Source organism: Peromyscus leucopus, chromosome 7, assembly GCF_004664715.2.
Source record: "Peromyscus leucopus breed LL Stock chromosome 7, UCI_PerLeu_2.1, whole genome shotgun sequence".
NCBI lineage: Eukaryota > Metazoa > Chordata > Mammalia > Rodentia > Cricetidae > Peromyscus > Peromyscus leucopus.
This window is the reverse complement of record NC_051069.1, coordinates 1,981,821-2,125,999: the sequence shown is the minus strand read 5'-3', so window position 1 is coordinate 2,125,999 and position 144,179 is coordinate 1,981,821. Positions and strand designations below refer to the sequence as shown.

Sequence of the window (144,179 nt, the reverse complement as noted above, 5' to 3'; positions counted from 1 at the left end):
GCAGTGCACTGTGGGCATGGATGAATGATGCCAGCAAGCAAGCACCATCTTTCTCCTACACCATCTTCATGTCACCCTCAGTCTTGAAAGATCACAAGTACCCTTCCAATTCTGTATGTATGCTCTGGTAATACAAGCGCAGAATGATGACATTCAAGTCTTCCCTTTGCCAGATGCCTTCTTTATTTATTTATTTATTTATTTATTTATTTATTTATTTATTTATTTATTATTTATGCTGAGTATTGAGCTGAGGCCATTTACATGCTGGGCAAGCACTCTACCACTGAGCCACATTCCCAGCCTTGTCAGGTACTCTTAATGGGAAAAGAAAACTTCTCAAGTTTCTGTCTACATATAGTTCATGGTCCTAAACTGTGGCACATTGGCTCTTCCCTAACGTCAGAGAAAAGAATTGGGTGTTTGATCTTCCCATAGAGAAGAAAACTAGAGAAAGAGGGATTAAATAGGCGTGTATTGACTTGGCCTCTAGTACCTCCTCCAGTATAATAACCCTGAGTACTAGAATGTTTGAATGAAGGTCATAGGAAGGTGGCAGCTTAGAAGAGAGTCTACAGATGAAGCAGGATGTTACAGTGCTGAGGAGAAAACTGGAGGATGGCAATATTGCTGAATTTGAGGGGAAGGAGTTTTAAACAGGAATTATCATCAGAAACTGAGTGGGTGGTTGGCACTTTAAATACTTAAAAGCTTATGTTATATTTTAGTGCTCAGCAGGTGACAGGAGAATTTAGAAAGAGCAAACGCAATGCAGCAGTAGGGACAGAAGCCATGTCAAAAGGAGTTCAGCGGAAATGGAAACGTGAGGAAGAAACAGCGAATGTAGACAGCTCTTTTGGAATGCTCACTGTAAAAGGAAAGACAGGAACAAAGAATCTGATTTAAAAACATAACTATGGCCGGGCGGTGGTGGCACACGCCTTTAATCCCAGCACTTGGGAGGCAGAGCCAGGCGGATCTCTGTGAGTTCGAGGCCAGCCTGGTCTACAAAGCAAGTTCCAGGAAAGGCGCAAAGCTACACAGAGAAACCCTGTCTCAAAAAAACAAAACAAACAAACAAACAAAAAACCAAAAATCACTATGCAGACAAGGATGACCTTTAATCCTAAGTGCTGGGATTACAGGCATGCCCCTCCATGCCCAGTTTTACAAAGAACTTGAGATGCAACCCGGCCTTCATTCATGTTAGACAGCATTCTCCCAACGGAGCTACATCCTCAGCCAAAAATAAACTAAAATCTGAATTTCCCTCCTTCTCACCTCTTTCCTCTTCCTCCTCCTTTTTCTTCCCCTGCTCTTTCTCCTCTTTCTTCTAGTACTGGGGGTAGAATCCAGCTGTACCAGCCGGGCAATGGTAGTACACGCCTTTGATCCCAGCACTGGGGAGGCAGAGGCAGGTGGATCTCTGTGAGTTCGAGGCCAGCCTGGTCTACAGGGTGAGTTCCAGGACAGCCAGAGTTATACAGAGAAACCCTGTCTCAAAAAACAAAAGAAAACTAAACAACAACAACAAAAGAATCTCTGTCCTCCTACTCTGTGCTGTTTCTTCTGTTCCTCCTTCCTCCCCTCTTTCTCCTCCGTCAGCCTGCGGGTGGAATCCAGGCCTCTTTCATACCAAGCAAGGCCTCTGTTCTTACCATATTCAGGATCCTTGTGGCTCCTAACTTTAAACTCAACTCTGATAGCATTTTTTAAAAAACGAATTTCCTTTACCTGACTTTAGCATCTCAGTTAATGGGATGATCCCCCATCAACCTAATGACTAAGGCCTGTGGACTGTCCGTCTGTCCATTCCTTTGTACTCCACCTCACTCTTTACACACTAAGAGCTCCCTAACTGGTCTTGCTGCCTCCTTTCTCAACACAGCATGCATGAGAATCCCCTTGCTGCCTCTCCAGACATATCTCATCGTCTCTTCCTTGCAACACCCATGCAGTCTCCTGACTGCGATACTCTTTCAAGTCTCCCGTTTCCCTACACGCTGATTCTGCAGCTTCACCTCATCACCACGTCTTTTTAAAACTCAGCTTTAGAGGTGCAGCATGCTCCTGAGACTGTTAAAAAAACATGTCTGAAACTGTTTGATGTCCTGAAGCTTCTGCTTTTTGATGGGTAGTTATGAGAAACTGTTTCATGTCCAGAAGCTCCTGCTTTTGATGGGTAGTTATGAGAAACCTCCTGTTAAGGCCACATCAAACTCAGAGTTACAGATGTTAGCAAATTGGAATTGGCTGGGTGAATATGGTAGCCCTGGCTGACCTGGACCTCAATATATAGAGCATGAAGGCCTAGAACTCACAGAAATCAGCCTGCTTCAGCCTCCCCAGTACAGGGATTAAAGGCCTACTCCTCCACACCTTACCTTGGTTTTGTTGTTGTTTGTACAGGGTTTCTCTGTGTAGCCCTGGCTGTCCTGGAACTCACTCCTTAGACCAAACTGACTTCGAACTCAGAGATCTGCCTGCTGGGATTAAAGGGATACACCACCATGCCTGGCTTATTTGTTATTTTTAAACAGAATTAGTTGCTTAAAAAAATCACCAATATGATATTCTTTCAGCCTTCTGAGTAGGAAGCCATAGATCCTCTATGATTGGGATGATCCAAGCGTTATGTGTGTTTGCATTACATTATTTTATCAAGTAAGTATCAGTCAAAAGAAACAGCTTAGTCTTCCTACCGAGCTCTCAAAACTGTTACTGTGTTGCTACTGTTTGTTACAAAGACACTTTGCCTGTATTAAAAGGGATAACAGTAAGTGCTTTTTGTTGTTGATATCAAATGTTTACAAAGTTGGCAGTCAATAGCAACATTTGTCAAAGACTCTTTCTAAAATTATGCTTGTGATTTTTTTTTAATCTAAAAGGGGGGTTTGGGGGGTTATACAGACATCTCAGCAGTTAAGAGCACTTGCTGCTTCAGGAGGATTGGGGCTTAATTCCCAGCATTCACGCTCGGGGTGGCTCACAACTGTTTGTAACCCCAGTTCCAGGAGATTTAACACTTTCTTCTGGCCCCTGTACACACCAAACACGCACATAGTACACAGACATGCATGCAGGCAAAACATCCATTTACATAAAATAAAAATATAAAAAATGAAACCTCACCCTAGATTATACCTATCATTAGGAATGTTATTTTAGAACTCTTCATTCCCACCCACCCACCCGCTCTTTCTCTCTCTGGCTCATGTAACCCAGACTAACCTCAAACATGCTATGTAGCTGAGGATGAACTTGAATTTCTGATCCTCCACTCAACCAAATGAATGTCTCCAGCTCCCCACAGCTCTATCTACCTCTGTCACAATTCAGTATTTATATTTTGTCAAGTTACTTTACTTTTTCTTTTTATTTCTGGGTGTGAGTCCAAAGATTTCCATACCTTAGGCACGTGCTCTACCAGTGAACTATACCCTTCATGTGGCAATCATATTTCTGCTATCCTTTATAAACTTATCTCTGAATGTTATCTCAAAAATAGACTTTAGTTTGTCTTTTTTTCAACCATATAAGTGAAATGTCATAATCTATGATCTTTTCTATTTGTTTTTTTAATTAAAAAAAACATTCATTTACCATTTATTTGCACATGTATGTGTCTATGTGGTGTGTGTCTATGCACATTCACCTGTGTGTGGGCACACGAGGAAACAACAGGTTAAAGTTAGGTATCTTTTTATATTCCAAGCCATCTCCCCAGTCCCTGTACTTGGTTTCTTCCAACATCATTTTGGTTAGATGTAACCATATTGCTGTAGGAAACTATAATTGCTTCATACTGAGTACTACTAGAGAATATTATTGCATGACTGTACCACAATCTGTTTATTCACTTTCCTGTTAATTGACATTTGGGTGGCTTCTGAGGTGTGGCTTGCACATACTGCTGCTATGTGCACAGTCATGTGTTGCTTAACAACAGAGATATCATCTGAGAACATGCGTGATTTTGACATTATGTGACCATCAAAGAGAGTACTCATACAAACCAGATGGCTATGGTGTCACTGGGTAATACAACCCCCCCCCTTTTTTTTAAACAGCTTAAAAAAAGATTTTATTTTTTAAATCATGTGCATGCTTGTGTGTCTGTATGTGTGCAAACAAGCGTAGGTGCTCATGGGGGTCAAAAGAGGGTGTCAGATCCTTGGGAACGAGAGTTACAAACAGTTGTGGGCAGCCTAAGGTAAGTGCAGGAAACTGAACCGGGTCCTCTGGCAGCGTGTTAATATTCTTCCCCCCTCGGCCACCTCTCCAGCCCTGGTCAGTACAATCTTATAGACCACCAAAGACTAAAATAGTATGTGACACATGACTGTACTTGTTTTTCAATAGAGCGTGTATTTAGAAGTAAATCTCTGGGTCAAAGAAACAAGTAGTTCTATCATTTTCTTCAATAATCCCAGGTGCTTGCTAGGATTCACCTAGATTTTCTCTCAGCACTAATGAGTTCCATCCATACCATTATTTATCCTCTCTGATGTAGATATTACACTGGGACCTAAAGGCAATGCATCAGTTTGAATATGCTAACTATGATTTTCATGTACATTTAAATTATATTTAAATATATTGTTATATTATACTTATGTCAATATGAACTTTGAATTTTCATTTTGATAAAGCGCTTTTTTAAGTCTTGACCATTTTTTACTGAAATTTAAAAGAAATTATCATTATTAACTATTATCATTATTGAGACCAGTGTCTCATCATGTTAGCCCAGGCTGGCCTCAAAAGAATATGTAGTTTCAAATGATCTTGAATTTTTGATCCTTTTTGTTTGTTTGTTTGTTTGGGGTTTTTTTGGTTTTTTCGAGACAGGGTTTCTCTGTGTAGCTTTGTGCCTTTCCTGAAACTCACTTGGTAGTCCAGGCTGGCCTCAAACTCACAGAGATCCGCCTGGCTCTGCCTCCTGAGTGCTGAGATTAAAGGCGTGCACCTCCACCTCCCGGCGAATTTTTGATCCTTTTCCCTCTGCTGAGCCTTCTGTCTCTGCTTTCTGGGTGCTGGGGCTACTGGTGTGCAACACCACACCCAGTTTTATGCAGTCCTGCGGATGGAACTCAGGCTTAAAGCACATTAGACAAGCCCCCTGCCAACGGAGTTGCCTCCCCTAAGGGCAGACATTGTTTTTTGTTTTGTTTTGTTTTCAAGACAGGGTTTCTCTGTGTAACAGTCCTGGCTGTCCTGGAACTCACAGAGATCTGCCTGCCTCTGCCTCCCAAGTGCTGGGATCAAAGGCATGTGCCACCATCGCCCCACATGGGTAGACATTCTTAATCACACTGCAGTCATCTCTGTAAGTCCTTCCCTTTGTTGTTGGTGCTTTGGTGGGTATTTATAAGTCTTTTCCTAACACAAAATCCTGACCACACACTTCCAAAATGGCTTTGAGGAGAAACATCTGTGAACGAGTAATGTACTCCTCCCTCAGCAACTCAGTTCAATGGAAAAGGATCCTTTGAAAAAAATTTCCTGGGTCAGACACCCAACCTGGATCAGGCTACAGAAAAGCCTGATCATTATCCCTATTTGTCCTAGAATAATATATAGAACATAATAATGTTCCATTGTTGTGGAATATTTGTTTAACTATGCAAAGATATATTGCCACCACTGCCCAGCTAAGCCTCCATGTCCTTATTTGGACATGAGCTGGTTGGTGGCTCAAAGAAATTCCCACCACATCCCATCTCCAGGTTACCTGTCATAGATGACTACACACACTCTGATGACACTTCGCGTGTCTTTTCACTCACATTTCTCTAGTATATCTGCACACTGAAACTGGTAGTATGTGTGTCCCTATATTCTTTGCATGGTAATCTTTATTTTTTATTATTATTATAATTATTGAAACAGGGTCTCACTATGTAGCCCTGGCTAGCCTAGAACTCTTTATGGTGACCAGGCTGGCCTTTAGTATGTGCCACCACACACACCTTGCTTAAAAAAAATCATTATTTTGAGCCGAGTGTTGGAGGTACAGGCCTTTAATCCCAGCACTCAGGAGGCAGAGCCAGGAGGATCTCTATGAGTTTGAAGCCAGCCTGGTTTACAGAGTGAGATCCAGGACAGGCACCAAAACTACACAGAGAAACCCTGTTTCGAAAAAAAAAAAATCATTATTTTGATTCATATTTAGATCTATGATCTACATGAAATTGAGTTGTGTTTTGTGTAAGGTAGCAATCACAATGGAATTTTGTTTTGTGTTTTGAGACATGATGTCACACTGAGGCCACCCTGGCTTGGAATTCATTATGTGGCCCAGATGAGCCTTGATTCATGATAACTATTTTGTCTCCATGTAATTCATTAATAAGAAAAAATATCTATCTTTCTACCAATGCTTTATGGCATCAATTTGGTAAAAGAAAAAAAAAATAAGTTCATGGCACTGGAGAGATGGCTCAGGGGTTGAGAGCTCTGGTTGTTCTTGCAGAGGACCTGGGTTTGGTCCCCAGCATCCACAATGGGGCTCACAACCTTCTGTAACTCCAGTTACAGGTGGATCGGCCATACCTTTTTTGGCCTCTAAGAAAAGTGCTTGCATGTGCTTACATACAAATAAGCCAAACACTCATATGTATAAAATAAAAATAAGTCTTTAAAAAACATCAAGTTCATGGACCTGTTTTGGTTTTCTCTATTTTGTCCCATTGGTCCATTTTCAGTATCTGTTAATACCACACTCTACAATAATACTGATATACCAATATTTATATGTATAATTCAGCTATTATTTGGCTTAAACGGGCTTATTGGGAAATGTTATCATTTTTCCTATTTTCCACAGAGAAAATATTTTCCAGTTTCAAATAACCCTGGATTTTTGAATTATAACCTGTTTTTATGTTAAAAAAAAAAAACAATAATACTGATACACATCGCTCAAGTGCTGATTGTCATTTTTTTTCTTTAAACAGTTTTGGTAGCATGAGTGAGGCCTGAATTTGATCAAGAGCAAGAGAGAGCAACAGCAAGAGTGAGAGACTGATTATTCTTAGACTTTGCGTCCCATATAAAATCCAAATGAATTCCTCTAATCATACTACAAATAAAGAGGTTAGTGTTTTGATTGTAATTATATTGAGTAAGTAAGTTTAGAGTGAACTGATACCTTTACAATATTGAATGTTTTACATCTATGAACTGGATGTCTCTCCCTTTATTTAGGTCTTTAATTCTCCTGATACTATTTCACAGTTTCCCATGTAGTGACTCCCACAGGTTAGTCTGTTTCAAGACACTCGGCATTCTTTATGATATTGTGAATGAATTTGTGTGTGTGTGTGTGTGTGTGTGTGTGTGTGTGTGTGTGTGTGTGTGTTTAGAGACCTGGAACCAGATTTTGTGACTGGATATTGGTAATTTTAAAGAGTAAGTTTGGGTTTCGTTTTGTCTTGCTATGTAGCCCAAGCTGGCCTGAAACTCCTTATCACTCCTGCTTGGCTTTCTGAGTTCTGGAGTGCAGGAATGCACTGCTACACCCAGTGTTACTGTTTTTGTTTCTCCCCAGATTTTATTTTGTTCAAAGATGGTGCAATGAAATGTAATTGGTTATTCTATACTGATACTGTGTCCAGAAACTTGACAAATCACCCCCAAATCCCAACAACCTTTACTGATAACATCTAGATAGAGGCTTGTGAATCTATTGTTATGGCCCCACCCTCGCCCCACCCTGCCCAGTGGCTGCTTTGCTATGAAGTCACCATGGTGGTATGTCTCACCTGGAGGCACAGGCCTATCAGCCCTCTCCGTATATCTCTCCTTCCGGTGTCTTTTGCTTTTTATAAGGCTTTATTTTTCTTTCTTTCTTTCTAAATAACTGGTTAACTAATTTTGGTTTTTCAAGACAGTGTTTCTGTACATACACTGGCTGTCCTAGAACTTGCTCTGTAGACCAGGCTGGCCTCGAACTCACAGTGATCCACCTGCCTCTTCTGGGATTAAAGGTGGGCACTACCGTGCCCAGCTTCCTTCCTGTATCTTTTTTTTTTTTTTTTTTTTTTGGTTTTTCGAGACAGGGTTTCTCTGCGTAGCTTTGCGCCTTTCCTGGAGCTCACTTGGTAGCCCAGGCTAGCCTCGAACTCACAGAAATCCGCCTGGCTCTGCCTCCCGAGTGCTGGGATTAAAGGCGTGCGCCACCACCGCCCGGCTTCTTCCTGTATCTTAAGCTCATTCCTTCTCTGCCTGTCAGGCAAGATTTTAACTCAGATGAACTACATATGTAATTTCATATATCCCACGCTAGTTGCAAAGAATTCCTTTATTAAGCCTTTCTTAAGTTATTCGAGTTTGCAATCCCTGTCCTGCCATCCAGAATACTGATTGATGATATTCCTCCATCCTTTCCCCCCTTTCCTCCACATAGTCCCCACCAATGTGCTTTGCTGTTGGTTGATCTGTACACGGAGGATCAAACCATGGGCCTCTCATGTGCTAGGCAAACACTACCACTGAGCTACACCCCATCCCTCCTGTGGTCTGTTCTTCTTGCCACCCACCCAGGAATGGAGATTGAGCCTAGGGCCTCATGTATGATAAACAGTGCCTTACTACTGAGCCTTTTTCATTTTGAGAAGAGGTCTCACTGAGTTATCCAGCCTGGCCTTGAACTCTCAAGTTGGTAGGATTACAGGTCTGGTCCAGTTCACCATTCATTCATTCTTTTTCATTTATTCTTACTCACCATTCAGATCCCAGATAACCAGACCTCTTCATTTGTATTTTTCTACTGAAAAACATGCTCGCCAATTTCCTAGCTTTATTTATATCATTGTCTGGTTATAGAATTTCTTATTATGTAGATCAAGCTGTCCTTAAACTCACAGAGATCTGCTGGGGATGGATTAAAGGCATGGACCACCACATCCAGCCTTTCTGTGACTCCCCCCCCCCTTTTTTTTTTTTTTTTTTTTTTGGTTTTTCGAGACAGGTTTTCTCTGTGTAGTTTTGGTGCCTGTCCTGGATCTCACTCTGTAAACTAGGCTGGCCTCAAACTCACAGAGATCATCTACCTGGCTCTGGCTCTGGAGTGCTGGCTGTTGCCGCTGCCGCCGCCGCTGCCGCCGCCGCCGCCCAGCCTTTCTGTGGCTTTTGAAGTTTTGGTTACCTGCATCTTCACTATCTGGCCATTCTATGTGCAGAGCCAATGGTCTCTTCTGCTGTTGTCATTTAATCTACTTTCTAGTCATTGCCTCTTGCCTCCTGTGATCATGACTGGATGCTAGGCCTTACAGGTTTTAGTATTCATAGAAATATTTGTGAACAAAGGTAAAGTTTTATATCTAAATACAAAGATAATTTATATTTGCTCTACCCAAGTAGTGGTGGCACTAATACTACAAAGGACATGGGTACTGGGGGCACGGTGCTGTTTTCAACGTGGTATGATACATAGATGCAGTCTGTCACCACATGAAGAGTCCCCATGACCACGGCAACTCTTATAAAGGAAAGCGTTGAACTGGGGCTGGCTCACAGCTTCAGAGGTTCAGTCCATTATCATCACGGTGGGGAGCGTGGCAGACATGGTACTAGAGAGGAAGCTGAGTCCTACATCTTGCAGGCAACAGGAAGTTGACTGAGACACTGGGTGGTATCCTGAGCATAGGAAACCTCAAAGCCTGCTTGCACAGTGACACACTTCCTTCATCAAAGCCATACTCATTCCATCAAAGCCACACCTGCTAACAGTAACGTGAGATTATTGGGGCCAATTACATTCAAACTACCACACAGTCCTTGCAAGATTTCTTTGGTTCAGGTTCTTCTTTGGTTCCAGAATGCAACACATCACATCTCAAAACAAAACTTAGGGTGACCTCTTTCCCAGGACAGCCTTTACAGTCTTTCCCCTTCACTTTACATCCTTAAAAACCACTTCAGAATGATGTTCAGTATCTTAACAGCTTCTCAGCATTAACAAATACCTCTTTTTTTTTTTCCACCTCAAATGGTGGGTTCATCTCCTTAGATTTTAGTCTCAGTCTCTGTGTGTCCTCCCCACTTCTCTCTCTGGTGCAGGGAATCAAGTACTAGGCCACAGCTCATGCTAGGTAAGTCCACTACCTACCACTCAACCGCATCTTTGGGCCTCTAAATATAGCTGACTAAGCGTTTTGTGTATCATCTGCCTCCTTACCAGAAGTTCCACACTCTTCATTGGGACAACGATACAATAATGCATTTCCTGCCAACAGGAAATAGCCAGGACAAGTAAAGACATTTCAATACAAGGAAGACTTGCAAGCCTGTCTTTGGGTAGGTGTCAGGAGCAATGATGTACAGGAAGGTGAGAAGTCTCAGACGTGCACAGTATAAATTGGACCTTAGCATTTTTAAAAGGCAATGGATTTGGAATCACTCAGGATCTTCAATTTAGTCTATGTTCTTGAATTAGTTATTGATGTGCCTCTTTTCTGAGATGAGAGCTCCCTAATGTAGGCTGACCCTGAACTTTCAACCATCTACAGGTGTGCACTACTACGCCTGACTTACTGGCACACTTAACTTTTCTCCCCCATAAAATAATCATTCAACCCATTTCTAAGGGTTATTTTTTAAAAATATTATAGGCTTTCAGGGCACTATGTTCTACTTCATTTCATGGGCTACAGTCATAATTGTACGTGTCTTTTTCTGACCTATTGATGTTTTGGTTTGATATAAGAATGTAAGTTTCATGTGGGCAGACCAGTTGCTGTTTAAGTCTTCAGTATTCATGAGATCCCATGTTAAGAGCCCATTCCATATAAGCAAGGCAGATATGGTAACATTGTCTTCTTGGAGTCAGGTCTGCCATTAAGATACCAAATACTTCTGAACATAGATTTGTTGACTGATGAGCTTTTATGAAAATATAAGTGTTAAAAGCTTAATAAACAACAAGTGGCCTTATATAAAAATATATTGTCATATCATTTTCCTTTTATTATTATTATTATTATGATGATGATGATGATGATGCGTGTGTATGATGTGTGAATGTGGGCATTTTGTGCTATGGTACATGCCTAGTGGATAGCTGTGGAGTTGATTCTTTCCTGACAACTTGACATGGGTTCTGGGGATGGAGCTCATCAGAGTTCTGGGGATGGAGCTCATCAGAGTTCTGGGGATGGAGCTCATCAGAGTTCTGGGCATGGAGGCTTCAGAGTTCTGGGGATGGAGGCATCAGAGTTCTGGGCATGGAGGCTTCAGAGTTCTGGGGATGGAGGCTTCAGAGTTCTGGGGATGGAGGCATCAGAGTTCTGGGGATGGAGGCATCAGAGTTCTGGGGATGGAGACTTCAGAGTTCTGGGGATGGAGGCATCAGAGTTCTGGGGATGGAGACTTCAGAGTTCTGGGGATGGAGACTTCAGAGTTCTGGGGATGGAGGCATCAGAGTTCTGGGGATGGAGACTTCAGAGTTCTGGGGATGGAGACTTCAGAGTTCTGGGGATGGAGACTTCAGAGTTCTGGGGATGGAGACTTCAGAGTTGGTGGCTTAAGCACAGTTACTTGGCAAGACATTTTGCTGGTCCTTGATTGTCATTCCTTTTTTTTTTTTTTTAAGACAGGGTCTCACTGTATGGCCCTGACTCATCTGAAACTCTTTATGTAGACCAGGCTGGCTTGCACTCACAGAAATCCACCTGCATCTGCCTCCTGATTGCTGGGGTTAAAGATGTGTGCCATCATGCCTGGCTGATTCATTCCTTTTTGAATAGTATTCTTTCTTCCTCCCTCCCTCCCTCCCTCCCTCCCTCCCTCCCTCTCTCCCTTCCTCTCTCTCTTTTTGGGAGGGGGTTGTTTTGAGACAGGGTTTCTCTGTGTAGCCCTGGCTATCCTGGAACTTGCTCTGTAGACCAGGCTGGCCTCAAACTCAGAGATCTGCCTGCTTCTGCCTCCCAAATGCTGGGATAAAATGCATGTGCCACCAACGCTCAGCTTGAATAGTATTCTTAAAAAAAATTAGGGCCTGGCATGGTGGTATATACCTTTAACCCCAGCTCTCAGGAGGCAGAAGCAGGCATATTTCTATGAGTTCTAAGTCTACCTGGTCTACATAGAGTTCCAGGCCAGCTAGGGCTACATACATAGTGAGTTACTATGTAAACAAATTGTATTTATTATTATTATTATTGTGTGTGTGTGTCTTGAATGCATGGGGGTGCCCGAGCCATGGAGCACTTGTGAAGGTCAATTTTTTGGAGTCTCTTCTTTACCTCCACCTTTAGAAGAGTTTTCAGGCCGGGTGGTGATGGCGCACGCCTTTAATCCCAGCACTCGGGAGGCAGAGCCAGGCGGATCTCTGTGAGTTGGAGGCCAGCCTGGGCTACCAAGTGAGTTCCAGGAAAAGGCGCAAAGCTACACAGAGAAACCCTGTCTCGAGTTTTCAGGCCACTAGGTCACTTAGCAAATGCCATCTTGTTGGCCCTCAACTTACTATTTTTTATTTTTTTATTTTTTTTTGAGACAGGGTCTCTGTGTACTTTTGGAGCCTTTCCTGGAACTTGCACTGTAGAACAGGTTGGCCTCAAACTCAGAGATCCACCTGCCCCTGCCTCCTGAGTGCTGGGATTAAAGGCGTGTGCTACCATCACCTGGCCCTGAAACTTTTTTTTTTTTTTTAAAAAAAACTTGAACAGTATATAATGAATAACTTTACACGCTTGGCTTCACTGGGGATCAAGCCTGGGGCTTCGGGTATGTTTGGCAAGCACTCTACCACTGAGCATCATCTCCAGGCAGCACAGTCCTTTGCTTTTCATCTGACTAAATAACACTTTACCAAACTTGTTTCCCCTAACTGTTAACATCTTACCACATTTTTTTGATTGCCAGCATAATGTCATTTTTGTCTTTCTCCAATTATTTGCAAATACATTGCAGGCACGATAACATCATCTACTTCCACTAGGGGCTCTCCACAAAATCCTATTCTGTTCCACACGTTTAACATTTATGGGATGACAAAATCTAATCAGTTGGCTCCAACTGTCCCTTTACTATTGCCCCTTTCTTTGAGCCACGACTCAAATAATAAACATACAGTATGTTTGTCGTGTCTCTGGTCATTTTTATCTCATTGCTTTTATTTTCACCACAGTGTTCTTTCGAATAGGGAAGAGCAGGTAACTTCCTGAGAACTGAAGATAATCTGTTATTTACTCCTTACCAGATTCATGGTAAGCACTCTCTGTATTTTGGAAAGTGAAATCTTTCTCAAGGTAACAGATGAGAATACACAGATTTCCAAGATTACTCCATTATTAGAGGTCTTTTTTCCCCTTAGAAGGAAACAGCTGGATAAAAATTCATTCCCTTTGAATATATCATTAATGTGGAGTTAGTAATTAGATCCCTGGTTAAAAGTATCCACAGAAGATGATCCGGAAGAGGGAGAACAATGATAGAATAAAACCTAAGGTTTACTGCAAACATGGACAATAGGTGTTGGCCCTTAAGCAAAACTCAACATCTTAATTTACTGTGAAGGGATGGAGTGAGGTGCAATTGGTCTGGAAGATTAAGAACCTTTGAATTCTAAAATCCTGTGAGTGTGAAACCCATTTGTAGATTAAGACAGTTGAACCCAGGATCAGGAGGTTTGGATACTAGCACAGCTCTGCCACACACAAGCCACGGGAACTTTTGTAAGTCATTTCATCTCTTCAGGCATCTGGGAGATTTACCTCACAGAGTTGGGAGGGACTATGGGGGTTGTTATATCCGAGAGTTCCTTAAAAGCCATAAAGACAGAAGGGCAGCGGGAGTGCACGCTTATAATCCCAACACTCAGGAGGCAGGGGGATCTCTGTGAGTTCCAGGCCAACCAGGGCTTACACAGTGAGTTCCAGGACAACCGGGTCTACACAGAGAAACCCTGAATCCGGAATAAATAAATAAATAAATAAATAAATAAATAAATAGAAAAAGAAAGCCACAAAGAAATACCGAACTGTCAGGTATGCTTTTTATAACGTCCGGTTTTCCTCCATTTGAGCTAATTGCATCAGAAAAGGCAACCCAAAGTCAGTTACACCTCATCAATTTAAGTTTTAAAAGCAGGAAATTGGAGAAAGGGGTAAAAATAAGGACGCAAACAAACAAAACCCACCACCAGTAAGCGTTAGTCCAGTTCTTGTGTATCCTACTTAACTTTATCAAACTTTCAGTTTATTCCATAAATGCTTATGTTGTGATGATTCATAATCCTGACTAAAATTACGAAGAGACACTCACTAGTACAGGCTGGTTCTCCATAAAGAGGCCCCTGTCCTTGACATTCTAAATGCTGAGGGCGCAAGACAGCACACACGGCACAGGATCAGAGAAACAAGTACTTAAAAACTAATCTCTTTTTGTGAACAATTTCATTGAGCCGTCACGTCCACCAGGGTGGATGGGCAAACAGGCCAACACGGAGAGGACGTTTTTTTGGTGGTTTTCAGGGGCAGCCCTAGAACGAACTAAACTTCAGGATGTCGCAGCGTGACACTGTCTCCTGGGAGAGCCAGTGGGCAGTGTCCTACAGGTCCCCGGGGCTCGCAGCCTCAGGAGGTTTCTCTGGGCGTTCGGGGGCGGAACCCGGCGACCCAGGTTCCCTGGTGTACCCCGACCACCTTTCCGCGATGACTCCGTGCTTCTTCCGGGGAGGCTTGGCGTGCGTACACGCCCCCCTTCGCTACGGTGGAGATACGCGCCTACTCTCTGTACTCTGGGGTGCCTCTCACGTGGCGGTGGCTCCAGATGCGGGACGCGAAGAGAAGATGGTTAATGGAGAGGTGGGGACCGCCGGTGCAAAGGACAGCTGTGCGGTCGGACGCGCTGGAAGGTCCGGGGCCCACGCCAGGGGCAGCGCCGCTAGTCGTTCAGAGCTCCGCCCCCGCCATGCTTGCTCAGTGCGCACGCGCACCCGTCATCCGGGTGCCGCTGCTGCAGGTTGCGCTGGGGCTGCGGGCCGGGGGGCGTGGTCCCCGCGGGGGGGCGTGGTCAGCGGCTCATTGTGCGCAGCGTAGCGCGGCGCCGCTGGCCGCCCGGCCCCGGGTTGGAAGTTGGTGCTGCCGCGGCCACCGCCTCCACCGCCGCTGCCTCCTCCTCCGCCGCCGCCGCCCTGCAGCCCACTCGCTGCCTCGGCAGCGCGCTGCTTTCCCAAAATGGCTGCCGCTGCCGCTGCCGGGGCCGTGGCAGCCTCGGCCGCCTCAGGGCAGGCGGAAGGGAAGAAGATCACCGAGCTGCGGGTCATCGACCTCAGGTCGGAGCTGAAGCGCCGCAACTTGGACATCAACGGGGTCAAGACGGTGCTGGTCTCCCGGCTGAAGCAGGTGAGGCCCCGGCGCTGCGCGCAGGGCAGCGTAGGCCGCGCCGCTGGGTTGCTGCGCTTCCGCGGTCGCGGCGGACCGGGCGGCGCCTGTGCGTGCCGGGCGCGCGAGGCCGGAGCCTCCGCGACAAGCCTGGCCTTCCAGCGGCCTCGCGAGCCGCCGCTGGTCGCGCCCCCCGCGTCTCCCCCGGGACATCCTCTCGGTCGGCGCCGCGGCCTGCCGAGGGCGGTGCTGCAGACCCGGGGCGGCGCTGGGTACCCCGGCCTGCGGTCGGTGCGCAGCGCGTGCATCGCTCGGGCTCCGAGGCGATGGTTAGTTTGCTGACTTGGTCGAAGTTACCGTTTAATTGTGCCCAACCGTTTCTTCACCCCTGTTCGGAGAAATCGGTAGTGGGAGTTGATGGGTGGATGAGAAGGAAGGTTTGTCTTCTCCCCCTGGGCTTTTAGTTGATTTATTTTTTTAATTTTTAGTTTCTGATTGCATCAGCATAATCATCTTACGTTCTCAGCCCTGCTAAGCTTTCAGGTTTATTCACGTGAAGCCTTGGAATCGGAGAGGGGGAACAAGTGTACGCAATACACGTTAGGAAAACTCTTCGTTATTTAAGTGGCTATAAACTTTTCTGTAATAGAACATTAGATTCTTGTTCAGTATATATGTGACATATAACTATCGACTCGTTGAAATTTCAAGTTCCAAGACATTTTGATACTTAATGACCCCCCCACCCCCACCCCCGTGTAGCGTAATAACTCGTTTGTGAAGTCGGTTTGTAGAATAACTGGCAATTCTAATGTCTTGAGACTTGAGGTTTGCTAATATATTTTCATTAAATTTTTATAAAATAAGTTTAGATAGTTTGTGTAGCATATTAACTTCTCTTTCTAATGTAGGCTATTGAAGAGGAAGGAGGCGATCCAGATAATATTGAATTAACTGTTTCAACTGATACTCCAAACAAGAAACCAACCAAAGGCAAAGGTTGTTACGAGTTCTGAACATATTTTCAAATATACTTTCGGTTATATAACTTGGCTCTGCTCTTGTACCACTTGCCCTGTTTATACGGTGCTACTCTTTGCTGTCTCCCTCCGGCACTCTGCCTTCTTGGGTCAAGGAAGAAAAGTTGCTGTTACCAGGCTCCGAGTAACTTGTAGCCTTTTAGATTCGGCTGAAGTTGACTAGAAAGTGAGCAAGTTCTTTATTGATTCTGGAGAAAAGCACAAAGTTATGTTGCATACCGCTCCTTCATAGTAGGACGTGCTAAAGAATCAAATAACACTTTGATCTGTGTCTACCTTGCCCCACAATTGGCAGAGTTTTGATGAAATTCCTAACACACCTTCCCTTGGCTCTTTGCTGTTCTTTCTAGTGTATTAAAAGTTCTGTAACCTTTATGTTTAGTATTTTATTTGACAGACTGGTTATTTCGCATTTGTTCCATTATGCAGTCTAATAATTTTCAGTGAAATTCAAAAGACATCATCAGTCATACTAATAAAGGCAAAAAAAAAAAAAAAGCCACAAATAATTAGCTCTTTTTTTTTTTCCCCGAGACAGGGTTTCTCTGTGTAGTTTTGGTGCCTGTCCTGGATCTCGCTCTGTAGACCAGGCTGGCCTTGAACTCACAGGGATCCACCTGGCTCTGCCTCATGAGTGATGGGATTAAAGGCATGTGGCACCACCACCCGGTAATAATTAGCTCTTCAAGAAGTTTTAAGCTTCTTTTGTATGGGGATACTAAAGGTTTTTAATATCATAACTTTTAAATTCGATTTAGTTGTATTTCCAAGGAAAGAATGATTGCTGTGAATAGCTAAAAGTAATTTTCAAATGCACATTTTTATAATAAGTGGGAATTAGGTACTGTTGAAAACATCCAACTAGTGTAATCTTATTTTAATAATTGCAAATTCCCCCAACCCCTCCCTGCTTTTGAAGGACTATGGCAGAGGGTAGACAACTAGCTGTCTGATGACTGGTCTCTATAGTTTCTAGACAGAATAAGTCATGGACTTCTGGGCATTTTGTTATTGTAACATAACTTTGCTGCTGGACCCGGTCTATACAGGATTGTAATGGGAGTAAGATGATTGAATAGGCCAGGCAGTGGCAGTAGTGCACACCTTTAATCCCAGCACTGAGGAGGTACAGGCAGGTGGGTCTGGGTTTCGAGGCCAGCCTGGTCTACAGAGCGAGTTCCAGGACAGCCAAAGCTACACAGAGAAACCCTGTCTGGAAAAACCAACCAACCAACCCACCAAAGATGATTGACTAGATTAATCTAAATAGAAGGGAACCTTCAATTTTGACCTTAAGCACTGTGTCTTAGGACCTGGCCAGCTTACTATTTGAGATTTCTTGATTCAGGAGTTCCCTGGGTGTGCTGATAGAAATTAAAAAAGGAGAAGCATTTCCTGGGTCAGTAGTTATGGCAACATGGAGATAGAATTTAGAAGATTAGCAATATTATCTTGAAAATCTGTGGCTTTTAAACTTGAGCGATACATTGGTATCACCTTGGAAACTGCCAGTGAAGCAGTTGTTTCATAATGGGAAAGAAATATGGCAGGAATGAACATGTTTTGTATAGGTTACTGATTCACATCATTTATTTGGTGTATTGTGATAGCTTACAAGCCATGTATTAATCATAGTCTCAAGTTAACTTAATGATTTTAGCATTGATATGCCACCTAATTTATTCAGTTAACACATGCTTTTCTTGTTTGATTTTGACATATTTTTCTTTGTATTTGTAGTTCTGTGCATATACATACATACATACATGCATACATACATTCATCAATCTATCTTAAAAGGATGTATGTTCCGTCTGGAGGTAAAGCTCACTGGGTCAGCCCGTGGGTTCAATCTCTGTCACTCTCCTCTCCCCACCTAAAATATGTTAAATGATTATGCTCAGGGAAGAGGAAAAGGAGTCTATAATCTTATATATAGAATTTTTTAAAGGCATAGTTTCAAGGACAAAAGTCTGTGGTATTGATCATGTTGTAGTGGGTTCTGGTATTTGTAATAACATGTAGCTAATATCAAAACAGTTTGCATTCTGGATTAGTTCTCAGTTTCTTTACAGTCTCTTTCCTGGGAACTTTTTAATAAGTAACCTAGATGAAAGCTGCTCCCATTGAGAGTTACTATCGTATTACTTGGGTGTGTGTTAAGAAAGCTGTTAAACAGGTAGAGCCAATGCCTCCCTGCCTTGTTTCAGATACTGTATCTGATTTCTTCTAGATTTTCAACATTCAAAATCACCTCTAAACTTCAGCAAATTATGTGTTAGCAAATCAATGCAGCAGTCAGAATTAAGTATCATTAATTGGTGTTGAAACTAATTTTCAGTGCATATAGGCTAAAACAAAACAAAACAGATGTAGAATTTCCACCTATAGGAGTAAGTATAATTTGTAATTTTGGTTTGGTCAAGCATCTGATATCTAATATTTTTGTGAGAAAATAACATATATTATGTGTTTATTTTGTAAAACTTTAAAAAATTATTATAGCTGGGCGGTGGTGGCGCACACCTTTAATCCCAACACTTGGGAGGCAGAGGCAGGAAGATCTCTGTGAGTTTGAGGCCAGCCTGGTCTACAGAGTGAGATCTAGGACAGGCACCAAAACTACACAGGGAAACTGTCTCAAAAAATCAAATATGTGCCGGGCGTTGGTGGCGCACGCCTTTAATCCCAGCACTCGGGAGGCAGAGCCAGGCGGATCTCTGTGAGTTCGAGGCCAACCTGGGCTACCAAGTGAGCTCCAGGAAAGGCGCAAAGCTACACAGAGAAACCCTGTCTCGAAAAACCAAAAAAAAAAAAAAAAAAAATCAAATATGTATGTGTGTGTATACACAAACACACACACACACACACACACACACACACACACAATCAACTAAGATAATGTAATTAGTAGCCTTAGAGCACATTTTGAGTAGTTCAGTCCCAGTGAATGGTTGTTCTGCTCTTCTACCTGCTTTAAATTTTAGTATGTTGAATGTTAGTCACTAACAAAACTGTGGTGAAAGGTGGACTTTGAGCCCAGGATTGTCACAGGTGTTTCTTATGTGCCTGCTAGACTGAAAGATCCAGTGTAAGGATCAGTGAAGTCCCAGGATGTAGTCCTTACACCTCTAACAGCCTGGGGCAAGTATTTTGTGCTCAGATGTTGGTTGAATAAATTCTGAAGGCTGTTGGAGAAGTGTTATTTCCTAAAGTACTACTTGCTGCCTGTCTCGCTTGTACATTTGTAGGAAGCATTTACACCAGGCATTTTTCCTCTGGAGCACAGTGGTTTCTCCTGATACACTCACTATGTCAAGTGTACTTTGAGAATGCACAGCTCACTGCATTGTTCTTGTATTTGTTACCACGCTGTAGCTGCATTGGAAAGCCTCCCGACCCTTGCTGGAATAGCATCTAGTGTCAGGGATCGTATGTTGTTTTTATTTCAGAACGCTCATTTGTCTCAGCCGTTAAAACAGTGTTTGTCATTAAGGCACTCCTGCCCATTTTTCAGCTATGATATCAAGTATGGAATAAAGCTAGTCGATGCCTGTATAGTACTTGCCTGCCAGCTCAGTCATCTTAGGTGTTCAGAGGCCGAGGAACTCATGTAAACTAAACTGTTGATCGTGCATGAAGTGCAGAAAAAAAGTCATTATTAGTGTTGATGGCCTGAGATTTTAATGAAAAGATTGAATGGCGGCTTAGAGCGCATGTGGATTATTGATTTATTTAATCAGTCATTCTTCTGAAAGAATGAAAGGACCTCAGTGTTTTACAGCCTCTGGTCCTAAGCTGCATAACACGAGTGGCCTGTGTGGCAGCCCTTCTCCTCTGGAATAGTAGTTTAGTGTTTTCCTGGTCATAAAGGTGAAGTGTTTTCCTTTTTTAAATTAGATAATCCAGAATAATACAAAAAAAAACCAAAACCAAAACCAAAAATAGCTCTTAACCCTCCCACCTTGAATTTGTCATTGTGTTTAAGTATTTTTTTTTTTTGTACTTAAATTTTTTCTTTGGATTTTTAAAATTGTATTAATTTTATCAGCCAGGCGGTGGTGGCCACGCCTTTAATCCCAGCACCTGGAGGCAGAGGCCTGCGGATCTCTGAGTTCGAGGCCAGCCTGGTCTATATAGTGAATTCCAGGCAAGGGCTACAGAGGGAAACCCTGTCTCGAAAAACTATTTTATCTATAGGAGTTTTTGCTTGCATGTCTTTATGTACATCACATGCATACTTGAAGAAGTGAGAAGATGTTGGATCTCTTGGGGCTCAGAATCTGGAGTTATAGATGGCTGTGAACACTGTGTGGGTGCTGGGAACCCAGCCCAGGTCCTCTAGAAGAGCAACAAGTGCTCCCAGCAGCTGAGCCATCACTCCAGGCCCATTTCCCCCTTTTCAACACTTTCAATACGTCCACGTCATGTACTTGGTGCTTTGTTAAAGGTAGGTAGAAACCCACTTTGCTCAGTGTGGAGAATCTGAAAACAGTCCCTTTCCTCCCAGATTTTTCTCACTCTGGCCTCTTTAGTCACACCCATCATTTAAATGGTATTCTATACTCTGCATTAAAGTCACTCAAAATCAGATACCAGTTTCCCACTTCTTTGTGGCTCAGTTTCTGTGCTCTGTCAGGCCACCAGTCTTCTCTGGAAGCTTCCAGATGGTTCTCATGTGCAGCTGAGGCTACTCTGCCTTTTCTGGGTGACTCTGCTCATCAATTTTATAGTTCCAAAAGCCTTTTACACTGCTTTTGTTTGATTCTCCCAGATGTGTCGAGATGTAAGCAGGACTTAAAAATAAATAAATAAAAAAAATATATATGTATTAATAGTTTTAACATTTTTTAGATTTATTCATTTTATGTGTGTTTTGCCTCTATGTATGTCTGTGTACTACCTGTATGCCTGGTGCCCTTGGAGGCCAGAAGAGGCATCAGATCCCCTGGAACTGGAGTTATGGATAGGTGTGAGTCACTCCTGGGTCCTCTACAAAGGTAGCCAGTGCTCTTAATCACTGAGCCGTCTCTCCAGCCCTACAACTATATTTAGTTGATAGCTATTAACAGCCTGACAGTAACTCAAATAAGTTTTAATACTTTTCATTTTTACATACTTGTTTTATTATTATTTTCTCAGTGCTAGGGTGTCAGCCCAGATTTGGGGCCTCACACATGCTAGGCAGGTGCTCAGCTACTAAACTATATGTACCTGGGCCCTTTCACTATCTTTAAAAATCTCATGTTTATTCTAATTATCATTAGATGACATATTTAAGGGACTTTGAAGATATATACTTTGGGTATTGATTCATTATGATGAATATGAATCACCTTTTCTGCACCCCCCCCCCCCAACAGGGTTTCTCTGTGTAGCCTTGGCTGCCCTAGAACTCACTCTGTAGACCAGGCTGGCTTCGAACTTCTGCCTCTGCCTCTCAAGTGCTGGGATTAAAGACGTTCGCCACCACTGCCTGGCTGAATTGCCTTTACACACACACACACACACACACAATCACACAATCTGTATACATAAGTATATATGTGTATATATTTCTTTTTCCTTGGTTTCCCCTGAAGTAGATTAAAAAAAAAAAAAATCAAACTCATTTATTCGGTGACTGCTCTATTTAAGACAGGGTGCAAAGACTTTCAGAAATTTTGTTCTGTTAGTAAAATGTTAGTTAATAGAAGCTAAATACAGCTGGGTGTGATGGTATACACCTGTAATCCTAGCACTTGGGAGAGGGACAGGAGTTTTTATTTTGGGGCCAGCCTGAGCTATATAGAGAAACTTAATCTCAAGAATAAAGTAAAATAAAGCAACAGTAGCTAAAATAGATGCCAGCAATTACCACAGGAATGATTTTTGGTTAAAATATTCTAGGCCGGGGCTGGCAAGATGGCTTAGTGATAAAAGGTGCCTGCCACTGCACAGCTTGAGTTCGGTCCCTGAGGACCCCAATGGTGGAAGGAGAAAACTGACTCCTGCAGGCTGTCCTCCGAACATGCACCAGTGAGTGTGCCCGGACCAGACACAACAAGAGCAAATAATGAAGAGGAGGTTTTGGCTGGAAATGTCAGTGGTCAGTTGGAAATCATATCCCTTTCCAACAGACATTTTGTAACTAGGCCTCCTTCCCTCCCTGAGACTGAGGACCAACCTAGGACTCATGTCTGCTAGGCAGGAGCTCTGCCGCTGTGCTCTACAGCTTAGCTCTTCTTACCTGTATTTCAGAGTGATGTCTGTGTTCAAAGGTAAAGTTACTTGGAAAAATCACTTCAAAATCTACTTATTAAGTGGATTGCAAATTTTTTTTTTCTTTTTTTTTTTTGAGACAGGGTTTCTTTGTGTAGCTTTGGAGTCTGTCCTGGATCTCACTCTGTAGCTCAGGTTGATCTGGAACTCACAGAGATCCACCTGGCTCTACCTTCCCAGTGCCGGGATTAAAGGCGTCCACCACCACCACCACCACCACCACCACCACCACCACCACCACCACCACCGTCCGGTGAAGATTGCAAATCTTTAAAGGACCAATTTACCTTTGGAGAAGAAAAATCAATTTGTAACCTAAAACTTTTATATATATTTCTGAAATGTGTAAGTTCTGAAAGCTTTAAAAAAAAGTTTTGTGGTAAAAATGAGCTATTCTTGTTTGATGTAACCATTCATATATTTCAGCAAATATTTCCTTTTTTTTGTTTTTGTTTTTGTTTTTTGAGAAAGTTTCTTTGCTAGCCTTGAACTCAGGTGTCTGCCTGTCTCTGCCTCCTGAGTGCCACCATATCCCGTAGGTAAAAAATACTTCTAATGATTGTGAAGGAGTTTAACTTAGTAAGTGGAACATAGAGTGCCCATTCTTGCAAAGCCTGGAAGGTTGCAGTTCTTAGACATGACTGGCCTCAAGGTTTCATTAAGAATTTGTTGACCTACACACTGTCATTCACAAACATGTTTCTAACTTTGTCAACTTTGGTTTAAGTGATTTTTGCTTAAAAAGTGAATTTTATACATTTCAAAGTAGTTAACCTCTTCTACTGTAGCTTAAGATGTGATATGTTAATTTTGCTTTCATTTTCTATTCTTTTTTTCAGACAGTGTTTACTGGCCAACTTATTTTCTAGTTTTGTTTCACAAAGTATTAAGAATAATGTGCAAAGTTCATTACTTTGAGTTAGTCTTCCTCCTGGTCATGCTGCTCTCCTTTGGGCCAGTTTGCCTTTCTGTGGTACATGCCAGATTCCCTGAAGGACAAAGGAGGGGAAGTTGTCTGTAGGACTTTTGCCTAGCACAGGGTTAAGAGGAACAGACAGAAATGGCTACCAGCTGAATAAAGTGTGCTAAACATAAGTGTTATTGGAATGTGGTCCTTCTTGAAGACCTTGAACATCTGTGACTGCATGAAAAGCTAGAGACCTGCCGATACAACTTACAGCATCAGTTAAAGTTACTCCAGCCTTGTTGACAGGATGAGGTTGCATGTGACTCTTTGACTGACGTGTCACCTCTTACCTTTGTCCCAGTTGGGCTTAATAGAAGTCTAGACCTGGGCCTCCTAGTGTCTACTACTCTTCGTCTGTTAGGACCAGCCAGGAGGTTCCGGACAGTGAACACCTGCTGGCTCTAGTGCCGGACTGGCTTCTCTGCCGTATGGGCCCCATGGTGGCTCATGCAGGCTAGTTATATTTGTAGGGAGAGGTAATGATTGTTTTCACAGAGGAAGCATTTGCAATATAGTTTCAAATTCAGCATTAGTTAAATAAACCAGAGTTTCAGATCATCAAAATCTGATGACTAGATCAAAAGCAGCAAGTGTGAGTTTTCGGTTTTCTCAAATGCTGTGTACTGCAGTCTTATCTCTGTGTTGCCCAATCTTGTCCTTGTGGTTTTAAAGCTCATAAGGAGAGAGTCACTGTGTAGTGCTTTCATGTAACATGGCATCTGGCAACAGTGCAGAGCAACAGTAAGACTTTGCTGTGTGCCCTCTTCGGCCTCTTCTTGTCTGTCTGTCCTGGGGCAAGTTTCTTAACTGTTGTGAATTTCACAGTTTACAATTTGGGGGATGGGGGTGGTTTTGAGACAGGGTTTCTTCTCTGTGTAGCCCTGGCTGTTCTGGAACTCATTGTGTAGACCAGGCTGGTCTCTAACTCAGAGATCTGCCTGCCTCTGTCTCCCCAAGTGCAGAGATTAAAGGTGTGTGTCACCACAGTTGACATTTTAAAGATGGGGCCTTGGAGCCTTTATTTACAGCAGGAGAAATAGCAGCTGAGCATCTGCTCCATTTTCACTCCTCAGTGATCTCCTGCCTTCCAGGTGTGGGATTGGGCTTGATTGAAATATTGCTATCTTCGTGATCTTTTCAGCCTCGGTTTCTAGTTTGTGGAATGAGTGCTTCCGAGTAGCCGGAGGGTGAAATGCACAGGTCTGTGACTGTAGAAAGCATCCCTTGTGGACTCTGGACAGCAGGAAGAGTGAGCAGCAGCGGCGGTGGCTGCTGGTAGTTTGTGTTGAAGTGCAATTTGAGCTTCCTCTTAGTAAATTAAAGCAAGTGGGCTTCCCCTTGGAGTGTGCCTGGTGCGTGGCTTGTTCCCATGCTGTGAGTGTCTGTAAATTGTGTGCATTAACCACTTCCTAGAATGAGGCCTTGTTAGTCAGAAAAGTCTCCCCCTGGAATTCAGAGGTGAGCAAATGACTTTGCTGGTTTTTTGCTGGTTTGGGGCATGCTACTTGGCCTCTGAGCTCCTTACATCTTTGTAAAATTGTGGAAACCTGTCCTGTGTACCCAAGCATGCCTGTAAAATAAGTTGTATTTATAAAAAGTGCTTTGCAAATTGTAAGATAGATTTTAATTACAAAGACAAACTTAGCATTTTGAAGCAACTAAGGGAGTTCACCCTAAGCTTTGCCCTCTAGGCAACTTGGGTATGTATTTGTAGAGGGAAGGGCTTGAGGTTTTTAAAACCTTTTCCACCAAAATGTAGCATCCTTAAATTAAAAAAAAAAAAAAGTTTGTTATTTTATGTGTCTGAGTGTTTGCTTGTACATCTATAAGTGGACCAGTGTCTGTTACCCGTGCAGACCAGAAGAGGGCATCAGATCCCTTGGAATTGGAGTTACAGATGGTTGTGAGCTGCTACATGGGTGCTGAGAATAGAACCTGGGTCCTATGCAAAAGCTGTAAGTTCTAGTAACCCCTGAGCCATCTCCCTAGACCTTAAATATTTTTGTTATGAGATGTCCTTCTATAATGTAATAGACAAGTTAATGAGATCATGTGTGTTCAGTTTTCAGAAAAGCAACACCTTTGTTGTTATTTTTCTTCAACACACTTACAGGTTCTAATGAACAAGGGCTATGAAGTGGTCGCCCTTGAAGTCATTTCTATATTTAGATCTTAGGCTTCCCTTATTTTGATTGTTGTGTAAAATACTATTTATGATAAAAAGAATGATAGTAATTGTAAATTCTTAAGTACATTATACATTTATGTTTTCCTTAAACTTTCGGCACCGGTGGTCTAACTAGGAAGTTGAAGCCGGCAGCTGCAGTTGATGCATTGTAATCCAGCACTGGAAGGCTGCAGTGCAGGGCCAGCCTGAGCTACATAGTGAGTTCCGGGCTATCTGGGGCTAGGAAGTGAGACCTGTCTCATCTCCTTCCCCTTTGAAAGCAAGTTTTTAAAGACTCTGTATTCTCAAGGCATGCCCTGCTCCTTGAGTAAATGGGAAGCACAGTCTCCCAGGCTTGACTTCTTCCACTTGCCGGACGGACCAGTGTTTGGTTTCCTGTTACCCACTCACTCACTCACTCACTCACTCACTCACTCACTCACTCACAGAGGGGGTTTTGAATTGAGAACATGTGAAGATAGGGTGACTGGATAGTGATAGGAAAGAACTTACTTTTTAGCATTTCCCTTAGTAGCTAGACTCAGGAGTCACTAATCTTCAGCCTTGGCAGCAGAATGGTCAGTACCTGTTTCAGGCAAAAGGAAAAGGCAGGTTAGTTTGCTTCAGAAGGAAATAGTCGTTTACATTTCAAAAGAAATGAAAAAAAAGGTTAAAATATAAACACTAAAGTTTCAGTGGCTGTGATTTTCTAAAGACAACATTTACGGTGCATTACAGATTTTTAGGTAGGTTTTTTTTGGGGTGTGTGTGCTATATTGAAGACATAAGAAACTTGTAGCATTGGCTGTGTGGAATGTATTCCCTGCCTCCCAGAACTGTAGTAGCACTCTTTAAATTCCACCAAATAACATAGTTTTGAAAATGAGGGCTGAGCAGAGAACTCTTGTGGTCTGCCAGGAAGCTGGGGATGGTCTGCATCTGGAAGTCTGTTCTCCTGCCTTGCATCTGCTAGGTGTCATGTTGAGTGGGCAGCGCCTGGCCCTCATGCTAGCTAGAGTGGTCAGGACTGCTGTACTGAGGCTTTGGGGGAAAGAGAGCATCCAGCCAGTCACTGCACCAAAGGACTGTTTTCCCTTCGTGGGGAGGTGAGAGGTTCTGGAAACAGGACTAGACAGTTTGTATCAACTAGTATGCTGTGCAAGTGATGGGAGAGACTTGCCATGTAGCCTAGGTTAGCTGGAAGTAACGTGAGCTCTTGATCCTCCTGTGTCCACCTTCCAAATTGGTGGGATTACAGGTGTGGACTATCATGGCTGGCCAAGTGTGAGCGTTTTATTTCAGATAAAGCTGTTTAAGAGGAGGATTGAGGATTTTATGGATATCGAGTCTTGAACTTGGCTCTAGGTATCTGGTTACATATCTAGATTGTAAAACACTGTTGAAATGTGCTGCCACTGACAGGCTGAAGACAGAATGTGTGCGTGTGAAGGAAATGTCCCTTTGCATTAGGTGAGTTGAGGTGATGGGTCCTGACAGCACACATGTCAGGGAGATGGCATGGCTTTGGGAAAGCTTTTTTTGTTAGGGATAGCTATGACAAGGTGGTTTTTAAGTAGTTCCCATTAGCGTTGTAGATGGTCTCAGGAGTGGAGAGTAAGTGTAGAATGTTTTTTTTCTTCTTCAAGTAATAAACTACTGGTTGTTAGCCCATTTTCCTTCTTTCGCAGGTAAAAAACAAGAAGCAGATGAGTTGAGTGGAGATGCTTCTGTGGAAGATGATGCTTTTGTCAAGGTAAAGTGTTCATCTCTAGGTTAAGATGTATACTTTGTGTGATGGTAAATTCATGGATTTTGACTTGAACAATAGACACTGAAGAACATAGGTTAAAGAGACTTAAATATTGGCAGCCCCGTGAGCTCTCATAATTGAGGTATACAAGAAATAACTCTAGCTAACTGAGACATGAAGAAAATCTAAGCTGGGTATGGTGGCACATACCTTTAATTCTAGCAGAGGCAGGCAGATCTCTGAGGCCAGCCTAGGCTACACAGACCCTTGGCTTAAAAAACAAAACAAAACTAAAACTGATAAGTATGTTTGGGTATTCAAGTGGGAATCTGAGGCCTGAGGACCTGGAGAACACCCAGGATAATGAATGGTGTGTTAGGTGGACAGCATTGCACTTGTAAAGGATACTGGTATTTTTTTCAGTCTGCTTGTTGCATTAACTTTTATACACTATATGTAGGACTCGATCATGTATACTTTAAAACCAGAGAGGGAAAATTGCTGATGTGTTATTACCTAGTAAGGATCATATTAAGAAATTTGTTACACTGGTTAAAAGATAAATACACCACACCTTTTTGAACCAAAAAGGAATGTACCTCAAAAACAGAAAATTAAATAAGTAATTTTGATTGGGGCAGTGATAGTTCTGTGTATTACAAGTATAGAACAAGTTATTTTTAGTTGTAGTTGGTATTTTATTTCTTTGAATGAAAAGTAGTGTGCTCTTCATTGGGTCTTAAGCACTGTGGCATTTGCAGATATTAATGATCACAGTGCTTTTTAAATTACATGCATTTTTATTCCCATCTATTCTGTGTTCTTATGTTAGTTAGTTCACATTGTCAAAATTGTCTCTGGGTATTTGTGTGTTGACTATGAGGTCAGCTCTTGTCCATTTTCCCACCTGTAGCTCCTACAGCCTAGCTCTGTGCTCTCTCTGCTCCACACACACATCACACCGCACAGAGATAGAAGCATTTCATTGAGAACCTTGAAAGCAGATAGTTTTATTAACTATTTGCCTGGGGAGCCACTAAACTTAGTGACTGCATTCCTATAACCAGCTTTTGTTTGAGCCTTTAAGAACTCTTTAGTTTTGATATCTATTATTCTTGTGGTGTGTCTTTCACTGGGTCTATTTCTTTGTTATTAGTTTCTGTGCTTCTTTACTAGTGTGTGATTAAGCAAAAATTATAAACTAGAAAACATTGCAACTTGTAAAAAGAATGTTTAGTTTCCTACTGTTTTTAAATTGTATCAGTCATTTGGAATGTTAGAGGAGATACATGCTTTTTGAGTGGAGTAGTGAGATGGCCCATCTGCTGGGAGGATACTTTTGTGTCAGCCTTAAAATAATCTGGTGAGGTCTAGAATAGCAAAAGAGATTGTTAGAAAACTGTGTGAATATACCATTAGTTCTTAATATTTCTTCACATTAAAAGTGTATGTGATGTAGTTGATAAAATCAGTGGATTTCTTTTCTTGCTTCTAGAACTGTTCATTTCAGAAGTTTTAGAGTAGTGGTGGGTAAATGGCAGTCCAGTAGTTGTTTCTGTGGGTAAATGACGTCCAGGTTTGCTTCAGAATGGTGTAGTTAGTTCCTTCAGGGACTCCCTCCATCTTTGTGCCTCTGCCATCCTAAATGACCTACACTGTTAGCCCCTTCCTCCCACGCTCCCTAGTCAGGCTGGTGGTGGTGGTCACCGCAGAGCCCACTCTGTGGGCTCTGCACTGTGGAGCAGCCATGGCTTTGCTGCCCTCCTGCCTCACTAGACAGTTTCCCTTCTGAGTTCAGCTACAAATGGTGAGTAGACTGCCTTTTCCTTGTTAGCCCAGAAACAACTTCTTAAACCTTGATTTGCTGCAGAATAAATAAGGAAGGTGCATCTGCGACTGTCAGTCCTTACTCCTGGTACAGAGCTAACCCCAACCCATGTCCTCTTCCTATGTAAATGGACAGTGAGAGTTTTGAAGCAGTACTTTAAATGAACAATATGCATACTTTTCAAGAGTAGACTGATGCAGCAATGGGAGTTCTCTCTTATTAACTAGAAGTCAACTTCATGTTTAAATATGCATGTGATGTCCAGGGTCTCTGCTGTTAAATTAGACCGGCACATGGAGAGTGGAGAATCACTTCATTTCCTAGAAGCTATGCCTTCTGGACAGCTCTTAGACTGTGGCTTGGAAACTCTGAAATAATTGAACTTAGAGTATCTCTGTAGTGATTCAGCTTATATTTCAGTGTGGAATTTGAGATTTAGTTATGGCTCATTGGTTTGGTTATTGACTACATGCTTAAAAGGCAGTTTATGTGACAGGTACAAATGCTTGGCCTTGCACTCTGGAATATCATAAAATACAGTCAGATTTGTATTTGTATCTACAACACATGTAGAGTTGTAAATTTTCAAACGTGTTTGGTGGATAACCCACACCACTTGGCCTCTAGTTGTACCAAATTTTCTTACCATTAAAAGGACTGTGAATTGGAGAATCAAGAGACACATGAACAAGATGGAAATGACGAGCTAAAGGACTTGGAAGAATTTGGTGAAAGTGAAGAAGACATTGTGCATTCCCAGGAGTTGCTTTCTGCAGAAGAGAACAAGAAGACCGAAGAATTAATAGAGGCAGAAGCAATAGAAGAAGATAGAGAAAAAGAGGACATCGAGAGTCAGGTCTTCAGCCAGTTTTCTTAAAACATGACCCAGATAAATTAAGATTTACTAATAGAAAGTTTTTTGTTTTGTTTTGTTTTGTTTTTGTTTTTTTGGTTTGATTTGGAGGTCTCAGAACTTAAAAAGAAGTATATTTTGTAAAATTACCCAGAATCTTATCATCTAAGGCTTTTAAATTTTTTGCTTATTTTATATATATATTTACATAGTTATTGCCATGCCATAAATCGCTGTTGATTCTATATTTTATTTTTATATAACATACCATAATTACTTGGTAATTAGGCTACTTTTTGTGTGTCTGATAGCTGCTTTAAACCTTAAACATTTAAGGTTTGGGGGGTTTTCTATGCCAATAGGAATGAGTGTGCCTATTTCACTCAGACCTTGCCAGTATTACTTGGTGATAGGTCCTTCCACCCCCCATTTGCTTCAGTAGGATAAAAAGTTATGTTTCTTCATTTATTATCAAGGGTAAGAAAATTAAAGTTGAGTTGTAAAGTGATTTTCATATCTTTCCTTTAAAATAGACCATTGTCCTGCTTTGAAGTATGATAGATCTCAGGAAAACCATTGGATCATAGGCAATGAGGACTGTCAGTATTCATAAAGCACTTGCCTCTTGCCTAGGCTGGTAAATGAGGGGCTCAAGACTTTTCTAACTATGTAGTAGCACAACTGATAGTTTTCTGTTGTCATAAATAGTGTAGCCTGAATTCCTGGTTTGGTGCCCACAGTTATCAGAGCATGAGGCAGTGATACCCAGGTCTGAGCGTCAAAGCGTTCCTGTTGTACCTAGATGTTTTGTAAAGCAAAGCTGTTGTATACCTTTTACTTAGGACACTGAAGCTCAAGAAGGCGAAGATGACACTTTTCTAACAGCCCAAGTAAGTTTGCACTTAGTCCTGTGAGTATAACATTGTGGGGGAAGGGCTTGGAAAAGCAACCGTAGCTTTACTTTGTGACTCTTTACTTCATAAAACTGCTTTAAGTTTAACCGGGAGCTTTGAATGTAATGTGGACAAACTGTTGGCAGCTGAAGGTTCTGGTGCCGCAAAAGTGATTAGGAACAGAGGTTCCTGTTATTTTTAGAGTTAGAAAGTTCAACCTTTGTGTAAAATAGTAGAGACTTCTTACAAAACAGGCTTTTAGGAAGTCTAAATCTTGTTTGTTTGTTTTTTTCCATTTGGTGTAAAATAATTTAAAGTATGATATCCTTTTCAATGCTTTAATTTTTTATTAGTCTAACATTGCTAGGATGAACTTTGATAATAGTGGGAACTCTTGGTGTTGACGTTGTTGCGGAAGTGGCTGCATGTGAACGTGGTGAGACTTGCTTTGCTCCCTCTTATACACGGCGTACATTTGAAAGCACCCCAGTGCTGGAAACAACATTTATAGATGGTTTCATCTATTCACAAGGACCTGTTGTATAGTAATTCTTTAAGTGCCATGCTTTCAAATAGAGATACCTTACCACTCACCACTGGCTAGATTGCTAGATTTAGGAAAAATGGTGATGGAGTCTGTGACTCAGTAGTGTCCACTAGAAGAGCAGTTACAGGAGTACATCATGTTCAGACTGCAGAGCTGGGGTAGAGAGATGGCTCCCTGCTTAAGAGCATTTACTGTTTGCAGAGGAGCGAGGTTTCGATCCCAGTACCCACATGGTGGCTCACAGCCATCTGTCACTCCAGGCCTGGGGGATTTGATACCCTCCTCTAGCCTTTACTTGGCAACAGACGTGCACGTGGTACACAGACATACATGCAGGCAAAACCATTCACACTCATAAAATCAATCTTCAGGGGGAAAAAGAAAAGACTGTAGCCAGCTGTTCCCAGCTGTGTGCCTATTCTGTGGCTGTCTTGCCTTGCTGTGGTTGTCCTCACAGAGGAGTGAGGTGAGCTGTGGCTCCCTGTTTTACCTCGGTGGAAGAGAACTGACATTTCTGGGAGCAGTGTTTCTGGTCACTTGTAATACTCAGGAAGGGGCCCTTTGGACAGTGAGAGGCAGCAGGCCTGTCCCCCTTCTCTCTGTGTGCCCTCATTTCTGCATGATAGATGAGGGGGGAGGACTTTTCTAGATTACTAAATTTCAGAAAACTGGAATTGAGCTCTGTGTAGTTTTGGCAACTTTTTGAGTTCCACTGCTGGGATGCTTCGAGCTTATGCAGCTAGTGAGCTGCGTGGCAGTGTTGTGTCTAGGAACCTTGTTTACACCACAGGCTACTTTATTACAGCATGTTCAACAGGTGGAAGTAAAGTGTCTCATGGAACAGTTACCTTTTTAAAGTTTAAGCCATTTTTTTTTAATTGGTTTTTCGAGACAGGGTTTCTCTGTAGTTTTGGTGCCTCTACTGGATCTCGTGCTGTAGCCCAGGCTGGCCTCGAACTCACAGAGATCTGCCTGGCTCTGCCTCCCGAGTGCTGGGATTGAAGGCGTGCGTCACCACTGCATGGCTAAACCAATTTCTATGGGATAGAATAAGTGAAACCATTCCATCCTGATAGTGAAAGAAAAGTTATTTCAGAGACCAAGTTATGAAATTATATCAAAAAATACAGAGGCTACATCTTCAGAGAGATTTTAAATAAAATCTTATAGCTGAGAGTTATGGTGCAGCCTCTAACTTGGAACTTAGAAGGTAAAACAGGTGCATCACAGACAGCAGGATTGCAAGTTCGAGGCCAGGCTAAGCTACATGACTAGACCCTGTCTAAAAACCCATAAGAAGAAAATACAGCTGGGCAGTGGTGGGGCACACCTTTAGTTTCAGCACTCAGAAGGCAGAGGCAGGAGGATCTCTTGAGTTCTAGGCCAGCCTAGTCTACAGGATGAGTTCCAGAATAGCCAGGACTACACAGAGAAACCCTGTCTCGAGTGAACAAACAAACAAAAAGTAAGAAAGAAAATTATAATGTCCTTTATTTTTCTTTTTGTAAATAATGTATATGAAAAAAACCTGGAGATATACAAATTTATAGATTCCCCTGTGATTGGATGCTTCTAAACATGCTTTCTGAATATATGTATTGGGGGGACAACTGTTAGCCAACTTGAACTCTTTTCAGCTCCTCCAGGCCTACTTCCTCCACCATTTACATTGTACACGACGGCAGTGTTTTTTTTTTTTTTTTAAAGATTTTATTTATTTATTATGTATACAGAAGAGGGCACCAGATCTCATTACAGATGGTTGTGAGCCACCATGTGGGTGCTGGGAATTGAACTCAGGACCTCTGGAAGAGCAGTCGGTGCTCTTAACCTCTGAGCCATCTCTCCAGCCCACGACGGCAGTGTTTAAAACCAAATCCATTTCCATGACCAAGTTCAATATGTAGCTTTAAAAGAAATTCCTAATATAAAAATGATAATGTCATTAAGTAGTGAAGTTAATTTTCAATATTCATTCAGCTATGGATATTTTCTCCTTACAGGTTTGTTTGAATCCAGACCTATCCACTGTGATTGATTGACATGTCTGTTAAGGCCCCTTTAATCTGTAGGCTTGCTCTGTGACTTAGTTTCTCCTTGTTTTATTTGTTGGAAACTTAGTTGATTATTTCCTACCTGACCCTTGCTCTATGAGATAGATATTTTAGCTTTTGTGGGCCGGGTAGTCCGTGTTACAGCTGCTCAGCTATGCCTCAGTAGTATGGAAGCAGTTAGAGACAGTGTGAAAATGGATAAAAAAAGAACAGTTTCCCAAGCCCTGCACTAGAGCCTCTGAAGTCTAGATTGTTTTTCCTTTTTGAATAGACAGGCTTTCTTTGTGTAGCCCTGGCTGTCCTGGATCTTGCTCTGTAGACCAGGCTGGCCTCAAACTCACAGAGATCCACCTGCCTCTGCCTCCTGAGTGCTGGGATTAAAGGCCTGTGCCTCCACTGCCCAGCCAAAATGTAGATTTTGCTGGTTACATTCCATTGTGTCCCTGAACATATTCCTGCTTACTGTAGTTACTTGAAATTGGTAAATTGGTGGTAGACTGCTGGACTTCTGTCAGATTCAAGGAGAGCATGAGAGACCGAATGCTTCTAGGTGGGTTGCTACCCTTGTACTGCTGTGTCTTTTTGTATGGCACCTAAGTCATTGGTGATGTGTTTCAAAGTAGTCATACTGTTGACTGGAATATTTCTAGAAAAATTAACCCTTTATATACTATTTGGTTATCAAGTAGTATCATTTTTAAAAGAAAACAAGGATATGTATTTGATTTTTTTTCCCCGTTTATTCACCAATTTCCAGAATAATGAGCTAGTTTACCAGCACCTTCAATAAGTAGTACCAATGGGTTTTTGATTGTTCCTTTGCTTCCTGTCCTTTTATTTCAGGCTCATGTATTTAATGTATGTCAGTCTGTGGTTATCCTTGAAGTTGAGAGTGTTCTCACCTTCTGTTAGTGACAGTTTTAGCTCTCTTTATTGTTGGTGTATATAAAGATGTTCTAGTTTCTTTCTGCTAGACCTGCATGTAGCCATTGCTTCATGTTAGTGGTAAATGCTGTGTCAGGACAGCAGTCAGGGTGGTGCTGTTCACTGCTCCCGAGTCGTTCATTGATTCTGGGCCTTTTCTGGAAATAGTTCATAGGGAGAATTCAAAGGTACTCATTTCCTTTAGCTCACATTCGTAGGTACAGTAGCCTTAAAGGAACACCCCCCCCCCCCAGGCCATTCCTGAAAATGACTGAAGAATTCCCCAGTTATTTAAAGCATAGCCTCACTAAGGATAAACAAGTTACTGTATTGCAGATTTGTTCTATCCCCGGAATAGAGTACCAACTGATACATACTTCGATTGACTTGTTTCATCTATTTTTAATTATTGATTTAAAGAACTTAGTCTAACTTTTTGGGATTCTACAGTTATTTTTATCTAATTCTATACATATTTAAAATATATTCTTGATTTTACATCAAAGCTATAAAATGAGATATTCAAAAAAGTGTCTGTGTAGTTCCCTGCCATTCCCTTGTTAATAATTTTTTAAAAATCCTTGACATGGGCTGCAGAGATGTCTCAGCAGTTGTTACATAGCACTGGCTGTTCTTCATGAGGCCCTGAGTTCAAGTCCCAGCACTCACGTGGTACTCTCAGTCTTCTATAACTGCAGTCTAACTAGTTCATGGAATCTGATGCCCTCTTCTGGTGTGCAGACATACATGTAGATAAAACACCTGGATATATAAAATACATTACAAAATCCTTGACATAGTCTATTTCTTTATAAAATACAAATGAGAATGATGTTTGTGTGAGGACAATAACCCCAGTGTTAAGTGTGTAAACCCAGTTCTCAGCTTTTGACTTGAAGTTTAAATCTCTGCATGAACGTTGTTTCCTGTTCAGTTCTACTTAATTATAGTACTGGGACTTTGAGCAGATTCTCTTAGAGGCCAGTTTGAACATTAAAAATCATGGCTAGGGATGTAGCTCAGTTGGTAGTGCTTGTCTGCTATGTACAAAGGGTTGGATTTGACCCCAGCACCATACTTTAAAACAAACCCTTCCTTGCTGGAATGGAGAATTATTTTAGATCCTAGCATGAACATGTGCAATTAGTATTTCTTTGTAGTGTTGTTTGCCTAATTTGAATTTACTTGAGAATTTTCTGAACATTTTTTTTCTAGAATGTTCTTGTTAGGGTTTTAAATCTTAAGCATTTCCTCTGGTCTCAAGAAGCTCTTTAGTGACTGGATGTGATGGTACACAGCTTTAAATCCAGCACTTGGGCTGCAGACACAAGAGGATCTCGGTGAGTGTGAGACCAACTTGGTCTATATAGCAAGTGCCAGATCAGCCAGAGCTACATAGTGAGATCCTGTCTCAAAAACAAAAGAGGGACTAAAGAGATGGCCTAAGAGCACTGGTTGCTTTTTCAGAGGACCTGCATTTGGTTCCCAGCAACCACATGGCAGCTTACAACCATTTGCAACTCCAGTTCCAGGAGATCCAATGCCCTCCTTCTGACCTCTGCAGGCACCAGGCATACATGCAGTGCACTTACATACATGTAGGCAAAACAACCAAAAGAAAACAACAAAAAGAGCCGCTGTAGTGTCCTAAGATTATGCCATGTCTGTTCTTTTATTTGTTTACCTATGTGCACAACACTAATCTGAGGGACTTTTCCTTTTTGGGGAGTGTTGGGGGAGACATAGATCTGTATACTTCTCAAAGCATCTGTTCTCTTCATAAAGTTAATGTCTCTGCAATCTAGTGCTTGCTAGCTGTTCATAGGGTTCGTTTTATATCTACTTTTTTTTTTTTTTATGGTTTTTCGAGACAGGATTTTGGTGCCTTTCTTGGATCTCGCACTGTAGACCAGGCTGGCCTCAAACTCACAGAGATCCGCCTGCCTCTGCCTCCTGAGTGCTGGGATTAAAGGCATGCCCACCACCACCCAGCTTATATCTACTACTTTTATTTATCCTTGATATATTTTAAATCACATGTGAGTCTACAGAATAAAGTCTAGATGAAGTTTTAAAAATACATCATGTTAAAAATTAATTACATTTAGTGTGTGTGTATGTGTGTATGTGTGTATGTATGTAGATCATAGGACAACTTGTGAGAGTGATTTCTCTCCTACCATGTGAATCCTTGGGATCAAACTCAGGTCATTAGATTTGGCAGCAGATACCTTACCTATTAACTCATCTCAGTGGCTCATTTATTTATTTGTTTATATTACATCATACTCTTTTCAGTAAGTAACTCCACACTGGTAAGAGTTTTTGAAGTTCTGTTGAACTCAGAAGTCCTTTAGAAAGAGTAGTGTCTTACAGTATATTTATATTCAGTGACTTTATTTCAGCAGATACTTAGTGCTTATTATGGGCTTCAAATCTGTAACATATGCTAGCCCATTGCTGTTGTCCATGAAGCTCAGATTGTCCCCATTTCTAGCTGGGCCAATTTGTTTTTCCCATACCGTTTAGCGCATTGTCAACTAGATGTCAGGCAGTTACTGATGTGAGATCATTTTGAAGGCTCATTCAGTCAGGCTGAATATAGGTCCTCTCATTTAGCACAGAGACGCACGTATATCACAGACTAGGCTAAAGGATGGCAGTAGGATGTGGTTGACTGAAGAGTGTGTGTGAGGCTTGATCTGACTTTTGCTGTCCCTAGGGTCCGTGGAAAGAGAGGAGCTTTGTGTGTTAAGTCTTGCAGCGTTTGACTAGGGATTGTAGGCCCCACTACAGGATAACTACTTGACTACTTGCTTTCTAGAAAATGGGATTCATTTCCACGCATGAAATGCTCTTATTCAAGGTAGTTCCCAAAGTGGCTAATTTAAAGATTGTTTTCAGACATGTTGCATATTTGTACACAGCTATCCTGGGTATGGACATTTTCCTCTCGCTTTTGTGCTTCTCGACTTGCCTTTTGATTATAAGGAGTTTGGAGCGTATGTAGACCACGGTTAACCCTAATAGTGCTATTCGAATGAGTGTGCACTTACCCGTGTCGGCTCTACTCTCACCAGCACTGGTTCCTAAGAACCAGGTCACCCCTCTGTGCTGTGGGCAGTAACACATTAACCACTGTGTGGAGACACTGGGCTTATGAGATCCTTCAGCAGACATGTAGAATTAAGAAAATGTCTAGGGAGCTGGAGAGAAGGCCCAGTGGGAGTCTGGCTGTCCCGGAAGCCACCCTGTTGACCAGACAGGTCTCAAACCCAGAGATCAGTCTGCCTCTGCCTTGCCGCCACCACCTGGCCTAACTGGACATCTTTTCCTCCAGCCTGTCTGTCATGTTGCATCTTTAGTAGAATAGCTTGACAGCAGTGTGGTGTTGGTGCTGCAAGTCAATCATTCATTAAGATGGCTCGTTTTGTTTACCCTTTCGAGGTAAATGAGTAAACCATTCCTGAGTCTGAAAGGAAAAAATGTATCTAGAATTGAAGAATAGCTTAATGTTGTCTGTCCCCTTGCTGCTACCACCAGCCATTGCTCTTTGCAAGTGCTACTCATGAGCTGTGTAATTAAAAGCTCAGAGGTAGTGGTTTATTTAATTTTAAAGTGTGTGTGTGTGTGTGTGTGTGTCTGTGTCTGTCAGTGTCAGTGTCAGCACATCTGTGGAGGTCAGAAGACAACTTGTGTTGTTAGTTTTTTCCGTCCACATATGTGTCCTAGGTATTGAACTCAGATTGTCAGTCTTGGTAGTAAGTGCCTTTATTCACTGAACCATCTTGCTAACTCCATGTGGAAGTTTATTAAATTCTTGGGAACTAGCTGGGCGGTGGTGGCACACACCTTTAATCCCAGCACTCAGGAATGCAGAGCCAGGAGGATCTCTGTGAGTTCAAGGCCAGCCTGGTCTACAGAGTGAGATCCAGGAAAAGCACCAAAACTACACAGAGAAACCCTGTCTCGGAAAAAAAAAATTCTTGGGAACTAGATAGGTAGCTCAGTGGTTAAGAGTACACACTGTTCTTGCAAAGGACTAGAGTTTGGTTTCTAGCATCCATGCTGGGGAGCTCATAACTTCCTGGACTCCAGCTCTGAGGGATCTGATACCTTCTTCTGGACTTCAAGGATGACTGAAGTACACACACACACATACACAACACACATTCTCTCTCTCACTCAAAAAAATTTGAACTTTAAAATTGAAAAGAAATCATAGCATACAATATTGGTACACAGACCGATAAGGTTTATATTGCTGTTGATTTATATTACAAGTGTGAGGTCCTGAGTTCAGATCCCCAGCATCCATGTGAAAGCCTCTTGTGATGCATGCCTGTAACTCTGGAGTGGTGGGGTGGGGATGACAGGATGGGACAGGCAGATCCCCGGAGCTCTCTGGCCAGCCAGTCCAGCTAATTGGTGAGCTCCAGGTTCAGTGAGAGACCTTGTCTCACCAAAATAAAAAAATAAAGAAATAAAATAAGAAATAAAAGATTGGGGGGCTGTAGAGGAAAGACCCCTGTCATTGACCAGTCCTCTGTGTGCACGTTTACCAGGCACTCTTGTTCATACACATAGATATAATGTTATGGTTGTTATCCATGGTAAATTTTTAATTTTGACTTGAATTGAAAGTTTTGCTTGAAATCTTCTTTCAGTGCTAGGCAGGAGGAGTTGGTCAGGTCCTTCCTGGACCTGCAGCATCAAAATCACCTGGAAACATGTTAAGTGCTGCACATCCTTCAGCCCTGTTTCAGACCTGCCGAATCAGAAGCTGTGGGACTGGTGCCGGCAGCCTGTTTGAACAAGCGCTTCCAGGCTTCTGTTGTACATTGGTGTTTGAGAAGCAGTGCTTTAAGGCTTTCCATGGGAACTTGCCCAGCTTACCTAGAACCATCTGTATCTGCACAGCTTGTATTTTAAGAGTTGTGTGACCAAGATGTTCCTGGAAACTTCTTTTGAGACTGTTGCACTTACTTACTTTTCTGTGGCTTATCTTGGGAGAGTTTATCTTGGAGGAGCTACCTGAGTAATCTTTGCAATGTTTTCTTAATAAAGAGTTTTCTCCTGGCTGCAGGCAGTAATCTAGTTTCTGCCAAGCCCCTTGCCCTTAACTATGTTATTTTTCCTTAGAAAGACAAAGTTCCTACTCCAAGAAAAACATTGTCTTATTGAGATATTTCTGTTTTAAAGTTAGCATATAGTTAATTTTGGGAAATAGCAAATATTTTAAGCTAAAAATAACTTCTTTTAAATGACTGTGCTCTTTGCTTTGATTACTTGTAGCACAAATGCCATTTTTTAATTGGCCATTTGCTAATATATTTGTGACGGCTTTGAACTCATTTGACAGATATTTTTAAAAAGGGTAATTTGGAGCTGGCTCTTGATAATCATCCCCTTCCCATGTTGAAGTGTGTAGAAAGGGAAGCGGGGTTTTATTTCTTTATCATGCATTCAATCCATTGCAGATTATACTCTGACTCCTTTTAATAAGGATTTGTTCGAAGTATCTCTGATAGGCCAGTAAGATGGCTCAGATGGGTGAAGGTGCTTGCTGCCAAGCCTAACGGCCTGAGCTGGGTCCCCAGAACTCATGGTGGGAGAAGGAAAGTAAGATTGACTCTCATGTGGGTCCTCTCGTCACTCTCCCCACTAAATTAATAGAAAAAGTGTCAACTGAGTGACAGAAAACAGTCATGCCAGCCTCTATAGTGACAGCTCTGTGCTACAGTGAGGTTTGGATTAGATTAACTAGTTTGGGGTAATGAACTGATAATCTTAATGAGAGATTTGCCTCCTGTTTTGTAGAATCCTATATAGCAGAAGGGTGCTCCATAGTTCTAATGGGTCTGAGTTCTGATTGGAATATATTTGCGTGTGATGTATATCTCTAATTAATATTTTAAAATTACCCAGCAGTTTAATTTGACTGATTTTGTGATATTATTGAAATGTTGTTCTCTGTGAGTTTATTTTACATTTGATTATTCTTTGAATTTCAGGATGGTGAGGAAGAAGAAAATGAGAAAGGTATGTTTGATGCCAAGTAGAGTTTCCAATTTATGGACATTTAGAAAAGCAAAGTATATGAAAATAAACATTCCTTATTTGAAATCTTATTTTAAAATAGTTTCTTTTCAAATTATCAATTTAGTGAATTAAGTTAGCATCTTAATTTTTCAATTGGTTTTGATTTTGTTTTGAACACAAGATATGTTCTGACTTAATAGTACATATCAGTTACTGTAGTGAATGATACTATTTTTCACTGTAGATTTAGTTTTATTTTAAAAATAACTTTTAACATAAGGTAAGTAGATTCCGTCTTTAGGACTGACACTGCAGTAACTCATACGTGCTTATTCGAGTCTTAGTTTATGACTCAAAGAATCCTGCACCAATCCTAGGAATGGTGAATGACCAGGAAATTGGCTTTTGTTTGCTACTTTAGAGCAACTTTCGTATGATTTTCTGACATGTGTAGTGGCTTGGGAGAATTATCTTACCCAATACAATCACAGGGATAACCGTAGCAATACATGTGGTCACTATGAGGTTGAGTTCTTGGACAGAAGTCACATTATCCTACTTGGACTAGAAAGGACATGGAGCAGCCTCCTCAGCCAGGCAGAATAAAAAGCCCAGAAACTACGATGGAATAAAGCTACTGACTGAAACATCTCTCATACCTGAGGCCTTTCTCTCCGTGGGAATGCAAGATATCTTTGTAAACAGTCACTGCAGACCCCTGGACAGGATGCAGCCAGCAAGCAGCCGCTTTGCTAGACGTCAAGGAGGAGCGTCTTCACAGTCTTCTGTAGTGGTGTTGCTTTCGATTCTGGACTGCCCAGGCAGGGATGGAAGAGTGGAAAAGATGGGGCTTGGAACTACTCCGAAGACCAATGTCCTTAGACTGTGACCGTCCAGGAAGTCACCAAGGAGCTCCCAAGGTCATAAGGATTAAATCCCAAAATGAGCGGAACATTGAATAACAAACCTGCACATCTGCCACTCTACCACGGAGGAAAACAATTCAGATACCATTAACTTAAAAGCAGAAATGAAGAGACGCATCTTAAGGATGGATCCATTTTTCTCACTGTTGTTGTTTTGATGTTTGTATGTAGAGATCATTTTTTTCCCCTGAAGAATAAGTGATCTTAGGTAAAGGATTGTGTATGTTAGTTAATCCCTTGTGTTCCCCCTAACCCTCCATCAGTGCTAATGACTGGCTTTATATTTTCTAGGTCCTATTCTAGCTTATGAATGTGAAATTGTTTAAACTTCTTGTTTTGCCATATTTATTCCTGTTAAATCCTCTTAGATATAGCAGGTTCTGGTGATGGCACACAAGAAGTATCTAAACCTCTTCCTTCAGAAGGGAGCCTAGCTGAGGCTGATCACACAGCTCATGAAGAGATGATGGAAGCTAATGCGACTGGGAAAGAAGCTGAGGATGACAACATCTCGGTCACAATCCAGGCTGAAGATGCCATCACTCTGGATTTTGATGGTGATGACCTCCTAGAAACAGGTAAAAATGTGAAAATTACAGATTCTGAAGCAAGTAAGCCAAAAGATGGGCAGGACGCCATTGCACAGAGCCCGGAGAAGGAAAGCAAGGATTATGAGATGAATCCGAACCATAAAGATGGTAAGAAGGAAGACTCCGTGAAGGGTGATCCTGTCGAGAAGGAAGCCAGAGAAAGTTCTAAGAAAGCAGAATCTGGAGACAAAGAAAAGGATACTTTGAAGAAAGGGCCCTCGTCTACTGGGGCCTCTGGTCAAGCAAAGAGGTTTGTTTTTCTATGTCAGTTCTTTACGATACTGAAATTCCAGCATTCAATAAGATCACGCTACATTAAGGGGGTGGCTTCAAGACCATGTACAATAATTAGTGTCTTATGATCCTGCCTAGAATATTTTTGACCGTCATAAGTTATTTTAAAAAAATTCAAGATCTTCATGATATGCAGTGTGTCCTACTGAGTGCATTGTCGAATTGTCAGCATATATTTGTTCTTTTTATTTTTTTGGTTATTTTTGTTTTTTATTTTTGTTTTCTTTTTGTTTTTGTTTTTTTCAAATTGACAATTTTTGTGTTTTATTTTTTAAAACCCTTGTGATGGTGGTTAATGAGCAACTCTCAGTTCTAAGAACACAAAATGAAGTCAAGTCCCAGTCCTGAAATCTGGAGAAGATGGCCATATATCCACTGAATAGAATTGTCAGAAAACCTAGATCTTCAGGCATCTTGGGCAAAATCAGTGCAAGAATCCTAAGAGAGCCATTTGTTCAAGTAGCCTAATGTAGGCCTTTGGAGTTCTCCATGTGTATGAGTAGAACCCGGTTTTGCAATGCTGTCAATATCAAGCTGTTTGGTTTTTGTTTTGTTTTTTGTTTTCAATTTTCTTCTGGTGATTTGCCTCTTTAGCTCTTCAAAGGAATCTAAAGACAGCAAGACATCATCTAAAGATGACAAAGGTAATGGATTTTTTTTTCTACTTATTCCATGATAACATCACATACTTGCCACCAAAAGTGTTAGTTGTCTGTGTTCCCTGTGACATTTAGTCTTCAGAACTTTGTTGAGAAGATAGAAGTTTTGATAATCTTTAACTGGTGGCATTAAAGAATTACAGCAAACCCTGCCATTGAAACTTTATCCTTTAGTTACTTTGTAAACTCATATGAGCATGAGAGATTGGAGAATTAGTTTTAGTTGCAGTCAGTTTGAAACTTCACACCTGACCACATCCATTTCCCTATTCTGTCTAGGATGAAACTTGTATCATGAATATATTTGTGTATATTTGTGGAATCTACTATTTAGAAGAAAAGCAGTCTAACATATGGTAGTACTTCATTCTTTAAATTAGGATATACTTATGTTAACATAGCAAGTGTATAGTATTTAAATGTTTTAAAGTTCACTTCCTAATTTGACTTATTTGTGTTGATAGTTGTCTTATGTAGGGAAATAATTTTATGTTCAATTCCTGTAAGAGCCAAGGAACAATAAAAAAAATTTTCATTGTATATTTATCACATAGTTGTACATGGTTCTGTTACATAAGAATGCTCAAGTGTATGTTGTTCCTTGAGCATATCCCCCCCCATACTCCCCTAAGGAGCTTATTTTATTTTTTCTTGTTACTTGGGGCTAGCTGGTTGTCTTGTGCCCATGGGCAATCTGGCTTCATCCTGTGCCTCCGCTGTGATGGCTGAAGAGCCTTTGTTTCTGAGAGAGCGTCCTAAAGGAGCATGCACTGCACTCGGGTACTAACAAATCTCACAACTCTCCTGAGTGTCAAAGGATTTCGTGCATTGCTCTGGCTTTGGTTTGTTTTTGTGGTTTTTTTGAGACAGGGTTTCTCTGTGTAACAGCCCTGGCTATTCTAGAACTTGCTTTGTAGACCAGACTGGTCTCGAACTCACAGAGATCTACCTGCCTCTGCTTCCCAAGTGCTGGGATTAAAGGTGTGCACCACCACTGCCTGGCACATTGCTTTGGCTTGTGTTTCATTGGTATGTTTAATAGTTTGAAGTAATTATTGACTTGTTTCAGTAATTCTAATTGTAATACCCCTGTCCTTTACTGTTTGGGTTAATGGATAAGAAAAGGTTTATCCTTTAAATTGAGAAACTTAGTAATTTTGGTTAAGTGGTGCCTTCTGTCTTGTTATTCAAAACTTTTTCCTATAATTAGATAAGTACCTAGGCCCAACTATTGCTAGTTACATGTAGATACACAAATTTCTAAGTTGCATGTCATAAAGTTAAACATTTGATGACTGCCTCCAAACTAGAAAAAGCATTGACTGTTGGTATTACAGTTTGAGTCATTTGTATGGTTAAAAGCCTGAACTGAACAGTTTCCAGAGGTTGGCATTTATCTCATGTGACTTTAAAGCACTTCAGAAATGTTTACTGTTTCTGCTTCTTGTAGATGCGATAGCACGGCATTTTAGAAAGGGTTTTCTGCACCACAGCACTAAAGGAAGAAAGCATTGTGGACACTAACTAGCTTGTGTGCTTCCTATACTTACATGTGTGAAGTCATATCTGGGTGGAAGCAGTTCAGAAACAAGCTGTGAGCATTTCCCTAGTCTAAGTTATTTTAAGGTCCCTAATCTACCTCCAGCAATTGTTTTAGAAGGTTGTTTCTTATTTAGGTCTCTAGTTACCCAACTGCATGTAATTTCCATTTTCTCCTAATCTTTCTCTAGTAGAAAATGAAGGTGGCTGTGTGTGGTGGCATATGCTTTTAATTCCAGCACTTTTGTGGCAAAAGGCAGGCAGATCTCTGAGTTAGAGGCCATCCTGGTCTACATAGTGAATTCCAGGTCAGCCAGGGCTACCCAGAGAAACCCCTTGTCAAAAAAGAAAAAAAAAAAAAAAAGAAAGAAAATGAATTATTAGAATGTTTGTTCCTAGCCGGGCGGTGGTGGCGCACGCCTTTAATCCCAGCACTCGGGAGGCAGAGCCAGGTGGATCTCTGTGAGTTCGAGGCCAGCCTCGGCTACCAAGGGAGTTCCAGGAAAGGCACAAAGCTACACAGAGAAACCCTGTCTTGAAAAACAACAACAACAAAAAAGCATGTTTGTTCCCACCTCTGGATCTATCCTGTTTTCATTCCCTCTTCTGAGATCCTTCAGGGTCCGTGACAGATATCCAACACTGGAGTAGTCTGCTTGTTGCTACAGGACTGCTTCCAGGTACCCCAGTTCAGTGTAATGGTGTGAGGACAGCTTATTAGCATTTGCTAGAAAATGTCCAAGATGTAGTGGAATTTTCACCCACTTTGTTTTAAAACTCATGTACCAGGAAGTTTACGAACATTCAGATTTATTCTCTCACTGCTCTGATTGACTTTTCTGATGGTAAGTTTGTAAGATTTTAGATATTGTAATGTTAGGCTATCAACATTGAAATGAGAACGGATTTCAGAATGGACACCTATGAGCCTTGTAAGTCAGTGCAGGCACTTAAGCTTCTGGTGTTGGATCCATCCTCCTAGGGAGCACAGGCAGTGCTGGGGGCAGCAGTGGAAGCTCAACCAAGAATATCTGGGTCAGTGGACTGTCGTCTAATACCAAAGCTGCTGATTTAAAGAACCTCTTTGGCAAATACGGAAAGGTACATTCTTTTAATCTCTTAGTATTCAAATAATTACGTAAATATAGTCTGTATGTCATACTTTATGTTTCTAGATTTACTTATTTATATTTACTTTATTATTTACTTACAAATTTAGATTTATTTCATGTGTATGAGTGTTTTGCTTTCATGATGTGTGTGCACCAGGTGTGTGCTTGGTGCCTCTGGAGGTCAGAAGAGGTCCTTGAAAGTGGAGCTGCTGTGTGGATGCTGTGAATTGAACCTGGGTCCTCTGCAAGAACAGCCAGTGCTCCCAACAACTGAGCCATCTTTCTAGCCCTGTAGTCCATATCTTTGTATCTCTGAGCTTTGGGTTATAACGAGTTCCAAGTCTATATTCATTTGAGCCAAGTTTTATTCATGATACAAAGGATCTAGAAGATGCTGAGACTATTTGATCATCCTGAAAATATAAATAGCTGGAATTAGGTAGTAGAATATGTAAACTGCAGAGGAAACAGGTATCCTCTTGTAGAGGTTCTCATCCACTAATGAGAGAAATGTAAAAGTTGCTGGGTTTATTGCTGATCATGGGACCACCATTCTCAGTGTTTGCTGACACCTGCAAGAACCTACTTTGCTTAAACGACTTTCTATTTTAAGAAGTAAAAACTTCTAAAGTCATTAAAACAGGTTTTTGTAACATTAATGCTGCGTGTGCATGTGTTTGAAAGGATATTGCTTCACTAGGAAAAGTGTGTGCCGTTAGTAGGCTCCCTAACAGTAGAGAGCAGGTATAGTAGCTAGTGCTGTGCTGCTGTTGGTCTGCACCTAATGCAGTCACTTCTTTCTAGTTTAAAAGTGTCTACTTAAATTTTCATTCTCCAAATATACACCATGCTTTTTTAGCTTGCTCTGCTGTTATCCTACTTTGTGTGCACATGGTAGGTTTTAAATGCTTATTAAATTAATAACCAGTACTGGTTATCAGAATGATAGTCCCATAATCAACTCTAGCATATGTTGTGTTCTGTTTCAGTAATGTGCTTGTAGAGATGCAAAACAGTACTTTAATGTTGGCACTTGTCAGAATATAAACTGCATGAGAATAGTGTGTACATGATGACGAGATTGTGGGCTCCAGTTTCTGGATAGCAAAGCAGCCTTTCTTAAAGCTTACATGAAGCCTTACAGCTTCCAACAGCCGCCACAAAACACTGTCAAGTTCCCTTCCTGCCTCCTGCCATCATGGGTTTGTTCCCTTTCCAGCCCTGGATTAGCCATGCTTTTCTTCTCACTCTTCGTCATTCTTTAGAATTGAAGTGGTCAGTTAGATACTGATTACCTTACAGCTTTTGTGGCCTAGTCTCCTTTTTTCTTCTCTTTCTGTTTTTTGTTTTTCCAAGACCAGGTTTCTTTGTGTAGCCCCTAGCTGTCCTGGAACTCACTTTGTAGACCAGGCTGGCTTCAAATTTACAAAGATCCGCCTGCCTCTGTCTTCCAAATGCTGGGATTAAAGGCATCTCAATCCTGGCCTTTTCTTTTCTCTTTACTCATTTTTGAAATTTAAAGTGACTCAAAGGAAAGAGTTTAAGACTTTTGTAAACTGTTTACAGACATGTCCATAGTTTTCTCTAAGAGATTCAGGTGTGCCCACCATGAGAAAACTGGTCCAAATCCAATTTCTCTCTGTGTGTTAATTTTGTACTATTTATTTTATTCATGAAACTTGTTTGGGCTGTATATTTGGGTAGAGGATTAGATAAATAATTGAATGTTTTAAGTACATAAAAACATGAGAGGATGGGATTACACCCAGAATGCATCTCCACCCCCCTTTATCCTGAGTTTTCTCAGTGCTAGTCTGATCTATTTAGGAATGTGTACAGCTGTACAATTCTGAAGTGTTATCTAATTTTATAGGTTTTAAGTGCAAAGGTAGTTACAAATGCTCGAAGTCCTGGGGCAAAATGCTATGGCATTGTAACTATGTCTTCAAGCACAGAAGTGTCCCGATGTATTGCACATCTCCATCGCACAGAGCTGCATGGACAACTGATTTCCGTGGAGAAAGTAAGTGTGATTAACTGTTTATAAAGAGGGAGATTAACAAGAGGGCTGATCTGAAAATCCAAAATCTCAAACTTTTTGAGTGTCATTGGTGGTAAAAAATTTTGATTTCGGTGCATTTCAGAGTTTTTAGTTAAAATGCTCAGCAGGGAAAGTGGATGCAGATACCTAAAGCCTAAAATGTGAAACAGTCTCAGCCCAAATATCTCAGATAAGAATAGTCAACCTGTAGTCTCAGTCTAAAAATGTCTCTGTCATGAATGGTGGTGCATGGCTATAATCCCAGAACTTGGGAGGCAGAGGCGGAAAAATCAAGACCACTAAGGGCTACGTAGTAAGTTCCAAACCTGCCATGCCTTCCCCAAACTTAGTCATTCTGTATCTGCCTCACAAGTGCTAGGCTTACAGGCATGTGTGGCTGTGCCCAGCTCAACACCATTTAGATAATGCAACTTTAAAGCTTATGAATTTTAAAAACATCTATTTTTGCTTAAACTTTTCAGGTCAAAGGTGATCCTTCCAAGAAAGAAATGAAGAAAGAAAGTGATGAAAAGAGTAGTTCAAGAAGTGCTGGTGATAAAAAGAGCACAAGTGATCGGAGTGCCAAGTAAGGATTGAGTGACAGCTGCTAAGCTAAGACCGGTTTCTGATAAACAGACTGCTTGTTACATAGCAAAAGTAGTCATTCTATTTTCTTGTCTTGGATGATGTGGTCAGGACACAAGCATCTATCAAAAAAGAAGAGAAAAGGTCATCTGAGAAATCAGAAAAAAAAGACACCAAAGATACTAAGAAAATGGAGAAAGATGAGAAGAATGACAATGGTTCAAGTGGGCAGAGCTCAGAGTCGATGAAAAAGAGTGAAGAAAAGAAACGCATAAGTACGTCATGTGTGCTCTTGCTCCCTCAGCCGTGTCACTGCTTGTTTTGTGTTTCAGAAGGGACTGGTTTTCAGACGTTGTTAGAGCCAGGAGTAAAAAAGGGGCTTTTAGAAACCTCCTGTCTCCTTTTCTACTATAAGGTCACGTTCTTCTAAGCAAGCTCCCTGATTATCTCCTCAAATCCTAACTGACGTGGGTTTGGAATGTAGCAAAACAGAACAAAACAACAAAAATTTGAGCAGTGGCCACTGACTTCAGTATCTTATTGAATTAGGATCTCTTGGTATCATTGAAAGTATTTATTAACAGATTAAATAATTTTGATTTTTTTTTTGCATTTATGTAGAATAAGTATTTTTTTTATTTATATCAGGCAGAAGTTCAATTTTATTTATTCTCCTTTTCAATAATATTTTGTTTGTTTATCTAAAGTATTTCTTTTTTTAGGTTCAAAGAGTCCAGGACATATGGTGATACTAAACCAAACCAAGGGAGATCATTGTAGGCCATCAAGAAGGGGCAGATATGAGAAAGTAAGTCTGTTTCCAAAAGATAAGAAAGCTCTTATCTCCAAACCACTTAGAAAGACATAGCTCAAGAAGTTTTTAAAAGGAAATATTACTAGTTATTTGGACTTTAGAAAGTATTTTGTTGATTTTTTTTTTTTTAAATTTATGTGTATGTGTATGAACCCACGTGAGCTTATGTGTACCTCGCGCAATGCAGGACACCCCCCCCACCCCGCATACATACATAGAAGAAGGTGTGGGATCCCATGGAACTGGAGTCACAGGCAGTCGGGAGCTGCTTTGTGGTGCTGGGAACCAGACGGGTCCTATGAAAGCGCAGTAAGCGCTCGCTCTTAACCACTGAAACCTCTGAGCCACCTCTCGAGTCCCCTCATTTCAACTTTTTAAATGACCAGTGAAAGCCAGAAATACATGACCTCAGATTATTTTAACTTCTAGTCCTGTTATGGTTTTTCTTCTGTAGGTTCATGGAAGAAGCAAAGAAAAGGAGAGGGCTAGCCTAGATAAAAAAAGAGACAAAGACTACCGAAGGAAAGAGATCTTGCCTTTTGAAAAGATGAAGGAACAGAGACTGAGAGAACATTTAGTTCGTTTTGAAAGACTGAGACGAGCAGTGGAACTCAGAAGGTAGGAGGAGCTTTTTTGACACCTGCTGTAATGTGCGTCTTTAGCTGTAATCCAGCCTGCTAGAGATTGTATTCCCCAGAAGACTTGGTTGTCATTCTCAGGAAGTGAAGGTATGACCTAGTCATTTCTTAAGATTGCATAGCACGCCACAGTTTGCAAAATCCTTTTTCATCTCTTATCTCCAACTCAATTCTGTAAAGCTAATTAAGCCCGCTATTTAATACTAAAATATAAGAGGCCTGGAGAGGCTTAATGACTCTTCCAATGCCATGTGTCTAATGAGTGGCAGAGTCGGGACTCAGATCCAAGTCTGACTCCAAGTCCAGTGCTCTTTCCTCTATTCCAAAGATGCTGCCATAAAAATCATGTCTTAAAGGAGAAGATAATTCCAGATAGTATCAGAGTAAGCTACAGTGTTGAACTACTGTCATAGTGTGGGAAACCTGCAAGGTTCCCAAGTGAAGGCTGAGTTGCTCTCTGAGCTTTAATGCAGTCCCTACTCCTCATTAAAACGGACCATTTTTAGTGTCAATATAAACAAACCAGCATGGAATATTTCATATCTACATACCCGTTTTTGGGTGCCACATGAAATATTTCTTAGTGTGTTTTTAATCTGTTAGACCTGTCCAGCACAGAGGTCACTCATGGAATTTCATCTACTCAGTCTCAGGGTCTAGGAACTTCAAAAGCTGCAGCTTAGGAACACAACCATTGCCTCTGTGTGGCTAAAGGAGATGATTCTTGCAAAACTCACCCCCATAAACACTAGCTCCTAGCCTCTGCTCGTCAGTACAAGGTTTGGAAAGAATAAAAGTGGGGAGCTACTAGGGCAGACTCTCAGACCTGTCAAACCAATGCCTATTTGATTTTTAAAATCTCCCTATGGTGTTCAGGCTTGCCATTTACTCCTGAGCTCAAGGGATCCTTTTGCCTCCGTCTCCTGCTGAACTCTAACCACAGGCATGCATGCACTGCACCCAGCCCAGTGATCCTTTAAAATAAACTGGTGAGGTGTGCCTTCTTCACACTCGTGGAGAAAGAAAGGTCTATAGTCTATCTGCCTGTAATGTCCAGAAAAATCCAACGTGATGATTTAGCAGTAATATTCAAATGAAACAAAAGTGATTTGTAACAAATATATACATATATATATTCCAGATATAAATGTGTAGAAGAGACATTGAACTAGTCAGATGTTTGTATCCTATTAGACTCACTGAGAGTGTGAAAGCTTCAGACACAGACCGATTTTGTGTGTCACAGTGGTGAGTCATGTAACAGGAGAAGTGTGGGCATTTGGACGTGATTTCCGAAATGGTAATGACTCGGTTAAGCCCTCAACAAAAGTATACCCCCCCCAAAAAGGGAAAATTTTAAGTTGTGTCATTGAAGAATTCAATACATAAACCTGTGCTAAAACAAATAAACAAGCCTAGCCCTTCGTAAAAACAGTTAAATTCTAGGCTACCTTTTAAAGGTTTTTGTTGTTTCTCAAGGCATGGCTGTCTCTGGCATAGGAAGGGGTTCAACAGTATTAGATGTTCTTTGCTCTGTAAAACTTCTGACAGTTCATGCATCATCAAGTGTTGTAGAATTCTTGGTCTCTACCCACTGAATGGTAGTAACAGACTGCTGTGTTCATGTAAAATGCCACATCAGTTTTTATGGGAATAGTACTGACCCATTAAGAATATTGACTTGCTACAGGCAAATATGCAAGTGAGCAAAAAAATAAAGTGGATTACCTGAGTGTTAGGAAATGAAGAAGCACTATGCAAGGTCTAGCATATGTTTGTACTGAATTATCTCTGACTCAAAAGCATGTTACCTGGAACTATCTATTAGAAGCCAGTGTACAGCCATAGTGGCCCTTAAGGGCACCATTCTGTTATATAATATTTGCTATAATTGTGTTTGTGATGATAATTCCAAGCCATCAGAATGAAGTATATACATTATTTAAGGAGATAAGGACATATGGTAGATAATAGAAAATTTCTATCAAAAATAATTGATAGAAGTTGTAGTTTTGAGCTGGTTATGATGGCACACACCTATAATCTCAGTACTTGGAGGCAGAGGCAAGAGGTTTGCCACAAGTTTAAGGCTAACCTGGTCTACATCGTGAGTTTGAAGCCAGTCAGGGCTACATAATGAGACCCTATCACAAAAAGCCAAGAGAAAAATTGTAGTTTTATAAATTTATATACATTTTAAAATGTCAATTACTGGTTTTTTACTATGGTGGGATTTTCATTTAACCAAATCATCTAAAAGGCAAATAGTGTGTAAAATTTAGCTGCTTAGTTGACACTCATAAATAAGTGATAAGACTGGAATATGTTTAAAGTTTTATTTTGCGTTCTTTCCAATTACATTAAAATTACTAAGATTAATGTGGAATTTAAAATTGCCAATCACAAGGAAAAATTCAAATTCAAAGCTATTATTTTTCACACAGTACTAGCATAATTTAAGTATTTCTAAATACTGATTTTTGTTAGACGAAGAGAGATTGCAGAAAGAGAGCGTCGAGAGCGTGAACGCATTAGAATAATTCGTGAACGGGAAGAACGGGAACGCTTACAGAGAGAGAGAGAGCGCCTAGAAATTGAAAGGCAAAAACTAGAGAGAGAGAGAATGGAACGCGAACGCTTGGAAAGGGAACGCATTCGTATTGAACAGGTGCAGTCAGAAAATCTTTTCATCTTGAACAACTCACTTTGCAAACCCTGTGATTTTTGCCCTCCAGTTTGCTTTACTTACTGTAAAGCTCCTGTAGATGAGAATGAGCACTGAAGTGTCCCTGACAGATAATGAACTAGGCACCGGTTCAAAGTACATTGAATAGTGACTTCCTTATCAATTGCAAGTAACCTGTAGCTCTGCAGTATAATGGCAGCCTAATAGTATGAGCATAGGACTGAGTCCAGAGTAGTTGTGATCCAGGCTCTGTCACCACCCCAGACTTAGAAAATAACAAGGACTTCCTTACTTATCATGGGAGTCATTCCCAAGGCTGGAAGGAAGAATGCCTCTCTGTATAGTTGCCACCCAGGGCTTATGGCACTTAGTTCTCTCCAGACGAATATCAAGAACCCAGTTTTCTCATTCCTTTTAGGTGCTTCTGTTTAAGTCAATTTATTAAACTAAATCTGACCTTCCCCAAAATGTTCACCAGTTTGTACCACTCAACCCCTGCCTGTTATTTTAATGTCACCCATCGTAGCTGTAGTCTAGGTGATTGAAATCTAATGTATTTGTCCCAGTTGTGTGCTCTGCCTGGTGCTTCTCTAGGACGCTTTCTTAACCCAGAGGCGCTTACCTTCCGCCTGTCTTCACTGTGTATTTGCTTCATTCCTGTGTATCTGAAGGAGCGGCGTAAGGAAGCTGAGCGGATTGCTCGGGAGAGAGAGGAGCTCAGGAGGCAACAGCAGCAGCTGCGCTATGAACAAGAGAAGAGGAATTCTTTGAAACGCCCGCGTGATGTCGACCATAGGTAGGGCGTCCTTTCTTCCTCCGTGACTCGCGTGCTGTCTTGTTCTCAGTGAGCGAGGGTGAGAGAATTAGAACGCACATGCTCCTCCCGGCTTTGAAGAAAAGGTCGTGGCTAACGTGGAAGGGAAAGGACCCAGTGTGGTGCTCAGGTCTCCCCTCTGCTGTTTTTATGAGGGTCACAGTAGCTGAGGGTGTAACCCAGATGGAGTGCTGGCTTCCCTTGAATGAGCCAGGCCCTGGCTCATCCCCAGCACTTGAAGGGAAAAAGAAGGTAACTGGAAACGGCTGGTGAGAATCCATTATGACGTGCTGTCCGGTATTGACTTTTCCATTGGAAGATGTAAGGATGGGCAGTTTAGACTGGGGAGGACTAGCTGGGGGGGGGGAGGGGGGCGGGAACGGTCGCTGAGCAAGCATGATATCTGAGTTTATCTGCCGGGCACCCATGTAATCTTAGCACTGAACAGGCACAGATAGGCAGACCCCTGAGCTCTCTGGCCAACTAATTGAAAAGTTAGTTCAATCAATGAGCGTCAGGTTCAGTGAGAGATCCTGTCTCCAAAAATAAGTGGAGAGCGACAGAGGCAGTCACTCACATTGACCTCTTTCCTCCACACACAGGTGTGCACCCAGACAAACACTCCAACAGCCACACACAAAAGCAGGCAGCTGTTTTCAACTGGTTTTCTCTTCTCATGTTTATGACAACAGCATAGAACTGTTAATCCTGTCCTAGCTCCTCACTGTTCTATCTTGAGTTCAGTAGCCTTTTGTGTCCATAGTTCCATGTGTCTATGATTCCAAGTGAATGCTGTTTGATTATCATAAAATAATTTGTATAAATGAGCAAACGTTTCTCTTCAAGGCGAGATGATCCTTACTGGAGCGAGAACAAAAAGCTGTCCCTAGATACAGACGCACGATTTGGCCATGGATCTGACTATCGTCAACAGAGCCGGTTCCTGGACTTCAGTCACCGAGAGCGGAGCAGGTTTCCCGACACTGCCTCTGTGCAGTCCTCGTCCTTTGAAAGGTAAGTGGAGACACTGAGGTGCTGATGTCTGAGACAGGAGCCCTGCTGTTCGTAACTGCTTCTCTATAAGATGCTAAAGAAGTGCTGAGTCAAAATAGAATGTTTAGAACAAATTGTGTGTTTACTTTGGTTTTCACTGATGAGGTAGTGGTATTCTTATCTTCAATTGGATGGGGTCCTTGGGAGGTATGGGCTAAAGAGTTGAAACCAGCCAGGGCTACACAGCAGTTTGACATTCTGCCTCATAAAAACCAATTAAAAAGCTAATTAAAAACAAGGGTGGCCGGGCGGTGGTGGCACACGCCTTTAATCCCAGCACTCGGGAGGCAGAGCCAGGCGGATCTCTGTGAGTTCGAGGCCAGCCTGGGCTACCAAGTGAGCTCCAGGAAAGACGCAAAGCTATGTAGAGAAACCCTGTCTCGAAACTCCCCCCCCCCAAAAAAAAAAAAAACAGGGTGAGTGGGGAATGCTGATTTTGGATGTGCCGTGGCTGTCAGAACAGTGAAACATGCAGGCTGGTAGGAACTTGACTGGTATCATTTCTCTTGGAAAAGAAACCAACCTTTGTGCTAGACATAGCTCAGTTGAAAAGAACTTAACAGTTAGTAATGGAGCTTTTCTAATCGTCTGAAAGAAAGTTTCATGATTCTAGGTTATGCAAATGAGTTTTGCATGTAAACGCTTCTGAGGATCTGCATTTGTTCTTTCCTCAGTAGACGGGAGCGCTTTGTTGGTCAGAGTGAAGGAAAAAAACCAAGACCAGCAGCCCGAAGAGAAGAGCCAAGCTTTGAAAGGTACCCCAAAAACTTTAGTGATTCCAGAAGAAACGAGCCTCCACCACCAAGAAATGAACTTAGAGAAACAGACAGACGAGAGGTACGAGGGGAGAGAGACGAGAGAAGAACGGTAATCCTTCATGACAGACCTGAGGTCGCTCACCCTAGACACCCTCGAGAAGCCGGGCCCAATCCTTCTAGACCCGCCTCCTGGAAAAGCGAAGGGAGCTTGTCCACAGACAAGCGGGAGTCAAGGTAGTTACGCGCTCCTTCCTCACGGCATGCTGTGCATTGTTCTTAAGAGTTGTAAAGTGAGGTTTTGATCAGTCTTGTTTTGTGTTCACAGAGTTGAAAGGCCAGAGCGATCTGGGAGAGAAGTCTCAGGACACAGTGTGAGGGGTGCACCCCCTGGGAACCGCAGTACTGCCTCAGGCTATGGAAGCCGAGAGGGAGACAGAGGAGTCATCTCTGACAGAGGAAGCGGAGCTCAGGTAAAAGTTGCTGGGAGCTTTCTGTTGAGTCTTTAGAAGACTCTGAAGCACTGGAGATAGACTCTATTTTTATTTTAATTTAACGTTTATTATTTTTTATGTGTATGGGTGTTTTGTCTGCCTGTGTATACATCTGTGTACCACTTTTATGTCTGATGCCTGTGGAGTCTAGAAGAGGACTTCAGATCTCCTAGGACTATTAGCCTAGTTATTAGCCACCATGTGGGTTCTGGGAATTGAACTGGGTCCTTTAGAAGAGCAGCTGGTGCTCTTAACTGCTAAGCCATCTTGCCTGCCTATAGGAGATGCTCTTGACAGGTGTCCTTATGGAGAACCATTCTGTTGTGGCCAAGATTGGGTAATTAGAGTGACTGAGAGACCAGCTTCTTGCAACAGATCTTTCTTGAGTTTGTTCTTTATAGATGAATAACAGTTGTTCAAAGAAGTAGATACTAGCCTTAAAAACTTTTTTTTTTTCCTCTTCGAGACAGGGTTTCCTGACTTGTAGACTAGGCTGGCCTGGAACTCAGAGATCCAACTGCCTCTGTCTTCCCAGTGCTAGGATTAAAGGCATGTGCCACCATGCCCGATGAAATATTTTTTATGCATGTATATGGGAGAGAGGAATGTGGGAAGGGAAAGAGGGACCTTCTACATGCCATGGTATGTGTGGAAGTCAGAGAACTACATTTTGGGTATTAGTTCTCTCCTCCCACCTTGTTGAGAGGCAGAATCTGCTTCAAACTGACTGGTCTATAACCTTGCAGGCGATTCTCCTGTGTTGGCCTCCCATCCTAGGAGTGCTGGGATTACAGATGTGGACCATCACATCTGACTTTTTATGTGGGTTCCAGAGGTTCAGCTCAGGCCAGGCTTGTATGGCAAGTGCTTTTACCTACCGGGCCATCTTACTGGCCCTCAGACTTTGTTTTTATTGAAATTCTTATTCTGCTTGGGCAGTTGTTATAGTTATGAGTCTTCCTAATTGGGCTTTTTTAAAACACAGAATACATCATGACTCGATCTGCATCCTATAGCAGGGAACATGCTAATCTCTTGTTTCGATATTAATATGTGTATTGCTGAAGCTAGCACATTACGTATAGAACTGAAGTAAAAGTCACGTGCTTTCTCTGTTTTCCAAAAGTAGACAAGTAGAATCATTTTAATTGCTTTCTATTCTTTAATATTTTTCTTAGTTTTAAAAAGTTCTGTATTTTATGTGTGGTGGTGCACACCCTTAATCTCAACACTCCTGAAGCAGAGACAGGCGGATTTCTGAGTTTGAAGCCAGCTTACTATACAAAACAAGGTTCAGGACAGCCAGGACTACATAGAGAAACCCTGTCTGGGAAAAACAAAAAATAAATTAATTAAAAAAGTAAAATATATTGTATGAGAGTGTTTTGCCTGCATGTATTCTGTGCATGCAGTACCCACAGAGGCCAAAAGAGGGCATGAGATCCACTGGGACTGGAGTTAGAGGCAGCTGGGAGCCACCATGTGGGTGCTGGGAACTGATACTAGGTCCTCGGCAAGAGCAGCCAGTGCTCTTAACCACTGAACAATCTCTTGAGTCCTAACTTTTATTTTTTTTAGTAAATAGATATATATGTTTTTTCCAGACGGTTTCTCTGTGTTTTGGTGCCTGTTCTGGATCTCGCTCTGTAGACCACCTGGCTCTGCCTCCTGAATGCTGGGATTAAAGGCGTGTGTCACTGCTGCCCGGCTTCTTTTGATATTTTGTTGACTTGACTATTCTTTTAAGTTACTGAGCTATCTCTAAATGACACGAATATACAAAAGTTGCACTCAGCTTAAAAGCATTCTCTTAATTGACAAAATACTGACATGCCAGGTGATTGCGGCATGAATAGGAAGGATATGCTTTTTTTTTTTTTTCCTTCTAAAGGAAGGGTCTCACATATTCCAGGTTGGCCTTTTAATGTGCTGTATAGCTGAGGATTAAGACAAGGATGGCCTTAAACTTCTGATCCTCTTGCCTCCACCTTCGGAGTGCTGGGATTACAGGCACATACTGGTTTCTGTGGTATTGGGAATCCAACCTAACGTTTCATGCATGCTAGCCAGTGTACCAACTGAGTTACATCCCTAGTCTGAAGGAATACACTTTATAAGTCTTGCCAGATGGAATTTATTTGTGTTACACACTTGAATACACACCAGGTTTCATCATAGCATCTTTTGACGTATGTATTGGCATGGGTATGCAGGCATGTTTGGTGTCCTTGATTGCTTCCCACTTCATTTATTGAGTCAGGGTCTCTTGCTGAGCCTGAAGCTCACCATTTCTGGCCAGTCAAGGTGACTAGTCTTTTCCAGGACCTTCTGTTTCTACCTCTCCCTGTGGCAGCTGCCACTCTTACCATGTCTTTCTCTCTTTCCTTCCTTCCTTCCCTTTTTTTTTTTTTTTTTTTTTTTTTTTTTTTTTTGTGTGTGTGTGTGTGTGTGTGTGTGTGTGTGTGTGTGAGAGAGAGAGAGAGGGTTTCTCTGTAGCCCAAATTCAAGAGATCCACCTCTGACTCCCAAGTATGGTGATTAAAGGTGTGTGCCAACATACCCAGGTTTTATGTAGGTTCTGGGGATCTGAACTCCAGTCACACTTGGATAGAAAATACTTTATATACTAAATCTCTTCAGCCCTCAATGATAGCATTTTTTGTTTTAGCCAGAAAATGTTTTGCTGCCTTGGCATGTACACTATCACTGCATGTCATTTCACCCAGCACATTTATGCAGTAGCCTTGTGGCTCAGTAGTAATGAGGTATTAATGCATCTTAATAAAGAGAAGTGCTTGCGCCGGGCGTTGGTGGCGCACGCCTTTAATCCCAGCACTCGGGAGGCAGAGGCAGGCGGATCTCTATGAGTTCGAGGCCAGCCTGGGCTACCAAGTAAGCTCCAGGAAAGGCGCAAAGCTACACAGAGAAACCCTGTCTCGAAAAACCAAAAAACCAAAAAAAAAAAAAAAAAAAAAGAGAAGTGCTTGCTTGCACAAGTTCTTTAAGCTGTTCACCCTGAACCAACTTCAAACTGAGCATATGATGCAGATACTCTGTTTTAGTTAGGGCAGAATGTAAGAGGTTATTCTAGACCAGCACCCTACATTCAGAATCCCTTTAAAAAGGGTCTTCTGAGAAGATGAGCCTGGATTCCCTGTCTGGAGTTTACAATGTTAGTCTGTCAGCTGTCTGGCCAGTATTGTCTCTAAGACTGTGTGGATGCTGACAGCTTTGCCTAGCTAGGCAAGGTGTCGGCTAGCTTTGACTCCTCCTCTTGTCCTTAGTTCTCCAGATACTTCTGTTCCTATGGCCCCACTGCTTATAGCCACACTGGAGTGGTGGTGTGTCAAATCAGACAGCTTTCCCTGTACACTCTTCCAAGATATTCCGATGGGTTGACCATATAGCCAACCTTGACTGCCCTTTAACTTTTGACCTCTTGTGTACTAGAAAGAAAGCTCTTTAGATCTCTCCAGGCATTTGACATTCCTATGCCCAAATAGTGCTGGAGAAGTCATGGGTGTGGACATAGAAATGAAGGTATTGAGGTCTGTTACATTCTCAGACATGAGAGCCCAGCAGAGTGAGTCAGTGCATGGGACAGAGGGCCGGGACTCACTTTCTCCTATGCTGTCCCCAGCACTACCCTGAAGAACGACATGTAGTGGAACGTCATGGACGGGACACAAGTGGACCAAGGAAAGAGTGGCATGGCCCACCCTCTCAGGGGCCTGCCTACCATGACACAAGGCGACTAGCTGATGGCCGGTCAGGTGCAGGCCTGCTAACCCAGCATTCAAGGTGAGGAGCTCATCTGGTAAGACCTTTTCTGCGGTTCTGTAACCAGGTAGTCCTTTCCTTAAAGAGGGTTAGTTTCTGAGATTACATTGCAGTTAGTAAACTCCCTGTTGTGGCCTCAGTGGCGTCTTTTCAGCCTCACCAGCCTTCTGTCCTCTGCCTCATGGCCTTCCTTGTTTGGGAGGAGATGCTCGGCTCTGCTCGGCTCTGCTCGGCTCTGCTCGGCTCTGCTCGGCTCTGCTCGGCTCTGCTCGGCTCTGCTCGGCTCTGCTCGGCCGGTCGCTCCCGTGTCACCTGCCTAGCAGTGCCGTTTGCTTCTGTGGTGCTGAGGAGCGCCGGGGGTATCCCTGTAGGTCCTGTGGCTCTGGGCTCCCCACCGAGTGCTGTCTCTTCACCCTGTCGCTTTCCTCATTTTGTTTGAAGCAGTCTTTTGGATGCTTGGTTTGAGGTGGGTCTCAGACTGTGTACGCTGGGCTGCCTTCCAGGTGCGGGGACTGCGGGCATGCCCCACCATGCCAGCTCAGCCCTCTTTTGCTTTCTTTGTTTGTTTGCTTTTCAAGACAGGGTTTCTCTGTGTAGTCCCGGCTGTCCTGGAACTCCATTTGTAGACCAGGCTGGCCTCGAACTCACAGAGATCCACCTGCCTCTGCTCTCTGAGCACTGGGATTAAAGGCATGCGCCACGGCCACCCAGCTTTTGGCCCTTTAATTTCTTCTTCCCTTCTTGACCCTTTTTTTCGGCTCCTCCAAGCAGAGGATGAGCCTCAGATGTCACTCTTCACTGCCATCTCCATGTAATAATAATAAAAATAACTATTATTATTATTATTATTACTTTGCCTCAAGCTTCTGTTGTCTGTCAGTGCTGCCATCCTCAAAGCCCTGACTGGGGAAACATGGCCCAGTCTTGCTCTTTCTTTGTTCCTAGAATAAAATTAAAATGGCGTTTCCGATGCTGCCCTTTCCTGCATTCAGCCTGTGCCTGGTCAGAGAACTTCTCCCTGATAGTCACACTACCTCTGAATGACTGTGGGACCACACATTTTGTCTGTCATTTACTTCCTTCAAAACCACAGTGGCTTCTGTAGGTCACAAATTTAACCCAAAGTGCTTGGCCAGGTTTTGGTTTTTTTTTTTTTTGTGAGGGGTTGGTTCTTGAGACAGGGATTCTCTGTGTGGCTCTGGCTGTCCTAGAACTCACTGCCCGGCCTCAGCCAGTTTTATTGAAGCGTTTCACTGTCAACTTTTACTTCCCCATTATGATAGAGTGCTGGAGTGTCTTTTTTTGTCATTTACTGGCATCTATAATGCTGCTCTATACATACTGGAAATACTGTTGAGTGACGTCTTGGCGTCAGTTTTTGAACTCTAGTGTGTATCCCAATCTCCTTAAATGCTAATTAAAACAGCCTAGAGAGTCCCACCTGGGGCGATCTGAGTAGGGTTAGAGTGGTCTATGCCGCAGGACTAGCGTGGGGGCAGAAGCAGGATCTGGAGCTTCGCTTTCCTGATCTCCATAACTGCATCCTGTTTAAAAAGAGATGGTGAGGGGGTTGGAGAGATGGCTCAGAGGTTAAGAGCACTGACTGCTCTTCCAGAGGTCCTGAGTTCAATTCCCAGCACCCACATGGTGGCTCACAACCATCTGTAATGAGATCTGGCACCCTCTCCTGTCTACATAATAAATAAATAAATTTAAAAAAAAAAAAAAAAAACCAGCTGGTTGTTGGTGGCGCACGCCTTTAAAAAAAAAAAAAAAAAAAAAAGATGGTGAGGCGGCAGGCGTCCTGAAGAGGCTCCACCGCTACTGCTGCTGCTGCTGCTGCTGCTGCTGCTGCTGTCGCCGCCAGCCGCCAGCCGCTGCGGCTGAGATCCAGGATGGGTACGTGGAGAGGCCTGTAGTCCTGCCCTGGCACAGCATCCAGCTTCTGAAGAAGTGGACATCGAGATAAGAGTGCCAAGGTCACACGGTTGCTCCCCACCGTCTATGAGCTCTGTGCCTTGGACAGGGTAGCCTTTCAGGTCTCAGGCTCTTCCTCGGTAAAGAGGGGTTAGTAATGGTGTCCACCTTCCAGGATCAGAGTCTGGATGTAGGCAGGACGAGAGCAGCCTGAGTGGTCAGCGTGCAGGTGTCCTTACGATGGTTGTTCTGACTCTTTCTTTCCTCTTTCAACCTCTTTCAGCACTGCATCCCCAGTTAATAGGATTGTACAGTTGAGTAGCAACTCCATGGCGAGAGGAAGCAGCTCCGGGTTTAAGCCATTTAAGAGTGGACCTCCACGGCGCTTTTGAACACAAGCTTCCTGCCGTGGCTTCAAGATAATTTATTGAGATCTCCTGTAAACTTTACTTGACTACTTATGAGGAGGACCTCTGACTGCTTGAGAGCTCTATCTGACTGTTGTTTTCTTTTTTAAAAAATTTAACATGATTGCTTTTCTCAATTTTAGAGAAGATGTTTAAATAGTTCTGTTGAAACTTTTCATAGTTTTGTGTATCATTCAACTTTTTTCTTGCAGCACTGAGACCCATTGAAAGGCTTGGCCCTGAGGCCGTTTGGTTTGGCTCTGGGTGAACAGGAGGGACTTGCAGCCGAGTGGTAGTGGTTTCATTTGCGGCCTAGCTCTGGGGTGTCGCCAGTGTTTGCTGCCTCCATTTTGAAGGCTATTTGAGCTTCAGACGCCTGCTGTCTAATTTTTAGAGAATAAGATTGTTCCTTGCATTTCGGAGTATTATGTGACCTATTTTTGCAGAAGGTACTGTTACATTAAGTGCATCTGTGTATCCTGGTTAAAAAAAATGTAATCTTTTTTGAAATAAACCTTCATATTCTGTATAGTTGCTAAAGTGTTGAGGAGCTTTTTAACTGTAAACTAAAGGTAGATTTTTATATAGGGAGCTGTACACTTGTCCAGGTTTGCATGGTATACGGCTCCATAGATGAAGGGAACCATGTCCATGTGCCTTGTATCACAAGAGTGTGTCATACTCAGTTGAGCAGGTAAGTTACACTTGTTGGGGGTCTTATCCATCTCCCCAGAAAATGCTGAGAAGTGGAAGAACCCCAGATTCTAGATGGGTGAGTCAGTCAGGTTTGGTAATGTTAGTCTGTGGCAAGATTCTGTTTGTGAGAATAAAAACCCACCCTTGGAAGTGTGTCTGTTTGTGCAGCCTCAGGGGTTAGTCCTCCAGCCTTCCTGTGACTGTGTCCCAAGCAGCAGACTTGGTAAGAACTGAAATGGCAGCATTTGCTCTCCGTTCTAGGACATGTGGCAAGCTTTGCTCTGGTCAAGGGTTGATAGCACATTGTGGATGTATTAGAAATTCTCTAACCCTTTGTTAGAAACTAGCCACCATAACCCAGACCATCGAGGATCTTGGTCATGACAGTGGCCTGTTCGTACCTAGTGAAGGATGGAGGGAATGGTCCTCTTTAGAGGTGTGGCATCTTTAGAGAAGTCTTGATAGTGTCTGGGCCCGAATGTAGGGGCAGGAGATGTTTCAGGCTCCTGAGCGGCTGCAAGCAGCCAGAGGACTCTGGAGTCTGTTCCCTGGGGACCCCCCCCCCCTTTGGTTTTTGTTGTTTCTGAGACTGGGATTCTCTGTGTAGAGCTGGCTGTCCTGGAGCTTGCTCTGGGGATCACCTGCCTCTTCCTCCTGAGCGCTAAGATCAAAGGTGTGGGCCATCAAGCCAGGCTCAAGGGCAGCTCACTTTCAAATCCAGCGGATTCTCAGTCTGTCCTTCCTGCCCTACAGCTGTGAGTGTCCATGTCCAGCCCTACAGCGGTGTGTGTGGGTGTATGTGGTCCATGTTTCCTGCTTCCTGACACTCGGTGTTCACTGACTAGGGCTGTGGACTGGGTCCTGCTCCTGTTGGTGGCTAGGGTCAGTGTGACATTGCTATGTCTCACCTCTAAGCAGGGACCCAGCACATGGCTGGCTTTGGTGCTCATAAGCAACCAAGGGCACAGTCCGTGCCTTGCACAGACCTCACTTGGACATCTCAGAAGCACTTGGCTTGTTAATGTTGCCTTGATTAGTTTTTTGTTTGTTTTTAACTGTTCTCCTGCCTGTTAGGCATGGAGTTACATTCGCAGCGTACTGAACTGCTATTAAAAAGTTAGTTTTTGAAGAACTGGGGAAGATGGCTTCATGGGTAGGAGTGTTTGCTCTATAATCAGAAGGCCCTAAGTTCAAATCCCCAGCACCCACGTAGAAAGGTGGACCATGATTGTGTGTGCCTCTGACCCTAGCGTTCGCTGGTCCTTCAGTTTAAGGGAAAGCAGATTCGGTGAGAGCCCTGTCAGTCTCCAGCCAAAAAGGCAGACCAGTAGCTGACAGCTGAAGTCTTCTCTGGCCTCGGCATAGGCGTGCACTTACAGCATGTGCAGCTCCAGATGCGGTTGCTCAGACCGCTAATCCCAGCGCTCTGGAGGGCTGAGGCAGGAAAGCCTCATGACTTCAAAACCAGCCAAGGTTTCATGATGAAACCCTGTCTCAAAAAAACAGGTGGAGAGTGATTAAGGAAGATACTGGAATGTCAGTCTTGCATCTAGACACAGACACACACACATACCGGCATACACATCTACGCACACATGAACATGCAAATATATAATGTTAAAACGTATTTGGAGTGTGTGTGTGTGTGTGTGTGTGTGTGTGTGTGTGTGTGTGTGTGTGTGAGAGAGAGAGAGAGAGAGAGAGAGAGAGAGAGAGAGAGAGAGAGAGAGAGAGAGAGAGAGAGGAGAGAGAAGAGAGAGAGAGATGTATGTGGTCCCAGCCTGGGCTACATAGACCATTCCAAAAAAGGTTACAGGTCTTTGAAGGGCTGGGTATGTTTAGTGGTTAGTAGGTAAAAGTCTTTTCCAATGTGGAAAAGTCCCTATGTTCAGTCCACAGTACAAATAAATTAGCTTTGAGTGTTGCTAGTCTTGGCTTACACTGAGGGACCCAACCGTCTTTCAGACACTGTTTTCCTCGTGTTGCCATAGTTACAGCTCTTTCTAGTTCAGAAAACTTGAGAAACCCACCTGGGAGTATTTAGGGGTCGAGAGTATCTCTGAAGACTTAGGTCTAATTAGCAGAGGTGGACCTGGGTCAGCAGTGAAAACTGGATTTAGAGAGGGTTCTGTAAAGGAAGATGGGCTCTTCCAGACCCAGAGACGGGGAGCTTGTGCCCATCGTGGCGCTGTCCAAGTGCTGCACTGCAGTGGTCGAGTTGGCAGTGGTTTAGAAACAGAAGGCTTGTGGTGGTTCAAGAGATGCAGTGTGGGCAAGATGCTGAAGTCCCAAAGTTCACATGCCGAGGAGCGCAAGTGGAAGTGCAAAGCTTAAGCCGCACAGACAGCCCTGTCTCGAAAAAACAAAAGAAAAGAAAATGCAAAGCTTATGAATCGCATAGACACATGGCGCCTGCGTGTGTCACCCGCTAGGTTGTCACTTACCACGCTCCCCTGTTCTTAGTTTCCACAGCTAGCTTTTTTTTTTGAGTCCTTCCCGGGAAAAGGTTATTATCCTTTTTTGTGTCCTTCATGAAGTACGGAATTTTAAACTGTCCTCTTACCCGCAGGTGAATCTCTTCTGCGGTCACCTACAAATACCGAGGCTTCTCGGGCTCTTCAACTTTACATGTTCAAGCCAGGCATAGTGGTGTGCACCTATCATTTTAGCCACCAAGGAGCTAAGATAAGCTTTAAGGCCAGCCTTGAGTAAGTTAATAACCCTGCCACAAAATTTAAAAAAAAACCTGGGTGGGATGACATATGCCTATGGTGTCAGCACTCGGGAAGCAATGGCAGAAGGATGGGCAGTTCAAAGCCAGCCTGGAAAACGAAACTTGGTCTTCACCACAAATGAGCAGGGCTGGGAGTGGTGTTGGTGTTACACACCTTGACCCCGGCCCTTTGGAGGCCGACGCGTCCGCAGAACCGCTTCTGGAAGAGCCGGGCCTACACAGCAGACTTGCTCTCAGGCTGCAGATTTTTTTTTAAAGAACAGTGAGTGGTATTCCATAGCAGTGGCAGGTTTGCTTAGCATGTGTGAGACCCTGAATTCAGTACCAAAAGAAAAATTCATCACCCCACCAGTCTTTACAAATATCTGGGCTTTGTCCTCAAGGGAACTCCTTTCCAGGACAACTCAATAAATACTGCCTTTTTTTAAAAAAAAAAAAAAAAAAAAAAAGATTGATTTATTTATGTATACAGCATGTATGCCTGCAGGCCAGAAGAGGGCACCAGATCTCGTTATAGATGGTTGTGAGCCACCATGTTGTTCCTGGGAATTGAACTCAGGACCTCTGGAAGAGCAGTCAGTGCTCTTAACCTCTGAGCCATCTCTCCAGCACCCTGTTGCTGGAGGGCTTCTCTCCAGCTTCCACCAAGCCCCACAGTCCCACAATCCACTTATAAAATAATCACTCAGACGCTTATATCAATTATAAACTGTATGGCCATGGCAGGCTTCTTGCTAACTGTTCTTTTATCTTAAATTAACCCATTTTTATAAGTCTATACCTTGCCACGCGGCTGGTGGCTTACCAGAGTCTTTACATGCTGCTTGTCCTGGCAGTGGCTGCAGTGTCTCCCCCCTCAGCCTTCCGCTTCCCAGAATTCTCCTCTCTCCTTGTCCCACCTACTTCCTGCCTGGCAACCTACTTCCTGCCTGATCACTGGCCATCAGTGTTTTATTTATATAGAGCAATATCCACAGCAGCACCCCCCCCCTTTAAAGTATGAAATTGATTTCTAAAATTCTTTTTTTTTTGTTGTTGTTTTGTTTTGTTTGTTTTTTGAGACAGGGTTTTTCTGTGTGGCCTGGCTGTCCTGGATCTTGCTCTATAGACCAGGCTGACCTTGAACTCAAGAGATCCACCTACCTCTCCCGAGTGCTTGAATTAAATCACTATACCCTGGTGATTTATGAAAATCTTAAGTTCTTCCTATTATTGCTGACCTTAATATATTTTTAAATTTAATGTGTGTGGGGCAGGGCAGTTTGAAGGAGTTGATCTCTTTCCACTGCGTGAGTCCTAGGGACTGAACCATCAGGCTTGGTGGCCAGTGCCTGTACCCACTGAGCAAGACCTGATTGCCAGGGGCTCTGGTGAAGAGAGAACTGGCTCATGGGAACACCATGTGTGTTTTCTCCCTCAAAGCTTCCCCAAGAATTCACATTGGCAGCCAGAATTGGGAATCATAATAGATAAACATCTTAGAGTTGGTCAGACCAAAGAAATGCCTTTTGTTTTTTAGCTTAAAAAATGGTCATGTGTAGATGTCTATCTGCAGGTGGGTATGTACATATAAGTGGAGCTGTCCACAGAGGCCAGAGATGTAAAGACCCCTGGAACTGAAGTTGCAGGTGGGTTACAAGCTGCCTGAGGCTGCTGGGAATTGAATTTGGGGCCTTTGCAAGAGCAGAGCGTGCTTATTTTAACTGCTGGACCATTCTCCAGTCCCCTTTCTACTTTTTAAAAACGATTTTTAAATTTAATGTGCATGAGTACTTGCCTGTGTGGTAGTTTGAATGTGGTTGGCCCCATAAGCTCATAGGAAGTGGCATTAGGAGGTGTGGGGCTTTGTTGGAGTAGATATGGCCTTGTGGGGGTGGGCTTTGAGGTCTCCTTTGCCCAAGCTTCACTCACTGTGACACTGGGACCATTTTCTGTTGTTGCCTGCAAGATATAGGACTCTCAGCTACTTCTCCAGAACCATGTCTGCCTGCATGCCACCATGTACTCTGCCATGATGATAATGACTGAACTTCTGAAACTGTAGAGCAAGCCACCCAAATTTAAATGTTTTCCTTTATAAGAGTTGCTGTGGTCATGGTGTCTCTTCACAGCAGTAGAAACCCTAAGCCTGCATGACTGTGTATGTGCACCATGTACAATGCAGTGCCTGTGTATAAGATAACCAGGATTTTAGGCTGACTATGTGTCAGTCATGTATGATGATCATTCTTGATTGTCAATCTGAACCAGAATGTCCTGAGATTCTTACCTCTGGGGAGTGTATGAAGGCACTTCCAGAAAGAATTGACTGAGGAAGAAGATCCTCCTCACAGTGTGTGACACCTGACAGGTAGCCTGCTACTGATAAAGAGCATTCTGAGGACATGGCTGTGTTTCTTGCCTGCTTGCTTTGGTTTCTTTCTTTCTTTTCTTTTTTTTTTTTTTTTAAGATTTATTTATTATGTATACAGCATGTATGACCAGAAGAGGGCACCAGACCTTATTACAGATGGTTGTGGGCCACCATGTGGTTGCTGGGAATTGAACTCAGGACCTCTGGAAGAGCAGTCGGTGCTCTTAACCTCTAAGCCATTTCTCCAGCCCCTTGCTTTGGTTTCTTGCTGGTGCTCTGGCCATCCTTCCCTAACTCCAGACTCCAGCTTCTCCAGCCTTCCAATGTGGACTAAAGACCAGCAAAACTCAAGGAATCCTCCAGGGCTTGGAGACTGAAGGAGAGGTTCTCAGCTTCTCTAGTGCATACATGGCTATTGGTGGACGGCCCAGCCCATTGATGTAATCCAATCTATTAAATGTTCTCTCACACTGGGAGGATGGCACATGCCTTTAATCCTAGCACTCGGGAGGCAGAGGCAGGTGGATGTCTGTGAGTTCGAGGCCAGCCTGGTCTACAGAGCAAGTTCCAGGACAGCCAAGGCTGTTACACAGAGAAACCTTGTCTTGAAAGGCCAAAAATAAACAAAAGCTCTTTACACACACACACACACACACACACACACACACACACACACACACACACACACACTTTCTGTTCCCCTAGAAAACCCTGCCTAATGCAGCATGTTCAATATTTCCACATAGGATTAAATATTTACATAATGCCTGCCATGTACTAGGCTAGTTTTTCCGTTTTCATGTGTGTCTGTGTTGTGTGTATGCATATTCTATGTGTGTGCACATGTGGAGACCTGAGGTTGGTGCTGGGAATCATCCTTAGTTACTCTTCCATCTTATTCTCGGAGTGAGCCAAGGTCTGTCATTAATATGGCTAATCTTGCTTGACAGCCTGCTCTGAGGATACTGTGTCTCTGTGGTCCATGACTGAAATTACAGGTGGGCATCCATGCCCACTTGGCATTTCTGTGGGCTCTGGGCATCTGAACTCTGGTCCTTGCACTTGTATGGCAAGTGCTTTGACCACTGAGCAATCTCCCAGAGCATCTAGGCAGTTTGCATGCAGTACTTTAATTCCCACGAGACTTAGGTGTGGGTATCAGCAGGGAAGGAAACCGAGGAATCATCTCAAGATCACAGAGAGTGATAGAAGTAAGATTCACACCCAAACGAACATACATGTGCTCAGAAACTGGAGACCATGTCACCTCAAGAAGCAGAAATGGAGTGGTGGCTAGGCACTGTGCTCCATAGTGAAGTAGTCAGTCCCTTACACTCCTGTTTGACAGAATGTCTTCACAGTGTGTTTTCCTTTATCCATTACTTGCTTTTAAAATAAATAACTTAGAAGCTTCTGTTTTCAAGATTATTATTGAAATTCAGTAATTCTTTTTTTTAAAAAAAAACATTTACTAAAAAAATTTTTTTATTTATCCTTTATATGTACAAATAAATATTTTGTCTGAATATGTCTGTGTACCACATACAATGCCCTTAGAGGCCAGAAGAGGGCGTCAGGTCTGAGACTGGAGTTACAGACAGTTGTGGGCAACCGTGTGGGTGCTGGGAATTGAGCCCAGGTCCTTTGCAAGAGCAGCAAGTGCTCTTGACTGCTGAGCCCTCTCTCCAACCCAAGCCTTGTGGGGGTGGGGGTGGGGAGTAGGGGGGGAGACGACAGAGACAGAGGGAAAAGAAGAGGCAGAGAGGTGAGTGTGAGTGGAAAGGAACCACAGTGAGTGTGGCGATCAGAGGACGGTGTTCAATTCCTTGGAGTTAATTCGCTCCGCTCCATCCATCTTTACATGGAATCAGGATTAAATTCAGGACTTCAGGCTTCTATGGCAAGCACTTTATCCACTGAGCCACTTTGCTGGCCTAAATAATGCATTATTTTTAAAACACTTAAAAAATTTAAAGAGGGGGCTGGAGACAAGGCTCAGAGGTTAAGAGCACTGGCTGCTCTTGTACCCGTTTCTTGAAACCCCCAGAGACCACCAAGGAGCGGTTTCTGATGCAAGCACATAAGGGTTCTTTTATTCAGGTTCAATCTGGGCCACTACACGGCAGATGGAAGGAAATGTGGCTGTGGCCACGAGCCCAGGTATAGAGAGTTTTTATAAGGAAAACCACAAGCCGGGAATTACATGCCTGAGATTGGGTAGACGGATATGGGGCAAGGTGATTCTTTGAAACTACTGGTCTAGACTTTTGGCAGGAAACCACATTTGAAACCATTGGGTTAGACTTTTGGCAGGGAACCACAACTTGCTGAGCAGGATTATCTGGGCTGCTCAGCAGGATTATCTAGATATCTTCAGTGGCCGTAAACGGCAGACAGAATGTCTACTGGAGGATAATGCCCTGTATCTGTTGTCATGGCACATTTCTGAGGTCCTTCCTGGAACTGAGTACAGCAGGTAGTATAAGATGGTGGCCCTACCCTTAGATGGGGTCTGTATTGCCTTCACACTCCTTCAGAGGATGGGGTTCAATTCCCCCAACACCCACATGGCAGCTCACACAACTGTTCAGTTTCTAGAGATCTGATGCCCTCTTCTGGCTTAGGTGGGCACAGACATACATTCATTCAAAATACTCATACCCATAAAATAGTGCAAACATTTAAAAAATATTAAAGATATGGATCTCTCTCTCTCTCTCTCTCTCTCTCTCTCTCTCTCTCTCTCTCTCTCTCTCTCTCTCTCTCTCTCTCTCTCTCTCTCTCTCTGTGTGTGTGTGTGTGTGTGTGTAGGTACATGAGGCCAGAGGGCATCAGATCCACAAGAACTGCAGTTGTAAGTAGCTGTAAACTGCCTGCTGTGGGTGGGTACTGACACCACATTCAGACCCTCTTGTCAGGGCACGTACACATGTTCATGCCCTCATTGCTAAGCTATCTCCAGCGCCACACCCTCCCCATAACTGAAAGTTTCACTCACAGGCAAAAACCTACGATTTCTTGATTCTATGGTAAGCCTTTCTCAAATGTAAATCTAGGGGTGCCTGAATTTTTAAAACCAGTGCTTCCTTCTCTCCGACCTGCTGTTTCCATTGGGTCAAAATATGAATGAGATGTAAGCACACACAAATCCAGTGGTCATGGAATGACAAAGGAAAAGTAACTCAAGTTCAGGGGCTTGCACTAAAATGTCTCAGTTTCCTGATCTTGTGTCAGCTGCAATTGTGTGCGTATGCACAGAGGCCAGAAGTCAGCCTCGGGCGTCCTTCCTCAGGAGCAGTGCACCTTGTTTTCCTAGATGGAGTCTCGTTGTCGTTGGCTTGCAGCTCACTAATTAGACTAGGCTGGCTGGCCAGTGAGCCCCAGGGATTTGAGTGTGCTCTCTCCAGCATTGGTGTTACACGCACACCTCCATGCCCTGTGTCTTAGTGACTTCTCTCTTTCTGTGATAAAACACCATGACCAAGGCAACCTATAAAAGAAGTGTGTAATTGGACTATGGTTCCACAGGGTTTGTCTATAATGGTGAAGTAAAGGCATGGAGGGAGAGAGCTCACAATTTGCAAGGAGGGGGCAGAGAGACACACTGGGAATGGTACAAGTCTCTTGAAGCCTGCCCCTAGTGACAGCTTCTCCTAAAAGGACACCTCCATGTCCTTCCCTTCCACCAACTAGGACCAAGTGTTGAAACACGTGTGACTTTGGGGGTCATTCTCATTCAAACCATCACACGCCACTTTTTAAAAACATGCATTCCAGAGAGGGAGCTCAGGTCCTAATGCTGTCTTCCCAACTCTCAACTAGAATTTTTTAAATCGCAGTTTTCCTTGTTTGTGGCTAGTGTATGAAAGCATTTGAAATTATTTTAAAGTGGAATTTACAGGTGGCCAGACACAACTACCAACAAATTTAAGTGGCTATTTTATCACTGAAAAACATTTCCTTTTTTTAAAGATTTATTGTATTTTAGTTACGTGCATTCATGTGTGTCTGTGTGTGGTTATGTGTATGTGAGTGCAGGTCCCCCTGGAGCCACCTGCCGCAGCTGCTGGGTACCAGACTCTGGTCCTCTGCAAGAGCAGTACATGCTCTTAACTGCCGAGTCATCTATCTCTCTAGCCTTCATGTCCTTTCCTGATTATCCCCAAACACTTCTCCAGCTTAGACAGCTACTGTTGCCTTTATTTTTCTTTTAGGTTTCATATACCTCGAGTCAGACAAAAACATGATTGAATTCAATAGAGTTTGCATTCGGGCCGTGTTGCCGTGGGTCGGCAGTTTTCTGCTACTGTGTAGGTTTCCATTGTACATATGCACCACACTTTCCTGTGCCTTCACTGATTGATGGAAACCTAGCTTGCTTGCAGTGTGATGAATAAACGTTTTGAATATTTGTGTATCAGTCTCTGTGGCCGTGTTTTAACTTCTCCTGGGTAGGTTGGCTTGGCACTGGCAGGTGTTGGACACAGCAGTGTGTCTTCAATCAACATTGCAGGAAACACCTGGAGAATTCTGAAGTGCGTGCCATCCCTGCATCTCAGTGTGAAAGGTCTGAACTGCCCAGACTCGACCCTGGATGTTGGCAACACTCCTGGTGTTGGCTGTTCCATGGTGTTAATGTTTTTTAACTCCTAATAAACGTATAAACTCTCATTACATAAATTTGTGTGTACATGTGTCATAGTGTACATCTGAAGGTCAGTGGACAGCTTGAAAAGTCAGTTCTGCTGTGAAGGTTCTGGAAGTTGAACCCGGGTTTTTATGCTTGGTAGCAAGCTCTCCTACCCATTGAGCCATCTCATTGGCTCTTGAATTTCTGTTCTAATGGTGTTAAGCATATTTTCACATGGTTTTGATAATTGATAGAGCTTTGAATTATTTGTTTATACTTTTTGTTTGTTTTTCAAGACAGGCTTTCTCTGTGGAGCCCTGGCTGTGCTGGAACTGACTCTGTAGACCAGGCTGACTTCAAACTCACAGAGGTCTGCCTGTCCAAGTTCTAGACCAGTGCACCACCACCACCACCCCTGCCTGGCTACATCTTTACTCCATTTTAATTGTGTTTTTGTCTTTCTGAGTTCTAAGTCCTCTTCGTGTATTATTGATCAGATATGTGCTGGGGATACTGTGTCCCAGCTGATGGCCTGCTTTCTTTTTTTCCCTTCCTTAAGTCTTGTTTCCCAGACTGGTCTTGAATTCACCACCCTCCACCTCTGAGTACTGAGATTACAGATATGTACCACTCACCATGCCTGGCTCACTGTCTTCATTTTTGCTTTGTTTTGAAACAAGTTCTTATCTCTGTGAGTTCCAGGATAGCCAGGAAATACACAGAGAAAAACAAACAAAAAAAAAAAGAAAAGAAAAAAGAAAACCAAACCAAAACAAACAAACAAACAAAAAACAAAACAAGGTCTTGTGTAGCCCAAGCTGGTCTAGAATTCCTGATTTCTCATGTCTCAGTCTCTGAGTGTTGGAATCCCACACTTGCACCTCCAAAGTTAGAAATGGCTGTGATGGTGAGATTCAGTATGATGCTTGAGTATATGAAAGTTGGCCTCTTGGTTACAGTCCTGATGAGGGAAAGTCTGTGCCAGCATCCACCAGGGCACTGCACCCAGCTACAGAGCTGGGGGCAGTAATTAATGGCAAGTGTGGTGAGGTTTGCCATTGTTCAGGGCTCCCCTTTGGACTAATTTGAATAATTGCATTGTGGGCATGACTGTCCCTAGTCGTCTGGCTTCTGTTCTTCCCCTGATGTCTTTAAGTATGGGAGCAGTAGCCTGGCATTTAAGACCCTAATGAGGGGCATGATTGAGGTTTGAACTGGTCAACTCAATAAGAGAAACTGGCCTTGGTTGGAGCATTTTGTTTGAAACTTGAAGCAATGTCTCACTTCATCATAGCCTAGGCTGGCCTTTAGCTCACAGTGATCCTCCTGCTTCAGCCACCTGAGTGAACTACCATGACTGTCCACAGTAGAGTTTTTAAAAGCCACATATAGTTGATCATTCATATTTGATACTGATTTGAGCTGGAGCACAAATAGCTCAGAATCACTTAGAAATCAAAATGAGACGGCTCGGTGGGTAGAGGTACCTGTGGCAGTAGCCTGGCAGCCCGACCCACTGTGGAAGGAGGAAACAGTCCCTTTGCATCTTATTTTGAACTGACTCCTCCGACAGGAGAGCTGTGTGAGATGGTAACCCTTCCTCACCAGATTCAAGGTCTCCACTTGGCAGTTTAGAGCTGATTATTGTCTCTTGTGTCGAACACTGATCTAAGTGAGTCTCAGGTAAATGTGACCAACCACACAGACAGCAGCTTAGTGTGATGAGCTGACACAGAGAATGTTCGGTCTAAATATCAAAGTTTATTGAAATAAAATATAATCTATAATAAAAAATACTACGATGTTATTCACTGGTTACAGTTTTAAGTATATTAACAAAAACATCCAACATTTTAATCCAACGACACTACACTTGTGGTACAACAATGAATTTGATATTAAACACTGAATAATACTGAATCATTGTGTCAGAACATTTTATACTTTCCCACCTGTATTCAATGTCTTTTCAGGAGTAGTTTCCAAAAGTGAAACTAGAAATTTAAGACACAATTTTTAGAGGTGTTCTTAGCATACATAATTAGCATTTAAAACAATAAGTCTCTTTCACAGAAATCAGTTCGGCCGTGTGATGGGTAGGTGCATGTTAGGTGTCTTTTTTCAGGAACATAGCCCAGTGCTTCTGTGTTATTATTCTGCACTTGCATTTACAGCAGCAGAAGACTGACTTGTTAGAAGGAGGAGAGGTGCTGGGACAGACAGGAAAGGGAGCAGAGGCACCCAGTCCTCACAGTCGGCTCTGACAGCCCCTTTCAGCTAGCGCACAGCTCCATGTGTCAGCAACAAATTCGCCTCACTGACGTGGGGGACAACACCTATTTCTTTTCCTTACTACTGTTCACAATGACAGTTTCAGTCAGCATTCCATTGAATTGTTGCTCTCCCAGTCCATGTTTCAACCTACTTCTGCAGCCCAACTTCTGCATGGGAAGAGTCACGTGCAGGCATTAGGAAATGACTTTCCTGGGAAATTATGCCCTCTGTCATTTAGCAGTCACACATCACGCTTCTATTATCTGGTCCTATGTGATCTGTGATAGTAGTTGTCATTTTATTGAGGGAAAACAAGTCTTAACAAAAGCTACTAGAGCAAAGCTTCCCTAAAAACAAAACTGGGAAGTGAAGAGATGCTGCATCCTTTCACAGTGGTTATGTCATACAAAAAATGGGTGGGAAAGAACAGCAACAAACATTCCCACAAACCAGACAGCATTTTCAAGGATGAAACACCAATCTCTTATCTTAACTCATTTTGTGGGTTGGAGCTGCACATCTGTTAGGTGTCGCCAGGGGTCTGTGATGTAACGGGCACTCCGGCTCCCTGACTTTCCACATAAAGCTGTAAGTGACTGCTGCAGCCACAGGAGCCAGGACTGCCTACCCTTCGGTACTCTGCACTGGGCATCCATCTAATTCCAGGGCCGCCTGGCCTCTCCAGATGTGACAGTGCAGGACTGAACACTTAAAAGGTGACCAGTGACAAATTCCTATGTGAGCTGAGTAAGTCTTTACAATTCGAGCTTTCTGAGATGAGGGGGTTTTTGTTCTTTAACTTTACCCTGGGGCAAAGCTTGGGTTTCCTATCTCTGCCATGGCATTTCAACTAGTTAATGGGAATGTATCATGCCCTAAAAGATACCAGCTTATTAGACAAGTCTAACTAACCTTTGTCAGGACAAAGGAACATTGAGTTTGAGGCAAGAGTTGAAGATTTATACCCTGTTTGTTGAGTTTAGTTTTCTTGAGTTCAGAAGATAGAAACTAGAATCCTACATGTAAAAAAATATATGCATATATCAATTTGTTAAGCTCTATTTCCTAATAGCAGAAATGCCAGGATTAAGTAAAGACATGCATGAATTAAATTTTAGATAAATTTTCAAAGTAAGCTTTCCAGCATTCTGCAAGGTACCCTCCTGTTTTATCTTCTCTGTAATGTATTCCCTTCAGGGAGCTTTTACTTTTAAAAGTTATTTTCAACTGTTACTGAGAAAAGTAAACTCAATTCTTCATAATTTTTTCTCTTAACAGTTTAAAAAATGTAGGGCATCAGTAACAAAAGATGCTAAATTATCAGAGAACCAAGGACTCGAAGTTTCAAACGTTCTTTTACCATTTCTCACTCACTGTCTAAAGCAGCTGCCTTGCACACCATCAGAGTTCATTTTCACTCTAAACCACAAGTAAGTAGTCTACATTGACAGCAGGGGAGAGAGCAGTCAGTTCCCGATGCTGCTTTACTCTGGAGGGGAACACCAAGGGGCTCGAAACACTTAGATCTGTAAAAGATACTGGGAGAACAGGTCTTACATGTAAAGTGCATTTTCTACACCAAATCCTCCTGGTCTTTAGACTAGTCTTCCGAATACAAAAGCAACAGCAAAATATATTTTTGAAAGCCATGATGCCACATTTGAAATAATTCTACAAATTCTAACAGCATTAAAAAAAAAACAACTGATTTAAGTCATTACAAAAAGTCTGCACATTCAAGAATAGAGGACTTGCAGTGTCTGTGATGATCTCAGTAATTCTCGGTGCTCAGAGAAGCGAGCACTGGGGAGCGGTGGAAGAGGAGGACCCCACACAGAGTAAACTGAGGTGCACAGTGATTGCCAAACAAGACAAAGGCAGGTTTGTTTTTGGAGACAGGGTCTTACTACTTGTCCAGGTTGGCCTTGAACTCAGGATCCTCCTGCTTCAGCCTCCCCAAAGGTGGGTGACAGGTGTGTATTACTATGCCCAGACAAAGTTTTCAAACATCGAATGATCCAGAATTTCACATGTCTAATTCTGTAAAATATAAGTAACTATCTTTAATGTCTTTGCCTTATTTTGTCAAACATTAATTTTTCAATTTAAATTATATGCCTAAGACAGTGATAGGTGTAAACCTGTAAGGTTTCTATCATAAAAAAATGGTACAATGAATAAGAAAGCTAAGTAAAATGCAATGTTTGCTTTTCAAAATAAAGTTTAAATGAGCTGGGTATGGTGATATATGCCTATAATCATGGCAGTGAAAAGCTGAGGCAGGAGGATTCTAGGTTTGAAGGTAGCCAGGGCTACAACAGTTGATTCCAGGTCAGCAGGCTGCACAGCAAGACCACGTCTAAAAGTTTAAGCAAGACTGAGACAGTTCTAGAAATTCTGCCCTGATTTGCTAGGATTTTACAGATGACATTTGTCCACATGCTAACACAGTGATCATGAGGCATACCTTTCTGTCCCATCTGCCTTCTGGTCCTCAGGCTCTGCACTGAGTTTATGATTCACAGAAAACAAGATGCTATGAAGCTATCGTGTGAGTATAGAATGGCTAACATGAGTTTAGTTAACTTATATCTGATATTATTTTGCTTAGGTAAGCCAAGATCAAGGAGCATGAGGAAGAATTCAAAATATAATAGGGGATAAATTGTCAAACTGAAAAAAAGTGAGGCAATAAAAACAAGATAGGGGTTAGAGATTTAGCTTAGTGGTAGAACGCTTGCCTAGTAAGTGCAAGGCCCTGGGTTCGGTCCTCAGCTCTTAAAAAAAAAAAAACAGATATAAACTTAATCCCAAACTTAAGCCTCTGTCTTGCTCAAATCCTATCCTGACCTTAAAACATGGAAGAAGTTATCCTACCCATGAATACTGGCTGGGCATAAAGCCGATGCCATGATTAACTGCTTTATACTATACTCAGTGTGTATACACATGCATGCTCTAGGGATTGAACCCAGGGCCTTGAGCATTCCAGGCAAATTGTGTGTGTGTGTGTGTGTGTGTGTGTGCGCGCGCACGCATATTTTTAAAATGACAACTTTTAAATTTGATAGGAAGTTTTGCTTTGAGACTCAAACAGAAGTCATGGAAACCTGCTTCAGAAACACACACATGCTTCTAGGTATTGATAAACTAGTACAAGTCATAGCACTGTTAATACAACTGGGTTACTCATGAGAAGTGCACCTTAATAAAGACTGGCCAATAACCTTGAGACTGTGCTTTGAAAGCAAGAAAAAAGCCGGGGACCATATTTGCTCCTCCACCTGCCTCTGAAGTTCTCATGCTGAGGAGGCACATGAGTCAAATGTGCCTGAAATTGAGCCTAGAAACACTAAGCTCCAAAATGTTTAAATTTTAACATCCATTAGCAAGATATGTATAACAATTTCAAGTATTACAAAGTATTGTGAGGGGGAAAAAAATCCCTCAAAATACCATTTCAATGTCCTATGTACCCAAATAAGGAACAATATGCCTGAATATCACTTGCTACCTTGAGCAGAACATAGGAAATAAGCACACAGCAGTTTAGATCCTTGACAACCTTTGAGGACAGAAAAGCAGCTCAGAAATTTGTTTTAATAGAGTCAAACATTTAATTTCCCCCACAGTAATCAAAACAAGTATCTTATTATGACTCTTGTCATATCAGACCATTCCAGGAATGTAGCCAAACCCGACTTGGAAATCTGACATAAGAAAAGACTGGATTAACAAACACAATGCATTGCTTGTCATAAGTGCACGTTGACGTCTACTTATCTGATAGCAGAGATGCTGGTTTTGAGTGAGTTGTGTTTTCTTTTTTTCTTCTAGAGGGAATGCAGTATGGCAGTATTATCTTTGGAACAAATTAAGATAGTAAAAATAACAATAATTTCTATATATAGATTCTTCAAGGGCAATAAATAGATATTGTATATAATTATGGAAAAATATGCCTCAAGTATACTTTTTAAAATCACTCAAGGTTTATTGTTTTTTAAATTAAAATAATAGACTGTTCTGGCAAAAGCAAACCCTGAGGTTTGAGCTTTCTCCTTTAATCATCAGAGTGCTGTCTGTCATGGGTGTCTGTGCTGAGGTCAGCCCACCCGAAGGGGTCTGACCGCTGTCAATTTGTACTCACCCTGGGCTGGAAACGAGAGACTGACCAAGTATTTTATACACAGATTCTATACCCCGGCAGGTTCTCTGATTAGTTCCCATGCTAGCATAGGAAATCTGAAGAAATAACACAGAACATAAATAGACGTGTAATAGAGAAGAATATAAAGGATACAGCATGGCCCTGAATTTTTTCCCTTAGAATAATACTTCTCATAAATAAAACTTTACTTTTTACATACAGATTCATCCTACAGCTGGTTTGGGATCATGGAGAATGTTAATGACAATAGTCTTAAGAAACTCTAGACTACTTTTTTTGGGTAGTCTTTCGTTGCCTCCAGATCACAAGAAATATTCTCTAACTGGATGTTCGGTTTGTGATGCTCCTGAATGATCAAGTTTACTGAGGCTTAGGGCAAATCACACAGCTATCTGCACCAGCAAAAACCTTTAAAAATGACTGAAACAAACTTCAAATACAAAGTATAGAAAAGGACTGTTAAGGAGAGTTTTCCAAACTGGATCTAGAAATACAATGTGTGCTGCCTCATCACAAAGCTGAGTAAATATTCTTCCAGAATCCTATAAATGATATAAGATGTCTTAGGTTTATTTGGTTCTCATAAGTTAAAAAATCTGATTGCTTTTACATAAATTCCTTCAGATTCCTGCTATGTTCAGAATTTTATTAATATCTTTTCCACTAGAGTCAAGAGATTAACAACTCTCCTTCAGAAATGTGCTTTTTATTGGTTTAAATAACTATGCTTAATTTTCTAGCAATAAACATGATTTAAAATTTAAGGTTCAAGGTAATTCTAGAAAAAGGTAGACAGTGAACTCTGCTCTTCTCTGCCATCATATTTACAAGGCTGAACATGAGTGTGGTCTCCTCCTCACTCGCTAACTACATCCTTAATAAACACAAACAAAAAAAAAACATTCAGGTTACCAAAAGGTGTTAAAATTCCTCAGAATCTCACAACACTACAAAGTTAGTATCTGATTTGGATAGGTTATACGTATTAGTGTCATGTAATTTTTTTGTTTGTTTTTTTGCTACTGGAAAATAAAAAATATTCTTTTCTATCTAAATTGGATCCAAGCTCCATTATCAGTTCTCAAGATAATAGCTAAAATGTACATTACTAAAGAAAGGTAAAGCTGTTCAAGGGCTGAACCAGTTCAATGTACAATGAAGGGTCATTTATTCCTGCTTTTTTTCTCTCCCTATATTAAACTCCTCATTTTTTATGGATTAGAACATAATTTAACATAAATTCAGAAATAGTTGTGCTGATAATTACATCTTTAGAAGGACTGGACTCACTCAGGTGACCTCCATCCATTGTCAGACAGAACACAGTAGCTTACTAACTGATTAGAGTTGCCATGTCACTAAAAACAAAGTAGGAGTGATATACTTATTTGGCTACAAGTGACAACACACAACAGTTCCGACTTGTAACATAAAACTCCAGCTCATAAAGAGTGTATTGTGTAACTTAAAAAGTTGATTGTAACAAAGTAACAACCTTCCCCTGGAAAACAAGAGCAAAATCCCTTGGGAGATCAGGCACAGACGGTAGGTACTGGGTCTTCCTTTCCGTCATCTGCATAGGTGGTTTCCAGATGCCAACACTTCCTACAAAATCACACAGCTGTTTTTTTCCTTTTCTTTCTCTTTGTCTTTTTCCCGGGGTTCCTTGCGTTTCCGTTCACTATTTCCAGGCTGTTTTACACTTGATGGAGAGGCTTGTGCTGGCTGGGCCTGCTGTATGAGAAACACACACAGGAAGAGATGACTAGCTTTCCTGGGTACTGAATCAGAGCTAGCTAGAACCACAAGGCACCCTCACAAAAACAGATGCTTGGGGGCAGAGCTTCTCTTGACAGGTGTTAGGGTTCAGCTGGGAGATGCCCCTGGTCCACAGCTGGCCTGTTGCTGTGGGAAGTTTGGGTATCTTAGGGAAAAAGGCCTAGCGGTCCATATAAGGGTGGGTATGAGGGAAGTGGCAGGGCATGTTTTCCTGCCTGGCTCTTCCTGATGGAAAGGACAGGAAATGCTATGTCACCAACTCCCACCTTCACCAACTGAGCACCGTCCAACTATGCCTTCCCCATTGTGGTGAACTTTACCCTTTACTATAAATCTCAACAAATCTTTTTCTCTAAGTTGCTTCTGTCAGGTGTGAGAAAAGTAATTAATATACAGGATATCTGACACAAATAATTAATGTGAAATTAATTACGTACTCATTATTCCAAATACAAAATTATAACTATTTAAGCTTCTTGTTTAAAAAATATTTACGTAGCTGGGCAGTGGTGGCACATGCCTTTTATCCCAGCACTTGGAAGGCAGAAGCAGGCGATCTATGTGAGTTTGAGGCCAGCCTGATCTACAAAGTGAGTTCCAGGGCAGCCAGAGCTAAACAGTGAAACCCTGTCTCAATTAAAAAACCAAAAAAAAAAAAATTTATGTTAAACTGTCAATTTTGGTAAACTATAATAGTTCATCAGGACTTCATTAAACACCATAACAAACAGATCTTAAAGGCAAAAAACAAGAATCCTGAGAACTGAGAGTATAAAATAAATGTGTGCTATGAGATCAGAGAACTTGAATGAAATGGAAAGCTGATTCTAACTTGGTAGGACTCACCTACTAAGCTTGAATAATTAGTGCTTGACTAAGAAAGAGGCAAGTTTTATATGTATTTTAATGAAAGAGAAGAAAGACATGGAGAGAGAAGTGTGTGTGTGTGTGTGTGTGTGTGTGTGTGTGTGTGATGAGCACAAGATCAGAGGCGTACATCTGTGTCCTCTGTCATTCCCAGCCTTGAGAAATGTTCTCTCACAGAATCTGGAGCTTGCTAGGTCGCCTGCAGGCCTGTGAGACCCTCCTACCTGCCCACCACAGTTCTGGGGTTGCAGGCATATGGCTATGTCTGGCTGTTGGTGTGAGTACTGGGGATTTGAACTCAGGTCTTCACGTTTGCACACCAAATGCTCTCACCTGCTGAGCCACTGCCTCAGTCCCATGAATAGTGAGTTCTGTACTTGGTTTCAGGAGATCCTAAAAGACACCATTGTTTTCTTGTGTGCCCAAGCCAAAGGGAAGGCTTCTGGCATGGTGTAGGTTATCGTCAAATAAAGGGATACTTTTCAATTCATAAAATGAGATTTAGCATGCAGAAACCTATGTGACAGTGATACTTTGCTGCTTAAAACACAAATCAACAAAAATGCCAAGGAGAGGGATGCTAACTTGTGCTGAATATGTGTTAGAAATTGAGTTAAACGGCAGCACTGTTGTTTCTAAAGAAACCTCAAGATGAAGTTTTACTGATAGGGAAAGGGGCCACGAGAGGCAGAGGCTGTAACCAAGTGTTGGCAACAGGAAGGAGGAGCCAGCAGGAACTATAAGCCCATGTCTCTGCGGCTCCAAAACTGCACTTTGTAGCAAAACCTCAGACTGTCTCTAGCTGAAAGGAAGTATTTTGTTCAAGTTTATAGTTTGTAGCTTTAAAGGTCTTAAAAGACAAAGGCTAAATAATCTTATCAGAACCCCTAAGAAAATGTCTTCATGAAATCAGAAATATGTTAGGATAATAAAAAACTTAGACCAATGTGAAAAACCTCCACAGGAAGAGCTAGAGAAATGGCTTGGCAGTTAAGAGAACTGGCTGCTCTTGTAGAGGACCCAGGTTTGATTCCCAGCACCTACATGGTGGCTCACAACTGTCTCTAACTCCAGTTCCAGGGAATCTGATGCCTTCTTCTGACTTCTGCAGGTACCTAGCACACATACAGTGCACAGATATACAAGGAAGCAAAACACTCATTCCCGTAAAATAAATCTAAAACCAAACCAAAGCAAACCAACAACCTTAAAGCCTTGGGCGCTGCCAGGCTAACACAGCTGAAAAGCCCGAGCTGACTTACAACTGCTTCTGCCAAACAGAAACTCTCTTGCTGCTAAAGTGACTGTCATGTTTGAGAGTCACAGAGCTGCAGCTTTACCTGGACCGGTGTGGAGGTGGTGGCAGCAGCCACGGCCACCTGCGCCTGCTCCTGCTCCTGGTAGTACTGAGAGGCCCGTCTGTCCTCCTCCTCCTGGAGTTTCTTGGCCAACTCCAGGTCACTGATTCCTTCTGGAATTTGCTCCCAGTTGATATCTTGGCTCTGCTGTTCTTGTTGCAGTGACAGTGCCATCAGGTAGTCCTGAGGAGTTCAATCACAACAAAACCGGCCTCAGCTTTGAGAGGTGACCCAGGACCCAGCCAGCATGAAGACAGACACCCATCAACTAGCTCAAAGAAAGGCTTTCACAGCAGAGGTTTTTACAGCTCGATTAAGCACTTTTTTTGCAGAGCTACAAATCTACTTCATTACTATCATTGCTCTACAGAGTTTTAGAATTTGTTTGAAATCTTTTCTACAAGCAATAAATAAGGCATTCAAGAAAGCTACTGAAAAAAGTTCTCTTTGTTTACAAAAGAAAGATGTGAGTATGGAACATGCAGACAAGACAGAAAGCCAGAAATAGGAAAGCCGAAATCACTGTAACAGATGTAACTATTGAGTATTTATAGCTGTCTCGTATTCTCTACATTCACATAGAAATTCAAACATATCTCCCACCCTCTAACACTATTTTAAGCTTTTATTTTTCATTTAACACTTGTTTTTAAAATAGTCTAAGAACTTCATAAGATTATTTACTCAGTTCTCTCCCCCTCCCCTCAAAATTGTTTTGTTTTGCTCTGAGGCAAGGTCTTACTAAGTATCTTGGGCTGGTCTCTGTTTCAGATTTTTGTGCTTGGGCCTCCTGAGGGCTGGGATTTCAGCTATATACAACCATATACAGCTCAAAGAATGATTTTTGTTTTTATTTTATATTATTTAGTGGCTCTCTCTCTCTCTCTCTCTCTCTCTCTCTCTCTCTCTCTCTCTCTCTCTCTCTCTCTCTCTCTCTCTCTCTTTTGGCTGCACATATGTCTGTGTGAGGGTGCCAGATCCCTGGAACTAGAGTTACAGACAGTTGTGAGCTGCCATTTGGATGCTGGGAATTGAACTAGGGTCCTCTAGAAGAGCAGACAGTGCTCTTAACTGCTGAGCCATCTTTCCAGGTTCTTACTCATTTTTGAGGTAGGCCCTTGCTATATAGACCTGGCTGGCCTCAAAATTGCCTTTGAGTGGAAAGCAGAGGACAACCTCAAGTGTCATTCATGTTTTTTTTTTCTCTCTCTTTCTGTGTGTGTGTGTGTGTGTGTGTGTGTGTGTGTGGCGGGGGTTAGTACAGTCATGTGCATGTGTGCACACCTTTGGTGGCTGGAGCAGGACAATGGGTATCTTTCTGTATTACAGTCTTGAGACAGTCCATGTTACTCTCTATATTACAGTCTTGAGACAGGGTATCTCAGTGAATCAGAAGTTCATCTTTTGTACTAAGTTAAGCCAGGTAGTCAACCAGCTCTCAGGAGACCTCTGTCTCCATCCCTAATGCCGGGGTTACAGGATTGCATTGCCATGCCCAACTTTCTACATGGATGTTGGGCATTTGAACTCAGGTTTTCATAACTGGCCAGTGAGTCCCAGGGATCATCTTTCTCTGCCTCCTCAACACTAAGATTATAAGTGCATACAACCATTCCCAGCTTTTTACATGGGTTCTGGGGATTGAATTTAGGTCCTCATGTGTGGGCAGCAGGCACTTTACAAATGGAGTTATTTCCCTGGCCCCAAAAGATGAGTTTTAAAGCCAATGTAGCTATGGTCAAATTCAATTACTAGGTAATTACATCTTCTCCTAGCTACATACATAGATTATCTTCTATGAGAAAAAGTTCATTTTGGTCAAAATTATACCTAATTTATTATTTTTTAAACTTACTTATTTTCTGTCTGTCTGTCTCTCACTGGGTGGTGGTAGTGCACACCTTTAGTCCCAGCACTTGGAGGCAGAGGCAGGTGGATCTCTGGGTTTGAGGCCAGTCTGGTCTAAAGATAGAGTTCCAGGATAGCCAGGGCTACTATAAGAAACCCTGTCTCAATACGTGTGTGTGTGTGTGTGTGTGTGTGTGTGTGTGTGTGTGTGTGTAAGCTCCTACTCCCAAGCCTGATGACCAGAGTTCAATTCCTTGGACCCACATGGTTGGTAGGAAAGGACAGATCTGCACACTGTTCTCTGACTTCCAGGTGCACTGTGGTACACATACTCACCCCCACACAAACTAAGTAAATAAATACAATAAAGTGGATTACTGGTTTCTGCTGATGCTTATCTCTTTCCTATGTATTCTCCACAGAGCAGTCTTTTAAAAACATGACATAGTTCATGCAGTTTCCACATTTAACAATCAATATAATTGTTCTACTGTAATTAGAATGAATTTCAAAGTCCTCACTATAACCCTTCAATACACTCAACCTTCTGAATCATAGTGTATAACTGATGTTCATATAGAATCTATAGAATGATCACTTTCCTATTTAGGAAATATGAGAACTCACAGCTAAATTAATGATGAACAGCTGGGCAGTGGTGGCACACACCTTTAATCCCAGCACTCAGGCAGAGGTGAGTTTGAGGCCAGTCTGGTCTACAGAGTGAGTGCCAGGACAGCAGGGCTACACAGAAAAACCCTGTCTCAAAAAACTAATAAATAAATAAATAAATAGATAAATAAAATTAATGGATGAATCAACACTTTTAGATTAAAAAAAAAAACCTGACACTTGAAAAGAATTTGTTTTTTCCTTGCTATGTTGCCCAGGCTGCTTCCAACTTGTGAGCTCAGTGACATCCCCCAGCCTCCCAAGCAGCTGGGTACATCACCATGCCTCAATTAAGAGTATGCATTTCCGCCTGGCGGCTGAGCCCTTAGCCTCACTGTAGAGACTTATGTTGCCCTGGGTAGAGTTTATTTTTGTGATAGCTAAGCTGTTGCTGACACTGAAATAAACTAGGGTTTGGCCTGCCCTAAAAAAAAAAAAAAAAAAAAAAAAAAAAAAAGAGTATGCATTTTAAGCTGGGCAGCAGTGATGCACGCCTTTATTCCCAGCACATGGGAGGCAGAGCCAGGCCGATCTCTGTGAGTTCGAGGCCAGCCTGGTCTACAGAGCAAGATCCAGGACAGGCACCAAAACTACACAGAGATGCACTTTAGCCAGTCATGGTGGCACAAGACTTTAGTCCCAGCACTTGGGAAGCAGAGGTAGGCAGATCTCTGAGTTCAAGGGAGCCTGGTCTACATAGGGAACTCCAGACAAGTCAAGGCTGTATAGCAAGACCCTGTCTCAAAAACAAAAAACAAACAAACAAAAAAAAAAAAAGGAAAGGAAAAGAAAAGAAGAAAGAGAATATGCACTTTAGACAATGCGATGGGTGGTGGGGAAAAGCAATTTTACCTGATCTATTTGGTCTTGTTGACCTTTGTACACAGTCTCAGGATCTGAAGGAGGTCGCAGATGGAATTCTGAGTCACAGAAATTTCCATCACCATCTACATTGTGTAGGCTTTCCCAGACAACTTTTTCTTCGGTAAGAAATCCCTGGTCTGTTACCAACAAATACAGTTGACCCTTAATAAGAAATAACAGATGAAAAAGGAGTGTTAAATTCTCCCAAACTAGACAACATTAAATTTAAGGAACATTTTAAAGCCATATGTTTGAAGTACAGTAATTATTTTAACTGGATCTGTGCAACCCAATAAAAAGACCAAGCAGATATCTGCTCAAATTCACCTGGTTTTGCCTGAAGCTCGTTGGTAGTCAGCATAGCACAGTGTAACAGGAGATAATGAGCTTCTGACATGTTAACTGACAAACAGTTATAGTTTGTTTATAATTTCATTTCACAAAATAGAAAGATACAACCAGAAAGTATATGCAAAAAATATTACATTGTCTGATTTTATTTACTTAACAAAAGTAAGCTGATAGGACCAATCTAACCCAAACCAGCCTTTCCTAAACAACAACAACAAGCCCCAAACAATGTATCTATGTGTGGGTTGGTGCACAGGTGCAGTGCCCCACGGGGCCAGAAGTGTGTCAGAGCCTCTGAAGCAGGAGTCACAGGCTGACGTGGGTGCCGAGGACTGGACTGAGCTCTGCAATAGCAGTGCATGTTCTTAAGCTGAGACACCTCTCCAGCACCGTCGGATCAACAGCACAGTGTCCCTTCTGCCCCTACCTAAGGGGAAGGGCAAACTTCTGCCTGTGGAGTCCCTCCCCTACTCCCACTTCCACATTTCTTCCCTTTCTTATCTTTAAAATAAGTTTCTCATTCATCAGTCACCTTTAAAACAACTAAATGGATTTTGATTTCAATGTGGCAATCTGTGGGGAAGAAGCTATCACTCTTAGTCATAGTGTAAAAAGAATTAACAAGATATTATTGTATTTATTTCCTTAGCAGTGCTGGTGAATGAATGCAGGGCCTTATAGAACCCGTTAAGCAAGTTTCTTTGCTACTCTGCTACTCCTGAAAGTATATCTTTGTTTCTCACCAGCGTTAGTGTCACCCAGAACTCTACTTTTCACTTCTAATCTCTAACAGGAACAAGGCAAGCAAAAGCAAACCTCATAGCCTGTTCTCTCTCTCTCACTATAACGTAACGGATCTCTGTGAGTTCGAGGCCAGTCTGGTCTCCAAAGCGAGTTCCAGGACAGGCGCAAAGCTACACAGAGAAACCCTGTCTCAAAAAACCAAAAAAAAAAAAAAAAAAAAAAAAAAAAAAAAAGAAAAGAAATAAAAAGAAAGAAAGAAAGAAGAAAGAAAAAAAGAAAGTCCCAGGCTGGTCGGGTGTGATGGTGAACGCCTTTAATCCCAGCACTCAAGAGGCAGAGAGAGGTGAATCTCTGTGAGTTCAAGGCCAGTCTGGTCTACAGAGTGAGTTTCAAGACAGCCAGAGCTACATAGTGAGACCCTGTTTCAAAACAAATAATAAAATGAAATCACATGTTGATGTTCTTCACCCGTGGAAAGATACCTATGCTTCTTATGCTTTGCTTCTAACATCTTTGGAATCTTCACTTTTTTTCTCTCTAATGAGTCTGTCAATGTTTTAAAACGATCAAGTCTCTATTATAAAAAAATAAGAACGGGGGGAGGGGGGCGTTGGGAGGCGGTGGCGTGGTCTCAGGGGTAGAAGACAGCCTGCATTTGATTCTTGGGACCCACATGGTAGAAAGAGAGAACTGATTTGCCGAAGTTGTCCCCTTACACGTGCACCATGGCACGCAAGTGTCTGTGTCCGAGCTATCACATAAACTTGGAGCACTCCTCAATAATAATGAACAACAAACAAACAACCCAAGAGCCAGATGCAGGTGCAGTGGTACATGACTGTGGTCCTAGTGCAGGGAACCTGAGGTGGAATGTCATCTGAGGTGAGCTAGCGATATACAACGTCTGAGGCCGAGCATGGTGGCAGAATACTTTTCATCCTGGAATTTAGGAGACAGGTAAATCTCTATGAGTTCAAGACCAGCTTGATCTATCTACACAGTGAGATCCAGGCCAGCCAAAGCTACACAGTAAAATCACCTCATAAAACAAAGTGTAACAAACAAAAACATGAAAATCACCAACCTTAGGATCCATACCTCTAAAGCCCCTACGAGAAGCCACCACCCTTATGTCCAACAGCTCCTTTTCAGCAAACCATTATATATAAAAAAACAAGTTTCTTTTTATGTTCATTTCTTTTACGTGTGTGTGTGTGTGTGTGTGTGTGTGTGTGTGTGTGTGTGTGTGTGCAGGAGTCACACAACCTGGGTTCAAACTCAGGTCCTCTGGAAGAACAGCCAGTGCTCTTCACTGAAGCCTCTCTGCAGCCCTCAGCAGACATTTCTAGAGTTGCCACTACAGCCTTCTCCATTCCAGCCACTCTTAGTAACTCAGAGTCTCTTGCTGCCACTCCTGTCTCATCCTCCCATGTCTCCCCTCAGGGTTCTTATCTCTTCTCCCCTAGCTTCCTAGATGCCACGCTCTTTTTGTCTTTTTGTCTGTTTGTTTGTTTTGAGACAGGGTTTCTCTATATAGTTTTGTTTCCTGTCCTGGATCTCACTCTGTAGCCCAGGCTGGCCTTGAACTCACAGAGATCCGCCTGGCTCTGCCTCCCGAGTGCTGGGACTAACGGCGTGCGCCGCCGCCACCACCACCGCCCAGTTGATGCTACATTCTTAATTTTACCCTTGCCCTCTTCTTTCTCAGCTGTCTTTACTAATGTTTCTTCCTTGAGGTAATTCTTTAAAAGTTGACATTCTTTAAATCTCTCTCCTAGGTTTTCTCTTCAGATTCTTTATCTTGTAACCCTCCCCCATCCCAAATTTCTGTATTTTCTTGTAAATCCTAAAATTCTATCAGTCCAAAGCATTCCCTCAGTATTTCCACACTGAAGTTCACCTCAGAAGTACTTCTTACATCCCAGACCCTTAACATTATATCTTTTTTTTTTTTTCTTATATCTGTTTCTGTTGTTTGTTTTGAGACAGCCTCTGGCTGGCCTGGAACTTGCTAATGTAGACCAGGCTAATCTTGAACTCACAGAGGTTCACCTATTTCAGCTTCCCAAGTGTTAAGAGTAAAGGTGTGAACCACCATGCATGGCCAGCCATGCATAAGAAACATCACCATCCACAGAGGACCCAGAAATCACTTATTTTTCAAATCCAATGGAGATATATGGCTGATCTATCTCCTGACCCACTCTGGAATCTTTTCACATTTGCATGGCCATTAGCAGCCTTTGTCCAAATCACTATAATCTCCTTCCTTTATCTTTTGGAGTATCTCCTAACTATATTCCACGTCCATTCTCAAAGTCTAAAGCAAATTAATGTCACACAAGGGGCACGAGAGCACATGACACCAGGGCAGCATTGTTGAACTACAAAATCAACTTAATAGAAAATCTTAGAAGCACAAAAAAAGGCAGAACATATATATTGTCTGAGCTCCCATGACCTTACAGATAGGCCTGCTTGGTCTACACAGGCACATCCTCTTCAACCACACAAAACTGGGGATACCTAACTGGCTAGTAAAGGCTTCCTGGCTGGGGACAAGGCTTTACTAGAACAGAGAACATCAGAGGCGATGTAGCTCTATGGTACAGTGCTTACCTAGCACATAGGAAGTGAGGGGTGGGAGGGGAAGGGGTAGAGAGAGGAAGAGGGAAAGCTCTCAGCCCCCAATGACAGCCAGAGACCTTGTTTTCCCAAAGGACTATTTCATTCCTACTCACTCTTGGGCCCAAAGAAGAAGAAAAGAAACACAGTGCCATTAAGAAAACAAGGTTCAGCCAAGTGGTGGTGGCACATGCCTTTAATCTCAGCATTCAGGAGGCAGACAGGTGGATCTTTGAGTTCGAGGCCAGCCTGGTCTACAGAGCAAGTTCCAGCCAGGACAGTCAGGGCTACACAGAGAAACCCTGTCTCCAAAAACAAAAACAAAACAAAACAAAAACCAGAAAACAAAAATCTTACCTCTAAGTTTCCACTCACAACTCTCTTTTTTTTTTTTTTTTTTTTTTTTTTTTTTGGTTTTTCGAGACAGGGTTTCTCTGTGTAGCTTTGCGCCTTTCCTGGAGCTGACTTGGTAGACCAGGCTGGCCTCGAACTCACAGAGATCCGCCTGCCTCTGCCTCCCGAGTGCTGGGATTAAAGGCGTGCGCCACCAACGCCCGGCCACAACTCTCTTTTAAAGTGACTACCTCAGGGCCTTTGCATACTTGCTGCTAGTTATTTCTGCCTAGTTATTTCTTTTTGTTGTTAACCAATTAAACTCAGATAATTCATTCTCAGATGTCAGAAGTTTTCTTTCTTTTCTTTTCTTTTTTTTTTTGTGCAAGCTGAGCAAGTGCTCTGAGCTGTACACCCCAAGTCCTTAGGCTTGTATGTATGTGACCTTCTCAGGGAAGTTTTTCCAAACACAATCCTGATAAGAGTTCTCAGAGTTCGTGGTACGTGCCCTTGACATAAGCATCTCAGTATCAAACAAAGAAGTCCTTAAATGGCAGGAACCATAGCTGCTGTATCTACTGCTGCAATTGTCAGGGTTAGCTTGGCTTTGTTAATCAGCAGATCCAAGGTCTGAAGAGGACAAAGAAAGCAAGATGACGGAGCAGCCATTCAGATCTGACTTACTCCGGCTTTCAATTCCTGAGGAATGTGAATGGCTCTCATCTGACATCTCGCACACTCCTAACTATGAAGCTGAGGTAACAAAATGTACTGTTCTTAAAACACGACAGTAACAGAAGAGCCATGGCTTTGGGGTTTTCTTTCATTGGCAAACAAATCATTTTATACTACCCCATGTCATCCATTGATTTAAAAGCATAGATAGAAACATGAAGATGTGATTTATAACTTCAATTAGCTACCTTCATTTAGAAAATAAACAGACATTTACATGGGAGGCAAACTGGTAACCAGACACAAAACAGTAAAAGCTCAATAAGGACAATGTGGCCACTAACAGGTAGAGGATGATTACAGCAGTGGTCCTCAGTCTTAGATTCACATTAAAATTACCTGGGGAGCATCTGAAGCCACCAATGCAGGACAGACAGTGTAGCATAACGGTGGAGTGCTTGCCTAGCATGTGTAAAAGCACTGGGTCTAATCCTTTAGATTGCAAAAAACAAACAAACAAAAAAACTAAACAAAACACAACAACAACAACAACTAGTGTTTAGGTCCCACCTCCTTTAGAGATTCTAATTTAATTGTATTAGTGGTAAGTTCTGGGCACTAGTATTTTTTTTTTTTTAAAGCCATCCAGATAGGTCTAGGATACAATCAGGGCCGAGAACTACTGGATTAAGTAGAAAAGGGGTACCTTTCAGTAAGTTAGTATTTGAAACGCTTTCTTTAAGGATGGGTAATTTTGGGATAGGCAAACAGAAGTGAGGAAAGCTTCCCAAATAGTATGAAGAAATAAGAATGGCAATAACACATATAGGATGGGAGCTGTGTCAGAGGGACCTGCATTTTATCCTCTAGGCATAGGTGCTAAGTGAACATCTGTGCTGTATTATCAACACGGTAAGAACAGCATTCTGCCATGGGGGTCTAGGTTGATGATAAACTCCTGAACTAGATGTTACCTGTAAAATCAAGAGACATATCTAAGAGATGAATAAAAGGGATGGATTCATAAGAGTGTGTGTATGTGTATAAAACCATAAACACACTGATAACTTTAATAAAAGCCAACACTGTCATAAAGATAATTTGTGTGTGTCTAGGGGTAGGGACTTGAACTTGCAATCCTTCTGCTCAGCCTCTTCAGTAGCTTTGATCACATGCAAGCACCAACACATTCCAGTTTAGGGTAAATCTTAATTCTAACTTCTAGTATCTTTTAATGCTTAAATATAAACATCCTTCATTCATAACCACCCTGGTTCTAGGTCTAGGTATTTTGTTTCCTCTATGTAAGAAATAACCTAGCTAGGCATGAGAGCACATGCCTCTAATCCCAGTGTTCCAAAGGCTGAGACAGGAAGATCTCAAATTCAAGGCCAGTGTGAGTTACCCAGTGAAGTCCTCTCTCCAAGAAAGTAGAAAAGTAAACACTTGAAGGCAATAATCTGTGATAAAGAAGTTGAGACTTCATTTAAAGTAAAAGCTGATCAAGGTAACATTTCAATTGCTAACCCATTCCATTTTAATGCAGTATTTAATAATAATTACCTTCACAACTTGATGACTAAGGAATATTAAGCTCAATCTTATTCTGTAGCAGATTAAACACATCTCTAAATCAAGCTCCTTTGATTGAGAGTAAAAAAAAAATCTGTTTCTATAGCCTACCTTGTGTTTTGTCATGGTGCTAAAATGATTATTCCGAAAGAACACACAGAGTTCTCCTTCCTGAACCGTTGAAGTCAGTTCACATAATCCATGGTACGTCAGTTGAGTGGCTGTATTGTTTAGAAACTGCTCAGCTACAAAGCCTATGGAACCAATGTGTACTATGAGAAGGAAGAATCATTTCAAAATCAGAAAGTTATTTTTCCTATTTACATTGTTCCAACTGTATACAAAGGCCAATGTTCCTGTTACATGATGGCCCCCAGATTGGAGATGCATCTTTCTAATTTTCTTATGGGAGCAGTGTCCCTGGTCATTCCTGACCTGAAGAAATGGCTTTCATCCACAGGTGCAGTTTCTTAACTTACAAAAACTCTTTCAGATGATTTACAAGAGACACAGACACAATCAAACAACAACAGGGAAGTCAGTCACTCTACAACATTTTATAAGAGAGCTAAGGTCAGGTACGGTAGTGTATGCCTTCAATCTCTGTGAGTTCAAGGCCAGCCTGGTCTAAAAAGTGAGTTCCAGACCATCCAGGTCTACATGGTGAGACCTTGTTTCAAAAAACCAGAGATATAGAGAGAGACAGAGAGAGAGTCAGGGAGCACACCAAGAGGTGCAGAGTCAAGCTGAGTTTGTCTTGAGAGACACTTCAATAAGAGGCTGAAAATAATTTGGCGGGAATCTTGGTAAGCCCAGTGTAGCTGAGCAAGGCAGGTTAGGGGATTTCTATTACTTTTTGTCAGGCCAGGGCACTTGGAGGTTCAAAGGAGTTAGAAAGTTACAATGCAGCCCAACCACAAGGACTTGGTTAGGGAGGGCAGAGTCTGAGGTTTACAGCACACACTTGTGTCTATACACAGGGAAATAAGTTTCCCTTCTTGTTATTGTCATCATCTGGTTCACCAGAATGTTTTCAAGCTGTTACTATTATGTACTACATTAAAGGATGCACCATTTGCTCAAAAGTACTCCTGGCTGCAGTATCCATGCTCATAAATGCTTCCTTGAGAAAACACAAAAAATTTCACTGGAGACAGAGCACACTACCATTATGTTGGTGTGAAATTCAAAAATGAACAATAGATATATCTTTTTCAGTCTTCTTTTTATAGAATAGGAAATAGGCTCACAGAAAATAGATGATTTGCCCAAAGTAGTTATGGCAAAATGAAAACTGGGATCAAGGAATTATTATTGGTATTAAAATGTTACCAATTTAGTGCAGAGATGATTATGAATTCCACCTGAATTACATATCACCCCAAATCATAAGGCATAAACTTATTTTGTTGTCTCTCTTTCTCTCTCTCTCTCTCTCTTTTTTTTGGTTTTTCTGTAGCTTTGTGCCTTTCCTGGATCTTCTTTTGTTGTCTCTTAAATGGTAATTTTAATCCCATGTAGGTAAGGTAACTCTAGGTTCAACTAACTAATTAAATTTTTTTTTACAGAATAACAGATAATAAGTATAAAAGGAATAATAAGAACACAATAACCACCATAACCATAATCGATTCAGTTAAAAATCAATGGTTCCCAATCTATTGAGTATACAATTCTTAGAGAAAAGGCTATTCACACAGTTTCAAAGCCTTATGACAGATTATTAATTACACATTATTACTTATTAATTACAAAGTGAAAAGGGTGATTTTACAATAAAGATGTTTGGCCTATTCTACCTCACTCAAGTTTAAATATAACCAACACTGAATAATTTGACTCATGCACCCAATTTGATGCAGTAAGTAGACAACTATAGAGGATGTCATGGGTGTGGCATTCCAACCAAAATTATATCACCTGTCTCTACTCATAAGAGAACAATCAGTGAAGTCAAAATCGGGCCTCGTCTATAAAATACTGGTCTGTTAGTAGGGAAGAGTGGGAGTGGATGAGGGCGGGCTGCGTAGAGAAGGGTGGGAGTGGATGAGGGCGGGCTGCGTAGAGAAGGGTGGGAGTGGATGAGGGCGGGCTGCGTAGAGGAGGGTGGGAGTGGATGAGGCGGGCTGCGTAGAGAAGGGTGGGAGTGGATGAGGGCGGGCTGCGTAGAGAAGGGCTGTGGGGGGAAGGAGCAATGCCACAGACACAGCAAAGTTTTCAAAGGGGCTGGAGATATGCAACAGTGGTTAAAAGCACATGTGGACGGACAGTGGTGCACACCTTTAACCCCAGCACTCGGGAGACAGAGCCAGACAGATCTCTGTGAGTTCTAGGCCAGCGAGGCTAGTCTGGTCTAGAGTGAGATCCAGGACAGGCTCCAAAACTACACGGAGAAACCCTGTCTTGAAAAAAAAAAAACAAAAAAAACAAAAAAGCACATACTGATCTTGCAAAGCACCCAAGTTTGGTTTCTAGCACTAGCACCCACATCTGATGGTTCACAACTGCCTCTAACTCCAACTCCAGGGAATCTAGAGCCCCTTTCTGGCCTCAGTGGTCACCCCCATACATGGGGTATGCACACACACACACGTGTACACGTGTGTACACACACACACACACACACACACACGTCTTTAAGAGTTTTAAAGAACAGCTCTTGGCTAGCAGTAGAACTTGTGTCAACGTTCTGTCCTTTGTAGGGGGCTGGGGTGGGAGTGGGGTGCTGTCTGACTTGAGCTCAGGTTGGTCTTATACATGCTGTCACGGTCTCTATGAGTTCATATGTGCATCTGCCCCCTTGTTCCTGGATAATGCTGTCTCCTTAAAATCACCCACCACCTCTGGCTCTTCGACTCTTCCACTCCCCTCTCCCATATAGACCCCCGAACTTTGACAGGGAGGGTCTATGATGAGACATTTCTTTCAGGGCTGAACACTCCCAAGTCTCTCTCTCTCTGCATGTAGCCCAGTTGTGGAGCTTTGTGTTAATTACCATACATATGCTATAAGAAGTTTTTCTGATGTGGGTTGAACAAGGCATTGATCCATGGGTATAGCAATGTGTCATTAGGAGCTATTTTATTGCTGTGTTCATTAGCAGAATAGTAGTAGTAGGTTTTCCCTTGGGCCCATGACCTATCTAATATCAGGTTCCTGGCCTCATTAACAGTACCAGATATGGGTTCCATCTCATGGAGGGGACCTTACAGTCCCACCAAAAAGTGGTTGGGGACTCCTATACCATTCAAGCCCCTATCTGTACCAGTGGGCATATCTTGCAGGCAGGTTGTTATTACAGCTCGCAGGGTTTGCAGCTGGGTGACACTGACGATGACTTTACTTCTCCAGGAGTGTATACAGCACCTTCTACCACTGTGAATGCTAGCCAGTAGGGGTGAAGCCTGCAGTGAGTACCAGCTAGATTTCTCCAGGGAGAGGGAAAAAAAATCAATTTTCTTCAATGGAATGACACTAAGTATATCCCCACCCTCCAGGGCAGGCCCCATGGTCAGGAGAGTTTGACTAGCACACATAATTGTTTTTGGGTGGCTTTTTAAAAAAATATTTATTTTATATATATGAGTGCTCTATCTGCATGTACAACTTTATGCCCAAAGAGGGCATCAGATCCCACTATAGATGGTTGTGAGCCACCATGTGGTTGCTGGGAATTGAACTCAGGACCTCTGGAAGAGCAGCCAGTGCTCTTAACCACTGAGCCATATCTCTCCAGCCCCCAGCTTTTTTTTTTTTTTTTTTTTTTTTTTTTTTTTTTTTTTTTTTTAAGAGAGAAAAGAACATGAAGTTGGGTGGATAGGGAAAGGAAAAGGAGCTGAAAGAAGTTGGGGTTCAGGAAGGAATACAATAAAATTATATTGTATGAAATTCTCAAAGAACAAAACATAGGTTTAAAATAAAGCAGGAAAGAAAAGAAAGGAAAAGGAAAATAGGGATCTATTCTAAATGACAGAGATTGAAGCTGTTACAACTGCTGACTGGTCCTTGGCTGAAGTGTACACGGAAAGAGATGGAGAGTTAGAGGGCATGGCTAAGAAAACCAGGGAAAGCAGCACATGAACAACATCCATACTACGTAACACAGCACGACACTGCCTTGCCTGAGGTCACTGTGATCACAATGGGAAAGTTACACAGAATTCTTTCTTTTCAAGAGACAATGATGACACACTCATGAGTGAAGGGATGTGACACTTGCAACTAGCTCTAATATGATTTCAGAAGAAACAATGTGTTGTGTAGGAATACAGAAAAAAGACAGGTATTCAATGTGTGAAGAAGTGGTGAGTTAAGAGCAAGTGAATGTTCACCAAGAGAAACTTTTTATGTTTGAGATGTCTCAAAATAAAAGTTGGGCAAAGAAAAATAATGGATATTACTTAATAAATTAATAATTCTTGCCACTACTTAATAAAGACAATATGAATGCAATCGAGCAAAAAAAAAAAGTTTGAGTAAATGAGTAAATATCCTGGAGTTAGTTTCAGAAGTGTGTGTTTATCCTAGGAATAGTTATTAAGAAGTTACTTCTAAAAGATGTGAAATGAAATGACTGGCTTGGGGGGAGTCTGGCAGCTGGTACTGTGGGGGGCTTTCTTATTGATTCTTATTTCCGTGTCACAAGCAATCATTAGAACAATCAGATTCAAGAAGGTATGGCCATTTAAAAGAGGAAGCAGACATGAACCTCTGTTTACTGTGACAACGTTGTGCTGTGTTCACAAGGTGTCAGCACCCAAAAGAAAAGCTGCTTTTGCCGATACCAGCTATATAGCATTCTTCCCCACCAAAAAGAATGCTAGTAAAGTCTTTCTTATATTCTGAGGCTTCATGGCATATGGAACTATGTTTGGATTAAAAACAAAACAAAGCAGTTGTCATTTAAGACTAAAGCTTCTAAGACTAGAAATAAACCAGTTTGGATATTTTATTGATTCAAAAGGAAGATACAGTCGAAGGCTACATATAAAAAGGAACCAGGCTACTTCTTGAACATAAATCAAGGTGGTATGAACACAAACCATGTGGGAAGAAATTGCTGGAATGAGAGTGAAAACAGCCAGTGTGGCTCTTCCTTGTTTGTGTGAACTTTGGGGCCTTATACAAGTCATAATGGTATTATTTCAAATACACTACATATTGCTATTTCTTATCATCAGAAAACTATCCCAGCTTTCAAACTGTGGTAAACTTCACATATGATTACTTCTTAGTATAAAAAAAATCATATAGTTTCACTGCTATCAAATTGGCCTATCAAGAACTTTATAATAAACATGCATGGTATGTGCACCCGAAAATTCGATGCACTGCAGGGTAGGTGATTCCTTCTTGCTTTTGCCAAGATATTCTTCCCAATTATTCATACTATGTACCTACACTTATCCATTATCCTGGGGAGTCAGTGTCAGAGAAACAATGACTTACACTATCCGGTTAGGGAGAAAAAGAGAAGTGATGGAAGAATTGACTTTTCCATGTCCATTGTCTTTAATTAGTGTTACCAACTCCTATCCCTGTAGAATTGCAGCCTGGCATGGGAAAGATGCTGTCAGGCTGTTTCCAGTGACTTCTTACCCATAACATGCACACCCAAACTCCCTTTTATGATATCATTCTATTTATTACCACTTTCTCACTTTTACTCTTCTTTTAATTACCATAGAAGAGTAGAATTATATTTTTAAAAATCATTTTTTAAAATTTTATTTATTATGTAAACAGTGTTCTTTCTGCAAGTTTGCCAAACGCCAGAAGAGGGCATCAGATCTCATTACAGATGGCTGTGAGCCACCATGTGGGTGCTGGGAATTGAACTCAGGACCTCTGAATGAGCCACCAGTGCTCTTATCCTCTGAGCCATCTCTCCAGCCCTAAAAATCATCATTATTATTATAGAGTGTGTATGTGTATTGTGCATATATGTTACTGGATGCATGTAGAAGCTAGAGGCCAACTTTCAGGAATTGGTTCTCTCCTTCTGCCATGGGTTCTGAGGATCAAACTAAAGTCATCAGATTTGTTGTGAGAAGTGCCTTTACCTCTGAGTCATCTCACCAACCCTAGAATAGTATAATAATAATAGTACACTGGGTGTTGTTGATAAAGTAGATTTCATAGATAGAAATTTCCTTTATAGTCTTCTTTTCAGGAATGTATCTGAAACCAGGAATGTAGAAAGAAAGGAGTACATTTAGTGAGTAGAATTCTGCATACAAAGAGAAAAAAGACTTTCTTGTTTGTTTTGAGATGATCTCACACTGTAGCCCATATTGGTCTGGACTCACTATGTAGCTACACTGTTCAGGCTGGACTCAAACTTATGGCCATCCTCCTATCTCAGACTCTAAAGAAGTGGGATTAGAGGAGGCATGAGACACTACACCTGGCAGAAAACATTTTTATGATAGCTTTATTGCTTGTTTCCTTCCTAAAATTTGAACATTTTTGCCTTAAATTGTAATAAAACAGATGACACTCAAACCAATGATCAATGTTCCTATATGCTTATGTTACCTTTTCAAGTAAAAGGCAGGGATAACTTTTTATTACTTGTATTTTTGCATAAATATATAAAGCTCCTGTATAATTAATACAATTAGTAGGATCAGTCAAGATGAGATTCATGCACACATCTTTTTATATGCTCTTATATAATCTTTTGTTTTGTGGTGTGTGTGGTATTCATGTGGAGGGCCAGAGGTTGGTATAGGGTGCCTTTCTCAGTTACTATCCACCTGTGTCTGAGACAGGTCCTCAGCAATTTAGCTAGACTGGCTGACCAGCTGGCCCCCAGGATGTTCCTGTCTTTGAAGTGTTTAGTTTTTATGTGGGATATAGGATATCCAACACAGGTCTTACACAACAAGAATTTTACCAACTGGGTCATCTCCCTAGCCTAGCCCGTTCTTTTGTTTGTTTGTTTTTGAGATGGGGTCTCTACGTAGTCCTAGCTGTTCTGAAACTTGCTATGTAGACCAGGCTGGCCTCAAACTCACAGAGATCCTCATGTCTCTGCCTCCTGAGTGCTGGTATTAAAGTCATATGCCATCTTGCCCAGTCCCTAGCCTATTGTATATCCTTATAGTCACTAGCTTTAATTTCTAAAAGTATGTTAACTATAATCAATTTTTCTTATGCTGCAGGTTGAAAAACTGTGTCTGAGTGAGAGTGGGGGACTCATATCCTTGCCCTTTCATCTTTTGATCTTTCTTTCTTTCTTTCTTTCTTTCTTTCTTTCTTTCTTTCTTTCTTTCTTCCTTCCTTCCTTCCTTCCTTCCTTCCTTCCTTCCTTCCTTCCTTCCTTCCTTCCTTTCTTTCTTCTCTCTCTCTCTCTCTCTCTCTCTCTCTCTTCTTCTTCTTCTTCTTCTCTTTTCTTTTCTATTCTAAGGAAGGAGAACTTCAGCCTTAGTATGTTCTTGTAGGAAGCAGTGGAGTGAATGGTGGTGAAAGTTTATCCAAATGGCTTCCAGCCCTAGAGCATTCTGGTTTCAAATCTCTTTACTCACTATTAACTGGAGCACATCTGAAAAATGTTATATTTTTTAAAGCAGAATAAATGTAGATTTATTGAGGAAAAGTGGCAAAGAACTCTTGAGAATGGGAGGGGCTCCAAAGGAGGAAACCCCTGAAAAAATGATGACCTGTCTCTGTGACAGTGAATTTAGTAATTTTAGTCAGTTACTTGTGCTCCAGAATGAGGCTTTCATACTGAACTGCACTGAGACACGGTGGAAAATACATACACCCTCTTCAGGTAGAGGTTCAGGGTCAGTAAAGCAACCCATTCAATAAGCCCAGGTAATAATCATCGGACGTCTGATCGTGCCAAAGCTGCAAGTGGTCCAAAGCCGTCTGTAGCACCCTGCCCTGGCTTTACAGCCAACGGAAGAGGGCTCTAGAAGAATCCTTTCCTGCATGTCTACAGATGCTTCTCTTTAATTCCTACAAGAGCCACCACTTACAGTTTTAGAAGTCCTATCTAAGAAATTTACAACTATGAAATGAATTTCAAGGCACATTGTTTCACCAGGTATCAGCAGCACTCACCCACCTTCACTAACCAACTGGCTGTTGTCTGACTGCTTACAGGAGATGATCTTCTCCACCAGTTGGTTATAGCTGCAGTTGCCAACAGCTTTTACAATGTCATCAATCTGGAAAACAAATGACTGTCTTACTAACCCTGGCAAGATTAGAAACAGTGACAAAAACAATCCCATCACTCTGTAAGCCTCTGTCTTAATACAACACTAAATAGAAATGCTTATGAGAATGCCAGTACAGAAGCCAGAACCTAGCAGTTTCTGTTTACAACTCAAGTCTAACACAAGAAAACTACAGCACAGTTATATTTGAATTGTGCAAAAATGATAGTTATTACATGCAACTGTAAAGACTATAAAAATGCATAGATGGCACACGCCTTTAATCCCAGCACTTGGGAGGCAGAGCCAGGTGGATATTTGTGAGTTTGAGGCCAGCCTGGTCTACAGAGTGAGATACAGAAAAGGCACAAAGCTACACAAAGAAACCCTGTCTCGAAAAACAAACAAACAAACAAACAAAAAACAAAAAAATGCATAGAAAAGCAACTACAATACATGAGGTATTCAGGAGGAAAAATAGAAAATTAAGGGGGTAGAGAGATGACTTAGCAGTTAAAAGCACTGGCTGCTTTTCCGGAGGACCTGAGTTCCTTTTCCAGTACCTACATAGGTGCTCACAACTGTCCAGTTCCAGAAGCCGACACCCTCTTCTGGTCTCCACAGACATATAGGCAGATAAAACATCCATACACATAAAACAAAAACAAAAAAAAAAAAAAAAAAGAAAAGCCCAGTGTTCAGATAAAACAGAGATGTTTTCAAACAGTGTGGTGGCACATGCTAAACCACTCTTCCACCTATGACACTTTCACACCTATTTTACTTTTTTTTTTTTCCCCTGAGACAGGGTTTCTCTGTGTAGCTTTGGTGCCTTTCCTGGAACTTGCTTTGGAGACCAGGCTGGTCTTGAACTCACAGAGATCCACCTGCCTCTGCCTCCCAAGTGCTGGGATTAAAGGTGTGCGCCACCACTGCCGCTGCCTGGCCTTTTACTTTTTTTTGAGACTGGGGGAGTCTTATAAATCTCAGGCTGGCCTCAAACTCAGAATGCCCATGTCATCTGCCCATCACTTTTCTTTGATCAATTTTGAGGCATTTCTTTTTCCTTACAATATTTTTATGTAACTATATTTTATGCATATCTCTTACCAACAGCAAAACACAAATCTGTTTTAATCCAGCCCACAGTCATCGTCTTTTTAAGTATTTTCAGAGGCCAGCATCAGTAACAAAGCAAGGCTTACCACAGAATTAAAAACAGAAATTATTAATTATTTTCTTCTTTAACAATTAACACTAGGTCCTTGGAAACCTTAATTTCATTAATTCTTCTAACTTCTGTTATTATTTCTGCAGAGTTTAGAAGTTTTGAGTACCCAAAAGATCATGCTATTTGGTAATCACCAGTCACTTAGATTTATCTATGTTTCATACAATATATCCAGTTTTTCTTACATTTAGGATGATTTTGCCTCATGTCCAAATGCTTATTTATATTTATACTAATAAAGGTCTAGTGAGAGCAAATTACTATAATGTAATTTGAAAAAAAATTGCTTCATTTTTGAAAAGTGACTTTATAAGGACAGATTATGACCTAGAGTTTGTCTTTTTCAGTTCACTGATGCCATCCTATTACCATCCAGCCTGGATCTTTGCTTTCAAGAGGCCCGTTCCAGGGGTGTGGCGGCATGTACTTGAAGCCTTAGCACTTGGGAGGTGGAGGCAGGTGGATCAGGAGTCCAAGGTGATTCCTCTGTTACAACAGAGTGAGTTTGAGGCCAGAATAGGATGTTTGAGATTCTGTCTCCAAACAAACAAAGAAACAAACAAACAAACAAAAATTAGTTATCAATTAATCATTTGGCAATATCTTCTCAGTGACTGAATTCTAGTGTCCATTATTCAGGTGACTATAGATATTTATTTGCAAGATACTTCTCTATTTTGAGACAAGGTAAACCATGGTAGCCTCAAATCCAGAGAAATCTGTCTGCCTCTGCCTCCCAAATGCTGATATTAAAGGTGTGCATTACTACACTCAAGTAAAATAGCTATTTACAGACCACAGAACTAGAATTCAAAGAAGCATCCAGTTCTGAAGTTGGCTTTTTTGTTGTTTGTTTGTTTTTTTCTGAGACAGGCTTTCTCTTGTGTAGCCCTGGCCATCCTGGAACTTATTCTGTAGACCAAGCTGACCTTGAACTCACAGAGATCCTCCTGCCTCTGCGCTGGGATTAAAGATGTGCTCCACCACTGCCTGGCCTGAAAGGTTTTTTAAGCTTTTGTCTTTTCTTGTTCTCTTCAGATCAACAGGATTTATTAGAAAGAAAGGGAGTGAAACAGATCTAAAGTACTGAGATTTCTCTTGGGAACCTCTGCCTAGATCAGAAGTACCCAATAAGTCATCTCTGTATTACACTGAAGTTTATTTTTTCTGTAAGTGTATTATTCACCTGTATACTGGACAACTTAACAGCTACACATACAAACAAATGATCTGAGTTTTGTTTTTAAGAACTCAGTCTACCGTTCCTCAGGCTGTCATGTGACTTACAAGAAGTGAAACTACTGGTATTCCTACCTGCCAGGATATACCCAGGATGTGTAAAATTCTGGGCATGGTTGACTTTTAGTGATATCTTCAGTGACAGAGTGCCAATCAAAACAAAGATGTCCTTGTTAAAGTGAACTACCCCTTTATTGCCCTGAATACCAGTTGATTTTAGGAATGGACAGGGATGGAGGGTATGGGCAACCCTCTGCCATGATGTCCTCTCTTTCTCTATAGCTAATGCAGGCGCGTTGCACTTTATCAGTTAATATTTATTAAACACCTACTGTGTGATACACACTATTCTAAACATTGAGACATTAGATCCCCTAAAATGAACATTTATTGGGAAATGGCAGTCAGTCAGATAAATGAATAGATAATAATTATAGTTAATGATAAATGATAAAAACATAGTAAAGGGAGAGAAAATGGCTGAGAAGAGGGAGAGTAATAATTTTAGGTAACATCTCCTTTACAAGATAATATTTGACAAGAATTTTTGAAATACAAAGAGCCAAAAAATGTGAAGACCTGGGAGAACGAGGTACTGGGAGAATAGCAGTCCACAGGGAGTAATCCAGTCAATAAAAAACTGAGCTGGCCTGAGAGTGCAGACTTGCTTGGCATGCACAGGGCTCTGGGTTCCACGCCAAGACCTGCAGCAACATCAGCAGCACTGAGAGGAATGAGCTGACCTGCTTAGCTAACAGAAAAACATCAAGTGTCACTGGGGTAGAGTAAGAATGTTGGAGAAAGGCAGGAAGTGGTATTAGGCAGAGTCTACAGCATAAAAGCCTGGATTAAATTGAGGCAGGATTGCTGTGGATTCAAGGCCAGCCTGGTCGACACAGTGAGTTCCAGGTCAAACTGGGCTATCATACAAGACTCTGTCAAAAAAAAAAAAAAAAAAAAGCCAACAAATACCGATCATGATTTCACCTTACTGCAACTATACTGCTGGAGATTTAAGAAAATAAAAAAAGAGGTTACTTTACAAGTAAGTGTCAAGCCAATTCAGTAGGTCTTGAAGGATCTTTTCAGCAACTAACAGGGCAATGGGATACTGACATGCAAAAGAATAAGGTTGGGTCCTTTCCAGATACAGAAAAAATAATTCAAAATGCATCATATTTCTAAATGTAGAAACTAAAACATATGTGAGTTCACATTTGTGACTTGTGGTTAGGAGACCACACCAAAGACAAAATTAAAATAGATAAATTTGGTCTCATCAAAATTATACATCCTATCACTCAGGAGGTAGATGCAAGGTAAATCTCTGTGAGCACAAGAGTCTACACGCATATGCACATAAATAAAGAAGTAAGAAAGATCACATGTTACATGTTTGAATTTACATGAAGTGCCCAGGATAGCTAAGTCTTTACAGGCAAAGCAGACTGGGAAAATTACAAAGACTAGAGGCTGATGGCTAACAGGTATAGAGTTTCTTTTCTTTTCTTTTCTTTTCTTTTCTTCTCTTCTCTTCTCTTCTCTTCTCTTCTCTTCTCTTCTCTTCTCTTCTCTTCCCTTCCTCTCCCCTCCCCTCCCCCCCAAAGATTTTATTTATTTATTTATTTATTTATTTATTTATTTATTTATTTATTTATTTATTTATTTATTTTCAAAGACAGGGTTTCTCTATGTAGTCCTGGCTGTCCTGGAACTAGCTCTGTAGACCAGGCTGGCCTCAAACTCAGAGATTTTCCTGCCTCTGCCTCTCAAGTGCTGGGATTCAAGGTGTGTGCCTCCACCACCCAGCTGAGTTTCTTTTCAAGATGATAAAACTCTTCAAAAAATTGATTGAGGTGACAGCTACACATGAAATGTGCCAGAGTTAGGGAATATTCACATTCAACAACTCAAGTCTTCAAAATTAACTCAAAATGGACTTAAGTACAATAGACTTAAGTACAATAAATAAAACTATAGTGTATTTGGCAAAGAAAAGCACAGCAAAAGCAGTTAAGATTTAAAGCTAGAAAGAGTTGTTGGACTTAACAGAGAAAAAAAATCAATGAACTAGGTTTCACTAAATCACTGAGTGATGGCTCAGTGGTTAAGAACACACGCTGTTCTTCCAGAGGACCTGAGTTTGATTCCCAGCACCTACATCATGTGACTAACAACCACCTATAACTCAAGCTCCAGGGAGCCCATACCCTCGTCTGGCTTCTGCAAGTACCTGCACATATGTGATACATGTATGCACACACATACACAGACACACATAAAAATTAAAATAAAAAAACCCCTTGAAGCCAGGTGTGGTAGCACACACCTGCAACCTGGCACTCAGGAGGCAGAGGCAAGAAAATGGCAAATTCTAAGCCAGTGCTGGTTATATATAGAGACCCTGTTTCAAAAAACTAAAAACACCAATATAATTAGAAAATTGGAGGGGAAAAAGGGAGGGAGAAAAAGAGATATTATAAGAGGATATACTAACAGGAAATAAGCATGAGAAAATATGTTCAACATCCTTAATGTTTAAAAACGCAGGCATGCCGGGCGGTGGTGGCGCACGCCTTTAATCCCAGCACTCGGGAGGCAGAGCCAGGTGGATCTCTGTGAGTTCGAGGCCTGCCTGGTCTCCAAAGCGAGTTCCAGGAAAGGCGCAAAGCTACACAGAGAAACCCTGTCTCGAAAAAACCAAAAAAAAAAAAAACAAAAAAAAAAAAAACAAAAACCCTGCAGGCATGGGGCTAGGAGATGACTCAGTACTGCCATCTGAGGATGAGGACCTGAGTTTAATCTTCAACCCTCATAGAAAAAGTCAATCACAGTGGTATATGCCTGAAATCCTAGCCCCGGGAAGGCAGGCAGGTGGAGCTCTGTGAGTTCCAGGCTAACCAAATTTATATAGTAAGACCCTATCTCAGAAAAAAAAAAAACAAATAAAATAACTTTACACGTAAGAAAGAAGCTGTTTCTTCCTTTGGCTCTTCCAAGACCGTCTCTGCACTCTATTCTAAAGCTGCCTCTTTACTTCCACTCAGCTTGACTAATGTATGGTAATAATGGACACTAGAGAGTGGGGGCAGGGTAGGTCTTCCTGTCTATCTCTGCTGCTATCCACACTTGGTAGTAACTGAATTACCTTCTGGACTGTCCTCTCATGCTTCAGCAAGTGGTGTTGCTGGGTTTTAACCACTGTCTCTTCAGGGTTCAGGGGAAATGGTTCCTGGCTACAGATAGCTCTAAGATGCTTCACTATTCCTTGGTTGTTTCCCTTACCTTTGCCCACATCTTTCTAACTAGACTCTTCTTAACTTTGTTTGGTTATACTGGAGTGTGTCCTATACTTCAAGTCAGGACCCTGGTATACTCGGCAAGAGGCAGAATGTAGATTATTAAATACTAGCAGTCACTGGACATACATAAAGGTGCAGAAACCTTTCACACATTAGAGTGATGAGGATATGGCAGTGGCTTTTAAAATAAATGTCAGGGAAATTAGTAAATCTCTCTTTAATGCTATGCTCTTGACCACGGAGAGGTCTGGCCTTTCCAGACTCCTGGGGTGATAACCTCTAAGCTCTTGGGATTTCTCTAGTAACAAGACCAATGGTGCTACACATGGAAAAGCCTTCATGCTACACCTGCAGCTCACATTAGAGCACAGTGACTCGTGGAGGCCCCCTTGAACAATGCGGCATCGAGTCTTGCTTTCTGGAAAGGAAGGACTGGAGACTAGGATCAATCTGAACTCTGGAGGCTGAGTTCTAGGATTAGCAACACTCTATGATACTGCCATATACCTATTCCAGGAGGGCAGCATGCTTAGAGGACAGGAGCTTCCAAGGTAAAACCTTCCTAGATTCTGTCCTATGCATCTTCCCTTGGTTAATATGAACCTGTATTTAATTTCTCTTGTGTGCACCATTATAGTAATAAGCTGAATTATTTGTATGCAATGGTACACCCAAGAAGGTTGTCTTAGTTAGGGTTTCTATTGCTGTGAAGAGACACCACAGTAACTCTTTTTTAAAAGATTTATTTATTATGTATACAGTGTTCTGCCTGCATGCCAGAAGAGGGCACCAGATCTCATTATAGATGGTTGTGAGCCACCATGTGGTTGCTGGGAATTGAACTCAGGACCTCTGGAAGAGAGTCAGTCAGTGCTTTTAACCTCTGAGCCATCTTTCCAGCCCCACAGCAACTTTTTTTAAAATTTTTTATTTTATGTGTATGGGTGTTTTGCCTGTGTGACAGTGTTGGAGCCCCTAGAACTGGAGTTACAGACAGTTGTGAGCTGCCATGTGGGTGCTGGGAATTGAACTGGGGTCCTCTGGAAGAGTAGTCAGTGATCTTAACTGCTGAGCCATCTCTCCAGTCCCACAGCAACTCTTATAAAGGAAAACATTTAATTGGGGGCTTGCTTACAGTTTCAGAGGTTCAGTCCATTATCATCATGGCAGGGAAAATGGCGGCATGGATGCAGTCGTGGTGCTGGAGGAGTAGCTGAGAGTCCTACATCTTGCAGGCAACAGGAAGTTGACTGTGACACTGAGCAAAGCTTAAACAAGACACCTCAAAGCCTGCCTCCACTGTGACACACTTCCTCCAACAAGTCCACACCTATTCCACAAAGCTATACCTCCCAATATTGCCATTTCCTTTGGAGGCCATTTTCTTTCAAACCACCATAAGGGTTCTAACAAACTATTAACTCTTAGGATATTTTGGAAAACTCTCCAAACTTGCAATTGATGTGAAAAGTAAGGGATTCTTTACTTGACTCTGCAGTTAGCAAGAGTCAGAGTCTTAAGCAGGTTGGGAGCTCTGGAAGACTGTGTCTGTCTTGGTTTTGCTAATTCCAGGTCAAAGAGCAAGCATATTCATATTTAAAAAATATAAATTTAGATGAGCTTTCCTACATTTGTGTTTGTGTGACTGTTATTTTAAAGTTTATGAGTGTTTTGCCTACATGCATGTCTGTGTACCAGTGGCATGCCTGGCAGCTGCATGTGTCAAAAGAAAGCATTAGATCCCCTGGAACTGGAGTTACAGACAATTGTGACCTGTCTGCAAGAGTAGCCAGTGCTCTTAACCACTGAACCATCTCTCAAGCCCCCTGTATTTATACAACTGAAACACTACTTACCTGAGGGTCCACTAACCACCCATGATACAAAGGAATATCTAGAAGATCGAAGACTATGCACTCTGGTGTGTACTCGAACACTCGCACCCCGGTGAACCTGACATTCACATCCAGGCCTGTCTGTAGTTTGTGCAAGATCGCCATAGCATCACTCATATTCTAAAAATACAAAGGGGAGAAGCAGAATTCAGAAGAGTAAGAAGTACCAAAAAAAAAAAAAAAAAAAAAGTTGTATCTGTTGACAGGTGACATGAACCTGTATAGTTCCAGCATGCTTCTCATTTGAGCCCAAGATTTCCAGCCTAGGTAACACACCAAGATCCTATTTCTTTTTTCTTTCTTCTTCTTCTCTCTCTTCCTCTCCCTCTCTCTCTCCCCTTCCTTTCTTCTCTTTTTCTTTCTTTCTTTCTTTTTTTTTTTGGTTTTTCGAGACAGGGTTTCTCTGTGTAGCTTTGTGCCTTTTCTGGAACTCACTTGGTAGCCCAAGCTGGCCTTGAACTCACAGAGATCTGCCTGGCTCTGCCTCCTGAGTGCTGGGATTAAAGGTGTGCACCACCACCACCACCACCACCACCACCACCACCACCACCACCGCCCAGCCTAAGACCTTATTTCTTTAAAAAAAAAAAAAAAAAGAAAGAAAGAAAAAAGAAAAGAAAGAAAACTTCCCCTTTATCCATTATTCCCCTCTTCAACACTTTTATTTTCATTTTCTGATTTTATTTTATTCTTTTTTTTCTTACAGTCCTGCAGCACTAGGGATCAAACCCAGGGCTTTGTGCATGCTAGACAAGCCACATCTTCAGCCCCTTAACAGACTTATCATTAAGTACATACTGTGTACCAGGCACTAATCTGAGTTCCAGCGATACAATAGTGAATATAACAGGTTTTCTCCTGTCAGGTAATTAGCATGGTGCTACAAGAGAAAGCCATGTACAACATGATACCAAGCATTAACAAGTAAAACTGAGCAGTATGAGGTTGTACAGCGTGGCAGGAAGTAAGGATCTATTTTCAGACTTGGAAATCTAAAGGAAAAGTCTGAAGTTTAAGGACTGCCACTTCAAGACCCAGGCTCAGCACAGCAACAGTTAAGAAGCAGTAGCGCAAATGTCTACGACATTATGATCAGTGGTACAAGAAGGAACTCCTGTCACACGCTATGGCACAAATGAACCTTCAAGGATGAAATAAGCTCCCCAAAGAGCAGACGCTTTATGATTCTGTTCTATATTATTGTAAAGCAACCACAAGGACCAGAACAGAAAGTAGAATGGAGGGCTCCTGGGACAGTAGGAGTGAAAAGCATGAAGTTATTGCTTGGTGGGTATATAGAATTCAGCCTCATATGATGAAACAGTTCTAGAGCTCTCTCATATTTCAGTGTGAATGTAGTCAACATCACTAAATCGTACAATTTAAAACGATGGCTGATGAATGTAATCTTATGTGGTTTTACTACAATTTAAAAACTAGAAATGAGCTCTTGGGCTATGAAAGGATACGGAAGAACCTAACTACACATCACTAAATAACAGGGGCGGATCTGAAAAGACCGTGATCCACATGTGGAATCTGGCTCTGGAAATGGCTGATCTGGCGGAGACTCTAAAAAGATCAGTTGTCAGCAATCAGGGAGGGAGGAGTACCTAGCAGCACACAGTGAGACATTCTGGTGCTGTGTTACACGGGTGGATACATTCCAACACACACTTGTCAAAAGTCACAGAATGTGTAACACCAAAGGTGAAACCTAATGCAACCTATGGACTTCGGGTGACAATCCTGTGTCGATGTAGGATTGTTAGTCCGAGAACTGAAGTTCCCAGAAGAAATCCACCACATGTTATAGATTCTTCAATGCTGACTGATTAGAACATGTAAACAGCTGGAATGTTGCACATCTGAAGCCCAAATTACCTTTAATCTCCTTAATAGGCCATCATCCTTGTGACTATTAGGTAAAACTTTTAGAAGTTTACCACTCTTCTAACTCCTGTTTCCCTGGATGAGACCTTCCCTGTGTGTGGTCTAACATACTGCCTTGGTGTGGAAAGGTAATAATGGAGAAGCTGTCTGTGCAGGCTGAAGAGGAATGGGAGGTACATGGAAACAGCTGCTTTTCCTACACTTGATTGTGTGCTGAGTATATTGAACATGGAAAAATAAAGAGGACAGAAGGCAAAGAGGGGAGAAGAGGAGAAAGAAAGGCCTCGTTTTAAACTAAGTTCTGGCTAGGCAGTGGTAGCACACACCTTTAATTCTACACTTGGGAGGCAGAGACAGGTGGGTTTCTGAGTTCGAGGCCAGCCTGGTTCACAGAGCGGGTTCCAGGAGAACTAGGACTAGACTGAGAAACTCTGTCTTGAAAAACAAACAAAAAACCCAAACCACAGTAACAACAGCAATAAAAAATCTACTAACAAAAGAACTGACAACAAAAATGAGCATATTGAAATATTTCCAGAATCCAGTAAGGGTAGATCTAAATAAATGAAAGGTGTTGTAGGTGAAGCCTGAGAGAGAGGCAAGAAACAGATGACAAATCTGCCCAGATCAAGGAGTGGGTAAAGGTGCTTGCTGCATAAGTCTGACCATCAATTTCGTTGATGGAACCCACAACTGAAAGAGAGAACTGATTCCTGCAAAGTCGTCCTCTTAACTTTCACATGCAAACTGTGCCACATGTACATGGATGAATGTATTAATTAATTAATTAATTGAAAATAAATGTCACAAATCATTTAATGAAGATTATTTAAAAACCCGTTTTTCTGATTATTTGAACATTCAAGCCGGGCGGTGGTGGCACACGCCATTAATCCCAGCACTCGGGAGACAGAGCCAGGCAGATCTCTGTGAGTTCGAGGCCAGCCTGGTCTACAGAGCAAGATCCAGGACAGGCATCAAAACTGCACAGAGAAACCCTGTCTTGAAAAAAACAAAAACAAAAACAAAAACAAATTCACTATGAGAATAAGCAGGCTATTTCTCGCAGACTAAACAAAAACCAACGCATGTGTAATTCGAGCACTAGAGAGGTGGGAGCAGGAGGGCGGGAAGTTCAAGGCCAGCCTGGGCTCCATAGTAGACCAAGTCTCAAAAGCAGTCAACAATTCCTACCATTCAATAACCATCAAGATTAATAAACTGATAATACAGAGAGACATTTATAAACAAAGATTAAAGAGAAAATAGCTGGACGACTTCTTCTTAATTCCAAATTGATAATTACGGTATAAAATGTAAGAGTGAGGGATGGATGGCTGCTGAGACCCTAAGAAAAGGTTACTATTAGATCCTTAAAGGTGCTAGTAACCCTGTTTTAGATGTCCTTCTAGCATTAGGAAGTATTTTAAATTTAAATACAAAACATACTTTTACTTATTTCAGACAGTCTTGCTGTGCAGGCCAGGCCTTGAATTTTCAGTCCTCTACCCTCTGCCTCCTGATCACTCAGATTACAATGGTGTGCTGTCACAGCCAACTTAAACCTAAGTATGTTTTACAAATACACTTATGATCATTTAAAAACTTGTCAGGCTGAAGGTGCAGCCTGGTAGTAGAGCCCTGACCTACCTGTGTAAGGCTCTCATTTAATACCCTACAACTGCAAAAATAAATGAGTAAAATAAAAAGGGAAACCTGTTGCCATGCACACTGTGTTTTCTTACCCTTGTCTATTTGACAAGGCTAGGAAGTGTGCATTGTCAGCATGGTGGCTTTGGCAGAGGTCTCATGTGAATATCCCAGCTCTGTGCTGGTCTTTCCAGATGTAGGTCTGACCATGTCGGCTCATATACAGTCTCATTAAGAACAGGTGCCTGACCAAAAAACAAAACAAAACCAAAAACAGGTGCCTGACACCTGTGGGCTTAAACCAGGTGCTCAGACCCAGCATGTAGCTTGCTACACACTATTCTTAAAGTGAATGGTAACATAGAATTACTTCACCAATACTTTTTATACTTATTTTAAGAACAGGGTAGTCTGAAAATGGTTCACTGTGGTTGGGGGACGAGTGTGTTGGTGCCACAACATGCATGTGGAGGTCAGAGGACAGCCTGAGGGAACCTGTTGTTTCCTTTCCCCAGGTGGGCCCCAGGAATTAAGTTCCTTTACGTACTGAGTCATCTCAGTGGGATCAGGTATGCTTGCCTTAAGTCCTTATATATCCTTTGTCTAAAGTCAAACAGCTTTTCTTCCACGATTCAGGAGTCCAAGCCACTGTAGAGGAAGTGCATCTACAGACTACATGGTAAGTTAAAAGGAACAAACACGCTTCTGTCACTTGCAAACACTTGTCAATGGGTCCTTAGGACTCGTCAACAGAAGTAATATGATACTAGGATGACCAACCACTATTCTGAATTTGAGTTTTGATGTTATCCAAAAATGCCTCATTGAGTTCAGTAAGAAATTATATCAACTTTAAAAATGATATCAGTCAAACCTTACCATGTCATACTTATAAAATATTATTTACTGGTTTTATGTGGACATCAGTCATGAAAAGAGAAAGAAAACTCTGAAAGGGGAAGATGAAATCTAAAGGTGAGGGAAAAGAAAGGAAAAAATGACAGTAATGAATTCATGTGAAGTGAAAGTGGGAAGGGCTAATGTGGAGAACATGGGGACCACAGAAGATGAAGGGCAGGAGAGGGGAAACATAAGAACAAAGCCTGCATGAAAATTCTACAATGAGACACGTTACTTTATCTGCTAGCTTAAAAAACAAATTAAAACGTCATTTATGCTGGGCAGTGGTGGTGCACGCCCAGCACTCGGGAGGCAGAGGCAGGTGGATCTCTGTGAGGCTAGCCTGGGCTACAGAGCGAGTTCCAGGACAGGCTCAAAAGCTACACAGAGAAACCCTGTCTCGAAAAACCAAAAAAAAAAAAAAAAAACCAAAAACCAAAAAACAAAAACAAAAAACAAAACAAACCAACCAACCAAACAAACCAAAAAAACCCAAACACATCATTTACTGATTTTATATACTAGATACTGATGTTAAGATTTCAGGGGAGGTTTCTACTGCTAAAAACTGTTTGAAAGTCACTGTTCTAAACTACAAATTCTCCTAGTAATTTTTGGGAGAGTAACTGATTGGTAAACCTAGGTCCTTCTGAGCTATGCTTCAATCTTCTCTAATAAAATTTCAATCAGCACATAAAGTTGACTTCAGTTACAGATTGTCTATAATGCAAGACGGTGGTTTTTCAATTGTGTTAGAACAAGATCATATGAACATTCAAATTCAAGAAACTTTGGAAATTAGTTTCAGCACTTGGAGGCAGAGGAAGGTGGTTCTCTGTGAATTCAAGGCTAACCTGTTCTACATTGTGAGCTCCAGGCCAGCCAAGTCTACACAGTGAGACCCTGCCTAAATAAATAAATAGAAAGATAAACTCTAAAAAACCAGAAATGAATTTTGTTTCCTGTTGTGAATTTGCTCTTGATGACTGTTTTGTGAGAGAAGGTTTCACTGTGTAGCCCTGGTTGGCATGGAAATCTACGCAGATCAGGCTTCACCATGCCCAGCTGATCCCATATTTTAAACATTGCTTGTACAGTGAGAATGAATCCCCAGTGATGTTCATTTCCTCCCCAGGTGACCCATCCTTTCACAAAAAGAAGCTAATTTCTTTTTCCTTCCTTCTATTGACAAATACAAAGAAAACTGAAGAAAATAAAGCTTGCTTGTTTACTCCCAGCTTTGGCAACTTTGAACCTGCTGTGCCTTCATTACAGAACAGGATCTCTAAAGAACATACCAAAAATGTGGCTGTGTTGAAATTACACAATTGCAGAATGTGTCCTGACATCTCAGCCAGCATTTACTCAACTTTATCCTAAACATAACTTGAGGACTGGTTGAGTGTTTATCTGGCATGTACAAGGTACTGAATTCAATTCTTAGCACTGGAAAAAATGATAATAACTTAAATGAAACAAGAAAAGATAAATCAATGACAAATTCACTTGAGAGTAAATTTTTTCAAGAAAACTGCCAAGTTATCCTGTACAGATTTATAAGATGATATCGATACATTATTAGTACATAAATTCATGAAAACAAGAATCCAAAAATTACAGCTTCTGAACCAAATATGGCTCTGAGCTAAGATTTTTTTTTTTCACATTTTTAAATGGTAGTTAAAAAAAAAAAAAGAAAGAATAAGCAATAGATTTGAACTTATGTGACTGGCAAAGCCTAAAACATTTACTCTCCAGTCCTGTATAGAAAAAATTTCAAACCACAGACAATGATCAATATGTATATTCATAACACAAAATTACATATTTTAATATAAAAATCATGTTTATTACCTGTTCATAATTTACACGTTGAATTTCTGAAATTTCTTTTGGCTTTGCCTCAAGCATGTAATCCCCTGTAAAAAGAAATTATAAATTGCCTTTTAAAAAATATTCTTTCTGCTTATAAAAGATTTTAACTATAAATTTTTAAAAATTGTAGCAATAGGTTGCTCATGAAGTTGACCCCTCGGTTCTACCCAGAGAAAGTCAAAGTTAACTATTCGCCTTACATAGCTTTCAATGTATACATACAATGCTCATGAATGCTTATGAATTTCCCTTCCCTTTCTTCCTTTTTGCGGTACTGTGGACTGAACACAGGGCCCTATTAATGCCAAACAAGCACTCTACCCATTCTCCAGCCCTTTTTAAACTAATATATTTATTAGTTTAAAACGTGTGTGTGTGTGTGTGTGTGTGTGTGTGTGTGTGTGTGTGTGTGTGTGTTTCCTGATTGCATATCTGTATGACAAGTGTGTCTGGAGCCAGGAGGGTATCGGTGTCCCTGGAACTGTGGTTACAGAGGATTGTGAGTTGCCATGTGGGTGCTAGGAATCAGACCCTGGTCCTCTGTAAGAGCAGAAAGTGCTCTTCACCACTGAGCCATCTCTCCAGACCCCCTTCCTTTAGTCTTTGAGATAAAGTCTAACTAAGTTGCCCAGGTTGGCTTGACCTTGCTCTGTAGCCCAGGCTGGCCTTAACTAGAGATCCTCCTGCCTCAGCCTCTTGAATACCTAGATTTACAGGCCTATGCCACCAGGCCTGACTTGAATCTTCTTTTTTATTTTCCATTTTACAATATATTTAGTATCTTTCTACGATCTATAGCGATCCCAAAGAATGCACCAACTTCAATAGCTATAAATAAGTTAGCTACTTCTCCAATGATTTCATAAACCACAGATGCTACCAATCTGCCACTGAGGCACCCTAGTCACTGCTATCATTTTTTAATGCATGTATAACTTTTCAATATACGTGGCACCTTTAAAAATGTAGAGAACAATTTTAGTATGTATCTGTCTCTTTCTCTCTGTACACACACACACACACACACACACACACACATCTCTTAAAATTTTATTTATGTGTATGGGTGTTTTGCCTGCATGCATCTGTGCATCATGTTTGTGCCTCAGAGGCCAGAAGAGGGTGTCAGATCCCCTGGGACTAGAACTACAGACAGTTGTGAGCTGTCTCCAGGTGGGCACAATTGAATTGGGTCCCCTGGAAGCGCAGCTATTGCTCTTGGTTTTTTGTTTCTTTTAGACAGGGCCTCATTATGTAGCCTTGAGTGGCCAGGAACTCACAGAGATCTACCACTTCTGTCCCCCAAGAGCTAGGAATAAAACCATGTGATGCCATCCGTGACTTACATTTTACTGTTACATTAAGATTGTGGAGTTCTTGTGTATTGAACCTAGGGCCTTGAACATGCACTAAGTATGTGCTCTATCTGGTCTACATATTACCTGTGAAATTATTAACTGAATATGCCTTTTTCTTTAAATTATCAGTGTATTTATCATCACTTTATTGAGTTGTAAAAGCTCTTTTAATTTTTTTTTCACCACATTTCTATGTATTGTGTGTGTGTGCGTGTGCATGTGGAAGTCAGAGAACAAGGTGTGGGACTCAGACCCCTCCTCCCACCATGTAGGTCTTGGGGACTGAACACAGGTAGTCAGGCTTGATGGCAGGTACTTCACTCACTAAGCATCTCACTGACCCCAAAAGCTCTTTCAGAATGAGAAGAATCAGCACAATCTCTGTGATATATTTAGTAAAGATTTTTTCCTATAGTTTTTTTTTTTCACTCCATGACAGTTTGTTGTTTGTTTGTTCTATTTTTCCTGAATGGAAATAGCTATGTAGATTCTGGATTGGATGCTATGTTCAGAAAGATCTCTACCTCTTTAGAGCTTATAGATATTCACAAATGCTTTCTTTAACCTTTGTGCGCTACCTTTTAAATGTTTAAATCTTTCATTTTAAATGGAATTTATTTTGATAGAAACAGTAAGATATGGAACTAGCTTCTTATTCAAGTAGCTAAACTTTTCAAGTTAACAAAACTACTTTACTATAACCTCTGCTTCCTACTTTGAATAAACTCATAAAGACTACATAAAATATTCTCTTAAGCTTTGCAGCTCTGAAAGCAAAAGAATTCCTATAGATATCAATCTTTATTTTAAGACAGTTACACCTGCAATGACTTAATTTTCTTATACAGAAGAACTTCAAAAGTACTAAAATAATTGCTTTATGGGATAGCATATGCAATTTTTAAATTATATACATTGTTTTGTCTGTATTGGGGAATGGATTCTGGGTCTTATGTATTTAACAGTTTCATCTTTGAAATGCTTCTTTCTATTTAGTCCAGGCTGCCTCAAAATTATGATAGTCTGAATGCTGGGATTACATACATGTACCATGAAACCTGGCTAGGTTGAGAATTTGATGTAAAATTTAACTGAAAGCAAATTTAACTATGAGCAAACTATTTATAAATATATATATTTATTTGGATAATGGAGAATGTGAGTGGTCTGCTTGAATCCTGTATTTCATTTGTGTTCCATGTTCATTTTGATGAAAGACTGTGTGTGCTTTTCCTAGGTACCATGTTACATGTTATTTGGTCTGGGATGTGAAACATTATATGAGACAGTTTTAAATGATGTGCTTACAGAGACAAAAGCTTGGGCACTAAAGACAAGACTCTTTTGATATTTATAATTTTTTATATATCCTTCCATATGGAATGTATTTATTGATTCACTATCTTGTTTGTTTTTTCTGTGTTCTTGAAACAGGGTCATATTTGTAGGCCAGGCTAGCCTTGAAATCATGATTCTCCTGCCTCGGTCTCTCCAGTGCTGGGATTATAGGTGGGTTCCACCACACCTGGCTGATTTACCTCAATGAAGAAAATATGACAGCGTAATGAGATGTCCCTTCTATATTTAGAATAAAATCACTACAGCTTTTATCATTGTGCTTGCTACTGCTCACTCTGAGGACAGCCAGCCTCCATGTTGTGAAGCTCCTCATGTAGAGGCTCCTATGGCCAGCAGTTATCAGGCAACCAAGGGCTTTAGTACAACAACTCAAGAGGAACGGAGTCCTGCCAACAACTGTATGTGTCAATAGCCACCAATTCTCCATAGCTGCATATTCACCTGAAGTGGCAGTGTGGTGGGCACCATGTTTTCAGCTTCCTAAGACCCCGAGTGAGGCTGTCACCCAGATTCCTGACCCAACAATACTATGAAATAACAAATGATTATTGTTTGGGATGGTTTATTATATAGCATAAGATAACTAGTGTACTAGGCACACAATGCTGGAACCATGTAGTTTACAGGAATTTTGTAATATAAGAATCTAATTGGTCTTGTGTGTAGATGCAATGGAAATCAAACCCAGAGCTTTGTTGAGTGCTAAGGTATGCTCTACTACTGAACTAAACCTACAGCCCTTATAGTCAAATCTTTTTAAAAAGAAGAAATTACCGGGCAGTGGTGGCGCACGCCTTTAATCCTAGCACTTGGGAGGCAGAGGCAGGTGGATCTCTGTGAGTTCGAGGCCCACCTGGACGACAGAGTGAGTTCCAGGAAAGGCGCAAAGCTACACAAAGAAACTCTGTCTCAAAAAGCAAGCAAACAAACAAAAAAACAAATAAACAAATAAAAAGAAGAAATTGAGCTCCTAAAAAAGCACCTTTCAGTTTTAGATATGGAAATAAATTATCTCTTAAGAGTACACATTTTTTTAAAAAGATTTATTTATTTATTTATTATATATATATAGTGTTCTGTCTGCATGTATGCCTGCAGGTCAGAAGAAAGCACCAGATCTCATTACAGGTGGTTAAAGCCACCATGTGGTTGCTGGGAATTGAACTCAGGACCTTTGGAACAGCAGCCAGCGCCCTTCACCACTGAGCCACCTCTCCAGCCCGAGTACACTTTTATTTAGATTATCACACTATAGTGTCTGTACTTACTTTAAAAACATCATTCACATAAAAAGTGCGTCTTTTCCACAGCTCTGGAGCCTACAGAGACATGACTGTCAGCTCCAGGACAGCCTGGACTACATAGCAAGACCCTGTTTCATAAAACAGAAGTATTTCTTCTCTTTCTGTTTTTTTTTTTTTTGTTCCCTTAAATATTTTTGCCTTTTTTAAAGTTTTATTTTATCTTTAAAATTATGTGTGAGACGGCTAGGAAGATAGCTAAGCAGTTAAGAATATATACTAGTCTGCAGAGGAGCTGAGTTTGGTTCCTGCACTCATGTCAGGCAGCTCACAACTGCCTGCAACTCCAGCCACAGGGGATCCAACGCTGTCTGCTGGCCTCCATGGGCACTGTACTCATGAGCACATGTGTATGCATGTGAGAGTGCACAAGTGTACACACACACACTCTCTCTCTTAAAATTTAAAAATGTTATGTGAAGATATACGCATGTGAACATGGGTGCTTGCAGAGGCCAGAAGAGGGTGTCAGGTACGGAGTTACAGGCAGCTGTAAGCCACTTGACATGGATGCTGGGACCTGAACTCAGGTCCTTTGGAAGAGCAGTATATGTAACCCAGGCTGGTCTTGAACTTGAGATTCTCTTGCCTACCTCCTCTGCAATACGGGGATTACATTATGCACCACTCCGTCCAGTGTATTTCTTTTGTGTGTGGAAACAGGAATGTGTGGAGGCCAGAGGTCAGTCACTGCTGTTGATTCTTGTGAAGTCTCCACCTTGAGTTTTGAGACAGGGTTCCTCCCTGGGGTCTAGCATGTACCCATCAGGCTGTGATGGTTGGCCCGGGAGCCCCAGGGAGCTGCCTGTCTCAGTCTCTCCAGCACTGGAATGACAAGTGAGTGCTATTAGCATTCCCAGCTTTTTCACATGCATTCTTGAGGCTCAAACTGGTGTCCTCATGCTTGTATTGTAGGCACTTTACTGAGCATGTCGCCAGAACTCTCAGCATATTTGTTGGAAATCAAATCCATTTTTGTCATGGTTTAAAATAAATACTAGGACAAATATTAGGACTAATAATTTGGTTGTACAAAAACCATATTTCTTATTCTTGAAAATAGAGAAATCTCTATTTCCCATAGAGACTAAATCAAGAGTAAAGTATAACAAAGGGTAAAATGAAATAAATGCTTGAATCTCAAGTGGTTTTGGAAACAGATAATGAAGCTAGCCAGGCTTCTAAACAGCCTCTGGAAGGAGCTGTCTAAAGTAGGTTCAGAACTTGGCAGGACTTGGCAAGGCAGATGTGTCTCTCTCTCTCTCTCTCTCTCTCTCTCTCTCTCTCTCTCTCTCTCTCTCTCTCTCTCTCTCTCTTTCTCTCTCTTTCCATATGCAAAAGCAATGAGCCTTTATTGCAAGCTCAAGCTTAGGCTCTCTGTCCATTCCAACAGATCAGGGAGCACCTCGAGCTCAGTTGAGGTAGGGTTTTTAAGGACTAAAGGATGAGGGGGTAGGGGAACTCTGGATTCAGACGGGGTTGAACTCCTGATTGGGCAGAAGTGGGGCAATAGAAGTCTTATCAAACAGCGATTGGTACTGGCATTGCTACAAGAAAATTGGCAACCTATATACAAGTGATGTAAGTTATCCTTAATGTTGTAGAGCATTTAGCATTTGTTTGTCTCAATTCTGATTGGTCCACCACAGGGTACAGTTTGTGGCTTTTCCTGGTTATTGTAAGGATGAAGCCTAGTCTCAGTATGCCTGCACACTGCCATGTCCCATCACAATGATAATGGACTATACCTCTGAAACTGTAAGCTAGCCCCAATTAAATGTTTTCCTTTATAAGAGTTGCCATGGTCATGGTGTCTCTTCACAGCAACAAAAAACCTAAGACAATGACAGAACTGGAGAAATCTTTGTGAACTTCATAGGCAGATTAAACAAGCACAGCACGACCAGTCCTGGATTAGATGTGCAGCTCAAAGACCTAGAAAAATGGCAGCATGTTATACTCCTGAAGAGGCCTAATTTAAACATTAGTGCAGCCATGACAGGCTGCAGACTAACAATACTGAGACTAGGCTTCTCTCTCTCTCTCTCTTACACACACACACACACACACACACACACACACACACACACACCCCACATATACTTAAAATAAATTTTAAAATGTTACATGTGTATAAGTTCATGTGAGCATGGGTACCTGCAGAGGCCAGAAGAGGGTATAGGTCTGGAGTTCCAGGCAGCTGTAAGCCACCTAACATGGATGCTGGGACCTGAACTGATAGGTGAGCAAGCGCTCTGAAGGGAACGAGGGTTGGCACTGCAGCTGGGCAATAGAACACTTTTCAAGCACATGCAAGGCCCCCATGAAAGAGCTGAGTCAATGAGTGGGGTTTTTTTTTTTTTTTTTTTAAAGATTTGTTTATTTATTATGTATACAGAAGAGGGCACCAGATCTCATTACAGATGGTTGTGAGCCACCATGTGGTTGCTGGGAATTGAACTCAGGACCTCTGGAAGAGCAGTCAGTGCTCTTAACCTCTGAACCATCTCTCCAGCCCCATGAGTGGGGTTTTTAAATGGGTTGTTTTAAAAGAGGAATATGTCAGGTTTGTTTTAGAAGAAAATATGTCTGGTAACTAACAAGATTATAAAAAAAAATCCCAAGTTATATAATGTATGGTTTCCTATAAAAGACTGTAGGGATGTCTTTTATATATATGCACACATCTATCTCTCTCTCTCTCTCTCTCTCTCTCTCTCTCTCTCTCTCTCTCTCTCTGTGTGTGTGTGTGTGTGTGTGTGTGTTTATTTACTTTTTCTACTATGAAGGGTAAGATCTAGTACCTCACACTTGCTAGACAATGGCTTACCACTGAGTTATATCCCAGCGCTTGAGATTTTAAGTTGGATGGAGGATGCAATTGATGCTTTCAGAAGAGTATACCAGTATAGGCTATTCTAGCGGGCAGAAGGATGACAAGAATTCACAGCCTTTGAAATATCAGTGCACAGAGAAAGAATTTCAAAGAAAGTCCCCAATTAGAATTTGCTACTAAGAAGCTTGTCCAGGCAACTGAAAATCAAGAAACAAAACCCAATATTTACATTAGGCCAACGATGGAATCTGGCAAGTACTTAGTTTAGCCCAGATGATATTGGAAAAGATCATCTGAAAGCATCTTCTGAAAGCTCTTCTGAAAGCATCAATTTCATCCTCCATCCAACTTAAAATCTCAAGGGGCTGGGATATAACTCAGTGGTAAGCCATTGTCTAGCAAGTGTGAGGTACTAGATCTTACCCTTCATACTAGAAAAAGTAAACAAACACATATAGATATGTGTGCATATATACATCCCTATGGTCTTTTATAGGAAACCATACATTATATAACTTGGGATTTTTTTTTTTTATAATCTTGTTAGTTACCAGACATATTTTCTTCTAAAACAAATCTGACATATTCCTCTTTTAAAACAACCCATTTAAAAACCCCACTCATTGACTCAGCTGTTTCATGGGGGCCTTGCATATGCTTGAAAAGTGTTCTATTGCCCAGACATAGTTAACTGTAGTCAAAATTAAAATGTTTTAATACAGGTCTATTTTTATGGTTTATTTGTATTCAAAGGGTAATTGTTTTAGAGCACAACCATACCATCATCCCAACTATTTTTCTTTACTATACTTTACTATACTTGTTTCATCATCTTCCTACTAAGGATGGTTGCAGTCACAACATTCATGCCAGCTTGTGTAAGATCTTAAAAACAAACAACATTGATTTATCTGGGAGGTGATATATGGAGGTTAGAGGACAATTCACAGGAATCAATTCTTTCTCCCACCACTCAAATTCAGATCATCAGGCTTGACAGCAAGTGCCTTAATTTGCTGAATCTGTATTTTCTACCTCACTTCTTTGTTTTTTTGAGGCCAGGTCTCCACACAGCCCAGGTATGTACCACCTTGTGGATGTATTGTATCCCACAATATACTGTGTCTCCCAATAAAATTTACCTGAGGATCAGAGGAAAAAGCCAGCCACTGTCTTAATCTTAACATAGAAGTCAAGCAATGGTAGCACATGCCTTTAATCCTATCACTTGGGAGGCAGGGATCTGTCTGAATCTCTGTGAGTTCAAGGCCACACTGGGAACAGAGCCAGGCATGATGATACATGCCTTTAATCCCAGCACTAACCATAAAGGTCTGGAGGTCTGTACAGACAGACAGGGAGTAACAAAGCTGGGCAGGAAGAGGAAGTGATATAGCTGGGCTGAGAGAGCAAATGAGAGAACAGGACATAAAGGCCTATAAGTGTGGGTAGACAGGAAGTAGCTTGTTTTGGAAGCTTTGGAGTTGGTGAGGTGAGGTCAGCTTGTGGCTGTACCTATTCCTCTGATCTCTCTCAGGCTTTAACCCCAATTTCTAGCTCCGAGTTTTTTTTTATTAATAAGGCCATTTAGCAATTCTTCTACACCACCTCATTCAGCTCATTCCCACCCTATTTTATTAGACTTCTCAAAACTGCCTAGGCATCTACATGCTATGTTCCTTTCTCTGTGTCAAATACTTGAACAAGCTACAGCTATGTTTGGCCCCCTTCTTACCTAGGAGCAGCAATTTCCAAAATAAAACTCGTTTGCTTTTCCTTTAACCTTTGCCAGGCAAAATTCCCATTTTTGTTGGGTGTGATAGTACACACCTGTAATCCCAGCATTTACAGCCTGAGGCAGGGGGATTTTTGAATTATAGGGCAGCTTAGTTTACACAGCAAGATCTTATCTCAAAATCAATTAAGTAAATAAAGAAATAAAAATCCCAGCCAGGCGGTGTGGTGGTGGTGGTGGTGGTGGTGGTGGTGGTGGTGGTGGTGCACGCCTTTAATCCTAGCACTCGGGAGGCAGAGGCAGGCGGATCTCTGTGAGTCCGAGGCCAGCCTGGTCTCCAAAGCGAGTTCCAGGAAAGGCGCAAAGCTACACAGAGAAACCCTGTCTCGAAAAAACAAAAAAAAAAAAAAAAAGAAAAGAAAAGAAATAAAAATCCCCAAAGCTGAGTGTGCATGCTTGTTATCCCAGCACTGGGGAAGCAGAGATGGGGATTCTTGGGGCTTATTGGCCAGCCTGTCCTACTTGGCACACTTCAGGCCAGTGAAAGATGCAGTATCAAAAAATAAACAAAAAAGACATGTCTGAGGAATGACATCTGAGTTTGTCCTCTGGCATAGACTCACATGTACCTGCACATGTGTACCTGTACACATAACAAATACACACAAAATTCCCATCCTTTGGGGTATCTCACCTAGATGTTAGGAAAACAACTAATGGTTTCTCTTATAATCCTTCTACTACTGTTTGCACCTTAACTCAAGTATTATAACATCCCAAACGCACGTGTGCACATACACACACACACACACACACACACATACACACACACACACACACACACACACACACACACACACACATGTGTACATGATATGGGGCAATGTGGAAGCCAGAGGACAACTTTCAGAAATTGAGTCTCTTCTTCACTGTGGGCTCTGGGGAACTGAATTCAGATCATCAGGCTTATACATCAAGAGCATATTACCTGCTGAGCAGTCTTGCCAGCCCAGCTGCTTTTTCATCGTGTTCTTTTTCTTTCTCCCTATTAAAATTCTCTGTGATATATCTGACTTCTTGAGGGCTTTACTAGCTAAGAGAAAAGTTAACATACCAAGGTGTGCTAATTATTTACTTTTTCTATCTGCAATACTCTTCTGATATTTATGCAGTGGAAATGACTTGTGCAGCCACATTGAAGACCATTCATTGATGATACTTCCAAACACCTCCATGGGGTATTTTTCCTGCTCAGTAAATACATTTGCTGATAAAAGAAAAAGACAAGTAAGAGTAATCTCAAACACTGTCATGCTGGTACTGTGCTGGTGCCTCTCTTGCCAGGATGTGGCTGGCCAAGGCAAGAAAATCACCGAGTCCAGGAGTTTAGGAGTATGGCCAAAGACCTAAGACCTCTGAGACATGATGGAGAAAACAAGCCTACGATCCCATGAGGTGGAAGAAAGAGCTGGAGAGAGCCAATGGAAGACCGGTTTTAGCCCTCACTGGGTTTAACAGGAGTTAAAACTGGTATGGGCTGTTTAGATAGAAAAGATTTTCACCTTTATCTTGGACTAACTAGTGGTAAAACAGCCAAGTACATTACGACAGAATTGGTGAGGTTGGATGGATACCCTACCCTGACCAAGTTCCTGTGATAAAACGCCACATTTTGTAACCTGTTGTACTCTGGATGTGAAGCATTTTTGCATAGCATTGTGATACTGTATGTTTTGTCTTGGTTTAATAGTAATGCCTCCTCCCATCATCCAGAGTTGGCTGCAGAACCCATACAGCTGTGAAGACTTGCCTTTGCTCTGGTAGACTGCTTTTCAGTTATGTATGAACATCTCAAGAAGTCACTTCTTCCTTTAAGGCCTCTTCTTTTCTTTCTCTCTTTTTTTTTTCAAGACAGGGTTTCTCTGTGTAGCCCCAGTCTGTCATGGAACTTGCTCTGTAGACCAGGCTGGCCTCGAACTCAGAGATTTGCCTGCCTCTGCCTCAAGAGTGCTGGGATTAAAGGCGTGTGCATGTGAGTACAGGTGTCTGCAGAGGCCAGAGGTGTTGGATGCCCCGGATGAGCTGGAGTTACAGCCAGTTGTGAGGCACTTGCTCTAGGTGCTGGGAACTGAGCTCTAGGTCCTTTGCAACAGCAGCCAAGTGCCATTAACCACTATGTCATCTTTCCAGTGCTCCACCTTATTTTTCGATCTCTTATATTAAGATCCCTCACTGAATCTGGAGCTCACCAATTTGCTAAACTGGTTGACCAAGAAGCATCAAGGATTCTCTTGTTTCTGCCTTCCATGTAGTACAGGCACATGCTGCCACACTCAGCTTTTACACGAGTACTGGGATCCAAAGTCAGGTAGGTCCTCACGCATGTGCAGTAAGCAGTTTACCTACTAAGTCACCTTCACAGCCCTTGACTAACAATATTTTTAAATAAAAATTTAGTCACTAAAAGTACTAAAGAGATATGGGGGGAAATATCTTATTTGTCAATAATATAAATATGTAAGTTGTTTGCTGAATGGCAAAAGGCATAGTACGATGTATAATCACCTTCTCTCTAAACAAGTTCAATTTAATATAGCCAGTCTACAAGCTGAATTACTAGTCTTTTTTTAAAAAATAAAGGTTTATTTTTATTATATGTGTATGAGTGTTTGTCTACATGTATGTATGTGCACAATGTATATGCCTGGTGCCTATGGAAGCCAGAAGATGAAGTAGGGTTCCCTAAAACTGGAGCTGCTACATACTATGGGTACTGGAAATTGAATACAAGTCTTCTGCAGGAGCAGCCAGTGTTCTTAACTGCTGAGCAATCTCTCCAGCCCCTACTAGTCTGTTTTGAGATAAAAGAAAAAAAAAAAAGCCTGGGAAAGAATATAATTCAACACATTGCTTCCTTCAACAAGAAAGACATTTCAGATGAAATAAGACTATAAATTGACACAGGTCCACAAATTATACTTTGGGTAGCAGTATCTCATATCATTTCATCAGCTTTTTTTGTTTTGGTGTGTGTGTATGGCTTGTTATGTTTGTTTTTTCAGCTCTATTGATTAAATCCAGGACCTCACACATGCTAGCCAAATGCTCCACCACTGAGCTACATCCCAACCCAATTCCTTCAACTTTAATCCAAGTTGACAAAATTTTAAAAAGGTATTTTTCTCATGCCAAAGTTTCTGTATCATTTCTCATTCTACAATTTACTGGGATTAATTAATTAGTGTGCTATTCTCTGGATTTGCCCAGTCTTCTTATTTATAGTTCAGGATTCTAATGATGGTTAGAAGAATGCTGTGACAGCCAAGAATAGTAACATACTGGTAAAATTTTTAATTAGCAGATTCAGAACTATAATTTCAAAATAGATTATATAATAGCACCAGTAAAATAACAGCTTTGAAAACTTCATTTAATTTTGTAAAAGATACAAAATCACCTAGTCTTCGGCACTGACCTAAATATTCCATCAGCTGCTCCGCAGTTATGATTTCCATCATTGGTGGAAGTTTCACCTGAAAAAAAAAAGTATTATTTCATAAAAAATGTTTTTGATCACTGAATTATTTCCTGTAAGTCAAAAACAAGCACACATGTGCATGCAGATACACACAAACACTTACTATATAAATACATTAACATTCATGCTTATATAACAAAGTCATCCAGGCATGTGGCTCATGCCTATATTCCCAGTACTCAGTAGAAGGATGGCCATGAGCTTTAAGTCAGCTATAGAGTGTGACTCTTTCTCAAAAAATGCAAATAAGGGTGAACAAAATAGTTCAGCAGGCCAAAGTCTTGATAAGTGAGCTTGATGACCTGAGTTTGATCCTAGGAACTCAGGATGAGAGGATAGAATGGACTCCTATAGTTGTCCTCTAGCTTTCACACACATTGTGATACATCTGCACACCAAGACACACACGAATCTTTACTCACATCTCATGCACAAATAATATTTTTTAAAAAATGTTAAAAGGCAAATAAAATAAAAAATAAAGTATAGCTGGGTGGTGGTGGCACATGCCTTTAATCCCAGCACTAGGAAGGTAGCGCCAGGAGGATCTCTATGAGTTTGAGGCCAGCCTGGTCTACAGAACAAGATCCAGGACAGGCACCAAAACTACACAGAGAAACCCTGTCTTGAACCGCCCCCCCCCCCACAAAAGAAGTATAATGAAGACAGTCCTGTCACTGCAACAATTATAAGGTGATGGTGGATTGTATAGAGATGTTGAGAGGTCTGAAAAGCCATGTCCTTTTACCATCTAACATGATTGCTATGAGACCCCTGTCACAGAGTCCAGAATGGTAGACAATTCAGTTAAAGAGCAGGAAGAGGCACCAAGCATGTAACAAGTCATCAATGGAATCATTTTCTGGAAGGCAGGATGGAACAAAGCTTTATATCTATTATTTCAATCTACCTGGGTATGTTTTGAATGGTTCAAATAAATACAGTATTAAAGTACTAACTAAACACTAAAGAATTTATCTGTATGACTTCATTTAAATATAAATTTTGTCAGGTTGTGGTGGTGCATTCCTTAAATCTCAGCACTCAGGAGGCAGAGGCAGGCAGATCTCTGTGAGTTCGAGACCAACCTGGTCTACAGAGTGAGTTCCAGGACAGGCTCCAAAGCTACACAGAGAAACCCTGTCTTGAAATATATATACACATATATGTATATATATGGTAAAAATAAGCTATATTATTTAGAGGTATATATGTAGGTGACAAAACTATATATTAAAAAAAGGTAAGGAAATATAAACCTGTAATTCCAACACTCAGAAGGCTGACATCTTGGACTATGTAGGGAGACTTTGTCAAAACAAACAATAGCCAGGCATAGTAGTACACACCTGTAATCCCAGCACTTGGGAAATGGGGGCAAGAAGATCAAGAGTTCAAGGCCATCTTTGAGGACAACCTATGCTACATTAGTCATAAGACCTCATTTCAGAAAATGAAAAAACAAAACCTAACAACACAAACCAAGATTATGGTTACTCCTAGAGGTTAAGAAAGAGTTCCAGTAGAGAGACTGTAAGAGCTTCTGGGGCACTGCAAACTCAGGTTGCTAGGATTGTATACCAAGTGCTTTTATCTACTGACCTAACTAGCTGTCCTAAAATAAAATTTCAATTGAGTTGTCAGATGGGTTACATATATCATGCCAATGACTAAATATTTTAACTGACATCTACAACCATACTGTTATATTCACAGAATAGAGGAAAAATAACTATTTGGGGGACTAGAGAGATGCCTCAGCAGTTAGGAGCACTAGCACATTTATGGTGGCTTACAGTTGTTTGTAACCCCAATTCTAGGAGATTAGACACCTCCTTTTGGACTCTGAAGGCACCAGGCACACACAGGGTGCACATGCGCACATGCAGACAAACACTCACACACACACAATTCTTTTGAAAATCTTAAAATATTCAGGATGGAAATTTCAAATAATTACTATAACAATGAAGGGAGAACATAATTAAAAATGTATTATTCAAAAAATGTATTAGTCATTATTTTCTGTTCAACCAAGGAAACTGTTTAAATCATCAATTTCTCCAATAGCTCTCTAATTGTTAAAGAAGGTATTCTAAGTTTATGCTATCAAATGTGTTAATGACATATTAAAATGTTTTTAATCAATGAGAAAACATGTTTTCAAAATGATTGCTGCAAAACATAGCAGTGTTAGCTCCTCTGAGAGCACCTATGATAGCTGATGCTTAGGGTCCAGTTGTCTTTTGGATTTATCACTCAATGAAAAACAAGATACGCCATAGAAGCATGCTCATCATATTATTCTAAATGATTTTTTATTCTCTGTAACAACATATTCTAAAGAATAATTTTGGCTGCAGGCAGCACTCTAGTTACTGTCTAGTCCAATGCCCTATTGCAGTTACTCAATAAACCATTCTTCAAAAAAAAAAAAATGTGGGTTTAAAAAAAAAGATTATTTTTTTACTTATATGTATGTATCTATATGAGAATGTGCCATGTGTGTACTCGTACTCAGAGGCCAGAAAAGGGTGCTAGATCCCATGGAGCTGGTGTTATAGACAGCTGTGAGCCCCAACTTGGGTGTGGAAAATCAAACCTGGGTCCTCTACAAGAGCTGTATGTGTTCTGAACTGCTGAGCCAGCTCTGCAGCCCACTTCCTACATATAATTTTAAAACTGAAGATCACTTGCAAATTATAGTTTGCTGTCTGTTTTTCTAAGAAAAAGTTGGGTTTCTTACTCACATTGTTTATGTATTCTTTGGCTACATTTCAATATATTCTACATTTTTTTTTTTTTACTACAGCAGCAAAGTTTAATTTCTCTAACAGAGACTCATGAAACACAAAGCCTAAAATGATTAACAACCAGTTTTAAATTTTTTATTTTTTTATTTTATATGTACCAGTATTTTGCTTACATGTATGTCTGTGCACCATTTGTATGCCTGGTGCCCACAGAAGCCAGAGGAGGCCAGAAGAGGGCATCAGATCCTTTGGAGCTGGAGTTACAGATGGTGGTTATAAGTTGCCATGTGAGTGCCGGGAATTGAACCAGGTCCTTTGGAAGAACAGCCAGTGCTCTTAACCCCTGAGCCATCTCTCCAGTTCCACTAAGTAATTCTTTACAGGACAATTTACTAATTTTTGCTTTAGACTATTCTAGCTATTGTTATACAGTATTTATCAAGGTGTTTCAGTATCATTTTTGATGTGCTGATATCTAGCTACACTTGTATTCTAAAGATGGAACTTTCAATTTCACAGCAATCTGAAAGGGCCATTCATACATATCAATGTTTTTAAAATTATTACTATTTTTTTTTTTTTTTTTTTTAGAGACAGGGCCTCACTATATAGCCTTAGCTGGCCTGGAGCCCACTATATAGACCAGGCTGGCCTCAAACTCACAGAGATCCACCTGCCTCCTTGCATGCTAAGATTAAAGGTATATGCCACCATCCCTGTCATTTTTATTGTTTCTACATTTTTTCATATTTATTTATTTTGTGTTTGTACCTGCATGGGCACACATGTGACTGGGCACACTTGTGGAGGTCATAAGACAATATTCTCTCCTTTCACCATGTGGGTCCTAGGAATCAAACTCAGATTGTCAGGCTTGGTGGCAAGCACCTTTACCTGTTGAGTCTTCTTGCCAACTTAAATGATGTTTTCTTTTAAAAGAATTATGTGTTCTCTTATTTAAGACAGATTCAATGTGACAAATTCACCAGAAGATTTCCTGAACAAATAATTTATCCTTGCCGGGTGGTGGTGGTGGTGGTGGTGGTGGTGGTGGTGGAGCATGCCTTTAATCCCAGCACTGGTGGGGGGGGTGGCAGCACCAGGGGGATCTCTGTGAGTTCTAGGCCAGCCTGGTCTACAGAGTGAGTTCCAAGACAGGCACCAAAACAACACAGAGAAACCCTGTCTGGAAAAACAAACAAACAAACAAACAAACAAAAATTATCCTTTCTCAAGGGGCATGCAAGATGGTCCAGCAGGTAAAGGAACTTCCCACTAAGCCCAATGACCTGACAATTTGAGGTCCCTCCTCTGAATCCACATAATGGAGGGAGAAACAGGTTGTCCTCTGACCTCTACACATAGACTGTGGTGTATCCTCCTGATACATAAATAAATGTAAAAAAGAAGATAAATAAATGTAAAAAGAAGAAAAAAATAAACCCTTCTTTTAGTTTTAGCAATGTTGTAAAATTAAAAAGCCAAAGAATGGGGCTGTAGCTCAATGGTGGAGGTGCATTCACTATGCACAAGGTCCCAGGGTTAGCCACCAAGACCAGAGGATAAGAACAAGATGAAGACACCGAAGAGTGTGTGAATTTGGCATATACAGTCTATAATCCTAGGGGTCTACATAATTTCAGAACATAGTCTGAAACTTTCCAAGAGGAGACTGCCTACCATGTCCTGTTCTAAGCATATAAAATGAGAAAAATCACCTCTATATTGATACTAGAAGTAGCCTCAAGAGAGGCCAAAAACGCAGGGCAGTGGTGGCGCACGCCTTTAATTCCAGCACTCGGGAGGCAGAGGCAGGCAGATCTCTGTGAGTTCAAGGCCAGCCTGGACTACAGAGTGAGTTCTAGGAAAGGCACCAAAGCTACACAGAGAAACCCTGTCTCGAGAAAAAAAAAAGAAAAAAGAAAAAAAAAAGGGAGAGGCCAAAAATAAAAACAATAAAATCTTGTGTTTAAAACATTAGTGAAATTTTAAACAGGAATGTAAAATATGCTAAAAGTAATAGGCTAAGATTTTAAGGGGATGGATGGGGAAGTAGTAAATGCAAAGGACTCCACATTACTAAGGAATAAGGAGCCGCTTATCTTGAAGATACTAATATAAGTCTTTAATCCTCAAACTCAGGAGGCAGAAGCAGAAAGATCACTGGGAGTTTGAGGCACATTGATTCATACAGTGAGTTCCAGATTGGCAAGAGTTATATAGTTAGACCTTGACCTTGTCTCAGAAAACAAACAACAGCATCACCAAAAAAAGAAAGAAAGAAAGAAAAAGGTTTTTGATCAGTTATTGTAGATAATTGTTAAATTCTTAATACAATGTCTATAAGTATTGAAGAAACATACAATCAAGTCCAAACAACTTTCCTAATAGGTGTGTCCATGTCCGTCCCTGCATGAACAGAGGCCAGAGGAGGGCACCGGGTATCCTCCCCTCTGTCACTTTTCTCTTTATTCCTCTGAGGAAGGGTTGTTCCCTGAACCTGGAGCGTGTGTATTTTCTAGTTGGCTGGCATCAGTAAGCCCCAGTGATCTTGTGCCTGTCCCTCCACAGTGCAGGGATTACAGGTGTTTCCAAGACCACACCTGGTTTGTTAGAGGATGCTGGGATCTGAATTCAGATCCTCATGGTTACACAGCACTCCTGGTGGCCCTTATGCCTCAGCTTCTCAAGTGTTGGGATGCCTAGCTCCAATGGCTTTTTAAAGAAGAGACACTAGAAGAGATAATAAAATTGTGCTTGTCCAGTCTGTTTATTAAATTATCTACTAACTGCCATTCAACTTACTGGTCACCTTAACTGTTGACTGTGAAACAAGTCACAAGACATAATTAATTCAAATACTAAATTAAGGCTTTGAAATGTTTGTCCAAAGTAAGTAGATGACTCGTATTGTGACTTGAGACTCACAACAAAGTAAGTTCCTCTTTCATTGTGACAGTACGAACCTCAAAAGAAAAAGAGAGGAAAGAATGAATAAAAGATGTTCAGTCAGTGAAATGTCTGTCAGAATCAGATGTGTTCAATCTGCCACATTATGACATGACACTGTCATACACACACATGATTTCAGAATGTTTAAAGTAAGTTAATGGTTCTATTTTAGGGTACATTCATACTATCCTGGGGTGCATGCAGTCTGCTGTAAAACAGGTGAAGGTAGGGTGTATAGGTAGAGTGCTTGCTTAGCATACTAAATTGAGTTCCCAAAAAGAAGTTGCATCTATATTAAATATTCTACAAAGTCTGATTAAGTGATAGAATTTCAGTGATTGTAGAAAGATTGGAACACTGTAGGTCCAGAGTCTAATTATAATTTATCTTGGACTATCTTTAGTTCTCTTAATAACTCACCTCTGTGTCTGACCTAACATCTTTGGGATGTATTAATGGAGCAGACCACTGGCTTCCACTAACCTAAAACCTAAGAAAGTCAGCAGATAGCATCTGAGACCCATAGCTGAGGTTCTTTTGATTCCCCTCACCCCCTCATTCTGCTGTAACTCACCTATCTGATGTTTCCACCAATGTATGTGAAATAGTCTTTGTTCTGTTACTCTAACGTTTTCATGAAACTGTTACCACATCAGAACATGGGATTTGGGGTAACCTAAATTTATGTTCCCAGACAGTGCCACTCATTTTTTGGCTCCAAAACAGTGGAGCAACACCGCTTGTTTGTTTCGCTTGATCTGATCTTTTCAGACAGGCTCTCTCAACAAAGCACAAGCTGCCATCAAACTCACCAGAAGATAAGAGATGGGTTTTTGTTTTATGTCATCAGATCCCTAACACAACAAAAACAAAACATTCAAAACAAGCAGTGCATAGTGGTCCAGATCTGTAGTCCCACTCCCAGGAGAATGACAGAGAATAGTGAATTTGAGACCTGTCACAAAACTGAACTAAAGACAAAGCAACTTAATTAATTAAAAGTTGGAGAACAAGGGACTGGAAAGATAGTTCAGTGGCTCCAGATCACTGGCTGCCCCTTCAGAGTACCCAAGCTCAATTTCCAGCACCCACATGGCAGTTTACAACTGCCTATTAACTCTATTCCCAGTGGATCTGATGCCTCCTGGCCTCCTCTGGCCTTCAAAGGTACAGGCACACACAGACATACATACAGACAAAACAATCATACAAATAAAATAAAAATAATTTAAAAAGTAAAAGTAGAGAATAAGTGGCCGAAGAGGTGGCTCAAAGGTTAAGAGCACTTACCAGAGTTCCATTCCCAGCACTCACATCTCGGCTCACAATCATATGTAATTCCAGTTCCAAAGACTGTTCCCTCTCTGGCCTCCATCAGCACCAGGCATACATGTGATACACATGCATACATGCATGGAAAACAGCCCCTCTCCCCAAAAAAGATACATGGAAGTATCTTATTTTTTTAAAAAGTGGAGAATAATGGGGGAACAGTATCAAAGTTCACCTTAAGCCAGGAATGTTGCTGGACACCTGTAACTCTAGCACTCTAGCACTCCACAGGCTGAACCCAGAGGACTGAGAGTTCAAAAGCAGTGACTAAATAGCAACGCCCTGTTTCAAAACAAGCAAGCAAACAAACAAACCAAAGTAGAAACAAAAAGTTGCTATAGTCAAACTAGTTTGTTGGTAAGACATGTATTAAAAAATCCAATGTCCTTTACCTGGACCTCCATAGGCAAGATTGGAAAGGAAAAAGGAAGGCTTTTTCATTGAAGGAATACTACCAGAACCAGGCATCCACCCACAGGGGATCACACTGTTCTCATCTACTTTACTCACAAGTCCAGAGACACATTACTTCTAATTCTTGGGAGGAACTGGGAAAGTAAGCCCCAGAACTGTTCCTCAAATCTTTTATGTAGATAAGATTCCACTACTGTGTAAAGTTTTAAATTTCTCCTTACAAGATCTATATTTAAAACAGAGTAGGCAGAGGCTAAGATAAAACCTTTGGCTCACCATCTGTTTTTCCTTTTTTATAAGCAATAAACACACTTGGAAAACCTCAAAAGAGTTTTGTGCTTACTTTAGGAAAAGATAGCATGAAAAAAATTAGTGAAGGATTTGGGGAAAGCACCTGGGAGAAGAGATGAGATGTCATCGAAAAGTAGGGAGAACCACAGCAAACAGTCTGGAAAGATGCTCATAGACATAGAACTTTACTTCAAGGTGATAAAACAGGAAATGGCCATCTAAACTTTAAGTTTCTTTCCCTCCCTCCTTTTTTTTTTTTACACAGGGTTTCTCTGTGTAGCCTTGGCTGTCCTGAAACTCATTCTGTAGACCAGGCTGGCCTCGAACTCAGAGATTCACCGGCCTCTGCCTCCCAAGTGCTGGGATTAAAGGTGTGCGCCACCACCACTTGGTGGAGTTTTTTGCTATTGATTTTTTTCTTGCTTATTTATAGGTGCTCTTTATAAACTAAGAAACTTATCCTCCGGTCTAGAGAGAGATGGCTCAGTGGTTAAGAGCACTGGTTTCTCTTCCAGAGGACCTGGGCACCAGACATGCATGTGATACACAGATACACATGCAGGCAAAACACCCATACACACTAAAGAAGAAACTAGCCCCTGGAGTCAGGTGAAGATGATCAGAGCACACTACAAACATGTTTGAAAATGCTATAATAAGGGAATTCGTGGCTGATATGTAGAACTGAATAGTATTGTAAAATAAAATAAAAGGAAAAAAAAAGAAAATGCTATAATGAGGGCTGGAGATGTAGCTCAGTTAACAGGCGCCTGTCTAACATACATGAAGCCCTGGTTAACCCCAGAACCACATACACTGGGAGTGGTGGCACGTGCTTGTAATTCCAGTACTTGGGAGGTTGAGGCAGGAGAACCAGAAGTTCAAAAATCATCCTCAGGCTACACAGCAAGCTGGAGCCCAACCTGTGATATATAAGACACTATCTCAAAAACAAACAAACAAACGAAACCCAAATATTATAATGAAATCCATTACTTTCTATATAATCAGCATCATGTAATAAGATGAATATGATCAAAGTATATTATATATGTATGAAAATGTCATAGTGAAACCCATCATTTTGTATAATATAATGCTAACCACGAAGAGAAACTGGAAAAAATACAGAAACTTGCAGCTGGGACAATGGCTCAGTGGAGAAAGTGCACCTGAGCTTAGATCCCCAGCAGCCATGTAGAAACTGGGCTGTGGTGCCAGCCATACTTCCGTCCCTCAGCACTGAAGGGCGGTGAAGTAGAACGGACAAAGCCAGGGCTCACTGGTCAGGCGGTCTAACTAAAAGAGCAAATTCAACTGAGACCTGTCTCCAAAAACCCAAACAAGACACTGGGAGCGGTAGAGAAAAACACCCAACCGCTGGCCCTATGTCTGTGTGTTGTGTACAGTGGATGCCCTTCTGTTCTCCTTTTTAACCTCAATCATCATCCATCCATCAGAGTCTAGAAATCTCTGCTGACTTCCAAAAGGCAAATAGCATTTTTGCGTTATTAGGGAAACAGTTTTGACCTCTAGACACCCTGGCTCACCTTGCGAACACTACTTGACATTGTTTCTCTCACCCATCTCTCTAGCAATCATTAATAATGACTGGTTTTTGTTGGCATAAATACCCTACAGGCAGAGAAAGAGCTGAGAACCACAGATTTTCAAAAAATCTTCAAATTCACTAGCACGCATGCTCATTCACAGACTAACCAAACCCATCAAATTTACTGCTTGCTTACGACCCTTTCTTTCCCCTTCTCCACTCCATTTCAACCAAACTTGGAGGTGATCAAAATAAACTATCTCCGATCTTTCTTCAAATGTACCCTTTGTCCAGAAGCCTTATCTCACTCAGTCTTCTGACCTGAATCAGTGTGTCTCATCTCCAAAGCCTTCCCCTGAGATCCCATTCCCAGTTACTCACCCCTGCCTTTTTTTTTGGGGGGGGGATTACTTCCTTAGCACATTAGGACTACAATTACTCTTTATGTCTGCCTTCTTATCATATACCGAGCTACCAGAAGGCTGATGTACTCTGTACAGTCTTGGCATTTATAGCGTCTTCCACAAAACCGGAACCCAAATGTGGTTACACATTTGAATCTGTCTTTCAGAGTCAATTCAAGGCTCATATATCCACAAAGTAATCCAGGCCATGGTAAGTGCTCCTCCCACTCTGGATGTGGGTTTGGACTACATAAAAAGGAGAAATCCAATTGAGCAGTCATCTGCCTCTGCCTCCTGACTATGAATGCAATGTGACTAGCTACTTCAGGCTCCAGCTCCCATGTCCTCCCTGAATTAATGGACTGTCCCCTCACACTGTGAGCAGAAATAAACCCTACCTTCAGCTGCTTTTCTCAGGTATTTTGTTACAGCAGTGAGAAAAGGAACGATGCCAGAAAACTGGTACTCAGGAATGGAGCCTTTGCTATGACTGACCTGACTAGGTAGCTCTTAGACTGAACTGGTTTGTAGAAAGAATGTGGAAGTTTGGAACTCTGGGATAGAAAAGCCCTGGAATGTTGTAGGCATAGGTTAATCAAAATAATCTTCAAATTCATTAACATGCATACTCCTTCACAGACTAACCCAGATGATTGGAACCCAGATGATTCATTCCATCAAGAGCCCCAGATACTCAACATGGAACTGCAACATTGGGTGTTTGGGGTTCCTCTCTCACCATCCATCTCACTTCTTCATAACCGGTTAGCAAAATTCAAGCTGTTCTTCTAGGGACCATTTTAACTGCCGATGAAATGATCAATTTGAAAACAGGTGCTGAGATGCACCCTCTTAGCACCCAGAATCTGCAAGCTTAAACATGACACTTTACTCTGAGGCCTTAACACACCTGCTGTTCCCCTTTTGTGCTCAAGTATCTTAGATTTATCATTTCTTATTTTAGTTGTTAATAGTTTTAGCTTCCTTCACACATTCTAATGTATAGTTGCTGGTAAAAATGCCAAACCTTTGAAGTAGAGCCTAAGAAACAAGGCAAGTAAAAATCATATACAAGATGAAAATACAGTCTTTGAAAACAAGTAATTTATGACAAATGGGCTCAGACCAATGTTTTTCCTTAAATGGAATTTATCTAAAAGGGCTGGCTGTATCTTCACTATCTCCATTCCTTCATGTATCCACACCCAACGGTGGCAGGCAGCATTTTCTAGAAAACAGTGTATATATAATCATTAAAACTTACTCCATGATATCAGGTTGACAGTAACTCTGAAGATCACTTTTTCCAATCTCCACTGTTTTGCATATGTGATAATGTCAGTAAGAAGGAGTAACATATGGGCGAATATAACTAAAAACATTCAGAAGGTGTAGGTGTAGGGTCTAGATTCTATCTGTTTAGAAGTACACCATCAGTTACAACCTTGAACTTTTAATACCTAAAAGGGACCTACCTGAAGTTAGGGGCAGTTCTTCCTGACACATACATACATACATACATATATACATATATACATACATGAATAATCGTTCAATAAAGAAATCCTGGAATTAATTTCATGTAAGAAGAAGGGTCTGTTAGACGTGATGGTGCATGCCTAGCACTCCAGAGGCCGAAGCATGAAGATCATGAGTTCGAGGACCGCCTAAGCTACACAGAGAAACCTTATCTCAAAAAAGGAGGTCTGATGAATGAAGAAACAAGGAAGCCATCAGCTGACAAACAGCAGTTTCCTCACCCCATTTTGCCCCTCCCCACAAGCTGTAGGAAGCAGAAAGCTGCAGACTGTACCTTCCAGGCCAGAAGCAAAACATTGAGGATGGCCAGCAAAGGGCAGGGTCCATTCTCATTCTGCGTGATGATGGGCGTGTTCTCCTCTTTCCACTGGATCCATTTGATGTGATACACCGACTGGCCGGGAAAGCGTTCTTTGGAGGCCGCTAGCACCTGAGCCGGGTCCTCCTCCTCCTCCTCCTCTTTGCACAGAGGTGCAGCCCTGGGCGGCCCCGCCGCGCCCTCCTCCACGTCTTCGGGGACCCTGGTCTCGGCTCCCTCCTCACTATTGAACTCAGAGCTACTGGGGAAAGAATGCAGGTTGGAGAAAGACTCCAGGGAGTCCAGGCTGGGCGAGTCCCCAGGGGGGCTCGGCTCGCTGCAGCTGCTGCTCAGGGCGCCGGCGCTGCTGGGCTCCTCGGCCGCCTGCTCCACCCTGCAGGTGCCCGCGTCGGCCACCGGCCCCGACCCTCGGCCAGCCGCGGCCTCGGCCAGCTCCGGGGAGGCGGTCACCTTGTGCTGCCCTCTCGGGGGCGCCTCCGAGGCGGCGGGGCTCGGCGACGCGCTGTCCTTCAAGTCGGAGCCCGCGCCGCAGCCCAGCTGGGAGGGGGACGTCGGGTCCCCGGGGCTGCTCCGCGCGGCCGCCGCCCCCTGCCCGCCGCCGCTCTCCTCCGCGCGTCCTGCGAGACCATCCTCAGCCTCGCGCCCGCCGTGCCGTCGCCCTTCCGGCGGCGACTCCCGGCCCGCCGCCACCCCGAGTTCCAGAGGCTGCGGGCTGTCAGGGCCGCTCTCCATCCCCGGCCGCCCGCCCCTGGTCCTATAGACACCGCGGCCGGCTCTCCTCAGCCAGCGCCTCCGACGCCATGACAGCCGCTCAGTGGCAGCTCCAGCGCCCTTGCGCGGCCTCGGCCAGGCACGTCACCGGAGAGGGTGGCGGGAGCGCGCGTGCGCTCGCGCGCGCGCGCGCTCGCACCCGCCCGCCGGGTCGGAGCGTGCCTCCGCGTGACCGCGCTCGGTGAGGCGCCGGGACCTACACGGGGAGCGCCGCTCCCCCGAGGCCACGCCCCTCCCGCGCGTTCAAGCCCAGGAAAAAGCAGAGAGAGGCTGGGGGCGTGGTTAGGGGGCGTGGCCAAAGTGCTCCCGCAGCCGCAACGCCAGTAGGAAAATAGCCTCTGTGTGGGCCGGAAGTTGAACTCCCGGGCATCCCTGCTGCGCGCGGTTACTTTAAAGGCTGTCGCCAAGGCCGTAGCGAGTGTGGTCCGGCTTTGGGCTTGTGCCTGGTGAACCCCGAAAGTGGCAGTAGCACTTGGAAGGGAGCCATTCCCTGAAGGGCTCTGGAGAGCTGTTTCTTTAGCTTTTAATACTGAAAACTGGAAGCATTTCTTAGGAAATGCAGACTTTTAAAGACGGAGTGGAAGCTTTTGGAAGACTGAGCTGCACGGGGGCAGCTCTCCCTGGGTTTTGGCTGAGAATCGCTGTGCTCCCCACCAGCTACTGGTATGCCTTGCCGAGGCTTCAGTGCGGTTGTGGATATTGGCCTACGCCCCAGGAGAGAGGGTAAATTTGGGCCAATAATAATAAATTAGTTTGCGTTTGAAGTAAGCCAAGTCTTTGCGGTTCTGTTTACTTGGCTCCACTTTGCACGGAGTGGGAAGCGCCTGCTCCAGAAAAAGTGACTTTTTCTAATTAGAATTGACTTACCATGAAGCTTTGACGTCTGCAAAGAGGTCAGAGTTGCCTGCAAAAAAATATTTTTGGCAAGAGTGGATACAGATCTTCTGACCTGTTTTGGAAAAGGATTTCTTTCTGGACCTTCTCTTTTCAAAGTTGTCTAGGCTCAGAGGATATAAAAATGAACAAGACAGGTCTTCCTTCAGGGTCAGACATACAAATACCTGGTACATCTGTTTATACTGGCTAGAAAGGTAGACAAAATAAATGCATTGTTTTGCTCCTTCACGTTTTAGCACCAAGTATGTTGTTGAGTACTGTGTTTCACACTAAAGATGGCATTGTTATCCTCTCAGAAATTATGGTCCTTTCTCTCCCGGCCCTCTCTTCCACTTCTCTCTCCTCTTCCCCCTCCAACTCTCTCCACCGTCCCTTCCTTTCTTTTCTTCCCTACCTCTCCTTTTTTCAGTGCTGGGAATCAATGCATGTGAGCACTCTACAGAGCTACACTCCTTACCACTTTGTTTTATTTTATTTTATTATTTTTTGAGACAGGTCACAATATGTAGCCCTGGCTGGCCTGGAACTCCCTATGTAGATAAGACTGTCCTCAAACTCCCAGACATCTGCCTACCTCTGCCTCTTGAGTGCTCATTTTATTCTTATTGCTACCTTTGTAATAGATGCTCAGTGAGTATATTTTCCTGAAAATGCAAAAGATGATGCCCCCCCCCCCATTTCAATTTTTGAGAGAGTCTCACTGTGTCTGAGACTGACATGGAATTTACAGCAATCCTCTTATACTCTCTCCTTATACTTATACTCCAATTTTGAGATTATAGATGTGAGCACCTTTTTTTTTGTTTTGTTTTGTTAAGATTTGCAACTTTTGCTGGGTGGTAGCACACACCTTTAATCCCAGAGACCTAGGCAGGCAGCTCTGTGAGTTGGAAGCCAGCTTGGTCGACAAAGAGAGTTCCAGGACAAACAGGGCTATACACAGACACACCCTGTTTCACAACAACAACAACAAATTGGCAACTTTTTTTTTAATTGAGGCAGTCTCACTATGTAGCCCAGGCTAGCCTGATTGTTATGTAGACATAACATTGCAGACATTAAACAATTAAGAATATGCTGTTGGATCTGGTCACTTTACAGTATTGAAATCCGTGAAGTACAGCTGAAAATATCACTGACTTCAGAGAATTCAGATTGTGTATGGTGCCTTAAATCTAAAAGGAGAACTGCAAAGGTGTGCTATATGACTAAACTGGGTGAATAAATGAATTATTTGTAGGCCAGTGTAGCACACAGTAGAGCCCAAAATAATGGAACATACTTCTCAAAGAATGGCTTTTTCACCAGTTTTGAAAATTCTGTGTGGATAAACCTATACTTCGGTAGTTTTTATTGGTATGTGTTTCAAATTGAGGCTGGACAGGTGGCTGGGCGAATACAGAGCTTGCTGTTCTTGCAGAGGACTCAAGTTCATTTTCACTGTCATCATTGATCCTCTGAGAAAGGTAGAGCTTTATTTTGTGTTTAAAATGTATTGTTTGGCTGGGTATAATGGTCAAGGTTGGGGATATGTTTTCTTCATTTGAACTTAGTGACTGTTTTCTGACTTCCAGCTGATTACTAAGCAACCTGCTACGATTATGACTCCAGAAACTTCTGTATATAACCTGTTCTCTCTGAAGTTTATCTTCCTCTTCATCCTTTTCCCTTCCTCCCTTCTTCCCTCCTTCCTTTCTCCCTCCCTCCCTCCCTTTCTTCCTTCCTTCCTTTCTCTTTCTTTGGAGAAAGGGGCTGTGTAGCCCAGACTAACCTTGAACTCATGATCCTCTTACCACAGCCTCCCATCAAGTTTCTTCTTATTTTTGATGTTCTGACATTGCACTAGTTAATATTTCTTTGTGTGTACCTTCCTTTATTCATTGTGCTGACTACTTGGTAACCATAGTCAGTACAGAAATTTATGTTCTTCAGTTATGGGAAATTGATTATTTCTTTAATAATTCTGACCTTTCCCCTGATTTTAGTCTTTATCTTTAATTTTCAAATATTCCATCTAGTTCCTTTTTATTATTAATATTATGCAAACTTTTATTTTAGAATATTGATTATAATTTTTATATTACCCTTTTGATGTTATAAATATTTTTTAAAGATTCATTTCTTTTTATTGTATGTGAGTGAGAGTTTTGCTTACATTTGTGTATGTGCACTGGGTGTGTGCCTGGTGCCTGCAGAGGTCAGAAGAAGGTATTGGATTCCCAGAACTGGAGTTACAGACAGTTGTGAGCCATCATGTGGGTGCTAGGAACTGAATCTGGGTTTTCTGCAAGAGCAGCAAGTGCTCTTAACAGCAGAGACATCTCTCCAGCCCTACCTTTGTGTTTTCCAAAGGGTATCGAAACATACGCATCAGTAATGTGTACTTAGTAGTGTTAGGGATTGAGATGGAGGGAAAGAAATACAGAATAAGTCTTACTTTGGGGAATAAGATATTGATAAGGGCTGGGGAGATGGCTCAGTAGATAGTGCCATCATGAAGACTGGGTTTGGATCCCCAGCACCCAGATAAAAGCCAGGTGCAGTGGAGGGTCAGACGGACAGATCTAAGGATTCCCTGACCAGCCTGTCTAGCTGAAATAGTGAACTTCAGGTTCAGTGAAGGACCCTGTCTCAAGGAACAAAGAGGGCAGAGAAATGGTGGTGCACACCTGTAGTCCCAGCACTCAGGAGGTAGAGGCAGGCAGATCTCTGTAGTTTGAGTCCAGCCTGGCCTACATAGAAAGTTCCAGGCTAGCCAGGGCTACACAGTGAGACCCTGTCTCAAACAAAAAGACAAATAAACCCACAAACAAGCAAGAACAACAGCAACAACAAAACACAAAAACCAAACAAGTTGGCGAGTGACTGAGGAAGGAGTGATTGTTCTCTGGCCTCTACACAACCCTTGAAAGTGAGTACACCAATATACACATGCACAAACACATACTACCCCCATGTGCTAATTGACATGAAATTATTGTTGAGAATATGTCACAATATTAAATAATTAGTAATAAACAGTAAATATTGCAAAAATTCAGAGGAAAGAAACCTATGTAAGATAATAATTAAAAGTATAGGCTGAGTATTGCCTTAGACTTAGGATGTAGAAAATATATATCTCAGCTGGGCAGTGGTGGCGCATGCCTTTAATCCCAGCACTCAGGAGGTGGAGGCAAGTGGATCTCTGTGAGTTTGAGGCCAGTCTGGTCTACAGAGTGAGTTCCAAGACAGCCAGGGCTACACAGAGAAACCCTATTTTGAAATATATATACACACACTATCAATATTATTATTATTTTGTTAGTGTTTTGGATTGTCTTTGAACAAGGTCTTTCTGTTTAGCTCTAACAAGCCTGGCACAGTACTAAATCCATAGTTCAGACTGGCCTCAAGGTTGGTGCAACCCTCCTGTCTCTACCTTACAACCGTTGGGATTACAGATGTGAATCACCACATCTGGCTAAAATTATACGTATTTATTTTGTGTTACCAGGAGTTGAACCCAGGGCCTCCTGTTTGCTAAGCACGGGCTATACAACTGAGCTTTATCCTGGCCTTGATTATTTGGTTCTGTTTTGTTCTAGGGTAGCCCAAGTTAGCCTTATACTCTTACTCAGTCTCCCAGGTGCTGGGATTACAGGCATGGGCCATCACTCTTGGCTCTAGCCTATTAAAACCATGTTTATTTCAAAGCAACATCACAAATTTTCTAGCTATCACATCAGAAAGCTTGGCATCATCCTTGCCATTCACCCTAGGCACTCATCATTATTCTCTCTGTCAAGTCTTAGGATGTTATGCACCTTTATTTTGTCCCTTCTCCCTGTGGCCACCCTTAGTCCATATCCCCTTACAAGTAGTGTATAGCACTATTCCAGTTACTTTGTGGCCTATGGCCTTTTCTTCCTCACATCCTACACATGCCTATAAAAACTATAATTCAAAAGTCTTTGCTTTTATGAAGTTGACAAACTACAAATAAAGAAATCGGTGGTTCTTGTATTTCCCAGGGTTCTCTAGAGGAGCAGAACTGATAGAATGTATGCATAATAAAAAGGGAACAACTAGAGTTGCCTGTGACTGAGAGGGAGTGGGTGGTCCAATACTGTCTGTCTGCAGGCCAGAGAGGCCGAGAACCTGGTCGCAGCTCAGTCAGTGAAACTGTATCCCTCAGCAGTCCCTGTTTGGTGCTGAGGGGCTGCAGAGTTCCTGGAGAGTGCCTGGTCTTCAGTCCACACTGGAGTTTGAGGAACCTGGAGCCTGGTGTCAGCAAACAATGGCAACAGCAGTGGAGAAAGACACAATCATCAGCAAGAAGTGCAGGCAGGCAGCCAGTGCCTCTTTCTTCTTCCTTAGATCTGGGCGAC

General features: G+C 41.8%; 2 protein-coding genes and 1 long non-coding RNA gene across 7 annotated transcripts in view; 2 read left to right on the top strand and 1 right to left on the bottom strand.

The window, feature by feature from the left end:
• LOC114690831 overlaps positions 1 to 7,859 on the top strand; it is a 37,673-nt gene extending 29,814 nt beyond the window's left edge. Inside the window, exon 4 of the long non-coding RNA XR_003734135.2 lies at positions 6,960 to 7,859. This is a non-coding gene — a long non-coding RNA (uncharacterized LOC114690831). The remainder of the gene's footprint in view (positions 1 to 6,959) is intronic.
• A 7,130-nt stretch (positions 7,860 to 14,989) lies between these two features.
• Positions 14,990 to 62,293, top strand: Sltm (SAFB like transcription modulator). Of its 4 annotated transcripts, none has more exons than XM_028865748.2 (21): positions 14,990 to 15,350; positions 16,241 to 16,328; positions 27,453 to 27,517; positions 29,998 to 30,198; positions 31,038 to 31,085; positions 40,628 to 40,655; positions 42,004 to 42,421; positions 43,060 to 43,109; positions 45,646 to 45,764; positions 47,649 to 47,798; positions 48,299 to 48,402; positions 48,513 to 48,676; positions 49,124 to 49,209; positions 49,670 to 49,833; positions 52,341 to 52,521; positions 53,211 to 53,335; positions 54,200 to 54,367; positions 55,084 to 55,398; positions 55,490 to 55,634; positions 59,296 to 59,456; positions 61,636 to 62,293. In XM_028865748.2, exons 1-21 carry the CDS (start codon positions 15,183 to 15,185, stop codon positions 61,742 to 61,744), a joined length of 3,057 nt encoding a protein of 1,018 aa, XP_028721581.1. In that variant the 5' UTR covers positions 14,990 to 15,182; the 3' UTR covers positions 61,745 to 62,293. The 4 variants fall into 4 exon arrangements, with proteins under 4 accessions (XP_028721581.1, XP_028721561.1, XP_028721551.1 ...); XM_028865728.2 differs by having other exon boundaries at positions 41,950 to 42,421; XM_028865718.2 differs by having other exon boundaries at positions 15,056 to 15,350; positions 41,950 to 42,421; positions 55,081 to 55,398.
• An 11,620-nt stretch (positions 62,294 to 73,913) lies between these two features.
• Mindy2 (MINDY lysine 48 deubiquitinase 2) lies at positions 73,914 to 139,026 on the bottom strand. Of its 2 annotated transcripts, XM_028865693.2 has the most exons (9): positions 138,097 to 139,023; positions 126,523 to 126,580; positions 114,438 to 114,502; positions 108,102 to 108,260; positions 100,380 to 100,482; positions 92,417 to 92,559; positions 85,994 to 86,167; positions 82,604 to 82,804; positions 73,914 to 80,351 (listed from the first exon to the last, which is right to left on the bottom strand). In XM_028865693.2, exons 1-9 carry the CDS (start codon positions 138,871 to 138,873, stop codon positions 80,223 to 80,225), a joined length of 1,809 nt encoding a protein of 602 aa, XP_028721526.1. In that variant the 5' UTR covers positions 138,874 to 139,023; the 3' UTR covers positions 73,914 to 80,222. The 2 variants fall into 2 exon arrangements, with proteins under 2 accessions (XP_028721526.1, XP_028721536.1); XM_028865703.2 differs by lacking the exons at positions 92,417 to 92,559; positions 100,380 to 100,482 and having other exon boundaries at positions 138,097 to 139,026.
• Between the last annotated feature and the right edge of the window lie 5,153 nt (positions 139,027 to 144,179).

What these genes read in the sequence shown, in the direction of transcription:
- Sltm (XM_028865718.2), top strand. Translation starts at nt 15,183, where the DNA reads ATGGCTGCCGCTGCCGCTGCCGGGGCCGTGGCAGCCTCGGCCGCCTCA. An exon ending in ACAAGTGATCGGAGTGCCAA is followed by an intron (nt 48,403 to 48,512) that starts GTAAGGATTGAG and finishes TGATGTGGTCAG; the next exon opens with GACACAAGCATCTATCAAAA. An exon ending in CCGCGTGATGTCGACCATAG is followed by an intron (nt 53,336 to 54,199) that starts GTAGGGCGTCCT and finishes TTTCTCTTCAAG; the next exon opens with GCGAGATGATCCTTACTGGA.
- Mindy2 (XM_028865693.2), bottom strand. Translation starts at nt 138,873, where the DNA reads ATGGAGAGCGGCCCTGACAGCCCGCAGCCTCTGGAACTCGGGGTGGCG. An exon ending in AACGTGTAAATTATGAACAG is followed by an intron (nt 108,261 to 114,437) that starts GTAATAAACATG and finishes TTGTATTTTTAG; the next exon opens with AATATGAGTGATGCTATGGC. An exon ending in AACAAGACCAAATAGATCAG is followed by an intron (nt 82,805 to 85,993) that starts GTAAAATTGCTT and finishes TGAACTCCTCAG; the next exon opens with GACTACCTGATGGCACTGTC.